Source organism: Lupinus angustifolius, chromosome LG18 (genome assembly GCF_001865875.1).
Source record: "Lupinus angustifolius cultivar Tanjil chromosome LG18, LupAngTanjil_v1.0, whole genome shotgun sequence".
Lineage (NCBI taxonomy): Eukaryota > Viridiplantae > Streptophyta > Magnoliopsida > Fabales > Fabaceae > Lupinus > Lupinus angustifolius.
Genome location: NC_032026.1, coordinates 13,680,603 through 13,824,034, shown reverse-complemented (window position 1 = coordinate 13,824,034; position 143,432 = coordinate 13,680,603). Strand labels below are relative to the sequence as shown.

General features: G+C 31.8%; 15 protein-coding genes, 2 long non-coding RNA genes and 1 pseudogene across 26 annotated transcripts; 12 read left to right on the top strand and 6 right to left on the bottom strand.

Moving 5' to 3' along the window:
• LOC109332980 (F-box protein SKIP31) lies at positions 747-4,002 on the top strand. 4 transcript variants are annotated; one of them, XM_019568177.1, is made up of 9 exons: positions 747-1,052; positions 1,549-1,767; positions 1,857-1,930; positions 2,288-2,363; positions 2,543-2,653; positions 2,941-3,115; positions 3,238-3,357; positions 3,498-3,563; positions 3,667-3,969. In XM_019568177.1, exons 1-9 carry the CDS (start codon positions 975-977, stop codon positions 3,735-3,737), a joined length of 990 nt encoding a protein of 329 aa, XP_019423722.1. In that variant the 5' UTR covers positions 747-974; the 3' UTR covers positions 3,738-3,969. The 4 variants fall into 4 exon arrangements, with proteins under 4 accessions (XP_019423722.1, XP_019423723.1, XP_019423724.1 ...); XM_019568178.1 differs by having other exon boundaries at positions 750-1,052; positions 1,552-1,767; XM_019568179.1 differs by having other exon boundaries at positions 752-1,052; positions 3,238-3,356; positions 3,503-3,563; positions 3,667-4,002.
• On the top strand, positions 5,017-9,894 carry LOC109332979 (ABC transporter E family member 2). The gene is made up of 12 exons (XM_019568175.1): positions 5,017-5,211; positions 5,384-5,469; positions 5,555-5,652; positions 5,742-5,859; positions 5,943-6,032; positions 6,780-7,084; positions 7,183-7,378; positions 7,697-7,882; positions 7,972-8,244; positions 8,689-8,934; positions 9,300-9,440; positions 9,521-9,894. The coding sequence occupies exons 1-11, from the start codon at positions 5,109-5,111 to the stop codon at positions 9,417-9,419; spliced, it is 1,821 nt and encodes a 606-aa protein (XP_019423720.1). The 5' UTR covers positions 5,017-5,108; the 3' UTR covers positions 9,420-9,440; positions 9,521-9,894.
• Positions 11,179-14,732, top strand: LOC109333103 (probable LRR receptor-like serine/threonine-protein kinase At3g47570). 2 transcript variants are annotated; one of them, XM_019568380.1, is made up of 3 exons: positions 11,179-13,947; positions 14,046-14,468; positions 14,586-14,732. In XM_019568380.1, the coding sequence occupies exons 1-2, from the start codon at positions 11,256-11,258 to the stop codon at positions 14,417-14,419; spliced, it is 3,066 nt and encodes a 1,021-aa protein (XP_019423925.1). In that variant the 5' UTR covers positions 11,179-11,255; the 3' UTR covers positions 14,420-14,468; positions 14,586-14,732. The 2 variants fall into 2 exon arrangements, with proteins under 2 accessions (XP_019423925.1, XP_019423926.1); XM_019568381.1 differs by having other exon boundaries at positions 14,046-14,450; positions 14,671-14,703.
• LOC109332941 (abscisic acid 8'-hydroxylase 3-like) lies at positions 29,026-31,481 on the top strand. 2 transcript variants are annotated; one of them, XR_002105956.1, is made up of 8 exons: positions 29,026-29,297; positions 29,429-29,744; positions 29,973-30,359; positions 30,463-30,637; positions 30,754-30,860; positions 30,982-31,100; positions 31,209-31,362; positions 31,393-31,481. XR_002105956.1 is itself a non-coding variant. In XM_019568113.1 (7 exons), exons 1-7 carry the CDS (start codon positions 29,095-29,097, stop codon positions 31,300-31,302), a joined length of 1,401 nt encoding a protein of 466 aa, XP_019423658.1. In that variant the 5' UTR covers positions 29,026-29,094; the 3' UTR covers positions 31,303-31,481. The 2 variants fall into 2 exon arrangements, 1 of the variants encoding a protein (XP_019423658.1); XM_019568113.1 differs by having other exon boundaries at positions 31,209-31,481.
• Positions 39,549-42,888, bottom strand: LOC109332571 (annotated as a pseudogene).
• On the bottom strand, positions 43,287-45,524 carry LOC109332942. Its single transcript, XM_019568115.1, has 3 exons — positions 44,747-45,524; positions 44,414-44,616; positions 43,287-43,568 (listed from the first exon to the last, which is right to left on the bottom strand). Exons 1-3 carry the CDS (start codon positions 44,858-44,860, stop codon positions 43,331-43,333), a joined length of 555 nt encoding a protein of 184 aa, XP_019423660.1. The 5' UTR covers positions 44,861-45,524; the 3' UTR covers positions 43,287-43,330.
• Positions 46,744-53,590, bottom strand: LOC109332940 (long-chain-alcohol oxidase FAO4A-like). The gene is made up of 4 exons (XM_019568112.1): positions 53,269-53,590; positions 50,983-51,252; positions 46,881-48,758; positions 46,744-46,848 (listed from the first exon to the last, which is right to left on the bottom strand). Exons 1-3 carry the CDS (start codon positions 53,554-53,556, stop codon positions 46,917-46,919), a joined length of 2,400 nt encoding a protein of 799 aa, XP_019423657.1. The 5' UTR covers positions 53,557-53,590; the 3' UTR covers positions 46,744-46,848; positions 46,881-46,916.
• Positions 72,980-75,961, bottom strand: LOC109332216. The gene is made up of 6 exons (XM_019567115.1): positions 75,921-75,961; positions 75,435-75,855; positions 75,257-75,334; positions 74,390-74,471; positions 73,605-73,747; positions 72,980-73,338 (listed from the first exon to the last, which is right to left on the bottom strand). The coding sequence occupies exons 2-6, from the start codon at positions 75,666-75,668 to the stop codon at positions 73,132-73,134; spliced, it is 744 nt and encodes a 247-aa protein (XP_019422660.1). The 5' UTR covers positions 75,669-75,855; positions 75,921-75,961; the 3' UTR covers positions 72,980-73,131.
• Positions 78,115-81,581, top strand: LOC109332292. Of its 2 annotated transcripts, none has more exons than XM_019567233.1 (4): positions 78,115-78,375; positions 79,189-79,511; positions 79,666-79,845; positions 80,701-81,581. In XM_019567233.1, exons 2-4 carry the CDS (start codon positions 79,269-79,271, stop codon positions 81,364-81,366), a joined length of 1,089 nt encoding a protein of 362 aa, XP_019422778.1. In that variant the 5' UTR covers positions 78,115-78,375; positions 79,189-79,268; the 3' UTR covers positions 81,367-81,581. The 2 variants fall into 2 exon arrangements, with proteins under 2 accessions (XP_019422778.1, XP_019422777.1); XM_019567232.1 differs by having other exon boundaries at positions 78,116-78,369.
• On the top strand, positions 85,186-88,105 carry LOC109332332. The gene is made up of 2 exons (XR_002105892.1): positions 85,186-85,425; positions 87,789-88,105. It is a non-coding gene; the product is annotated as an uncharacterized LOC109332332 (long non-coding RNA).
• On the top strand, positions 95,059-102,148 carry LOC109332925 (rop guanine nucleotide exchange factor 14-like). 2 transcript variants are annotated; one of them, XM_019568089.1, is made up of 8 exons: positions 95,059-95,172; positions 96,666-96,772; positions 99,454-99,843; positions 100,123-100,277; positions 100,362-100,436; positions 100,535-100,804; positions 101,061-101,408; positions 101,629-102,148. In XM_019568089.1, exons 2-8 carry the CDS (start codon positions 96,697-96,699, stop codon positions 102,004-102,006), a joined length of 1,692 nt encoding a protein of 563 aa, XP_019423634.1. In that variant the 5' UTR covers positions 95,059-95,172; positions 96,666-96,696; the 3' UTR covers positions 102,007-102,148. The 2 variants fall into 2 exon arrangements, with proteins under 2 accessions (XP_019423634.1, XP_019423633.1); XM_019568088.1 differs by having other exon boundaries at positions 96,599-96,772.
• Positions 103,318-110,425, top strand: LOC109332927. The gene is made up of 3 exons (XR_002105955.1): positions 103,318-103,428; positions 107,614-107,620; positions 110,416-110,425. It is a non-coding gene; the product is annotated as an uncharacterized LOC109332927 (long non-coding RNA).
• LOC109332924 lies at positions 103,450-108,379 on the bottom strand. The gene is made up of 7 exons (XM_019568087.1): positions 107,799-108,379; positions 105,770-106,783; positions 105,284-105,484; positions 105,048-105,199; positions 104,293-104,403; positions 103,742-103,798; positions 103,450-103,711 (listed from the first exon to the last, which is right to left on the bottom strand). Exons 1-7 carry the CDS (start codon positions 107,946-107,948, stop codon positions 103,645-103,647), a joined length of 1,752 nt encoding a protein of 583 aa, XP_019423632.1. The 5' UTR covers positions 107,949-108,379; the 3' UTR covers positions 103,450-103,644.
• Positions 111,256-115,252, top strand: LOC109332926 (carbon catabolite repressor protein 4 homolog 4). Of its 2 annotated transcripts, none has more exons than XM_019568092.1 (9): positions 111,256-111,524; positions 111,603-111,643; positions 111,798-111,847; positions 111,946-112,015; positions 112,123-112,247; positions 112,781-112,923; positions 113,293-113,419; positions 113,572-113,719; positions 114,512-115,252. In XM_019568092.1, the coding sequence occupies exons 1-9, from the start codon at positions 111,338-111,340 to the stop codon at positions 114,818-114,820; spliced, it is 1,200 nt and encodes a 399-aa protein (XP_019423637.1). In that variant the 5' UTR covers positions 111,256-111,337; the 3' UTR covers positions 114,821-115,252. The 2 variants fall into 2 exon arrangements, with proteins under 2 accessions (XP_019423637.1, XP_019423636.1); XM_019568091.1 differs by having other exon boundaries at positions 111,257-111,524; positions 113,275-113,419.
• Positions 120,996-122,472, top strand: LOC109332439 (omega-hydroxypalmitate O-feruloyl transferase). The gene has a single exon (XM_019567421.1). The coding sequence runs from the start codon at positions 121,034-121,036 to the stop codon at positions 122,396-122,398; it is 1,365 nt and encodes a 454-aa protein (XP_019422966.1). The 5' UTR covers positions 120,996-121,033; the 3' UTR covers positions 122,399-122,472.
• LOC109333208 (protein NUCLEAR FUSION DEFECTIVE 4-like) lies at positions 126,999-131,025 on the top strand. 2 transcript variants are annotated; one of them, XM_019568559.1, is made up of 4 exons: positions 127,250-127,356; positions 128,252-128,336; positions 129,063-129,982; positions 130,340-131,025. In XM_019568559.1, exons 2-4 carry the CDS (start codon positions 128,292-128,294, stop codon positions 130,815-130,817), a joined length of 1,443 nt encoding a protein of 480 aa, XP_019424104.1. In that variant the 5' UTR covers positions 127,250-127,356; positions 128,252-128,291; the 3' UTR covers positions 130,818-131,025. The 2 variants fall into 2 exon arrangements, with proteins under 2 accessions (XP_019424102.1, XP_019424104.1); XM_019568557.1 differs by lacking the exon at positions 128,252-128,336 and having other exon boundaries at positions 126,999-127,356.
• Positions 131,195-136,464, bottom strand: LOC109333209 (probable serine/threonine-protein kinase PBL8). The gene is made up of 7 exons (XM_019568560.1): positions 135,889-136,464; positions 134,790-134,925; positions 134,535-134,668; positions 134,284-134,407; positions 133,383-133,808; positions 131,500-131,553; positions 131,195-131,460 (listed from the first exon to the last, which is right to left on the bottom strand). The coding sequence occupies exons 1-7, from the start codon at positions 136,378-136,380 to the stop codon at positions 131,282-131,284; spliced, it is 1,545 nt and encodes a 514-aa protein (XP_019424105.1). The 5' UTR covers positions 136,381-136,464; the 3' UTR covers positions 131,195-131,281.
• On the top strand, positions 141,802-142,944 carry LOC109332304. Its single transcript, XM_019567249.1, has one exon. The coding sequence runs from the start codon at positions 141,889-141,891 to the stop codon at positions 142,627-142,629; it is 741 nt and encodes a 246-aa protein (XP_019422794.1). The 5' UTR covers positions 141,802-141,888; the 3' UTR covers positions 142,630-142,944.

The following is a 143,432-nucleotide window of genomic DNA, read 5'->3' as shown; positions in this document are numbered from 1 at the left end:
CGACCAAGAAAAGACTGCATTCATTACTGATCGGGCCGCCTACTGCTACACGGTCATGCCTTTCGGTTTGAAGAATGCGGGGGCGACATATCAAAGAATGATGAGCAAAGTGTTCGCCGGCCAGACCGGAGAACACATGGAGGTCTACATGGACGATATGATCGCCAAAAGCCTCCCCAGCGAGGATCATATCGCCATCCTTGGGCGTGGGTTGGCGAATGTAAAGCTATTACATGCAAAGAATTTCTCAAAGTATGGCGAATGGCGTGGGTTGAAGAACAGCTAAGAAGGTTTGCATCCAGAAGTTTGATAACTAATTTCTCAAAGTACCAGAACACAATTTACCCTTATAGTTCATAGGGAAGACATCTGGTTAAAAGTGCCAGAACGTAGCACTTTTTGATGAGATGTTGGTCTAATGATGTAAGATGTCACATAGAATGACCAAAATATTAAAAGTTTGATTCTTGGGAGCAATAATTATTGAGAAAGATAACTACAAACCCTAAAAAAAATTAATTTCTTACCCAAGAAGAACGAGCATACCCTTTGTGGTACAAAAAAAAACTTTATCTTATAAAAAAAAAATGAAGCATACATATAATTGAAAATTGGTATAAACCTAGCATCATATCTCATAAATTTAAAAATAAAATATACCCTTTTATTAAACCATTCAAAAACAACTGGCAAAAAATCCTTAAACTTATCTTTGGGAGTGTATTGTTTTAGTTGGAAATTGAAATTTGATCCCATCATATATTCTCTAATTAGAATATATTTGTGGTTCCGGGTAGGTATTCTACATTAGATAAAACGGGTCGGGTAAACCCGAAAAGCATCTGACCGTTCATTCTCCTTGGCATCTATTCCATGCCACTCTTCTTCATCTTCTTCATTCGGCCTCAACCGTTCTTCATATTCCGCCACCGCCACACCACTTCTCTCCGATTTATTCTCAATTCTGCGACACCATGTCTCTTTCCGATGACGAGGATGAAAATCTAGCCCATTTTCTCGAATCTGAAGTTCTCTCCGAAGCCTCCGACCTGGTATTGTTCGTACTTTTTTATTTTAATTTTTCCCATAATTCATGACATGATAACGATTCCTGTAGATGATAAAAGTTAGGGTTTTTAATTTGAAATCAGAAAATAATTTTTTTTTAGTTTTTTATTTCTGGAATCACAAGGCAGTGTTGGTATTCCCGTTACTTTCAACAATAAAAATTTGCGTAATTCATTACATGATAATTATTGTTTGGAATTGAGATTCAGAATTTTTTATTTTTGGAGGATTTATTTCTGGTACTAGAATATATCTCCGATGTCTCAGACCTCGTATCCCGATTATTTATAATTAAATATTTGAAATTTATGATATTGTTAATGATTTCGATAAACCAGGTTTTGGAATTGGGTTCAGAAAAGAATGTTTTTTCTTAGAATATTTTTTTGTTATATTGAAAATCATTTTCGCAGTAGCTGTCTCTGACCTTTGATATTTGAAGTTAATGTGCGGTGAGTATAATTTTAGTGGCTATTGTAGCAGGAAGTGGATAATGTAGAGGAACCCAAAGCAAAGAGAAAGAAGGTAGATGAGGCTGAGAGTAGTAAGGAGGGTGCTAAAAAGAGTACCAGATCATCATCTGAGCTTAAGAACTATGGTGTCAATAATGGCACTGTGTCAACGAGGATTGATACTGGTTTCTTCAGCAATATTCCTCCCGAGCTTTTCCATCGCATACTCAAATTTCTGTCCTCCGAGGTACATATGCTGTTTCTATCCTCCATGGTACATCCAAGGGAGACAAAACCCTTCAATTGTGACTGACTGTACTTTTTTTATTGCTGCAGGACCTTGTTTCTTGTTCCTTGGTCTGTAAGTTTCTAAATTATGCAGCATCTGATGAATCACTATGGCGTCGCTTGTAAGTTGATATTGTTTCATTAAAGTTTTCACATTTTGAAGTGTTGTTGATTGTTGGTAGGAATTTAGTATCTGATTGGATGGCTTCAATTGTCAAATTCAGTTTATATATTCTCAGTTTGTGATCTACTGAGTATTGACATTCTAGTTGACACAGGGTAGTTGTTATGAGACACTCAAGTGCCATTTCAAGTGGAGGCACTCCCCTCTTATCAGCTTTGCTTTTAGGAGTGGGTTATCCTCTATTTCAGTAGTTCATGTTGATTATGATTCCTTTGTTTTTGTGAGATCTGTACTATTATAAATGCATGAACAATGTTTGGGCTTATTACCATCTGCCATTGTAAAATGTGTTCAGGTACTGTATGCGATGGGGTCTTCTCCCCCCCACAAGGAAGTTGAGGGAATGCCCGTGGAAAATGTTATACATTCAGGTACATGCACATTTACATTTACATTTACATTTCTACTTCCACATACATGCAAGCATGATAGTTTACATACATGTATTAGAAAGTTCATCTTTGTTCTATTGGAAGCTGAATTTGTGTTATTCAGATCTTTCATTTTTAATTTTTGTGTTGCTCTTTTAATTTTCCTTATCATTATGCAGCGCGATGGAGAGGACATGGGTGAACTTGTCAGAAACTGCCAAAATGAGTTTAAGCAGTATTACATTCAAATGCAAGCAGCTAAACGAAGTCAGGCACCTCATCCTTCACTGGTAATGGGAGTTTGTTTTTTATAGTCTGCAATTTTGTACTGAATAAAAGAGAGTTATAGTCTTTATATAACTCTTGAAGGTGGTAAGAGAACGGGAGAGTTGAAAGTTTATATATTAATGCTTATTCGCTTTTGTTGCAAGTGTGTCCACCCCACTAGGGATTGGGGATTTCATAATGTTATGCTATTGCTATGCTGCAAAGTAATTTTGTATCTTTTATGTTATGAAGCTTTTTCATACGCCTCTTAACCATTAGAATTTTTTCCCTCTGTTCTCTACATGAGAAGTTGAATGATGATAGGATACTTCTTGACAAAACATTAGCTGATCAAGTGGCATCATGGAAAAGTAGCAAAGGCCTCAGTGATACAGTGGTGACAGATCATGCTTGTTCTGGGGAAACATGCTCTTACTACCAAATTGGAGATGTATTTATTTGTGAGAAGACTGGGCAAGTTCATGGTAGGAAACATTTTCTACGGCAATGCTTCTGAGTTTTAATTACTTGTCATTTACATATGAACTTTATATTTAAATCCTCTGGAATGAGTTAGAACTTATAATGTGTTGATTTTCTCTTTTAGTTTGTGATGATACATGTAGAGAAGTAATAATGGATCCGACCAATGAGCTTTTGGTCTGTACAATATCGGGGCACTGTTTCGATAGATTACTTTCAGCTGCTGAAATGGAGCCTGATGCTGTAAGTCTAAACATCCTTTAATATAACAATTCTTTTATTCAATATATATCCGCCATATTAGCCGACTTCACCTAGTGGGATTATAGCTTGGCTGTTATATATATTCACCACATTAACATATATCTTTTTTTCTTTTGAAATATCAGGAGCAGCAGCAAGGCGGCGTGACAGATGAAGCAGAACCATTTATGGGATCTGGCCGTTTTGGTAAACACATCGATTTGGCTTTTATTATTAATTTTGTTGGGTTTAAATCAGTTCTTGAAAATGAATCTCATTATGATACAATTGTCTTCATTTATTTTTGTAGCACGAGCTTATTTGCTGGGATATAATTGTGCTGATGAAAAGGAGCTTGAAGCTACTTTGAGGTTTTGCTGATCTTCACATCTATCTATATGAAGAGGAATATGTAATTTCTCATGGTTTTACTTATTTAACATAGTGTACTGTTTTCCTATTGAAATACTACAACCTTAGCATAAGAATATCAGTTTTGCTACATGGGGCAATGCTTAAGAATTTCAAAAGTTGTGTTAGGAATAATGTATTCGATGTAGAGAAATAACTTTTTTTTTTGCTTTTCAAAGAAGATAATTACTTTTAATTCCAATACTGGGCAGAAAAATTATTTTTCCTCTATTTACTCTATATCATATTTCCCTCCTTCTTTAGGACTTTGGCAGAAAAATCACTCATGGTTGGGGTGGATTTGCATTGGGATGTTTCTCATGAATTTCATGGGAGAAGTGACGAACGTAGTTATAAAGTTAGTGATGTCTTATCCTTTTAAAGGCATAAATTCAACAATCATAGATGAGAAAATGGTCTCAAAAGCATTGAACGTATTACAATGAGTTGTTCTAGTTTAATCGGTTAAATTCATAACGACCAATAGCAGAATTTAAGATTATTTAAAAAACTAATAAAATATAGTACAATTTATTTCTAAACTAATCAATTTGAAACAAATGTAATAAATTAATTTTTATAAATTTCACTTGATCGAATCGTTTATTCATTGTTAAGCTATGATTTTTTGAAAGGCCATATTATCATTCTTTCAGGTGGGCTGTTTTTTTTTTTAATATAATGCTAACACAACTGAAACATTTAAAAACAACCTCTATTATTTTTAAACATAGTTACAGACTTATATTTGATTTAGGATATAACTACCATTAGTATACAATTTTTTACTGGATTATCTACCATTCACTATACTGCTTTTATTTAAAAATTAATAATAATCAACACATGACTAATAATGTCTTTGGGTTTGTAACTAATTTTTAAGTACTCATGCTATTTAAGTCTCTCACAATATATTAACTAAATTGTTAACAATTTTTGTTGCTCATAACAAATATATTTTTAGAAAAAAACGTATAGACTAACTGTATAACATATTTTTATACTATCATTGTTTAATAATCTTAAACTTCACTCTTAAATAAAAAATAATATAAATAAATAATAAAAATATATTGAAAATATATAAAATCTTTTAATAATCATAATACCCCACACAAACTCCATGTTGAAATAATAATAGATGAGGACCCAATAGATAATGTTTTATGGTTCGGATCCACGCAGTAAAACCCGACCCAGAAAACCAGTAACCAGTTACACGCAGCTGAAGCAAGTAACCCTAACTTAGATTCCTTTCCTTTTCCGACTCATTGAAGAGTAGTAGCACACATCTCTCTCTCTCTCTCTCTCTCTTGAATCACTTCCGAATTCACAACCATGTCTGATCGATTGACTCGTATCGCCATCGTCAGCAACGACAGGTGTAAGCCCAAAAAGTGCCGCCAGGAGTGTAAGAAAAGTTGCCCTGTCGTCAGAACCGGTAATCTATTATTCCTTATTTTCATCTCAATCCTTCAAATTTTGCTACTTTAATCTGATACATCAAGTGGGGTTTGGTTTTATTTTATTTTATTTGGAAATTTTATTTTAATATAATCTGCGTGTCACATAACTCTGATATTGAAAGTTGAACTATGTTATTCTGATTGTAGGTAGGTTGTGTATTGAGGTTACTCAGGCATCTAAGATTGCTTTCATATCTGAGGAATTATGCATTGGATGTGGTATTTGTGTTAAGGTATATTGATTCAAAATGCTTTTATTCTGTTTTGATTATATTTTATTGGTTTATTATTATCATCTGATGTTATCTGTTTGTATAGAAATGTCCTTTTGAAGCCATCCAGATTATCAACTTGCCTAAGGATTTGGACAAAGATACCACTCACAGATATGGTCCTAATACTTTTAAGCTGCACAGGTGAGCTATTTAACTAAATTTCTATGAATATTTGGTGGTCGTGTGTTTCAATTTGGTTTTTGACGAACAGAACTGTGATGTAATGGCAGGTTGCCTGTGCCAAGGCCGGGGCAGGTGCTTGGGTTGGTTGGGACTAATGGAATTGGGAAATCCACCGCCCTTAAAGTTTTGGCTGGAAAACTGAAACCAAACTTGGGTCGTTTCACTGTAATAACCAAATTTTTTTATTTATTATTTGTTAACTTGTCTGAGATTTATTTCATTTGTTTAATTTTCATATTCCTTTGCAGAATCCCCCTGATTGGCAGGAAATTTTAACATATTTTCGAGGATCTGAATTGCAGAATTACTTCACTCGTATTCTAGAGGATGACTTGAAGGTGATGTTTGTCTCCCTCTTTAATACATATGTATGCGGGAATTTTTGTTTTGACTGTGTCAACTTGCTTGAATGATTATGTGTTTTTTCATACTTGTCTGATAGTGTTTTCTTTCTAATCTTCGTACTGAAACTGTGGCCATTGCCAATTATTTGATTGAAGAGTCAATGAACCTAGTTTGATAAAATTTGCCTAAACTGAGAAGGGCTATAATAATGCTGCTAATAGAGTTAGGAATGGTTGTCATTCTATTTTCTGTCTAAGATGACTGATTTACAGCATATTGCATTGACATTAGCAGATTAACTTAAGTTACTTAACGCAGCCGGAAATAAGTTGTTAGTCAGTCTTATAATACTATGTCGAGTTAGCTACTAGAGAAGTTATACCAAGTTACCAACTGCAACCAGCAAAAGCCTTTTCCTACCAGGTGGTCTCACTAGTGAGCAGTTATAATATATAGGTATTGTTTAAAACATCGAGGGAAGTGCAAGTTAATTACCATAAGCTTCGATTAATATTGTTTGTTGCTGTTTAGAATGTTGCATCGTAATATTCTTTAATTACTTCCCAAGTTAGTTTGTGTTAGATAATCATTCAGAAAATAGTTGGTGGCTCATCATTCACATCAAATGCTGTTAATTGAATTTTGTATTTATTAGATATTATACTGCAGTTTTTTATATAAAAACTCTTCCGTTCCTGCTAGTAATTGTGCTTATTTTAATATAATTTCAAATTTCACAGGCTATCATCAAGCCTCAGTATGTTGACCACATTCCAAAAGCTGTGCAAGGAAATGTGGGGCAGGTGCTTGATCAGAAAGACGAGAGAGATGCTAAAGCAGAACTTTGTGCTGATCTTGATCTTAACCAGGTTATAGATCGTAATGTTGGAGACCTTTCAGGTGGAGAGCTCCAAAGGTTTGCCATTGCAGTTGTTGCCATCCAGCATGCTGAGATATACATGTTTGATGAACCTTCTAGTTATCTTGATGTGAAACAAAGACTGAAAGCTGCCCAAGTTATTCGATCATTGCTCAGGCCAAATAGGTTTTTTTCTCTTTCAATAGTATCTGCTTTAAATCTTGTCTATATTGTAATGCCTACTTTTCCTTGATATATTTAATTTGTTTCCAATCCTTTTCCAGCTATGTAATTGTCGTCGAGCACGACCTTAGTGTCTTGGACTACTTATCAGACTTTATCTGCTGTTTGTATGGCAAACCTGGTGCATATGGAGTTGTAACACTTCCTTTCTCAGTCAGAGAAGGAATTAACATCTTCTTGGCTGGGTTTGTTCCAACAGAAAATCTTAGATTCCGGGAAGAGTCTCTTACCTTCAAGGTAAATATAATCCTTATTTGCATCTCCTGTCTCCAGTTTGTTGAATTTAAACCCAATATGGGTGATGAAAATAATGAGATTCAGCACTGGAATAGCTTTTTGTTTAACATGCTGAAAATTAAATTCAGTGAAGATATGCTAAAAATATTCAATCTTTCTTTTATAAACTTGTTGCATGCAATTATTTCCTCCACCATTGTCATGACTATATTATTAAATTTTCATACTTTCAGCACTTCATCGGCGAATATTTTTAAACATTATAAATTTGGGCTTATTCTTTGTTTATCAAATACACCTTACTCTTGTTCTGTACAGGTTGCTGAGACTCCACAGGAAACTGCTGAGGAAGCTCAGTCATACTCTCGATACAAATACCCAACCATGACCAAAACTCAAGGCAATTTCAGACTTCGTGTAGCTGAAGGAGAATTTACTGATTCTCAGATTGTTGTGATGCTGGGTGAGAATGGGACAGGAAAGACTACATTTATTCGTATGCTGGTATTGTTTTTTATTGTTATACCCATTTCTTTATGGAACTGAGTAACTCTTCCACGTATTTATTCAGTCTATTACTTGGTTTTATCCAGGCTGGTTTATTGAAACCTGATGCTATAGAAGGTGGATCTGATGTGGAGATGCCTGAGTTTAATGTGTCTTACAAGCCTCAAAAGATTAGCCCGAAGTTCCAATCAACTGTTAGAAGCTTGCTACATCAAAAAATACGTGATGCATATACCCATCCCCAGTTTATATCTGATGTGATGAAGCCACTTCTTATTGAACAGTTAATGGACCAAGAAGTTGTGAATCTCTCTGGTGGAGAGTTGCAAAGAGTTGCATTGTGTCTATGTCTCGGAAAGGTATTATAAACATTATCCCTGAGAGCTGCTTCAGATTGCTTATGGACCTTAATTGTAGTGTCCCTGCCTCATTTTACATTCTTGACTATCATAGTAGTTTCCTATACATGTTGCAAATGCGGTGTCTTTCTTTCCGTATCATGAATATAGTTTTGTGCTAATCTCATATGAAGTTTTTTTTTAATCACTTCACCAAAAATTAATTTTTTCCATATCATGTGAATTTTTCTCTGACTGCTAAGTGTATGTCCTTCTACCAAAGTAAGTACAAAACATATTCTACCATAGCAGCCCTTAGACAGATCCGTGCTAATGCATGACAAGATTTTTGTAACTATATCACATGGTTTTGTTGTGTGATTTGCTGTCTCTATGATTTATGACTCCATTTCAAACTAAATCACATTCAAAATTTTCTGATCCATTTTTGTCCCACCACAACAGCCTGCAGATATCTACCTGATAGATGAGCCAAGCGCATATCTTGATTCTGAACAGCGAATTCATGCTGCCAAAGTCATCAAGAGGTTTATTCTTCATGCAAAGAAAACGGCTTTTGTGGTTGAGCATGATTTTATCATGGCAACTTATCTTGCTGACAGAGTTATTGTTTATGAGGGCCAACCATCAATTGATTGTACTGCAAATTCTCCACAATCTTTATTGAGTGGGATGAACCTTTTCTTATCAGTAAGTATCATTACTTTTTTCCTTCTGATTTGAAGTATTTTGCATGCTACAAATTTGTTCTCCGTGCTGGTGTGTGTTGGGAAAAAATAGTGTGTAAGTAGTAAGGAAAAGAGATAAATGGCTATAAACTGTTCTATTATTGAAAGACTTGATAATGTGATGTAATGTAATATCAACTATAAACCCACGTGTCCTATTTTATAGTGATAGTAGAATCATAGTTGTAATTATCTAAGGAAGCAAATTTCATGAAATATGGAAACAATCTTAAGGAATCTTATAAAATATTCTGAAGATCTTCTAGGATACAATAGAAATATTACTCAGGACGTGATAGATATAATATTTTTTCTGTATCGCTGCAGCATCTTAATATCACATTTAGAAGAGACCCAACTAATTTTCGACCAAGGATCAACAAACTTGATTCAACCAAGGACAGAGAACAAAAGAATGCTGGGTCTTATTATTACCTTGATGACTGAGTTTATTATACTCATGTTCAGGTTTGTCCCAATTGGCCATTCCTTCTACATTTAATGTTTGTCACAGAAAGCTGGAAATGACTTTTTTATCTTTGATGCAGTTTCTCTTTCACCAATGCAACATTGCACCAGTTTCTCTTTCACCAATGCAACATCATTTGATACATTGACATATAAGTGTCCCTATTGCTGTTGAAGGCTTCTTTTTCAATGGATTGAGGACCCTGCATGCATACATTCAGGCCTAATATCTAGTGCAGTTGCTCAGCACCAATTTTTGCATGATTTGGATGGGTGAATCTGAATACTACATGAGTTTATATTATTGGTCTTCATGTCTCTCAAATTTAGAGGAACAACTTTGATGTCAGATTGAGTTTATCACTATTTTGGCTCTTATAATTTGTTAGATTAATATGTAATAAGATTGATTTTATCCAATGTGGAGATAAATTTGTGGTGGGTGTTTATGTGACATTTTATAAAGTTTTATATCCCCTCTCGCTCAATGATTTTACAAAAATATGTTTGCTCTTAAAAGCAACTGACCTGGCAAGACAAAAAATTAGATAAAATAAATAAAAGCAAATAAATTATCAAGATCTAATGGTTTAGATTTACTTACTACTTCAAATTATTAGATTTCCCTAGAATTTATGGTTAAAATGTGGTTTAAGTTTAAAGTCTTACTCTTGGAGTAAGTTTAAAAATTTATTCTTTGAGTAAGGAGATTCCCTCCGATTATATCAATTACAAGTGAAGTGTAGTTTCAACTAATTAGATAGAAAATAATATTTTCAAATTAAAAGAAATATTCTTAATCTTTATAATGGAATTATTAATCATTATTAGCATGTGTTGACTTTAACCAAAAGCAAACCATGTAGTTTCAACTAATTAGATAGAAAATAATATTTTCAAATTAAAAGAAATATCCTTAATCTTTATAATGGAATTATTAATCATTATTAGTATGTGTTGACTCTAACCAAAAGCAAACCAATAGCATGACAAGAAAACCTCACTTCCCACCAATCCATGGAAACAATTGTGAACTCAACCTACCCAAAGATATATATGGCATCAATCATAAATCTCTATCATGTTGAGTTGAAATCAATTCATGTTCATTTGGCTTTAAAACTGACTTCATTGTTTTTCTTGTTTTTGGACAATAATAATAAAATTAACCCAGTACATGAATTTGTCTCTGGTTCAAATCCCAACAACCACACTCTTTCTCTCATCCCCATTATAAAATATTGTCTACAAAAAAATTACAAAATGTAAGAACAAATTATACCCATTTCTCACTTAATTAATCACACTATTTGGGCAACTGTGATTTGTAATTATTGTTGGATGTATTAATTTAGAAAGTGAAGAGTAAGGAAGAACCAAGTCTCATTCATGAATTGATATCATAAACTTAATTGGTATGACAAATTTTGTTGAGAATGAATTGCTATATTACTTGATTATGACATGATAACCCACTTCTTGTTTCTGCAAAAATAAGTCCAACTACAAGATACTATCTCAATCATCACAGATACAAAAGTCTCTTCACTCTCAATACTTAATAGTATATTGCATTTCAACACTTAATATTATATTGCATTTCAATCTCCAAAACAAAGTCATAGGTCATAGCCAATATAGTGAGTGGACTAGTTCATGCATGAGTTAGTGGTTACTGAATTTAATTAATGGTCTACAATAAAAATTCATATGAGAACTCTCTATCCATATATATTGAGAGATGCTTGTACCAGACTACTATCTCCCAATTATCATCAAAACTTCGGATCTGACAACCTCTTTTAACTCAACCAAATGAAGCCTTTTTCTGTTACATTCCCTGTATTTTGGTTTATATACATTGACTTGCTTCTTTTCTTTGCTTCAGCATGGTTTGTCCCAAACACAAGTGCCTCTACATTAGGAAATGAGACTGATCATTTGGCATTGCTCAAATTCAAGGAATCAATATCCAAAGACCCTTATGGAGTGTTGAACTCTTGGAATAGTTCTAACCACTTCTGCAACTGGGATGGAATCACATGCAGTCCCATGCATCAAAGAGTTACAAAGCTGAACCTACCAGGATATCAGCTGCATGGAACCATAACTCCTCAAGTTGGAAACTTCACTTTTCTGAAACTCCTTGACCTCCACAACAATAGCTTCTATGGAAAAATCCCACAAGAATTGGGTGGTTTATTACAGATGAAGGCACTATATCTGACCAATAATTCCTTAGATGGTGAATTTCCTATAAGCTTGACAAATTGTTCTCAACTCATACACTTATACTTGTATGGTAACAATTTGAGTGGCAAAATACCAGCTGAAATTGGCTCTCTTAGAAAGCTTGAAATGTTGTTCCTTGGGAAGAACAATTTTGATGGGCAAATACCACAATCCATAGGGAATCTTTCATCCCTTGTTTATTTCAGTGTAGGTTTCAGTAACTTGGAGGGTTATATTCCACAAGAAATAGGCCTTTTGAGAAACTTGACATTTATATCAGTGGATGCCAACAAATTTTATGGTATGCTCCCATCTACTCTCTTCAATTTATCATATCTCACAGTAATCTCAGCTACTAGTAATCAATTTAATGGTTCTCTTCCACCAACCATGTTCCATACCCTCCCCAATCTCAAGTTCTTTTCAGTATATGGGAATCAACTCTCAGGTCCAATACCCATTTCTATCACCAATGCATCAGTCCTTCAACTTCTTGATCTTGGTGAAAACTCTTTTGTAGGACAAGTTCCAAGTCTAGGGAAGATGCAAGATGTATGGCTCATAAATTTGGAAGGAAACAATTTAGGTGACAATTCAACTGAGGACTTGGATTTTTTAAAACCATTGACAAATTGTAGCAAGTTGAGTACATTTGGTATAGACAACAATAATTTTGGAGGTCGTTTACCAAATTTCTTGGTAAACTTTTCCTCCCAACTAACTGAACTATATCTTGGGAATAACCAAATATTAGGAAAACTTCCTACAGATTTGGGAAATCTAACTGGTTTAATTGTCTTGAGCATGGAATCTAACCATTTAGATGGTGTTATTCCCCCGGCTTTCGGGAATTTTCAGAAGATACAATTGTTAGACTTGAATGGAAACAAACTATCAGGAGATATTCCAGCCTCCTTAGGCAACCTCAGTCAGTTGTTTTCTTTGGACTTATCACAAAATATGTTCCAAGGAAACATTCCTCCAACTATAGGAAACTGCCAAAAGTTACAATTCCTAGACCTTTCTCAAAACAACCTTGTAGGATCCATACCCTCAGAGATTTTTAGTATTTCCTCTTTGACAAACTTATTGAACTTGTCACAAAATTTATTTAGTGGCAATCTATCAGATGAAGTGGGAAGGCTAAAAAATATCGAACAACTCGATATATCTGGCAATCATTTATCTGGTGACATTCCTGGAGCTATTGGAGAATGCTTGAGCTTGGATCACCTTTATTTGCAAGGGAATTCCTTCAGTGGAATCATACCATCTTCTTTGGATTCACTGAAAGGTCTTCAACGTCTAGACCTGTCACGAAACAACTTATCTGGATCAATACCTGAAGGATTGCAAAATATTACTGTTTTAGAATACTTGAATGTTTCTTTTAACATGTTGGATGGTGAGGTACCAACAGAAGGTGTCTTTCAAAATTCTAGCAGGTTTTCCATAACTGGAAACAGTAAGCTTTGTGGGGGTATTACAAAGCTAAAACTACCACCATGCCCTGCCAAAGGCACAAAACATGAAAAACACTACAATTTTAAGAAGTTGATAGCAGTGTTAGTTTGTGTAGTGGCTTTTCTTCTCATATTGTCACTTAGCCTAACTTTATGCTGGATGAGAAAAAGAAACAAGAAACCATTTTCTGATCTACCAACAATTGACCAGTTAGTTAAGGTTTCATACCAAAACCTACATAATGGAACTGATGGATTCTCAGCTAAAAACTTAATAGGATCTGGAAATTTTGGCTTCGTCTTCAAAGGAACACTTGAGTCAGAAAATAAAGTTGTTGCCATAAAGGTCCTAAACCTTCAAAAGAAGGGAGCTCACAAGAGTTTCATTGCAGAGTGTAATGCGCTGAGAAATATTAGGCATCGGAATCTGGTTAAGATTTTAACATGTTGTTCCAGTACAGATTACAAAGGTCAAACATTTAAAGCTCTAGTTTTTGAGTACATGGCAAATGGAAGCTTAGAACAATGGTTGCATCCAGCAGCAGAAACTGCACAACAATCCAGAACACTGAATCTTGCTCAAAGATTCAATATTATTACTGATGTTGCTTCTGCAATCCATTATCTTCACTATGAATGTGAGCAAGCTATCATTCATTGTGATTTAAAGCCGAGCAATATTCTTATTGATGATTGCTTGGTAGCACATGTCAGTGATTTTGGCATAGCTAGGTTGCTCTCAAGTATTGGAGTCTCTTCAGAGCAAACTAGCACAACCGGAATAAAGGGGACTATTGGTTATGCTCCTCCAGGTATCGCATGATATTATGATTCTTAAATTTGGAAATTTCACTTTTTAATGTTTTGATGCAATGTTAAGGGTATTAACAAATTTTGCATTACATTTCAGAATATGGAATGAGTTCTGAGGTATCAATTGAAGGCGACATGTATAGCTTCGGAATTCTTGTTTTAGAAATTTTATCAGGAAAAAGACCTACAGATGAAATGTTTAAAGATGGTCAAAATCTTCATAACTATGTCAAAAATTCAATTCCGGACCACCTTTTGCAGATTGTGGACCCAACTATTCTCCCAGAGGAATTCGAACTGGATGGTGACAATGAGATCATGATACTTACAGATCCTAATGTAAAGGAAAGCTTACTTTCACTTTTTAGTATTGCACTGGCTTGTTCAGTGGAATCACCAAATCAAAGAATGAGTATGGTTGATGTGATTAAGGAGCTTAATGAGATCAAAAGTTCATTCTTTGTGGTGTAATTAATGGAGTCTGACTGCATTACAAACACAGGTAGATGCTTCTAGATAGTGCTACTCTTAGGTTACTATTACTACCATGTACCAAGCAATGCATGTAAATGTTTCATAAATTCCCTTGTCCTGTTTTCTTTTCCATGTAGAATATCATCGTTTTTTACATTTTTTTGAGTTAATGTTTTTTTCAATGTTTGTGTGTATCTTCACTCTATTTCTAAGTGTACATAGATAACCTACTTCTTCATGATTTACAAGTTGCGCGAAACTCGGCAAATATTCAAGCTGAAAGCAAGTACATGTCTGCATTTGGATCTCTTTATACCAATGATTATTTTCTACCATTTTTTATCACTATAATTTTAAGCCTAGCCTTTGAGTTCTATAACTGAAAATAGTAAGCTTTGTGGAGGTATTTCAAAGCTAAATAAATCTACCACCATGCTTTGTTAACTACAACTCTACAGCACCACAACAATGTATTTGGACCTGTCTATATCTATTATTTACTTCTATGATTTTTGGCTTCAATTTTTAGCCTAGCTTTCTGCATGCTTGTGTTGTTTGTACTTAAATTACTACAGCTTAGTTACTCTGCATTCTATGCATCATACCATCCTTGTACAATTTCCATTTTCTACTCTCTAAGTTTCCAAATATGCTGGGATTCATTGCTAATAAGGGGTGTGATTATTTCTTTTTGGTCCCTATACAAGATAATTATTTTCACTTTGATCCTTACACGGACAATCAAACTCCAACAACCGCAACAGACGGTGTTAATAAACAGCAACAAAATTGAAAACTCTTTACATATATGTACTAACTTGGAAAGAAAGTCAGAGCAAAAGTATAGATAAAAAACCAAATGCTCAAACAGACACTACCCATATAAGGAAAACTAACAATACATGACAAGTTCTTCATAACTCCAATAGTGATGATAGTGATAACCAATTTGCATGCCTCAAATTCAAAAGGGTATGTCAAATATAAGCCAAAAGTACAAATTAACAAGAAAAGTCATGATTTTGATACACTTAGAATAAAAAATGCTAGCAATACATTGATGAATGTATATCATTGCAAGTGAGAATGAGACATACCTGAGAAAGAAGAATGAGCAGAAGGGTTGTTGAAATATATTGCAGAGAAAACGTAGAGTGAAGAAACAACGATGCCAATAATGACAACAGTGTAGATATTCAACAGAAAAGGGTAGTGATCATTGTCCACTGCAGTGTTCAACATAGATGAATCATGAATGAAGGTGTTTTCTAAGATACTATATTTAAGAATAAATAGATATTTTCATCCTAATTTTTTTTTACCAAGTTCCTCAAATTTTGAAAAATTCAAAATAATCTTACGAATATCAAATGTATTAGCTTGTCTTCACATATCATATAATTATTTTGACTTATATTAATGATCATTGACTACTAATTTGGAATGTACCTTTAAATATGATTTTGTTTTAAGTGTTAACTCCTGAAAAAATGAAGTTTTAGAGATGACAATAGAATGATTATGGGAGCATGAAGGTGTTCTATCAGGTCCAAATTGAGCTTAGCGTTTCCTTTGAGAAATTAAAGCCCAATATTCTTTAATAGGCCTCCAACTTATACTCCTTACATTAGAGGGAATCTACCCCAAAATGCTATGATGCTACAAATTCTCCTAAAAGTTCCCCAAGTTAACATAATATTTGAAGCTATAAATCTAAATCGGTAACATTAAGCATGGACCAATTATAAATCTCCTAATTTTTTGTGGATAAAATTTGGAGCTGAATATATATTTTTATCTCTCTAATGTGCTTATATAACAATTAAAAAATACATGTGTAGTTATTTTTTGTCGTTTTTTCCTTCTATTCTTATTGTTTAACTTTTTGTTTTATTTTTACACACAAGCTAGTTAATTTATTGGAAAAAGGCATTTTTAACCTCTTTTTCAGACCCTTCCAGAAATTCAAAACTCTTAAGATTTTGTTATCTCAACCGGAGTTAAAGTTAAGAAACTTTAAAATGATGTCTTACTTTGAAAAACTGGATATATATTTTGTATTCACTCCACTTAACATCATCCTTCTCAATATATATTATACTTTCACTTGTATTATTTAACCTTAATCTTGGGGCTAAGAACAACAAAGCCCAACAATAAAATAGTACAAAATGCGAAAATCACTCTAGTCAAAATGCACATGATCCTAGGGCTATATTTATAATCTGATACTAGTTGGCTAGTATATATAAGAATAAGACCGTATACAAATTGTCTATTGCATCAATTACTCATTTCTATGAAAAGCACCTTTATTTAAATATCATAATATTATTAAATAGGTGAAAAGAGAAATATGACGAGTCTCATCAATAATTGTTATTAACTATATTAATTAAGTTCTTTAATACATGCTATATTTTTTCCAAGATGATCCTATAAATAGAAAAAGGGTCGGAAATAGTATTATCAATTAAGCATTAATCTTAAAAAAGAACCCTTTGTAGTGGCACGTTTTGGTAGCATATATGTGCTTTGCAAGCAATTCGGGAGAATCTATGCATGCATAGGCTTATAGTACTTGTTAACGTGCTTAGTTTGCTGAGCAAGTGTTTATTCTAAAAAAACAGAAATTTGTAATCTTAAATCGTGTTATATTAATGATAATGAAGCAAAACAATAATGATATAAATAATTAATTTTTTAATTGATATAACATGTTTTTATTAGTGCAAAATAAATATTGGACAACATATCTTTATTTCATTATAAAACCTTAGTCTATTCAGCATATTATTAAATTCATGAATTGAAGTATGTATTTAAGATGAGTCAAAACAATAAAGAAATAGCTTAGTTGGGACTTTTATGGTTAGCATAATTCTGCAATTACTCAAAGCATTAAATGCATCTGGCTTTGTGTTCGCCTTGACTTAATATCAAAATTGTGATACCCTGTAGTGGAGAGGCAAGTGTTATGTAAAAGTAAAGAAAAGACAATACACATTAATATTTATATCCTTTTTATTTAAAATGATATTATACTCTTACCCTTAAAATACAAAGGAAAAAGTTACTTGTCTCTCCATTACTTGAGAGGAGTCTCACTCGTAACCAGGATGCTTCCCCGCAATTCAATAGTGTAGCAATTGTTGTTATATAGTATTACTTGTGTACAAATTATGTACTTGAGTGTGTAAGTCAAATTAAATGGAAGCACGTGTCTATATGCTATGCTTACTATTATAATTGATTGACTTAACTCAATGCAAATATTAGGTGTGAAAGATGTTTAGGCCTTATAAGGATCTCACTCTATACCATTTTAGAATAATTAGGGTTAACTCAACCCAAGAGTTAGCTTAGAGAAAGAGTTATTTAGCCATATTCCTCTTCAGGGTGGACATATCTTAACAAATTGAGTTTGTATATAGGAAGGTTGTTGAATGGTGGAGAAATGAAAATTGCTAATTTATTCAAGAATACACATTCATTGATGCTTCTAGTAAAATATAAGAATTATCACAATTTTTAATAGGACTTAGTAGTCAAAGGAGGAAAATTTCACTGACATAGAAATTAAAAACAGTTACATGAAGTTTTAAAGTTTGTTAAATTTGGAGACCATAATAAGAAATTTTCGCGAAAAGTAGAGCTAGTATTTAAGATATTGGAGTCTGATTTTATTTTTACTGTAATTTTCATAAACAAAATAAACTTTATTTTTAAACTCTTTAATAAAGGTCCAGCAAAACCCAAAAAAAAAAACATAAATATAAAATACTTTATTTTTTCACCTTCGAACTTCAATGAAAAAGATAGAGAATTCTTCGTGGAAGAAAGATTAAAAAAAATGATAGTTTCACATTAATACATGGGGTAGATATTGTGCTAAACCTCATTACCACTGCTTGAAGTTTTAATGAATCTATTTTCATTACCTGGTATACATAGTATCATGTTATGGGTACATGTTCCTAACTATTTAGATAAAAGATATTTTCTTTCTTAACATGTTCTATATTATTTGTTCCTTGCTTATATAAATCATGTATAGGCTTGTGCATAGTTTGAAGGATATGATACATTGATATATATATATAGAGACCACAATTATGGAGAGCCACAAATTAAACTCATAATATATATAGTAGTAGTATACTTTATAAGTTCGCTATTTGAGAAAATGACATGACAAGGTATACCAGGGAAAATCAAAGAGTGGTTTACACCCCTAGAAAGTTGCAAATCAGAATAGTTATATCATTGTGGGGTCAGGGTCCATTTTAGTAAGGAGGAGATTGAGGATCTATGATGCCAAAAAATGAGTCATGTTTGGCTCTTGCAAGATGCAATGAGAAAAAAATCTATTTCAAAAAGAGAAAAAATGAACTTATCTGATTCCAACCAAGCATGCATAATCATAGTATATTTTATAGACACAAATTGCAATAAAAATAATTGACCCCTAGTTTTGGTGCTTAGAGTGGTTTCCCTTATCTCATCAAACTCAATTCTGGTTTTGTCTGCCCATAGGAAATGATCACGGATTTGGTATTAATTACAGCTCAATAGTTTCAGACATGCAACGATATTGACAATAACGTTAATCAAAGAAAATGACTAAAGTCTACTATTCTATACATATATTAGTCTCTACATTTTATATATATATATATATTAAAGCCAAACCACAATTAAAAAAAAGTGGACGAGGCTCCCACCTACCTAATAAGATTTGGAGAGGGTTGAAGTATTATTTTTATAAGTCAAGAAGTCGCTTTCAGGATTTGAATCAATAATCACTAAGTTACAAAGCAAACAATTTTACTATTATGTCAAGACTTATTAAAATAATGTAGCAATTAAGTGCTTATCAGTCAAGATTGAAGTCAAAATTGGTTGATTTTGCATTGCATCTGGTCAATGATTGTTTCAATATGGAGTGGTTTAGCTGGTGTTGTAGTATTCATATACCAGCTAGCTAGATTAGAAACTCTATTTCTATATTCTTTGTAGGGTCACAATTTTTCTTTCAATTTGCACCTGTTGAAACTGTTATTTACATATATTTTTTTGCAATGTTATCATTGCTGCTAGTGGTCAATAAAATATCATTAAGGTAAGGATGTCAGTATCAAAACAAAAGCTTTCCCTACATATAGCATGTAGCAAGTTATTGATATTATGCTTAAGAAATCTAATTATCTATAAGTTGTGTTTAACATTAACATGGGGATGAGAGAATATGAAAGTAATAATAGATATTTTTTATTTATTCGAACCGGATTTCTAACCAATTTCTTATTTTCAGTATTAAATTGTGTTTGGTTCTTGTCATCTACTTTATTGTATTCTTCTTTAATTATTGTTTACTTTTAATAAAAGTTTTATTTTTGGCCAATTAAAAAATTGTTATAATAATAAAGTATAAATATAAAATAAAAAAATCCTTATTAATTATTGTTAATTTTTTAATCTTATCTTAAAATTTTAATCATGTACCCAATAAACATATAAAATCACAAACAATCTTACAATTCATCATGGATATTATCTTGGAACAGATATATGTGTTCATATTCTTGTCCTAATTTATGTCTTTATCTAATTAAAAATTGTTACTTAATTAAAAAAATTTATAAAAGCAAAAATAAATTTTTTATATTATTTAGTAGAGTTTGATTGGCTAGAAAAATGGATACACAATTTGTTAGTAGAAGAGATATTTGTTGATTATTTTGAGCCAAATCCAACAAAGCATTTAGGGGATTGGGATTAATTACATCATCTTAATCATCATATCCTTGAAGCCAATGTCTAGATTTACATAAAGTTTCACAATCATATAAGTGGGAGTACTAGCTAGTGGGATGTCTCTATTCTCGACCAAATCTTCTATTTACTTTATTCACCAAATATATTTGCCAAATGATAGCTGCAACTAAGCTAGTACTCCAAAAAAGGAAAGGAATACCAAACACTAGAATAAATTTTTGTTCTAGTCTAGTTCAGCAATGGTGAATTACACATTTAAATTTTGGAAAAAGAAAACATCACAAGGTGTTCCATACACTACTTTAGGCATAATTTAGATTAATTATGGATGTGTCAATCTAGCTCCAATACAAATTACTTTTAATGGATTTCTAATCCTATAATTCAAAAAATTATCATAAAGAGAAATTTCTATGAAAACAAGTTGAAAATAGTTTCACCTGGACTCAAATTGAAGTATTTACATAGCACAAAACCTTGGTTGTTGCAATGTAAGTAAATTGAAGTATTTACATAAAACTCAGATCACAAACTAAGGCAAACCTCGTGATTATCTCTTTGCTATTACTAGACACTAATGAAACTCCTTTTCTATGTATCTGTGGTAGCTTATGCCACTAATTTATGACTAATTAACAAATACAAGTGATGAAAAAACTGAGTGCTGACCCCTTCTAATAATAAAGCCACACTTATCAATTATACAAGTGTGGATGATCTATCTTTCCATTTCGTTAAATAATGAATTAATTATTGGAAGTGGATAATTGGAAAAGCAAGATATGTAGTATATGCGTTTTTTTACTATCAATACTATATGTGACTTAGTTGCATTAGATACGGTTAATCTTTCTTAGTTCATTCATGCACCCATGATGACTTCTATCTATTTGTTTGTCTTATAGACGTATACTTATTGATATTTAAATTGGAGTATGGTGGGATATTTAGATAGATATCTTGATTACTTCATCTCACACTAATGAGATTCGTGTGGTTTTGCATCAAAATGAAAGAAAGGTGAATGAAAAGTAAAAGGATAGCTACCTAACCTGAATTTAATTTTAACAAACAAGTTTGTTTTTATATGTCAATACCATATATAAATGATATATTATATAATATTCCTGACTAAGAAAAAATCGTGTATACTCCATTTACTAGAATATAAAAATGAAGAAAGAGAAGGAGGGATCAGAAGTTGAAGATAAATAATTTCTTTCTCTTGGTTTTGATGAGAGGATGGGAAGAGAGAGAAAAGTTGAGTGAGACCCATACATTTTGTTTCTCTTCTCATTTAGAGAGAAAATAGAAGAAATAACTATTGTCTCAAACTATGTCTCAAATTTTGTCTCGTACCAATAACAATGAAACAAAAACAGAAAAAATAAGTAATATTTAAAAAATTTAATTGATATAACATGATTTCTTTGGTGTGAGATGAAATTTGTAACATTGTTTGTGATAACATCTTTATTCAAAAGGTTTTATAGAGATCTTTCTCTTCTCTTTCTTTTCATCTTATCTAAAACCTCTATTTTTCACCTATTTCTCTTTTTCTAGTCTATTTTTCACCTATTTCTCTCGTTTTACTTTCTCTACAACCAAACTAAAAAATAAGAGTGTAATATCTATGCACTATCAATGTAAAGATTTATACATAGTCAGTAAATCATTCATCATTTATTTGTATTGTAGATAAAATAGTGACAATATATAAAACTCATACACTCTCGGTGCATACAATTTATTCTCAAAAAATAATTGACAAGCCATTGTTGATCACTTGATTGACAAGCCATTGTTGATAACTTAATTGATGTGAGCTAAGCTAACTACGTTTCCCAAACACATAACGTTATATCGATACTCAATCAACCTTAGATTCTCATGTAAACATGGATAGAATAGTGAATAAAAAAAGTTCAATATTAGAAGTTGTACATAAATGTGAGATAAGTATTGCTCTCAAATTTTGTTGTCATGACCTTCTAAAAATCAAATGAATGAATTAAGAAGTAAGAACAGAGAGAAATAAAGACTTTTTTAGAGCTAGTCAACAAGGGATGGGGTTACATTAATTTGTGCCTCACAAGTGGGGAAGAATCATCCAAGAAGGGCTTTACTCATTGGATAAGAATCTATTGTCTTAAAGTATGTCCCAGAGTCTATCCCAAACCAATCATATTATAACATGTCAGTTAAAAAAATTAAATACTCATGATTTTATCTATTTTTGCTTTATTGTAATTGGTCAGGAATAAACTTCAAGACATACATCGGGACAACAAATACACATCCTTCCTGATTTGTGATGCCAATCAATCAGTAAACAAAAAAAGTTAAAGTCGATTGCATTTTTAAATGAATAATTAAATATAATATAGTCTTAATTTGCGGATCAGGGTAGTGATTATAACTAATACTAGTATATATGACTATGAAATATTTCCATTTTTAGTTAACTTTTTTAAATGATTTACCGTGTAGCGCATCGATCAATTAATGAACATCATATGTCTTGAGTTTGAATATTTAGGAATACAATTATGTTTACTTAGTAAGGAAAACTTTGTCACCTATAATAATCTTACCCGACTTGAAGAAGATTGACAGAAAATATGATATTTCTGCTTCGGTCCAAACAAATAAAACTTTTGTGTAAGGCTTTATGAAAGGCTCTTCACAATTCAATGAGAGAAATTAATGAGCGTTTATTAGTGATATAGATTTTTACCTATAGAATTCGGCATTTGGGTTATTAGTGTCTTGATTTTCAGCTCTATATCCGTAGATCCAGATATACCGTAGAACATTTTTTAATGTAAATGGGTTGATTATTTAGAAACAAATTCTGTAGAAATTGTTGGCGCATGAGAGATAACATACTTTATAAGATTTGAATTCAGATGTTTGTATTTACCAATCTAACAATTGAGTTAATTATTATCAAGCCATTATGATGAATTTGATGTGCAAGAAGCTATAAATGTTCTTAACATAACATCAGGACTACATCTAAAATATCTCATTATTAATAAAAAAAAATTAAGAATATAAAATCCACAAAAATTTCATAGATTATTAAAAGCAACAAAAGAAGGGTAAAATTTTATAAAAAAACACTTTAATTCATTGCTAGTCAAAGTTTATGCTTAGTAAGCTTAATAAAGTATCAGAAAATGTATTCTTAATATACATATAGTACTACGTTCCTTTTAATGTGTCTTTTCTTTACCATTTATTTTTCATTTAAAAAAATAAAAACAACATCTATGACTACTTTTATAACTTTACTTTTATTTTATTAATTGTAGTAATTAATAGAGATAAGGAGTGATATTACTATATATAATGGAAAATTAGACCAATGATAAATTAATTTAATACAAATATGTATATTGATTACATTTATTTGTGTATGTAACTATGTATGATAGCATTGATCACAAAATTGGTACAAGGTTAAAAAGCTATTGGAGACTAAAAGTGAGACATGTTATAAACTTTAAGGTATTTATCAAATTAGAACTTATAATCCCAAGGCTTTTATGAAAATCTCATCTATTGAAACATATTATAAACTTATTTTTCATAAAATAAACTCGACTTATATATAATAATCTTTAAAACCTCATCACACATACTTTTGATCTATGTGCTATACCTTAAAACGCTAAAAAAACATATGAATATAGTAATAGAACGAGTTGTCGTAAATGCCTTTTGGTGTGCATCTTCTTTTCCCCAAACATTGGCATAGATATGCTTCTCGTTTTCTGTAATTCATCTTCCTCGGCTGATGTTATTAATTTATAGAATAAGGTTCAATTTTGTATATGCATGCATTATGCCCAGATACATGAAATAAATGAAGCTGATATATATTATCCCGACACCTTTTTCCACTTACGTTGCTACAATGTCGTTTTTGAGTGTGCATTAACTCTAAAGAGTGATTTCAGTGAGAGATGAGAGTAACCTAGAGTTTGTACTATAAGTGTGGGAAGGGAAAGAAAAATGAAAGGAAAAAGATATTCATAAAGAAAATTGGTTTTTAAATTCGTTATTAATTATTGAAAATAAACTTTGTGATTGATTATAAGTAATCTATTTATATTATCAATTTACTAATTGGAAGTCTTCACGTAAAATCTTTCCTTGCGAATGACATTACTATTAATTAATTATAATGTTAACTATTATTCTAAAAACATTGATGGCATATTTTAATTAAGAATGTAAGTTTAATTGAGAATTTAAAAGTTTGATTCTTACATATGTAAAAACATCATTAGGAAAGCTAACTCAACTATAGTGTGGATGTTCTCAATTTCAACAGAAGTACCTCTCATAAATGAGACATATAATCTAGATAAAATAATTCACTGAAAACTCAAAAAAAAAAATATAGTTGTCATTTCCATGGCACATACTTTCCTAATTAATTTCTTAGCATGGATAACAATACCCTTAATTAAAAGTTTACATTTTAATTATGAGATATTCTTCTCTTTCTCCTTATTTATTTATAAGTCATTTTAAACTACCAAATCACAGAGATTAAGAAAATTAGTTAAAAAAAATTATTACTATCAAAGTTATCAAAAATTATTTCAACATTCTAAAATTACATCTGTATTCACTTCTCCCTCTAATTTAATCGTTGGTAGAATGGTACATTAACCATTGTTATGGCCTTATGGGGAAAATGAAGTATTTATTAGAATATGAGAGAAGTGATAAATATGGTGTGGAAATATTAAAGGTATATTTAATATAAATTAGTTAATACTCTCTATCTAGCATAAAGTAACCCTACATTATGATTTGAAATTGGGAAAGTGGGAGTATCATAGAATAAAATGTAATCCAATATTCATGTTAAATTATTATACTCTTACTCATAGATATTACATTTATCATATATCCTTCCATAATAGTAACATATTCAAAGGCAAAGAATGAATGATAAGATCAACTTTTGCCATTAGTTTTAATCAGTGTTGTTGGAACCGGACCGGACGGTCCGACCGGTCTGACCGCTGACCGGACTTGAAAACGGCTCTGGTTTGCCGTCTTAACTGAATGAGAGTTGGACCGCTTTGAATCGGAAAAAATCCGATCCGACCATGTTAAACCCGGGAAGTAAACCGGACGGCTCACTTAAAAAAAAAATGGGACAATGTTCTAATATTTTGTTTTACTACGGTCCAGAAAAAGATAAAAAGGTATTATTTCAATATATTATACATAATTATTAATTATATAAAGTTTTACATTTATATATAACTATATATTTATAAATAAAAATTATTAATTATGTACAAAATCACCTGGTCAGACCGGACGGTTTAACCGTTTAAACCAGTTAAACCTAATACGGGACCTCTACCGGTTTGACGTCCGGCTCGGGTTTCCCAACACTGGTTTTAATAATAATATAGCCTCAAGTGACGTTCCAGTTATATCAATAGACGCGTCTAAAATAATATCCACTTTTGACATACGAATACAAATTCAAATAGTTTTGCTTAAAACTCTCAAGTGCTTCAAACATGTATCGTAGTTGACATATTGAGTATGTTTATGGTCAAACCTAGAAACACTTATAAATTTAGGTATTCTCAGCCACTCTCTTGCTTATTTTCGTGATTTAATATGTTTGACATTTTACACGTAATGGGTGATAAATCCACCACGTGCATGTATCATGTGCCTCATGCAAACGTGTCCAAAATACATCTGTAATAGATAGGTTTTCAAAGTATAAATATGTGGGGCATATGATATATGGTTGACAAAATAACAACAATCATATAATATCGTGTTACTTTATTATACGAAAGGGGTAGCAAATTATAAAGTCTTTGTGATCAGCATTTTTGAAAAAAATATTGTTGATTTATATAACTAAGATTGTTTCATATCATCACTCACCATATTATTAAACCTATATAGCTAGCTACTACATGGGTCAAAATAATGTAATAAATATATTGGGTTTACTTCAAATTATTTATACAAATAAAATTGAAGTATGGGTGATATTTACACTCATATGAAAACCGTAGAGGAAGAGCATGACCAAGTCAGAGAGGGAAACAAACACTAATACTTAATTATTTTCCTTAATTGATAACATAATCACAAAATAGATTCTTTAAAATGTTCTTGTCTCTACCTGGGTAAAAAAAAGTAAATTCTGATTTTAGCTCGGGATTGATGGTTTTGATCAAAATTAGAGTTTGTGCATGATTTAATATCTTTAAACTTTCTCATATTGGGGAACATCCCCTACGGTATGTATTCCAAATTGTATAAGATAAGATTCTGCTACAGATTATGTGAGGGTTAGAGCACCCATTTGTGCTCAAATAAATAAAATAATTTGGTTTATAAAAAAGTTAAAATAATAAAGTCAACTTGTTTAATAAAAAAAGTCATGTTCTTTATTTTGAACTTGTCTTCAATGAAATAATTTGATTCTTCAACAAACTCTGAGAATCTTGCAAGCTTAGAGTCTCAAACTGTCTCTCTTAAATATTTAAGACTTTTCTAAGACTAATTATTCTCGTTTATTTATCTACTTACCTATTGATTCAATTCACTGCTTTATATTTCCCCAATAATAACAACATTATCCCGAAATATTATTATGCAATATTTGTGGAGATAATCTATACTTAATTTATTTTTTAATAGGTGACAAAATGGAATGGGGATTTCTAACCATATATAGTCACCAATGAAAGAGTTTTGAACCCAAAACAATTACTGCTCTCAATAGAGGTTACAGAGAGAGTCAGATATGAACATTCAGCACTAACAATAAATGTAAGAATAAAAATTAAAAAAATATTTACCAAAAAGAGTATGCAAATTTATGATTCGGGGACCATTAGAGTTGAAGACTTTTTTTCTGTAAATGAATAAATCAGTTGGGTGGTAACCCCATTAATATTAAGGTTCAACTTACACCATCAAACCTACTCCATGCAGTGTTGAAATGTCCACACATCACATCTCCAATATACATACACGTATAGAAAATTCTAACCATATTTACCCAGATTTTTTTTATTGACAATTGTTAGTATGTTAGTCGTTAGTATGATAGTATTTTGTTGTGGGTGAGACTCTACCTTCAACCTTCTACATCCTATTATCAAACCACCTTATAACTTCCATTTTATATTGATAGTGGGATTCGAACCTATAACCTCCTGCACTCCAACATCAGATTAATTAAACTACACCAGTGTGTCCTAAAATGAGTTGCTGCTTCTTCTTTCTTGTAGCATTAGAGGTTAGGCAGAAAGTTAGAGAGGAAAAGGGCAAATCTGGCACAAGAATGATGGGTGAGACTCAAACTTTCAACCTCTTTTATCCTATTTTTTAAATCCTTCATCCTAGTTATCAGACCACTTTATTACTATATAGTTGCTTAAAGTAAAATAAAACCATGGCAATATGTGGAGTATGGTATAAGAAATTAGTAAAACATGTTAACAATTTATATTATGAACATCATTCTCTAATAACAAATTTTTTATCTTTACATCATTAACCAATATCCTATCAACATTAGTTAGGATTCAGGCCTAATAAAAAAATATTCATATGTTCCTAATTATAAAACACGAGGTTTTAAGGATATTTTTTTTATAGATATTTTATATTTTCTATACACTATTTTTTCCACTTGTTTTTATTAAAAGCTTTGTGTTGTTATTAGGATTATTAATTAAAAAAATTAAATGGGAGTCAGATTTTAATTCTATAATAATTTTTAGAAATAAGGTAGAATCCAAATAGTACGGAAAACGTAAGTAGCAAAAAAAAGTACATTGAAGTTCCAGTTTGGCTTTTTGTCTTTCTGAAGGGTTAATATATGTCCTTCCTCTCCATGATTAACTTAATAATTAATTAATCAATCAAACTAGGGGACACTTCTCTCCTTCCCTTTCCCAACAGAGACAGATCCCATCCTATACATATACGGTCAACCATACTCAACACTCTTCTCACATGTAATTTATATATATAGAGTGATAATCCACTTATTCTAATAAGAGTAAGTTTTTAAACTTATTTCTCGATCATATCCATTAATTTTAGGATAATCTAATGTTTTAGATTTACTCACTAATTGAAATCATTGGATCTCTCCCTAGAATTGATGGATATGATGAGAAGTAGCTTTAAAAAACATACTCTTAGAGTAAGTGGATCTCTCCTTTTATATATATATATATATATATATACCAATTTCATTTTATCATGTTTTTCGATACTCAAAATTTGAAAAATCCAAAATGTTCACTAAAAATTTAAAATGTAGTCAAATTTAATCTTTCTAATATGTTTTGCAACATCTATGAATAATTTGACTCTTAGAACATTCTAATTTGATTCAATTTGAAAAATGGATCACTTTTAGTTTTTCAATTTTTGATGTACCAAATTATTAAAGTATAAAAACATAAGATACTAAAATATATATTTACCTTTTTTTTATAATAAACAAATTTATAATTTCACCCATATTAAAAGACCTTTTAAAAGTAAAGTAATTACAGTGATTTAATAAAAATATACAAATAATTATAATTATTATTGAAAGTAGTAGATGAGAATTTATTTCAATTATACCGAAAACATGAATGAGCTGGACGGAGATTCCGTGTTGGAAATCTAGCTGGAATTGAACACCTCGCCTCTTTTTTTTCTTTTTTTTTCTCTCTTTCCACGCCTCTTCCTATGCTTTCACTCTCTTATATGTAACTCAAAAAAGCCTATATATACCTCAAGTCTTCAACTTATTTTGTCACAAACCTTCTCATTCTTCTTCATTATCCTATTCTCTCGCATTACACTAACAACATCAAAACATGGAACTACTAAGTACTATGTTTACCTTGTTTGCTTCTTTTCTCTTCATTCTTGTTCTTTTCAAGACACTCATAAAACACTTTGTCTCCAAACGCCAACACTTGCCACTCCCACCTGGTTCCATGGGTTATCCTTACATAGGAGAAACCTTTCAAATGTATTCTCAAGACCCAAATGTTTTCTTTGCCACAAAAATAAAAAGGTTCATAACTACATACCATTTCTTTCCACTTTTCATTTTTTTAAATTGCAGTTGTGGCCGCAATATTAAGTTTTTAGCGACACAAATTACTAACATGCACATGCACTTGGATCGTTCATTATTTTTTATAGGTATGGGTCGATGTTCAAGTCTCACATTTTGGGTTGTCCTTGTGTGATGATTTCAAGTCCAGAAGCTGCAAAGTTTGTGCTCAACAAAGCTAACCTCTTCAAACCAACATTCCCAGCAAGCAAAGAGAGGATGTTGGGAAAACAAGCTATATTCTTTCACCAAGGAGAGTACCATGCTAATTTGAGGAGACTTGTGCTTCGAACCTTCATGCCTGAAGCCATCAAAAACATTGTTCCTGCCATTGAATCCATTGCCCAAGATTGTCTTAAATCATGGGAAGGACGTGAAATAACCACTTTCCTTGAAATGAAGACGGTATGCAACTCCATTCTCACTTAGCTACTTCAAAAAACAGAGCACAAAACAGAGTGATCCGCTGTTCTTCTTCTTACAAAATTCAACAGTTTTTCTATTCTAATATTACCAATAAACAAAAATTCAAAGGGTCAATACCATTTTTAATTAATTGTTTGATTTCTATTGTATTATTACATTATTAATGATGGGTTTTTAAAAAAAAAATTGAATTTTGATCCATTGCAGTTCACCTTCAATGTTGCCCTACTTTCAATATTTGGCAAAGAAGAAGTTCTCTACAGAGAGGAACTGAAAATGTGTTACTACACTCTTGAACAAGGTTACAATTCAATGCCAATTAACCTTCCTGGAACACTATTCCAAAAGGCCATGAAAGCAAGGAAGGAACTTGCACAAATCGTGGCACATATAATCTCAAAGAGGAGGCAAGGGAAACAAGATTACAAGGACTTGTTGGGTTCATTCATGGAAGAGAAAGCAGGGCTCACAGATGAACAAATAGCAGATAATGTAATTGGTGTCATATTTGCAGCGCGTGACACCACTGCCAGTGTGCTTACGTGGATTGTTAAGTACCTTGGTGAAAACCCTAGTGTCCTACAAGCTGTAACTGTAAGCATCTGGGTCCTACTTCTAATCATTTGGTATTATCATTTTATCAAGAAAGTAGTTTGGTAGTTAACTTTTTTTTATAACTTATTTGTGACTTTTATAGGAGGAACAAGAATCTATATTGAAGAGCAAGGATGAAAGTGGTGAAGAGAAGGGTTTGAATTGGGAAGATGCCAAAAAGATGCAAATAACTTCAAGGGTTATACAAGAAACTCTAAGAGTTGCTTCAATTTTGTCTTTTACATTTAGAGAAGCAGTGGAAGATGTTGAGTATCAAGGTCAATAATCAAATCTTATATGATACCTTATTTTTCTTTTTCTATTAGTCAAGATTTCCTTTCCTTTCTTATTTTAGCCTCATATATTCATTGTTGTGATTTTGCTTCTTCTTTAGGGCATCTTATACCAAAAGGATGGAAAGTACTACCACTATTCAGAAACATACACCATAGTCCAGATAACTTCAAAGAGCCAGAGAAGTTTGATCCCTCAAGATTTGAGGTAATGATTATTGTATAGATATTATAATGCATTACCTACTTTTCTTTTGTTCTTATTCATATGCAATATTTTACTTATTCATGTGATCCAAAATTTGATAGAATATGTTAATTATTTGCAGGCTGCTCCAAAACCCAATACTTTTATGCCATTTGGAAGTGGGATCCACGCGTGTCCAGGGAATGAATTAGCCAAGTTGGAGATGTTAGTGCTTCTACATTATCTGACAACAAAATACAGGTTGGTAAACTTTGATTACTAGTTGCAGTGTATAAATTCAACCTTTCTGCATTAAGAAAGGTTTCTGAATTCATTGTTTTAACTTTTGTTACTATTATTTTGGTGCAGGTGGTCTATGGAGGGTGCTAAGAATGGAATCCAATATGGCCCTTTTGCTCTTCCCCAAAATGGCTTGCCTATTACATTATATCCCAAGAAGTAGATATCACAAATAAGTGGTATAATGGAAAGAATAGCTTCATACTCTCATAATTGGTTTCAAGTTGAAACCTTCTTGAATAAAATGATTAAGATCATGGACCATAATGCAAATTTATAATGAAACAAGGGAGATCAAGCAATACTACCCTCCTTTCTTTTTGGCCTAAGAAACACCCAAAAGGGGTGTCTTAAAAATACAATACAAATAAGGATGTCAAGTGTACATATAGGAGGTTTCATAGAGAGAGAGAGCAAATAGTGTTGAGTTCTTTTTGGTTTTTTTGTTTTTTTGAAAATGTCTTGAGGAAAAGTCCTCAAGATATTGCATTGATGTATTCATTAACTTGTTTTGTATCAATATAATCATATGCCGCAAGGCCGAAATAAAGTGAAAATTTCTTGCTAAGATGTGTTGCAGAAATTAGTCCTACATCTCTAAGGTGAAAAGAAACTTTATTTCTTAAGAAAACAAAATTTGAGAAAAGAAGAAAAAAATTGGAATGGCAAAGAATCACGGCATTGCAGAAAAGTAGTGGTTGATTATACGTGCTTCCCATCTTGCAAACATGCATCTGAAATTGACTAATACATATCTCATCTATTCCATATCAATCAAACTCAGGTCTCCTAATATCTTAACACACATCCTTTCAACCTTCCCCGTCTTTGAAGCATTAAGATGACCATATATTAAGGTAATGTCATATAAATCCATTTAGACTCATTGTTATCCATGTTTGTGTCTAAGGACATATTGTTCCCCTCAGAATACCAATAGTATTGAACAAAAATATGATAAGTCTTAAATTCTAGGAAGTCATAAAAAGATTGATGATTCAAATCTCACCTACTACAAAATACTAAAATTTGTCTCTTAAATTCTAATATCACCTTTTATGAATAATAATTGGGGTAGGTATAAGTAGGATATAATAAGGTGTAAGTTGTTGCTAACATCCATATATATCCACAATCAAAAGTGGAGGTTCCTACTCAGCTACGGACCCACGTTGGGCCGAATGTTGACATGTGCTCCCACCAAAATTTTAGTTAAAATTCTACTTCATACAATCTACCTTCACCCTAGTTTTTGTTTATATATTTATGTATTTGTTTTTTAAAATTTAACTTTGATATTAATAGTGACAAGTACAATACTTCAAATACATTTCCCTCTTATGAATATTTTGAAAATTTGAATACAAAATTGTATGGGAGAAGGATAATTGAATAATGATTTGATTACTTATATATTGAGGTAAATATTTATATAATAAGAAAAAATCTTTAATGTTTTAATTTTTATTCATTAGATATAATATTATTATCAAACGGTTTTAGCATATAGTTTACGTATAAGGATTGACCATTTCATGTACCCGCATTAGTTTAGTTATTAATATGTTTGTTCACAAAATAAGGAAAATATTAAGTTTAGTCCTTTGAATTGACGATAAGAAGTTTAAACAAAGTGATTTTGTATTAAAAATTATAAAATTATTATTCCCAGAATTAGCAAAATAGATTTTCCAATGTACATTTACCTTAATCTAACTCCTTATCTTCATTTTTAGGGTTCAATTAATATAAATTATATTTGTAATGGTATATATACGTGTTACGTTGTTTCAAAGCTTAACATTTTTGTATACTTAGTTTTCCTATTTGACTATAATTGTAACAAGACAAAGTTCCTTTATGGTTTCAGAGTTGTATGCAGTTAATGTTTCCAAATTTTGCTCATGAGTGTGCATAGTTATCTAACTCCACCCTGCAAAATTCTAGAAGGGATACTTGCTTCTGACACTGGATAGAGATTAATATGTTTAAGTGTTTCTTTCTTTTATCTCGGATCAATTAGATTTTAATAAGTAATATAAAAATGATATTTTTTGTTTTTAAATTTTTTTTTTATTTTTGTGGCAACATCTGATTGGTCCAGAATAGAGAATAGGACACATTGAGAACATTTGATCTCTCTTCATCTAAAACTAACTTTTGGTACTATCATTAATAATTTGGGCAAAACTCATTGGTTCGTCCGCCCACACACACTTATTGAGCGAACATGACATGAAAAATATACACATTCGCCTTAAAATGTCTATCCAACATGCATTGTTCACCTATAGACATTTCTAACGAGCTTAACGAACGATCCGCGTGCATTATTAGAGAAAATATTGGACATCAAATATGCAAATATATATGAATTTTGCCAATATAAGAAAGTATGTTTCATTTGTTATATATACATTTGTATATAAAATGTGAAAAAATATTATCATTTTCTTATTATATATGTAATTGTATTTTTTATGTTATATATGCATATATACCATTCTTTTTGTATTTTTTTTATGTAAATTATGTATTATACATATTTTGTATTATATATATATATATATATATATGTATTTAGATGTACTTTATATATTGTGCCATTTGTATGATTATTTATTATGATAAATACATTTGCATATTTGTATGCAAAATATGTATTGCTTATTTTATATGAATAATATATATACCCTTATATATTCTATATATTTTAATTTTATTTAGGGCGATTCGCAACCTTACTCTACCCATATTTAGGAAGGATATAAAAACTACTTTAGAATGCTATTCCCTACCAGACTTTTATGACAACATCAATTGACATTTCTTCAAAATCAATTGAACTTGCACTGCTTAGTTGTTAATGACTATAGTTTAGAAAATCTAGGACCACTAATTTCTCTATAATCAAACCACTTCACTGGAAGAAGATATTTTCTTATGTGTAAGCTATAAAATTGTGTTACTTAAGAAGCAAAATCTTTGAAACATTGAGATATTGATTTGTTCATGTGGACAGTTGGATATTTCAATCTCTATTTATATGAGAAATTGAAAAGAAAGAGCATCATATTTTGAAAGTTGTTTGGAATCATTCAATTCATAGTTATGGTCTTCCCGTATCAGGAATAGATTCTCTTCTTTTAGTTTTTCAGTGAACTTCTTTTAATTTTTGATCCATTTGTTTATATTTTTTATGAATATAAAAAAATGCAAAGATTTTATACCAACAAGGTTGGACAGTAATTGATAGATAGCTAATTATTAGGGATTGATTCATGTGATGTTTCTAAGAAGTTTTTTATTGGATAAATTCAACTTTGGTGATATCTTCTTCGTTTTAATAAAAAATATATAATATTTGGTTGTTGGTTTGAGATACAACTGAATTTTATAAAAAATAATTGTGTACGAGGTGTTTCTTATTTTTCTGAGAATATTTATTTACAATTAAATTTATAAAGGAGCAACTTAATCATATTTTTATACAATATGAGTTAGTTCTTTACTTCCATCTCCCTTTTCTTTTTGCTGGATTTTTATATACAAATCTTAGAGATTTAAGAAGATGGACAAAAAGATATCATACAAAAAAGAAGAAAATTGAATAACTTAAATAGAGTCCCAAAAAATCAAGCATAGGGTAAAACAATATCATATTTTTTGTCATTCTCTCTTTAGTTTGATGTGTGTAATACTAAAGTTACTTTAATTCGTTCTCTTTCTTCTTCCCTCACTTTATCTTATTTGTTTGTGGCAAAGATATTTCAATCTTTTTCAAGTGTTTATTGAATTTGTATATTTTTCTAGTTAAAAATATGATTATGTGATGCTATGAACCTATGGTAGAGAAATATACAAAATAGTTGGAGTGCAGGATCTTTACCAGACAAGTTGTTTATATCATCTCTTTGCATTTAAAAAAGTAGAAAATCTTATTATATTTCCTTAAATAAATAAAAGTCTAAAATTCTCAGAATCATATAAATTTATATGTCGTTTTGTACTACAAGATATTGACACGAATAGCTTAAAAATCGGATAATACTATTGACACGAACAGCTTATATATTCACACTCCTTACCAATTAATCGTAATTATTTATTATTTTATAAAATCATGATGGATTAAGATAAAGTGTGAATAATAATTTCAACCTAAAAAATAACATATAACACTTATTAGGAAAAAAAATAAACCTATTTTTAGAATGATATAAGACAGAGGGATACAAATATTAAAGTGTAATATTTATGTATTATCAGTGTAAATATTTTTATATAATTAATATATCATTCAACATTTATTTAATTTTTTTAAAAGTTAATAATAATTAAAATAAATAACATATTTATAATATATAAAACTTCTGTATATATATTTTTTCTTATAATATTATGATATTGTATACTAAATGATTGTTTAGTAAATGAAGCTAATGGGTTACAGCCCAGAATTAATGATGAGAAAGGATTACATGAAGTGGTCGAATTCCATTCAATTGTACTTTTCCTTTGAAATCATCTTTTAAAGGACCGAAAATGATTGTACATTAGGATTTTGCCATAAATACAAAAAGCATAGCCAGAATATGCTGACTCAGAGTTTTGCAACTCTCATAACAAGATCACAAGTGTCAAACACGTGTTCTTTCTTGATGTTGAAATTTGATTGTAAGAAGTAGATATATCTAACTAAGATACACTTCAATTTCATGACAGCTATACATAATCATTATTTTCTTGTTTGTGCATACATGAATTTTGTCATATCTTTAGACGAGAAGCTATAAGATAAAATGTTAATGGATAGGCAAAAACAACAGTACTTATCTTTTGATATATCTAACTTTTTGAGAATACTAAGGAAGTACAAACATAAAACTATGTAATAATAAGATAAATTTATGTTTTAGATGTTATAAATTGAAAAATGATACCCCCAACACCTACCTCATTTTTTGGGTGTGGGATATAAAGCAGAAAATATAAATAAATAAAAAGATGTAAACGAGGGGTAAGGAAAGAGTTTATCCTTTGCTGTCTCATAAAATAAAAAGGAATAACAAATGTCTAAAATGTTTGTAAAATATTTAACAAAAAACACATATCCTAATATGGACATGATAAGTATTTTGAAGAAGGGGTTACTCTTAAGACAGCACCCTTCATTATCCCTATGAGATAATGGTGAAAGAAGTAGAGAAGTATAGTGAAAATGACCAGAGTATCCACGAATTAAGGTTGAAAAGTTTAGTTTTGAACTTTGAAGTGTATAATTAAACATTTTTTAGTTATAGAGTTTATACAGAAACGCATATTATTAAAAAAAAAATTTGACAAGTTAATTTAATTTTTTATATTTTATATCATCACCCCTTTCACTTAAGTGAAAATATGCTTGAGGTGCTGAAGTTTAAATAAAAGAAAATGAATCCTACTAATTTGGTGAAGAAAAATGGATTAATAGCAACAAGTGAACCAAATTTCACTCTTCCATTTTCAAAAATAGAGTATTCATTTTCATTATAATGGTCAAGTAATAACTACTATAATAATGGATGTACTTGAGAGTGTGATTTGCTTACTACATCACCCAACTCTTGCTATCATAGCATGCTTCAAATCTAGAATAGATAACCTTTCTTTTGAGCACATATAAGACACAACAAAATGTAAAGGATGCTGACATTATTGGCTTAGAAAAGATAGTCTTATTATTGAGCAATCTATACCCTCCACATGATGAATGCCTCTTGAATTAAGATTTCATTGTTATTACTAAGTTGTTTGAACTTTCAATTATTTGAATGTCATTGAATTAGAGAACTATTGATGTCAAGTTTGTTATCTGTTGATGTCTTTTTTCTCCTAGGATATAGAACATCATAATCCAATTAAGTACATAATGTCACTGCATTTCAATATCCACGTGATGAATTAGGGATCCATCGTATCATACACTCTACAAAGGCAACCATATGTCAATGTCACATAAGTAGAGGTTTACAAAGACAATACACTAGAAACAACTGAGGAAAACGAAAGCTCCTTTGCTTTTTTTACTGCATTTTAAACCACAGAAAGTGCTCGAACTTTGTGGATATTTGCTAGGATTGCCTTGTGAATATTTGAATAGACAAAAACTTCACCACTAGAGGATGAACTTTAATCAAATTACTACAGATAAAAAAAGGGAGAATATTTTCTAGGTGGGTCGAGACAGGTTTATGTATTAGATTAATGATTATCTGTCATATACATAAGCTACATATTGGCTTGATTGGGTCACACTTTTATATTCAACCAGTATAAACTTTTTGGATTTTCTCTCAACTCTTCCATATTCCTTGGGATGAACCATGTCTTGTAAATTTGTAACATATATGAGGGTAACCGTGGAAATAAAAGAAGAACGTGAAAGTGTTTCACATGGAAGAACTCAAATAAGGAAGTGTTTATTAATGACCAATCTGCCAAAAACTAAAAATCATTTAGGAAGATGAATGATAAATATTCTCAGGGTTGCTCGTTACTTAACCTTACCTACTTCTACTCACGTCATTCACAGACATGCACGTACTTTGGTCGATAAACAGTAATGGTTATCATAAATTTCGGTATAGCAACTTGGTTTAGTCAATATAAGAAGAAACCCTCAAAGAAAGCTTCCACAACTAACAATAACCTGATGTGATATCAAGCTTTTGTGTAATAAAATTAATCAATCAAGTTGCAAACTCAATTAGAATTGGCTAAGTCTTTAAGATTGAGTATGATGCTAATGTCCAACACTTGATCTTCTACAAAGTTACCTCTCTAGTATCTAATAAGAAGCAGTCAATTTGAGTCAGGTTCGATAGGCTCCTAGATTTGGAAAGCACAAAATTCACTGAGATAATTTGGTGCCTGCATTAGTGCACCCTCGTAATATTAGAGTAAAATTTTGATTCAATGACTATAAAACTTGTTATACTACAAGTCATATTTACCATTCCATTAAAAGAGTTTAATCTTTCAAGTAACTGTCGTAATGTTAAGCGTGTCAAATTGTTAAGTAAATTTATATGCTTTTGGAGCACTTAATGCACACTTATGATGTAACTGTGTAAAATTCCTGATAACTTGATAATCTTGTCCTGTGAAGAAAATTTTATGTGTTTATGTTGTTTCAGGATAAGATTTAAGAAAAAAAGGAGAAAAATATGAAGATTGGTACTTCTGAACACCGCAAGCCTCGCCCAAATGAGGATAGGGTCGCCCAAGCCATAGATAGGAGAAAAATCACCAGAAATCACTGTGGTCCCTCGCCCAAGCCACAGATAGGAGAAAAATCACCAGAAATCACTGTGGTCCCTCGCCCAAGCCACAGATAGGAGAAAAATCACCAGAAATCACTGTGGTCCCTCGCCCAAGCGAGGGACTGTCGCTCAAGCGACAATTGAAGAAAAAAAGAACCTGATGTCATGTCTGGTCCTCGCCCAAGTGAGATACTCGGGTTTGAAATCCTCTTATTTACTCGCCCAAGCGAGAATCTCTAGCTTGGGCGAGGACTTGGAAGTTGGAACTGATATTGACAGTTTTTGGAAGTCAGAAAGGGAATTTACTTTTTCAGAACATATTCATCATGAAAATAGGGAGAAAAACAAGGGGATTAGGATAGAAATCGTGGAAACGATTCTACTTCACATTATTCCTTGTATAATTTCATGATTTGAGTGTTGTAATAGCAAGAAGGAGTGATTAGATCTTGTTGAGAGATTCAAAATGTAATCTTCTAACATTTGTACTCCTGAATTCGATTCCATTGTAATTGTTATTTGATTTTGGGAAGTTAATCCGTTCTTAATGCATGAATTTAATTTGCTACTAATTTCTTGTTCTTGGGTTCAAGTTTAATTGGGAAGTTAAACTTGACACCGAACCTGAATCATCTTCATTCATATATCATTAATCTAGGAATGGAGAATGATACATGAATTGCTTTTACATGGAACGTAATGCTAGTTAATTGGTCAAATATCCAATGAATTTGTATTTGAGCAATTATCTAAGGATTTTACACTCTAAGGGATTGATGTGAATGATTTGAATGATATGTGCATCTGAATCAGTAACTTCATAATTCACTTGGAATTGAATCCATGGATGTCATTGGGAAAGAACGATGCATTTCGATCTCAATTTATTTTACTTGCTTTTTATTCAATTTATAAGTTTTTACAATTAAACATCAAATTTTATACAAACACCATTGCAAATATATACTCAATTCATTCTTGTAAAAATTAGTGTAAATCCACTCTGCTCCCTGAAGACGATATCTCATTACTTTACCGGATTTTATTACTTGTACGATATGGTGCACTTGCTGTTCTGTAAATATCTAACAAGTTTTTGATTAAAATCTTCGTACACCAAAAAGTGAGAAAAAACTTTTGAAGATCTCATAAGTACATGATAATATGAAATGGCTTTACTGAAATAAACCATTAGGCTTATGGCTGATGATGAGCATTCCACAAAGGAAAATATGAACCTGTCCTCATTTTCAATTCTAAACTATCACTAGTACAATTGTTATACGCATCAAACTGATATTATTAACCGCAGTATCAAGCTTTTTATTGTTAGCAAAACATTATATGGACATAGAAAATGCACAGAAATATTTTAAAAAGAGAGAAAAATAGTACATCTTTGGTATAAGAACAATCATGACCCTGGACTTCCTATGAGGTGTGAATGGCAATGAAATGACCCTGCACAACGGTACCCTTCCATCGAAGTCCAGAGTGAACCAAAACCTAGATGCAATTACTACAAAAGCTATTCTACCATGAGTACAAGTCTTTACCTGATTCTACCATCATTCCTGGATGTTGAATCACCCCATGGAGGGAGCTGAAATTATCCATGCCTGATAATAGTTTATATCATTCAATTTTTTCTTGTATCAGATAGCTAACTGTTTCAGGCAACTCCGTGTGCAGCAAGTCACTATCCAATCTATCCTCAAGCATCATGAATTAGAATTGGCTTTGCAAACAGATTAGCCTAGCAAGTCGCTGAACAAGTTGGGATTTTGACTTGAAGGATTCACACCCATCTGCCTTACTAATGCATCCTTCTGCAAAGAATCTTAAGCATTTGAACCCTTTAAAGATTGAAGGTGTCACAATTGTTTTTGCACTAGTAACTCCAACAGCAGCACTCAACAACTCAGATAAAAGATTTAAATTATCCCCAGTCACGGGGACAGAATACGCACTGCTGCCACTATGCACACTTGCAGTAGTCTCAGCATAGAGTGTCATAATATCAGGCACATTTGTAGCAGCACCTGTATTATTACTTGTTATACTAATGCTTGGGTCAAGAAGTCCTTCCAATATCTGGAAAGGGTCCACAGAGGGAGGACAAGTAGTGACAGTTAGTTCGCCGAAGTCAAGCAAATTTGGAGGAGGTTGATGACTTTTTTCTCCACAACTACTTTATCGGGTAAGCCTGCAGCCTTTGATCCCTGAGATCCATCTACAGCACTAGCACTGGCTTTCAGAACCTTATGACAGGTAGACTAGAGCACCGTGATTTTAGGTGATGAACATAATCAGGGTTGCTTGTGCACAACTGCACAATTTCCCCATGTTTTTGCCAACAATATCTTATGTTTTAAAAATTGATATCCTCTTCCAATAACTCACAAACATGCGTCATTCCAAAGATCAGTTGAAATTAATAATTGATTCTAAAACATCAGCTCTAACTTCACATTTTCATAAAGTTGATGATTGACACAACAAAATCTGGTTGTGTTCAACATATGAATCAAACTTGACAACAAAATGTAGACATGAGATTATGAGGGATATTCTCACCTCTAAGCAGTCAATCACAGCCAGTTGGTGTTGTTCCGCAATATTTGGACTTAATTTTATCAGCCGACCAAGGGCATCAATGCCCATGTACTTGACATTATGATTGTCACTCTGATCACATAACAACAACATACATGACAGCAAATCCAATAACACACAGTGTAAACATAAACACATTTCACTAAAACAAACCTTCAAAATTTTCTCAATAACATGTGCAGCAGCTTCTAATAACTTAGGATTAGAATATATTGAAGAGACACAGCGTATGCACTCATAAAGAACAGCATTCCCAATATTAGTTGATGAATCACTCTTCCTGATTATATCACCAAGAACAGCATACATGTTCTGACTAGTTTTCTTGTCACCACTACCCAACAACGCCAATATTTTCAGCAGCTTAACCTGCACATTTGAAATACTTTTGCACCTGAAAATCAAATAACACTCAAGATAAATGCAAAATGAGAAATTATTGCATAAACCTAGGGCACTTAAGCTAGTTTACACTTGGACAATCACAGTGTTTTGTCCCAATGCACAAGGCCGGACCCATCTGGTGAGGTTTGAGAATAGTAAATGCATGAAGCCTTATCCCACAAGTGAAGAGGCTATTTGAAGGATTTGAACTTTTGATCTCCAAGTCACAAAGGCAACTACCTTATCATTGTATCAAGGTTCAACATCACACTAGGACAACCACATAACAAACTAATAGATAACTACCATAATTAACTTATAGATGATTCTAATTACACATAACTTGAGTACACCAAGTTTATGTGAGACTAAGGTAGCATTTGGCGAATATACAAAACAAGATGGAATGTTATTCTATTCTCTTTGGTTTCACCCCTTTTGGTTGAACTAAATTAACACCTTAGAAACCTCTTATATGCAAAATGTGACATTCATCAGCTCAAATGGAACATGTATATGGAAATAACACAGTGAAACAATGATGATGGACCTGAATGAAAGGAGCTGGCATTTGGTGATAGTCATAGTTCTTAGGCAACCCGCGATCCACAACTTGTTTAAGAATGTTAACAAAGCTAACAACAAGGTCCTTATAAGAATCAACATCAACAGTCACAAGATCAAAAAGTGAGCACAAAGCATTATCACACAACCTCTTCCTGAAATTAGACACCAAATGAAACACAGACGACGGCGATTTAAGGTAAAACCGATGAAGCGCCATAACCGCCTTCTTCCTAACAGCCTCCTTAGAAGGACCTAACAGCTCCACCACCTGCGGCAACAGCGTGGGGATGGTGTCTCGTTAATGAGCCTGCAAACTGCGTTGAGCGCGGCGCAAACAACGAGGTAGTTATCAGATTTAAGATCCTTCTGGATAGTGTTAACGATGAAGATAATGAGGTCGTGGTTGTCGTTGAGGAATAGAGTGATAGCGAGGTAACCGGTGCGTTTGAGTTGAATTGCGTCGTGGTGAGTGATCTTAACGGCGGAGGCGAATGATGTATTCCTTGATCTTGCGGGTGGGAATGTTGGATTCAGTGAGACGAGTTTTTAGGGTTTGGATTTCGTGGAGAACGATTCGATCTTCTTCGGATTTGGATCGACATTTTCCGATGGATTTGATGAGATCTAAGAATTCTTTGGAATGATTGTAGAATAGCTCTTTCGATTGTGCTCCCATGGCGAGTTCCCTCCCTATAAACTTCAACTGCTTCATCCAGTGTTGTATTCTACTTTAACCCAAACCTCCTTAATACAACATTTTTCGGTTAACCATAAATCAGAGTCGTTTGCAAGTCCGGTCAGAAGTGATAGAGTTAGTTGGACTATTGATTTCAAGTGATAAATGGATCAGTTTATTCTCCTTCCATCTCTTCATCTTCAAAAAGGGAAGAAAACAAGTTAATGCTAATTGTAGTCTTTTAAGTTTAGGTTGTTGTTGAATGCAGTTTAAAGTGCTTCAAACTTATTTCAATATCAGATTATAACATAATATTTGTCTCTGCAATTGGTGTGACTATCATTCAACTCATAGAAAATGTGTACAAAATGGGTTCCTATAATGAGGCAGTAACAACCTCTGAGAGAATGTGTACAAATGAAGTGTCTCTTCCGTGTAAGTCGAAAAAAAACAATTATTCTTAAGACATTGAATAAGCAAGTTAATCAATTTCAGTATTTCTTTGGAAGCCTCTTATTGGTATGAGTGTTATAGCCTTGGAAATTTTTCACTTGGCTACTTGTTAAGGCTTCTTTCTGAGTGCAATTGATAAATTCTTCCTCTAACTGTATAGTTTCTAAGTAAATTCCTTGATCTCAATTGTGTTACCCCATTTGTGCATGTACTTTGGGACCTTGATCTGGTTGATTGGTCATCTTTATAGTTGACAAAATTGAACCAATTAATGAACCTATTGTAACCAAGACCAATATGGCTGAGCCTACATAAGTCCCACCTTTGACTAAGTAGCACTCACCATTCAACCATCCTACCCCATAGGACTGCTTCCTATTCATGCTTGTTGCTGTTATCAACAAAATAATTGCAATTCCAAAGCTAAGCCTGCCAAGTATGACCAATACCAATTTCTCACTTTTAGTATATTTCAAAGGCAAAAAAAGTACATTATCAAAGTTATGCTGTACCTTATAGTAGTAGTTAAATTTGAAGCAGAGCACCTATTATCATATGTTAATTTATTGTTATTTTTATCCCCTTGCTAACTATGTTCTGTCTACTGAACATTATTTAACTTGCCAACATGTGGCCAATATGGCAAACCACATGGGACACTGTTTCACAAAAAATTATATAAAATTATTTCCTTGTCAATAACAATACAAACCAAAGAGAAAGAAAAATCCATTTGACAACTAGATTGGATGGTGGTAGGTCCATTTTCAAGAACAGGTTGAAGAATTGAGACTTGTTTTTAGAGCAAAATTGTCAATTCTAACAGGTAAAGGATGATAAATACTGGTCAATAATTAATAATTGGTTTTTTTTGTACTACTAAGGGTATCCTCTCACCCTATAGCTAAGGAACTAATCATTTCCGAGGTACGTGATTGCCCCTCCCAACCCAGAAATCGAAGCTTTAACCTTTTAGTCATCCTAAGGATTTAGTGGGGTCTTACATCAATAAACTAAATGTATTGGTGGTAATTAATAATTGGTTTAGGAAAATGTTTTTAATCTTTATTGGATTTCTTGTTTTTCGAAAGGACAAAATTTTAAAAACAGCAAATAAAATGAAAATAGGTTGCATTTTTATAACTATTAACCAAAACAGAAAATAGAACTAGGAAAGGTTTTCTTAAACCAAACACATGTTTCTTTTCTCAATCTGTAATTGTTGAATGTGAAGTAACAACTAACAACAGACATGCATAAGATTGGTAACCTACCAAGAGATCAAAAGTAGAAGCCTTGCAATAACAGGTATCTTATACTGAGCATTTATTTTCCCTCTTGAACAAGAATTCTTGAATAGTATACAATTCCCAATGATCTGAGCCAAAAATAAACAAACCAGAGCTGCAATTCCCAATCCAAATGCTTGGCTTGATGCCAAATAACACAGTTTTCCATTCCATCTCAGATCCTTCTTCTGATGAGAACAAACAAACAAAAAAACAAAGCATCAGAACCCACCACTTCATGTAAAAAAGAAGCAAAAACTCCTAACAACAGGACTCAACTAAATTCAGATAAAGAATCCATTAGTCATTAATCACTACCTTGTTCTTCTTAACCTCAGAGGCTATACATAAGGTGAATGAAATTAAGCCAAGTGATAGAAAAATTATGATGGAGAATATAACTAAAAATTTGCATCTAACAGGACTTTCCATTGTTTGTATGAAGAGAGTTGAGAAGAGAGAATAGGGAATGATGAATCTTGGAAGCTACTCAAGTAACAAAAAAGATGACTTGGTGGTGCCTTAAAATTGTAGGCCATCATCCCTTATTTGTTTGAGTTCCTTCCTTTGTAGTAGTAGTAGTTGTGACTTGCTTCTTAATAAGCCAATCATTGTTCTGAAGGAGATACCATTCCTAAGTGCATGTATAATGTAAATAGTAAAATCTACTATGACTTAATTCACATTTTGAATTCATGCTGGTCAACTAGTGCAAAATTCTTATTACCATGATAGAAAAAATAGATGCCCAAGAATGAGAATCTCCATAAACCAGTGACAAAAAATATGTACACAATATTATATGATATAAATCAGAGTTATCTGTGTTGAATGGTGAATTTTGTGCTATAGCTTTCCCACTTTCTCTCCTCTTTATCTATAATAAGCATATTTTAATTGCTTGACACCTTTTATAGGGAGTTTTCTATTGGTGCATTTGGTGCAGGTTCTCTTTACGCTTCTTGGGACATAAGAAAGTTCTATTATTCCAAATTAAAACTCATTAGATAAAGCTAAACTCAACTTGCATATAATATGTTTTTTTTTCTTTCAAAGCTGGACTTGTAAGGTATCAATCAATCACCCACTTCAACAAGAATACCGGATATGACATGAAAAAACGTGTAAGATATTTAAAATAAAGGAGATGAGACACAACACTATATATAAATATATATTATCAAAAATATTAAATACAAACATGATAAAAGAATACTAATGACCACCAAACAATAGCCTCATATTTCTTAGTATTCCAATATGCTTTAGTTTTGCTCAAGTGCCACAAATTATCATACCTTCCTTCCTATTCAAGACTTTTATTAAGCTTTGGTCTAGTAGTGTAAGATCCTATTAGATTCCAAAATAATTAAAAGATTAAAAGTTCGATTCTTAAGAGTGATACTTGTTAGAAGGAGGCAACCACGAATTCCGAAAGGATTAGTTTCGTAAGGATATATCATTGATTGTATAAAAAAAAGACTTTACATTTTTATTTGCTTGTGTAATTCTTATATGAAACAGCCCCTTTATGTGCCCTATGCAGAATCAGGATTATGAATGATAGTTCCACAAAAGTCTGAAGATTCAGCATTGATGTTTCTGAAAAAGCCAGATGGGCACTGCTCTTTCATTTACCTTGTCTCTATTATTTGCTCATAACCCCGTAGTGAGTACCAACCATTCAACCCATACTTAAATAAACAATATTGATCAAGCAGAGATGTGGAAAACAGACAGCAGAGGAGAAAATGTATAGCAACCTCAAATTTACTACAAAATGGCATGGTTGCAAGTTGCAACCAACCATATCAACTATGTTCACCTTTCCCAGCATACTCTAACTCTTACAAGATGAAATATAAGTAAGACCCATATTTAAATAACAGATCAAGACTCACAAAAAAAGGATTGGCCGGTTTCTGAGCCACAACAGATCTGTTACCAAGTTACAAGGTCAATTTTGTTTATGCACACTGAGCCTCTGCAAAAAGCCTCTTAATCTTAAAATCTTTGCAAAACCCTACTGCTAGGTGCGGGCCTCATAACGTACCAAACTTTGGTCTCAAATGACATCCTGACTAATGATGAACACAAGTTTACACAGCCCAAAAGTGTGTACACATTACCAATTATTTTTCTCCTCTTTTACTGTATGAAAAATTCCGGTTCCTTTCTTAAAGGGAGTCAGTTCGCAAAAGAACCACGAATTGGTACGAGAGAACTAATTCGCAGTTCGCTACGAAAATGAGAGAATTATGTTTCAATGTTTGAGGTGACTTTTAAAGATTTAAAGGTGTCAACTACAATACTGCTGATGCCAAAATAACTGCTTTTGTTTATGAATTATTGAACAATTCTCTAGACATTATTGTAATTTTTTTCAGTTTTTTCGGATTTTGTGTTTTTTGAACAAGTTTTTATACTCAATGGTATGCATACTAGGTACCATTGGAGCTACAAAAGCAGCAAAAGATATATGTTTCACTCATCTATTTCTTTTCCTTCTAAGAGCATCAAGAACAGATTGTGCTGTGCAATAAGCAATAGCTTGAACAGTGACCATTGGATTCACACCCAATGCTGAAGGGAAAACACTTGAATCTGCCACATAAAGCCCCTCCATTTCCCATGTCTCTCCAGTCTCATTCACCACTGAATTCTTCGGATTCGAACCCATTCGACAGCTTCCCATCTGATGCGCCGAGCACAATGGTGTTGAAAGGTCTCTTAAAGGCCTTGAACTTTCTTCTTTAACAAATTTCTCAAATTCATTATAGCTTGCCTCCTTTACTTTTAAGGTCCTTCCCTTATTATGATGAGTTCCAATTTCTTCAGCTCCAGCTGTTGCCAAAATTCTCAGTACCTTATCAATCCCCTTCTTCAAATTCTCTTCATCAGTATCTTCCATCTGATAACTAATACAGCTTGGTGAATTCACAGTCCCTGATCCTTTATCCCTTGCTAGTGCAAATATATGAGCAGTTCTAGAAAACTTTCGCATTCGGTCTTTTATATCAGTTCCGGAAATCCATGGCATGACAATTGAAAACATACCAGGATGCAATGCAGGTGTTTGGATCACTGCACCATATCCAGATTTGTCAAACTCTGCAACAACAGGAGACATTGCTGTCATTATCCCTCCTTCGAAGCTCTTTTTAGTTACCTCAGGCCATACCTCAGATGCAGGTTCATCCGGGAAGTATCCCCAAGCCATTGTCACTGGATGAAGATGCAAATTTTTTCCTATGTTGGCATTCTTTAAGCCACTTCTTTTTAGTAATGTTGGAGTTCTTAGTGCTCCACATGCTACAATTGTGACCTTGGACTCCACCACACAGATATCTTTAGTTCCGTTGTATTCATATTCAAACGCCACTCCTCGCGCTATCTTTCGATCACTTCCATTCTTTTTCTTGTGCAAGACTTTTATTGCCTCACAACCTGGAAGAATTGCTCCATTACCAGATTTCACCAAGTCCACTAACCATGTTTCTGAGGTACCCTTCTTGTTTCCATCCTTACAACCCATACAGCACCATCCACAGTAGTGATCTGGTGGCGAATTCCTCGGAATATTATTCACAGGGTACCCCATTTCTTGACACCCTCTTCGTAGTACCGCGTTATTGAATCCTTCATCTCCAATCTCAGATTGAACTCCCATTTTCTCACATACAACATCCATTGCTTCTTTATATAATTTACTGTCAAATAACTCTAACTCATTGCTATCACACCACTCCTTGCGTACATGCTCAGGGGTTTTAATGCATGCAGACCAGTTGATTGCAGAGCCTCCACCAACAGTGGATCCTGCTAGGATGAATACGCCCATGTCGTCCGTTGCAACCAAACCACCATTAAGGTACATTTGATCCATGCTTGGTCCTTCAAGAAGGGAGAGATTGTTCCTAGCATAATAGCCTCCTTTCTCCAAAACCAACACTTTGTAGCCAGATTTTGCCAGAACACCAGCTACCACACCACCACCTGAGCCAGAACCAAGTACCACTACATCACATTGGATGACTAGAGAAGGAGATGATAGGCTGCCAGCAGCTTTAGTCTTTCTACGAGTAACCGAAACAGCGAATCCACATCGTCTTAGAGCATCTGCGGTGATGTCTCGTGGGTAATTCAGATGGACAAGGCCTTTGTAAAGAGGCCCTGCAAGTTCTGCAGCATCACCGTCATCTTCTTTTTTCTCTTGCCCTCCCTCTGATGTTCCATGTAAAAAATGGTTCTTTAACTGTGCTTTGAATTCTGGATCAGGTCCACAGTATCCAATTGCCTTCCATGATGGGTTGTCTTCTGATTCATCTATCTGAAAAAACAAGTTTTCTGGCATGATCAGTACAAGGTTCCAAGCAACCGGAAAATATTAAATCTTTTAAAATATGATAAATGTTGTGTCAGTTTATATGCACTGTTCTACTTGTGCTCTAGTCTCTGCAAATGTTTTTTTTCCCTGTTTTTTCTACCACCCATAAAAACATACTTGTCACAATCTATAAAAGTTCTATATGCACATCATTTTTAAATTAGTTAATGGCATACAAATTTATGTTCAACCACATAAAAAAGTGTTAAAAGAACTTTATGCATCCTTAAGGTGGTACAGATTCTTTGGGATGGATCGAATTTTCAGAGGAAGGATTTTTCAAGCCTCATTCTATGTCATTGTTGGGTGGTAAAGTTTGTTGAATTGTATTCAAGGCAACCTTATCAAGCCCAAAGAATCTGTTTAGCAGACTGTGGTTGTGGGCTTAAGGGGGTGGCTATTCTTTCTTCAGCTGCAAAGTGGACTATAGGGTGCCAATCTTGTTACCAGTATTTGCTCAAAAGTCAAATAATGTTGGAATCAAACTGCAAAGTTCCTCTAGTACAAAATTTTCTGGTTATACTTCTTGTCATTTCCATTGTTTGCTCGAATGTTTGACACAGGATAATGACATCACATTAATGTACACCTAAAAGAAATGAGTTTTCATAGCAGAGGGTTATGAGTTTATCTATTGTATCTAGCTATAAACTTAATAATTGTAGAAAGTGGCCTTAGTGTTTTAAACTCAATGAAAGAATAACATAGGAATTCAAAATTGAATGACATGGAGATACGGATGATGAGAGTGAATGGCCTATAATTTATGTCCCTACCTATTTACAATGTAAAAACTGGACTGAGTCAATGCAGGTGTCTGATAGTTCTGAGTTACATCCAAATGTTATGCCTAGCCTAATATGAACCTACACTCATGTATAGTTGTATACAAATGATCACGTAAGTGTAAGTGATTTTTACACTTTGTCAGCAAATCTCTATCATTCATATGTTTGTTAGTATTGACTTTCAAACAAACGTATTACAAATCAATGATGTGCTAACAGTGTAAAAAACTTTACACTATCAGTGGATGAATTTTAAACTTATATTTGATATAAGTAGTTTAACTATTATTTTATTTTGTTAAATTTTATAATATGTTTCAAATAACTTCTTTACAGTAATAAACATATTAACTTTCTTTTAGTGTAGCAAGCCAACCTCAATTAATTTTACTTGGGTTCCTTGTGGAATAGGGTAGCATTGACTTTAAAGAAGGTATATATCCTATTGTGTATATACTACATAGATGAAGTATAACCCGTGATTTGGTGGAAAATGTGTCACGTCCAATTTGGTGCATGTGAGTATGAGTACCCTTATCTTAATACTAACACAAACCCCCCTTGCAACATAAATTAAATGCTCCACGAATAGGATCATCACCCTCACCAACCCTTCTCCAACTAACTATAAGTAATGCATTGTGCAATATCACTTTCAAGTTTCAACCCAACTTGCATCATAGCAACTCTTCAAAAAATTTTATACTACCAATGATATTTTCTTACTCTTTTTAGATAATAATTAATCTCTTTCAGGATATGTGACTGACTCTCTCAACAAGTATCGCTATCAGAAATCGAACTCATAACATTTTGATCATTCTAAAGATCTAGTAAATCTCACACTAATAGACCAACACCCTCTTCAATTTTTACGTCTACTATAAAGTCAATAAATGTAGATACTTGAAAGTGGTTACAAATACTCCTTTCATTAGTTAATGACGGCAATTAATGTATCATTTGCGTACACATTATCGAAGTAGACTTTGTATTACAGTGACAGACCAACTTCTATTATTTATTTCTATATATCATAATAATTGCCTAATTGCACTTTCACTGACATAAAAAATTGGTATATACGTGGCATATTTCCTATCCTATATCCATAAAAATTGGTCTACTTGTCTTATTATTAATTCATATTTATTGCGCATGCTCATATATAAAATAGTTGTACGCAATGGAATAAAATATTAATTACAATTGAGGCCAAACAAGCATGCTATTACTATAGTATTAAAAAGTGACAAATTAAAGCAAATGAAAGCACTTACAGTATTTCATGACATTAAAATCATTATGTAAATCTTGCCTAGAGTTTGAACAATTAATGAACGAGTTTATTTATTTATATATGTTATTATTATTATTACCTGAGTGAAGAAGACAAGAAGAGTGAGAAGTTTAACCGTCCTGAAGAACATCCTAAGGTGAGGAAAGTAACTAAGAGACCATGAATTCATAATCTGTTGGCGTTTATGAAGAGATAGGTCAGGGTAGCAATGGAAGAAGGGAAACTTGGTTGAGAAACAAGCCATGCCACATAAAATGATAGTCCCAAACCATGTAGATAAGAGCCATAACACAAGCTTCAGTAACCCTGTACTGGGGTGTTTCAGTCTCTCACTTATTACACCCCCAACCTTCACATAACAAAGCAACCAAAACATTCATATCATTAGAAGCAAAAATATCAGAATTTTATTTAGCAAAACTATTTTGATTCATATACAATCTTCCATACAGCTATTTTTCTTTTTGTTCAAGTAAGTTATGAATATTGGTAATTTTTTTAACAAGGGAGAAGAGCACAACTAAACTCAGGTGTCACGCTTTATATCTTCCAACTATATCGATTAAGATGAGGTTTTTTTTGTTGCACTATTAAGGGTATTTCTTCACACTATTTCATTTCGGGGTTCGTAGTTGTCTCTCCTAATAAGTGTTGCTCCAAAAAATTGAACCATCAACCTTAAGGATCTAACAGGATCCCTATACCACTAGACTAACATCATATTGACAATTAAGGTGAAGTTTATGATACAATAAAACTCCAATTTGCACATAGTATTTCACTAATTTGCAACCCATGATGCTACTCTAATTGTGGTAATTAATTACAACATCACAAGATTTTATCCACCATCATGTTTGATAAATATATATAAGTGAGATTCACTTACTTCAGGAGTAAGTTTCCTCATCATAATCATCAATTTTGTGAATATCTAATGATTTAGATTTACTTACTAATTCAAATCATTGGATTTTCCTAAAATTGATGAATATAATGAGAAATAAGTTTAAAAAACTTACTCTTGGAATAAGTGAATTATTCCTCAATATATATTTATATTTTTTTACGTGAATATTTTAAGTAATCTAGAATGTATACATAGAGTTATGGAGGCAAAAAATAAAGAGTACAACTCTTCTCCAATACTAGACTTTCTAGTATTGAAATAAGTGGAAAAATAAATATAAAAAAATTAATTGAAAAAATCATAGCCGTTGACAAAAAATTGACACGTCAAACAATCCTCACCCATCCAAAAATAAATGTATAAAAGGTGTAGAGATTAGTTTTACGTTTTTGAATTATATATACTAGCGCGTTGAAAGGCACTCTTATGCCTTTCAACCCGTTTTTCTATTGTTTAAAATGTAATTGTTTACTTAAATAATTGAATTACTTACAGTTAGTTTTGTAGATGAAGTTATAATTGGGGCGTAATTATTTAAATAAACTTATCATTAAACAAAATGTTTGTCAACTTGATTCTTATTTTTTTAGTAAATATTATAGAGCGTTGTTATTGAATATTGAAGTTGTAAGAACACATTTAAGAGATAAATATCATTACAAAATATTTTTTATTCCGTAAGTAAAGAAAAAATGTTGTGATAACAAAATTAAGAAGGAATACACAATTAAGAAAATAATATGGACATGTAATAGGGATATGAGCATTAGATTATATGGTTTTTTTTGTAAAAAATAAAAAATAGGCAAAGATAAAATAAGAAATTATAAATTACTCCATAGTGGATGGTTACACTATGTTTTAGCTTTATAATAAGTATAAATATAGATATAGATTTTCAGATTTCTTTTTGGTTAATATTGTATGAAAATAAGAACAGCAATGGAAGATGAATGGTAGGATCCTCTTTATTACAAGATAAAGAAGTGATGTTTTGACTATTAATTCTAATGACAATAATTTTATTTCATGTAAAAATAAAAGGATATATCTATGAATATTGTAAGAAGAAGTTATTTACTCATGCATATAAATTAGTAATAAGTTGGTTGTAGATATAACAAAGTAATTAATAAACAAATTATAGTTTTAGGATATCAATTATAAGATTCAGCTTACTTGAAAGAGCTATGATTGAACATTCGGGTTTAAATCTCCGTAGTGAAAATATTTGCCTAAAAAGACAGTGTATACCTTCAACTTTAAGAAAATAAAAGAGATTAATTCAATGTTTTATTTTCTTTTGTGAAGTTGAATGTATCCACTTTATGTCTACTCTAGGTTTAAAAAAACTAAAAAAAGAAAACGTTTCTGTTATAATATATTATATAAAATTATTTAGGGATAAAAAATATATATTAAAAGAGAAGTATAAGAATTTGTAGGTAACCCTACACGCTCATGTGTTCCAGCCATGGAAGCTGAAGTCCTGTAGAAGTTGGCAACAGATTCATCATCAGAGACACGAACAAAGTCATTAACAGAAGGTAATATTGTGTCACAAAGAGCAGTGAGGGATTTCATTTGCCTTTGTGAGAGAGAGTTTATGGCAAAAGATTGTTGTTTCTCTCTTTCTCCACCACCATTTAGAAGAAGCCTTTGTGTGTCTATATTACCAAGTTCAACCACTGTGTGATCTTTCCCTCCCCTCTTTCTAATGCTCATTATATTCTTCTCTTCCATGCTTATTTTTACAAAATATCAAAGCTAGAGAGTACTAATATGTATGCATGTGTCATATTTGTGCTCAAGTTTTGTGTTTATATAGTAGTACTTTTTGAAGGATAACCATACCTATACCAGATAATTGTTTCTTTTTTAGGGTACCTAATTAACTAATGTTATATTTTTTTCAAAATAGAGAAAAAAACATGTTGAGTGAGAGGAAGAGACACGTAAACAGAAGAAGGGTTTGAACCACATAAAATATATGATTACTACATTTGAGAGGGAACCCTAGGAAATATTTGCAAAAATGAGATACGTGAGTGAGTTTTTAATTATTGTTTAATGTATGTATTTGAGAGGGAGGAACACGTGTTCATGACAACGACCCAAAACAATAAATTTTAATCAAAAAATATATGATGGAGGAAGGAAGAAGAGATATATTAATAATGTAAGAATTATTAAAATACATCATTTAATATTCATTTGTATTATTTTATTTAAAAAGACAATAATAATTAAAATAAATGATAAATAATATACTAGTAATATAAAAATGTAAGCATTCTTAAGTTGTATATATTTTCTAAAGAAGAAAAGGTTATGGAATAAATGCAACAGTAAACGGTACGTATTAATTCTCTCACCTGCCATCATTTAATTAGACATTTCTTTACATGGTCTTTTTATAAGAAAATTTTGTCAAAAATATCCTTTTTGTTTTGGAAAGATAAGAACACAACTAAGATTATTTTAGTAACATCACATAAATTCAGAAAAAATCTCACTCCTCTCCCTCATGCCCAACCTTTTGTTCTCCCTCATCCCCAACCCTTCATGCTATATTGTTATTGTAAAAATAAAAAAAAACAAACTTTCATCTCATCTTTGTTTGCATACATTCTCATTCCTTTGTCTCATCAAAAACACTAAATGTTTGCTCTTTCATCTTCTTCTGTTACTCTCTCCTTAAAAAAATAAAAACCCATTTTTTTCATAATGGTCACATTCCTTGTTTACTTGTGTTAATACATTAAGTTTACAAATATTCCATACAAAAATTACACTTTATATGAATTTAAACTCATGTGTCTAAGAATAATTTATTTCAATGGTATTTGAGTATTTTTTTTGCCTCCATGGATACTAGGATCTGGATGACAATTTTTTACCGTTTTTCTTATATCTATTCACATCCGGTACAGTTTTACAATTTTCAGTGGTGGATTAATGAGACCTATTAAGGATGGATGAATGAGACATGTTAAAGATGGATTAATGGGACAAGAAAGAAAATTGATAGAATGAATTTTTTTATTTTCTAGAATAAAAGCAACGGAAGGTTAGAGATGAGTGTGTATTCTTTTCTTTGTTTTTAAGTGATATTACTAATATAACTTTAATAGTGTTGTTATCTTTCCAAAACAAAAAGGACATTTTTGACAAAATTTTATGGTACACACAATACTAACCTGTACCCAAGTAAAAAAAATGAAGTTCCCTATTTTAACAAATCTCATTCATATATATATATGAAAGTCTATTTATAATGGACAAAAAATAGTTGTCTCAAACTATATCAATTAAAAAGTTAAACATCTGTTTTCTTCAATATCATTCTCTATTTATAATATGCCCTTGAGTACATTTGCAAGTTAGGCAAGATTTTGAAATATGCCAAGCTAGACTTTAAAATTAAGCCTGTGACAAACTATTATGGTAATTATGATCGATCAGGCATAAGTTTAGTCTGTTTAGAAAATTTAAATTAGAACCTAACTCAAGTTAGTCCATTATCATTCCAAGTTGCATTACCAAATTAGTAGTTCAAGGACCTTGGTCTCCCCAATTAATGTTTTCCAAAATTCAATTTCTATCCTTTTTTTAATATCTCCTTTATATATTCTAGTGAATAATATTACTCCCTTTCCTCTAAAACTTTATCATTCAATGGTATTTTTTAATTATAATTTATATCATGATAAATTCTACATATAGTTAGTTAATATTCTTTAATTTGGCCATTCTTCTTTCTCCATGTTGGTGCATTTATTGAATATAGAATGACGCGTTAAATTCTACATATACTAGTATTATTACTCACCCAAAAAATAACATTATACCCATTAAAAAATTTATAGGACATTGAGTAATTACTGAATGACATAAACATTCATACACTGCTAAATATAACGCATTTTTCTAATCGAAAGCGCTTTAAGAAGTAGATAGAAATTTCTTTGGTTCTGAACATACAAACGTTGCAGGATTTATGTTAAAATTATTAAACATCCCTATTATATAATTAGAATGGTTAAAATGCAATGAATTGATTTTGATTGTTGACTTCAACATCTGCAATTTAATTTACATTTATAATGTTTTAAAATTTTGCCTTGAAAAGGAAGCTGAAACGTGGAAGCAAACACCTTAAAACCACCTAAAATAAAGAAACTAGCTATAGATGCCAATGCTTTTAATAGTTACTAGGATATAAGTATGAATACATATCACTTGTTATATTAAAATGTGAAGAAATTTTCTAATAATAAAAACAAATATTGTTATATTACTTACGTAATGTCATTGATTAGAGATGTCAAGTATGAGCTTTTTGGGACCAAGGATCTTAATTCTGTAAGTCTTTCTAATATGTTTTTATAAGCGAAATAATATTTAGGGTCCTAACCCAATATAAAATGAAGATCATAATTTTATATTTTTTGACGAAATACAAGCTATTGTACTTAAGTCTTCCTAATGTTAGTACTTCAAAGTATTTTATACAATTGGCAGTCTTAGAAAAAATTATGTTAATTAATTTCTCCAAAACACCTTACCAATAGTGAGGTTATAAACACTTTTCTATCAAGTCTTGAAATGAACTTGAGCTTACAAATGTACCATTAGTAACAATACATACATCTTACGTTTTTTTATTATATGATCAGTAATATAGAGATTGGGGTTACTATCATCAACTTGTGTTCCAATGTCTTTTGCTTATGTGATTTAACATTAAAATATCAAACATTGCATGCATAATCTTGAAAACCAACTAACTACTTGGCAATACAACGTAGCACTATGGGAACCACGAAATTGGTATGAGAATGTTAAAGGCAGCATGATGATATGAATCTTCAAGGCTAAACATCCATGAAAGTCTAATACAACCACGACTTCTAAGTCCCAATCATGCATTATTTTCTGGCTAATATAGCTATCCCTAATTGTAATGGCATGGTCCTTATTACAATTGGGACCCTTTGTTAATGCCACCGAAAGCACCTTAAAACCAATTATTCAACTTTCCTTCGTCAACGTGTTAATTATAATGCATATATATATATATATATATATATATATATAGATTGGTATCCAATTATCCGCTCCAAAAAGTCAAGTTTTAAAAGAATCAACATTGTACTTTTTTTATTTATTTTTTCTGTTGGTTGTGCTACAAAGTATAATTAGCAATGTTGGGTATACATGCATGACAACTTCAACCCAAAAATGGGCCACTCTATTCTCAGCTGAGTATAATTATCAAGGTTGGGTATACATGCATTCGTGGGATTATAGGTTGATCAATGAATTAATTTGACTGAAAATAAATTCATAATTAATTGCGTTGTAATGGTAGAATTTTGAGAGAAGAATCATTATAAGTTTCAATATAAGAAATTCTTAAAGTGGTGTATGTCTAATAATTCTCAAACTTATAACTTTTTAGTATTATTTCATCATATTTTATATTTTCAGACTGTTTTGTTTTATTTATCGTGTGGTAGATGTATTGCAAAAAATATTGTGAAAATATAAAATGAATATTATGATAAATTCTCATTATTTGATCAATGTATGAAAAACTTTATTCATAGTACATGAATATGCAACAAACTTACCTAACTTAACTAGCTAGCTAACTAATAAACGCATGTTATATATAAAACAATTCAACATGTATCAAATGTGTTAAATATATAAAATGTGGTAGTTTTGTTCTCCAATAAGATGGTAGAAGAACTCAAGAAGAGTTACAAGGTACCTAGTGATTGAAATTGTGTATATTACTCTAACAAAAGTTGGAGCTAAATTTAGTTGGTTCTCTAATTTATTGATGTAAAAAATTTATACATTGTCAGTTTAATTTTATTACTTATTTTTAATCATCATTGACTGTTCATATGAAGTAATCCAAATAAATGGTAAAAGATATGATGATTGTGTATAAATTTTTACACTGACAATGTATATATATTACACTCAAACTAAAATATCAAAAGTTCCTTATTTCTCAATGACTTACACTATGTTTGGTTTATGATAGAAAATGAAAGGAAAGAAAACTTAAAAATAAAAATTGAAGGAAAGAAAAAGAGTGGAAAATATAATGATTTTTTTAGTTGTTTGCGTGAAAGAAAAAAAAGAGAATAGAGATAAGAAAGAAAATATATAATGATACAAAATGACATAAACATTCATAATTAAAGAAATAAAAATATTCACTTTTATTTTAGAATTAAATATTTTTATAAATAATGATGTATAAAAAATGTACTTATATTAAAACTAATAAATTAAAATATTATTCATACAAATTTCAAGATCATTAAATTTATTATATTTGTTTATTCACACTATATATAGTACATCATCCATAGTTTTATGGATAAGATTATAATTTTATATTGATAGTTAGTTTTTTATCACTTTCTCTCCCTAATAGGGTGAAAAAGTTTTTTTGCTGGATCACACAACATTTTCCTTTATATCATACTTTTATTTGTAAATGATAACATAAAATTCCTCCACTTTCTCTCCTTTTCCTTTTATTTTTCAACTCAACCAAATTATTAGTCTTTTACTCTGTGCTGTAAGTGAGATAACATGATGCACACAAAGGAAAAATTATTAGTCTTAATGTTATTATTACCTTTTTTTCTTCTTTAATAAAATTGGAAGGAGCTTCATTCACAAATAAATATTGTGATAGTGCTCTTTTTCCTTCTTCACCTCATGTAATTGAAAATTTTCACCTCCCAGACGCACCTAAAGACAAAGAGAGAATGTTCACTTCACCACTGGTTGTAAGAAATATTATTTTTTTCTTAAGAATCATGGATATATTGAATATTGTCACATAAATAAAATTAAAATTTTTAAAAACAAAAAGTTAAATTTTATATTATGTATTAAAATCTGATTAGTACGAGATAAGGAATGAGACACTCTTAAAGATGGGTGATGACCCACTGATTATGATCTAGTTATAAAAAAGTATATATTGAAACATAGGGAGAATAGGAAAGAATTTGGTTTTAAAAGAAAATGGCAATTTTACTATTAAATATTTCCTTAAAAAGCTGGAACATCTATATATTAAATGTTGAGTGTAATATATATGTATTCATAATGTAAAGATATATATAGTAAGAATATCATTTATGGTTAATTTTTATTATTTTTATTTAAAAGTTAATAATAATTGAAAATGGATAATAAGTGATACAGTAATAGTATAAAAAATTCCTATGTTGTCAGTATATATCATTTTGTCATTAATGTTTTGAATGAATTACTCATTTTGAGAAATTAGTACATTATAAACATCAATACAAGTTTGATTTGAAACATTAAATATGTAGCATATAATAATATCTTGCTAACCAGAGCCTGGATAAATACTATAACATTATGAAGTAAAATCCATCCTTTATTGTTGATTAATTTGCAGTTTAAAGAAATACAGTGAAGCACTGCAATGACTGATATAAAGGATCAGTGTCCTCTCCGTTCCCAAATATTTGTATTATGATGTTCCAATCTAATCAAATTTCAAAAAATAATATAAAAAACATATTTTTAATTTTATAATTTTTGTTTTTAATAATTGACAAATTTTAATTAGATGGAGCACACAAAAAAAGAATAAGTGATTTTCATTCTCTTGAAAGATTGAGCATTTGACCTCATATATTAAACCATAAGATATTGACGTGGGTGATATTTTGATGAGGTAGCAAATGAGAAGTAGATATTGGCTAACCCATATTTTTTTAAGGTTTTGGGCTTGCCACTTAGGAATAAACTATGTATGACAGATGAAAAAAATACGTGGGTAGTGTAGTTTGACTATACTATCTCACGTTTGGGGTATGTTTTCAAATAATTACGAGAATGGTGTATTTTTACCAAACTCGTGGATGCCATCCACGATTTTGCCAAAGTCGTGGACCAGAGCCACGATTTCCCTGGAAACTTCTGGACATCATCCACGATTTCCATACAAAGTTTCTCTCCTCAATGAAATCGTGTATGGGATACACGACTTCCATAGTCGTGTACCCCGTACACGAGATTGGATGGGGCATTTCAAAATTACCATTGCACGAAATTTATTTTTCTTGTTAATATTATTTGTAATTTATAAAAATAATATAATTTAACTAAACTTGTAAGTTTGAAATTTGAAAATTTAATTGAATATGATAATTTTAGTAAAGTTTTATTTTTATGGAATTTGTATGATTTTTGTTAAAATTATTAACATATATTTTAATAAGAAAATTGGAATTGGAATAATAAGAAAATTTCATAAATTCTAGTAGGAATTTCAAAATCATTACATTACTGAAAAGAAAACAAGAATAAAAGTTCCTAATGGCGTCTATGAGATGATGTTCCACATGCAGGTGCATTTCTCCTTCGAGGTGGTTGAACTCTTAGTTTTTGTTGTTGCGATTGATGTTATCTTCCACCTATAACTAGTTGTGGCTGCTCCTCATCTTCGTCTTCACTATCGTCATCATCTTCATCGTCTTCGTTTGTTTGTGAAGGCATTATCGGTTGATAATATTGTTGAGAGTTGAATGCCGAGAATGAAGTATTTGAAGTAGTGTCAAACATTGATAGCATTCCTTGAAATTGCGAAGACGATGCTAAGTGAGAAAATGAGTAGTCACCCATTGCTCCGTAACCATCAAACCCAAAGTGATGTTGTTGTTGTTGCTGAGGAGCAGAAGTTTGAGTGTATGTCTGAGGATAAGTATCCGTCTGAGTTTGATTCTCATAATGTTGTTGATAGTCAATTGCACAAGACATTTGAAACTGTTGTGTAGGAGGAGCTTGAGAAGTAGTTGAGGAGAAGGCGGTTGGAAGTAGTTGAGCAAACGCTTCTATCATCTTATTGCAGTTTTGATAGACGTCATTCAATGACTGCAACGAATTTGGAAACAGATTTGTAGGAGCACACCTATCCCAAATCATTTTGATAAAATTGTACTGAAAAAAATGGAAAAAATTAAAATGTTGAAATATATCAACACAATTTAAAATAAAATATAATTCGAAATGTTTTTGTTATTACCGATCCAGCTGAATATGCTCCGTCTGGAGAGATGTATTTCCTCGTTCTTTGTAAGTACCATTGCATATATTGCGAGTACTGATACAAAGGTTGGTCAACGGGAAAACCATTACCACATAGGTTTCTCGGTTATTCCAAATTTGAATCCAATGGTTATGCTTTTGAGCCCAGTTGTAGTCATTTTTTCCACGTAGATCCATCTTGGTGTTGTTTCTCCAGATTAATTGGATCTTCTGGGATGGGTTGTTGTAGACCAAGCTGCCTCATCGCCTGATCAGCAGTATGTCACTCAACAAGTGCAAAGCAGATGAGTGGTACACGTGCTCTGGCTACATCAGGTATGAGGCCCACATAGGTAATATTCTTATATTTGGTCCACACAAACTAATATATAAACAAAGTTAGTAATTAATTAATATAAGAATAATTAGAAATAATAATAAATATATTAATAATATAAATTTATTAATAATCAGAATTTATAGAAATTATCTGATCAATGCGCAAGCGATCCAACATTGACTGTATTATGTTGGTTGCATGACGAGGAATGTTGGTGGTGATTAGATGTTGCGCCCAGCTAAAATGTAATGTTAGTGGAAGTTAGTATTATATGAATAGTTTGAAATATAAACTATTATAATTTGAAGAATTTTAGGAATAAAATTGGAATTTTTTTTTACCTTTGGACTAAAGGGAATGTTTGTAAATCATTGATATGTAGTCTTGGAGAAAGCATTGGGATGCGGTCATATGCCCACGACTGTAGTAGATGCAAGCATCCTCCGATTCTATTTGGCGACTAATGATCACCGCACGACATATTCCACGATATAGACACTCCAATATTGTTGAACCCCAACTATATTGGTATGTCTATGACAAGTCCTCCAGCAATGTGAGATAAATCAGGTGGACTCATGATCCTCATGTATCTAGCATGAGGAAGCCTCCAATCATGCATAATATGAAGGCTCTTGCGTGTTGTCCAATGACAACATCATCAACATGTTCTGGGAGAACAACAAAAGTTGAGTCTAGCCAACTCATTTGGATCCTTTGTCCCATAATTTGTTTATCAGTTGGGATTGCACCCAATAAGTTGTGACAAATGATTTCCCAATTACCACTTGTAATGCCAGTAATAGGAGCTCCATTAATGGGTAACCCAAGTTGGTATGCGACATCTTCAAGAGTTACTGTGCACTCGCCAACAGGTAGATGGAACGTGTGAATCTCCGGCCTCCATCTCTCAACTAATGTCGTAATGAGGTGGTTGTTGATTTCGATTGTACCAATATCGAGAATATGCCCAAATGTTGTGTTACGAATAACTTCTAACACCGGTGCAGATGGTAATTGTTGCCAAAAGTTGTATCTTGCTCGAAAAGTGACATCTCCACCATTCCAAATGTTGGTGGAGACATGGTCTTTTTGAAGGTTGAGAATGGAATGGTTAATAGGACCTGGACCAATCTGTTCCATTTTTTGGATGATAATTATCGGGAAATTAGAGAAATTAGGATTTTAGAAAGAATACTTGTGCCCTAACCGCACATGAGATTCTCTGGCTAAACCTAGGCTGGGCCAAAGTCGTGGCTGCCATCCACGACTTCCATTAAAGTCGTGTGTGCAGTCCACGATTTCTTTTAATTTTTGGACACAAAACTTGTGGACCACATCCACGAGTTTCATTAAACCTAGGAATCTGCACCAAAGTCGTGGACCAGATCCACAACTTTCATTGAATATATTGATATTCAGTTGGTTTTTTTGAATTTGTATTTATTGATGGTATTAATAGGTTGTAATTTTTTTGAAAATTGTATACCGAAAATTTAAATGGATATAATGATTTTATTTAAATGTTTGTAATTTTTTTATTGTATTTATGAATTGCATTTTTTAAAATTGTATTTATTATATTAATCATTGCATGATTTTGAGAATATATTTATGGATTGTATTTTTTTTAAATTGTATATATTGTATTAATCATTGCATGATTTTGAAAATATATTTCTGGATTGTATTTGTGGTTGTATTTTTTAAAATTGTATTTATTGTATTAATGATTGTATTTTTTTAAAATTGTATTTATTGTATTAATAATTGCATGATTTTGAAAATATATTTTTAAAATTGTATTTATTGTATTAATGATTACATGGTTTTAAAAATTGTATTTATTGTATTAATGATTGCATGAATTTGTGAAAATCTTAATATAACGAAGAGAACAAAATTTATTACACAAATTGTAATATTACATAACTTAGTTTTGCCTTGAACTTTGTCCGACTTTGGTACTTCTAAACATACATTTCTTCTTATTGTGCCATTCACTCATACACCACCCACATTTTTTAATTTGTTGGGATTGAGAATCATCCATTTCATTGTGTATACGTGTAGTTTTTGGTCTTCTAATACGGTTCCTACGCATAAGGGGATTAGGAATGAAGATTGGACCTAAATAAGGAGGTCAATATTCTTCATTTGCAATGGGTTGAAACTCATGTCCATAAACCTTCTGTAAGTTCTCTAACCTATAAATCGGTGATATAAATTGGCCATAGTCTAAGTTCAATGATGCACAAGTAGCAATAACATGAGAACATTACAATTTAAGTGATTGAAATTCCCCACAATCACACCAATTTTTGATTAATCTAACTGTGTATACTCTTGAGTGTCGACTACCACCAGTACTAGCAACTTCTTCCTCCGAGACCCCTGATTCCCGCGGAAAATTTCGTACAATTTGACATGTAGCTTTTCGGTTATTTCATTAATCACATTAGTCAATTCTTCGTAATAAACATGACCCACCCTTGTCATGTTAGTTGCTTCATTTCTATGGTGTACAAATCATGAGTTAAGTATATGATATGTTGCTCTAACAAGTGTAGTAATTGGCAAGGCTCTTGCTCCTTTGAGAACAACATTCACACATTATGCCAAATTCGTTTTCATATGGTCGTACCGTCTCCCATCATCATATGATTGCGTCCATTTTTCTCTTGGGATTTTATCTAACCACGCTGCTGCCCTCGAGTTTTTTTGACACAATACAGCAAGCATTCGCTCGAATCGAGGCCACATCAATTCATACCCTACAACAAATCCATTACTATTCACATAATTCTAATATAGAAACAATTTTACATAAATGAGATTCATTTCAACACATACCCATTTCAATGACTTTTTCTTTCAAATCATTATCTCAGAACTCCTTGTTGAAATTGCTAGCAACATGAACATGACGAATACAATATACAGATTGACCATCACATCACACCATTGAGGGAGCTCAGTGCGTAGTGCACCAAATAAACTTGTACCCCTATATGATATTATGCAAATATTTGGTTGTGGGGTAACATATGTCCGAAGATTGTAGAAAAATCATTCACATGTTTCTTTCGTTTCTCCTTTCACAATGGCAAATGCTACTGGAAATATACATCTATTACCATCTTGGGAACTAGCTATTATCAATGTTCCAGTAAAAATGTGCCATCCACTTGAAGGATTGGTTTGCAAAAACCAAATCCTTCAATGCATGGCTTGAAAGCCCCAAAAACTCAATCAAGAATTAAAGTATTATGTTCTTCATGGTTAGATGCTGAATATCTTGCATTTGTACATGGTGTATAATATTGAACAACATTCAACCAACGAGGTAACTCCTTGTATGATCCCTCCCAATCACCATAAATTTGAGACATTGCTATTTGTTTAGCAGTCCAAGCCCTCCTATAAGTCACCGTATAACCAAAACAAGTTACCACTTCTTTAACTAATGCTTTAATTGGTATACCAGGATATTCTTATACTAGTTGAACAATGCAGTTTGCAATGAAAGATGAGTTCAACTCCGTGTGATCTTGAGAAATATTAGCGGATACACAAGTGTGTCTTCCACTAATTTTTCTAATCTCCCAAATATCATGTTTCACACTTTTCGATGCCCGAAGTCTCCATTTACACCCAACACCATAATATTTACATTTTGCAACATATCTATCTGGCCTAGACTCATCCACATGGCAATCAACAAAATTTCTAATATGAAATTATTTTACAGCATTTATTGTTGCTTCCTTTGATTCAAATTGCATACCAACAAAAAGATCATTATCTATATCAGTGCTTATGTGAGTACTTCTATATAGAAAATCTTGTCCAAATTGATAATCAATGCTAACGAAAAAAGATAAAGGAGAATCATATGTTATGCTAACCAGTTCAGTAGTGGTAATCTGAACATCATCATCGTCATCATCACAAAGCTCAATGTCCTTCTCATCACTAACAATATCTCTAATAATTGTCATCTACATATAACATATAGTAAAATATAAACAAACATGTTTACATTTAAACATAAGTAACAATACATAAAATTAACTATAAAATAAATGAACGGAAAAAATATAAAGCATTTTTAGTTACCTTAAATAGTCACATTCTTCAATTAAAAATTAACCTACAGATTTTTCATACAATTTCTTCGTTCAGTGTGGTTTACAGGTGGAGTGATGGGGTATAAATATTGCTTGAATGTCGTGGATCCAAAACACGACTTGGATCTCATGTATATGATGCACGACATTGCATGGAACTCGTGTACCAGGTCCACGAGATTGCCATGAAACTCGTGTCTCTGGTCCACGACTTACAGGGACCTGACACGCGTAAGGAAATCGTGAATAGGGTCCACGACTTTGCTGGGAAGTCGTGGATATGGTCCACGACTTTGGTGAAATCGTGCATCCTGTCCACGAGATCCACTTAAAACTACACCAAACCCATAAATAATTCAAAATATACTCCAAACATGAGATAGTGTAGTCAAACTACACTACCGACGTAATTTTCCCTATGTTACCTAGGAAAGGGATTGTGATTTTTTAAGATCGCATTCTGCACAAAGAAGTCATCTTATAAAATAATAATGTGACAGAAATTAAATGAAAATATCATACTCAAAAAGGCCCCCCACTCCTTGACAATAATTACATATTTACTAGTAAAGTGCTGTAAGTAATATATTTTGGGCTCTCATCATTCAATAATGCTATTTTAACTTAATTGTGACAAATTATTTGATTTATAAATGAATATACTGAGATGTGCGTGGAAATAAAAAATGAAATGTAAGATAAAAATATAATTTAATAATCTATAAAAGTTTAAATTTTAGTTGTTGAAATAAAATAATCTTTTTGTATTCCCAATATGCAGAATCAGTCCTTTTCTAGGAAAAAAGGTTGGATTACTATAGTCAATGACTAAAAACTGTACGGCAACAAATGCTCTTTAGTATATGTACAACTAAAGGACAAAATGCCTGTCCAAATAAACATTTTTTAAGGATGATTTGGCCCCAACGATCTCAAAAGATTATTGCTCTTCTTTTGATGGTTATATTATAGAGAAAAAATGAATGATAGACGAATATTATAAATTTTTATATTACTAGTGTATAAATATCATATTTTATATTATAAGATGACGATTTAAGCGTGAATAGAGTAGTAAGAAAAATATAATTAAAGAAAACTAGTATTAATAAAGATAAACAAATTGATACAAGATTAATTAATAAATCTAATTCATTAGACTTTTTAGACTAGAATCGATGTAATGTGAGGTAATGGCATGAGTAGACCAAATTTATTCAAAAAAAGGGGATAAAAAGACAGAATTCACCATATATATTGTGTATGTAAGATACAAAAATTACTGTCAAATTGAAGCTTCGGATTACAATCAACACTGCTCAAAATATATGAAAACATGAAACATCATAAGTTCAAACTCATTTCCACTCACAAGACTCAACGGTAATTGATTCCTTGTAATGAAATTGGACTGCAACCTCAAGTGGATTTTCTCCATAATATAAAGAGTTTTAAGAAAGATACCAACCTATGGGTTCATTTCATAGTTATACCAAAAAAAAGTTTTATTTCCCAAAATATCATATGCTACTATAACAACCAGATTATAATCTGCAACTCTCCTTCACTAGTGAAAGGATAAAAACAAATGATGAGAATATGAAGAAGAAGAAGAAGAAAACAATGCAATCCGAAAGTATCTAAGTAGTAGCATCTTGAAGAGTAGTCAAAACTGAAGACCTAAATCATGGAGCCCTTGGTGGTGTTTGATGTCCCACACCAGGGCTATGACCAGGACTTGTTGGCCTGAATGCATCACCTTTTCCATCATTATCATCATTTATGGTATACCAATCAACAGAAGGAGATAGTGGACTCCTTAATATAGGTGTTTCTGGTGCTGGTGGTTGAAGGTTTAGAACCCTTGATGGTGTTACAAAACCAAAGTTGTATTGAAGAATAATAAGGAAGAAAAGACATGTTAACAAGATAGTTTTCTCAGCCATGAAATGAAGGTAAAGAAAAATTAATTGGGTTTCAATTAAAGAAGAGAAACACAAGGTTCTTGAATCAAAAAGAGAAAGCTTAGGTTAAAGCTGAAGTCGGCTGAGAGTGCTATTTAACATAACTGCTACGGTCCCACGTGCGGTCATGATATTCATTCGCCTTCAACATGAACATAAAATATGAGTTTCATGCACATGATGATGTCTCTTAAATATTCCTGGGATTGCATAAATGGAAAGTACTAAACAATGGAATGTTTCCTTATATAGAAAGTCCACTATTTCTTCAGTCTTCTGAAAATTTCTTACAGCCATTCATTAGTTATATGCACATTTATGATTTTAATTACTTTTTATAAAGATTTTGTTCAATTTAAAATTAAAGGGCATTGATCGTGATTAGACAACACTAGAACAACTTGCTGTAATAGCTACTTTCTATGTTGTTATTATATTACTAAACTAAAGGGATTTCTGCAATATATGATTCAGGTTACTAAGTTTAAAAAAGAAAATGCTTCTTCCACTTAGTAGATTATGTTTGTTGATAAAGAAATCTTCTCCCCACACTCCTTTTTGGTTACCATTCTCGAAAAAATGAGTGTGTTATAGGAAAATTTGTAGAGTTGTTACACATTAATGATTCTCAAAATAATAATCACTTTGCTTGAAGAGCAAGACTACTCCATATTTGGTACATATATATAATGAGCACAATCACTCAATTTCAAAAAGATAAGACTTACCAAATATATAATCTTTGAACTCTTAAGATAACTAAAAATATATGAAGTACGGTGTATAGTATTTATTCTTAGTATATTTTTTGTATGTGTCTGCATCATACAGTTACTTCTTTTGAATCAATAAGGTGTGCAAATAATCTGTTGGCTCCAAACCTTCATAGTTAATGGCTAAAGATTCCATAATTTTCACGCACTAATGTCTGCAATTAACATAAAAAAATTCAAGCCACCCTTTCTCATGCTATCTAGCACATTTAAAAATTGGCGACTTTAATTTGTCTGCTATGGGTATCTGATATCCTAGGCTAACACACATCATTTGCAAAAACCAAACCTAGGTTTCCACAACTTTAATTTGCTTTACAACAAGGCGTCAGATTCTTCCATGAGTAATATAATATTATTGAAAATCAAGTTGTATATATAAATAGTGAAAAACTATATAATAGGCTCATATTTGAAACAAATATATTTATATTTTTTTGTGTTATTATATATGATTAAATTTTAATTAGAGTTAAATTTTTAATATATTATCAAAATTTTATTAGTTATATTTATGTATATATATATGTCTCCGTATAAGTTTTTTTCATATAAAGGATTATATAGTTGATGACATTAATTAATAACTGTTTACTAGGTTGACATTCCGCAACTTGTTTCCATTCGAAACTTAATTCAAGTGAGAAGGCAAAAGATTGGATTAGACAATTAATAGTGAGCTTAGGAATATTTTGAATGATATACAACATATATTTGAAGTTATATGATTATTTAACTCCACCCAATAGAATTTTATTTGGCTCCAAACGTATGCTATGTCAGTATTTTTTAAAAGGAGAGAAAGATTCTCTGCAGAACATTTTATTTGATAGAGAAGAATTGATTGTTTTTAAGTCTCATTAGTATTTTTGGATTAGATTTATCGTATAGAATTAAGTCGTAGCAATTACTGTTTTAATTGAAAGTTGAGCTAAAATGGGTTATTCATAGGCCTAGATTGAAATAAGGCACAGTGCCAAATACTAAAGTGAATAAATAATTAAGTTATAAGACTATCACATAACATACTAACGTTTTGGGTTGAGTAGTCTTTATTGAGTTAAGTGTTAAGAAGTCCATATACTTAATACAGCATGGACCCAAAAAAATTCTATGCACTATAATTTTATACACCAATAAACAATAATAGCTTTTTGGGAAAATAAAGAAGGATATAATAGGAAGGAGAAATTGTGGGCCTCATTTATTCTAAGTTGTTAATCTTTAAGGTACACAATTATTATAAAAATAATACCGTTGTTATTAGATTACTTTTAATGCTAAGATTATTGCATATGAGGTTGATATATACATTTAAAATTAAAATATCAAATTAAGATTTAAATGTGCAAGAGTGAGCTTAGTCAATAGAATTACGAGACATGCATAGACGATAGAGTATGATCATTTAAGTTCGAACCCCAACAATAATACAATTTCTGATTTCACTCTTGGTCAAAATTTTGTCCATCAAAAAAATCATATCTTCAATTATATAAAGCACCACATCTGAAAAATATTTCGTAACTTTTTTTACTTGGCAAATATGATGTATCAACTGTAATGATTGTTCTTGTTTATTATGTTCATTATGATATTTTTATTTTAGGAATTTTGTTCTTAAATAAGAATAAGGAGAGATAATAAAATATAGATATTTGGTTAAGAATGTGATAGATTATGAGACACAAATAAAAATGATGTTTTATGAGAATTTATAATAAATTATAATATAGTGTGAGATCCAAATAAGAATGAAAATGTAATTTGTCATTGTGTTGTTCTAAGTGTTTAGAGAATTTAGTCACAAGTGAGACACCACGTCTTGAACCAAAACCTTAAAACATTAGTTCCATGAGTTTTTCCTTCTTATAAATTCTTTCACTTCTCCCCATATATCCAATGTGGGACTTCACACTTGAATAAACCTAACAAGTAAATATAAATTATCTCACTTTCTTCTTATGTTGTTCTTTCTCACTTGTATGTTATATATCTTCCTCACAAGTCACCTATATATAGTGAAGAAGAGGAAGACTTTATCATAAAGACATATGATTAATTGTTGTCATACTTTCTTTGAAGAGTGTTACTTCAACTTTCTAAATTAGACTTCAAAGTTCTCAAGGGTAGAGATATAATTCCAAGATCTTGGAATAACTATCATTAAATATACTTAATAATTCATCTAACAAAATTTATTGGTGTTACTTTTAACAGGATAATTCAAAACTTTGGGAAACATTTGCTTTTCCCCAATTGGAACCATTCTCAACACATAGATATGAAAGTTCATGACATCAAAGTTTACTCTAAAGTTGAAAACTATCTTGCCGGATTTAATTTGCTTAAAAAAATTGTTTCTATATTTTTCAGCACCAATCAGCAGCAGACAACAGACATTGAGATAATCTAAAATGAAACAAGTTTAGTCCCATGTAGAGCTTGACAGCATGAAGAGCACAAAAAATCTTTTCTACCCACTAATAAAGATTGTTAAAGCATATATCATGATAATATATCCTTTGACAAATTTCAACTTAGTGATATATGATTTCAGGTAGTGGGTAAGGGTCCACCGCTGCATACAGAAACAAACATATAAGCTGACTTATGCATATTCAGATAAATTAGAGTTACAAAGGGAAGACCTCACTGCAGCTCCCATAATTTATTTGTTTATTTATACGGTGAACTCACTTTCTCATACAAATTTCTAACTCATAATGTAGAGGATCTGGGTTAAGATCTTTTCTAATATTATATAAGTAGATAGTTCAATACTGAAATATGAGGCTCATAATAATTTGATGATTTAAAAAAACTTTAATTAAAAATAACTTAAAATTTACACCATTAAAAAAATCTAAATGTCATATATCACTACTTGACCCTCCATGTGAGGATTCAGAGTTAGAGGATCCCTCCTCAAATTTCTCATGATTAGCTTTTGCCATTTTTAACCATTGAATATAAGTATATAACATAAATTACATTTTTAATTAACAATTAAATAAATCAAAGTTGTGCTAGGCTAATAAGAGTTAGTTCTGTTTTGTGCTATATTTAGGGAGAACATCACATATATAACCGAAAAAATATCAATTTTTGTATCACAACTTTGTAAATCTTTTTACCAATCACAAAGTTGTGTTGTGTTACTAGTGATATTCTCCCTCATATTTATGTCCAAAGATGAGTACAATAAATAAATAAAAATGGCACTTGTACGTGATGAGATCATGGAGTTTAATTGGGGTACAACTTTTTCTGCCTGTAATGATGAATGATCTTAGTTTCCACACAAATTGTTGCTGATGAAGTAAAAGGAGCATTTATGGAGAGCATTGCGCACGTGACGTCATTTTCATTTTGTTTTAATTGGGCTTTGTAGTATATGAAATTGGAGCTGGGGTCCAAGTATCTGATTTGTAATCATAGGTGCTAATTTTGACTATATAGAAGAAAAAGAAATATAGAGATAACATATTGATTTTGAAGGTGGGAACATGAATAATGATTAAAATCCAAAGGTTGAGGAGCTAACAATAGACCAATAAAAGAAATGAAAATGACTACAAACTGAGAAAGTTGCTTGATAATGGCTAGATAACGCCCAATTTCAGGTTAGAATAAATCATAATGATAAAAATCAGTTGATTGTTTTTGTACATACATAATCAATATATCATCCAAATTCATTTAAATTATGTTTTTTTGAAGAATAAATAATGATTAAATATCAATAACGAATAATACAATAATAATATACAAAACTCAAACTCTATTGTTACATATATTCTTTTCTTTCTTTCTTTTTCCTTAACCAAATGAGTTAGTTCTGTTTAGCCGATTGGGTTGTTTTAATTTTTAAGCAAAAAAAAAGTACATAAAAACCTAGTATAAAAAAACTAGGGAATGAAGAAAATGAATTAAAATCAAACTCATATCACAAATTATATTTTTAAGTTAAAACTTGAAATCTAAACATACTTAAGAAACATAATATCTTTTTTTTTGTAACTTTTTTTCTGTTTCATTTTAGTCATATCAATATCTTTTTCTTTGCAACACTTTCAATTCTAAACTAAAATTTACAATCCAGATGTCCTAAAATGTGATGAACCCAACTAATCTAATTGACTCCACTTGATTTTTTTAAGGTTGGGTAAATCAAACTGAACTAACTTCTAGTTGGTTGATGGACTTCGTGTGTTTTGTATATTTGAAACAAAATGTGTAATGCATTCGAGATATCAGGAAAATGTACTTGGAGCCCCCAGTAAACAACTTCTCATATTCAGAAGGGTAGATATAAGAAGTAAAAGATATAACTTGTTGGTTTTATTTAGTGTTAAGTCTCACATTGGATATGCGGGGAGAAGTGAAAGAGTTTATAAGAAGGAAAGACTCATGAAACTAATATGTTAAGGTTTTGGTTCAAGACGTGGTGTCTCACTTGTGACTCTTCTCATGCTCATATAAAATTATAAATTATAAATTTTAAAATACCATAAAAGACATCAATGCAATTAGTAAATGTATCATGTTATTATAGATGAATTACTAATATATTTCTTGATCAGTAATCAATTCTCAAACTGATAGCTCTTGTTAAAAAACCATATTGACAAAATTGATTATTAATTGGAGTTTTCTACTTTTTAGTAGCAACAACAGACATTTTGACATTTTCTTAAGTTGCAGAGCCAATATTTAACTGAAAATCATTGGGACTAGTCCAAATCAAATTCAAATCTTACTAAGTAACTCATATTCAACAGGGGTGGTGGCAACAAGTCCAAATTATTTAGGCCAATGGTTAAGAGAAACAAAAGCACAACAAAGAAAAAAAAAAGAATAAGTAAACTGTGAAACTATATATTAAACATTATTTATGCAAATATTACTATATACTAGAACATCTACTTGTCCTTATGCTTATATATTACTTCCTCTTAACCTTATTTTCTGCGAGTGTTGACATTAAACATGTGTGTAAACATCATTTAGCCCTCATTCAGCTTAGACAACAAAAAGAGGCAAGTAGAAGAAAGCAAGACAGAAGCACAAAAACATAGCAAATCCACAGGTGTGTGTATAGCAGCCTTCTTACTTTTGTCAAACAACCCAATCAGAAGCAGCATCACTATCACATGACCAATCTTGGTTTTCAATTCATTCACAGTTTTTATATCCAGCCATTTTGGTCTTTCCTGAAAAAGGAAGAAAAAACAGAATAACTAACATGAAAAAGACAGTTTATTTAAGAAAAAGAAAACCATGAGCCAATGTTGATTAAGAATAACTAGTAGTACTGAAGTTTAGAACCAATAGCATTCCATATATTTAGTTTTTTTTTATGTTTTCTCTTTTAGATGGCATAAATGCAGAAGAGGGGCAGTATCCAGTGGGTAAATAACTTCAAGTCCTAGTGGCTAATATAAGGTTGAGCACGAAAATAAAATATTCCATAGCTAACCTTTAGAGTGAATAAACCAAAGAGATTTGATCTGTCTGAAGGTTTTTGATTAGGCAGAGAGTTTGCACTATCAAGATTACTGACAAAAAGCTCGTAGAGACCCATGCCGAAAACCAGCATCACTGTTCCTAAAAGATAGAGATCTGGATGAACAATAAAGTAGAAGTTAGAATGAAGAGAACCACAGAAAAGATAAGAAATCCTCTTGGAACAACCAAAATACAAGCACAAGAAGAAAAATAGTTTAAAAGGAGTCTCTAGTGCCCTCTATAAATCCTTTACAAGTCTATCCAAAAATACATCAGGGTAAAACCACAGGTAATCTGAAAATACTACTACATCCAATAGAAAAGGTCCATGCAAACATATACATATGTGTATCTGCTATTGTAGGATAAGTTATGGTCATTCATGCACGAATTGATTGAATATATATAGAAATTATAGTCCATAATAAATGGGACTCTTCAAGTTTCTTGTAACAAAGACACATCCAAGTTCACATTTTGAAAAAACTTGGCAGATATTAAAAATAGTTTGGATGTTTAACTTTGAAATATGGCTATTTAGTTCCAAAAGTTAGGGTCATATTCTGCTATAAAATGTGTCTAAGGCCATATCTAATATTATCCCAAAATGCCCTTTTGGGGATCTAACAATTGAATTTCAAAGAAGACTGCCATTTATCACCAAGGACAATGATAAAATGGTAATGTGTTAGATAGTTAAGATATATGAAAAGAAGATGCAAAAGCTTATAGGAGTTTAACTTTAGAGACACTCACCAACAGCCTCTATCAGCAGTAGGATTATTCTACTGTGGTTTACAAAGTAATCCCAAAAAGACTGAGCAACCAATGTGCAGCCCTGCATGTTAAAGAGTCAACAAAAAACAGATCAGTCGTGACGAAGTAATATGCGGCCTTCAAAAACCAACTCGTAAAAGGGATCTTATGTACAACTAAATAGTTGACAAAGTTGAACCAATGAACTAAGCCAGTAGCTAGAATAATTTGTTTTAATCTAAATAAAGAATCAAGTTTAGCATGTACTGAGATACATCATACATGCTATAAGCATTTCTAATGAAACCTGTTGCAGTGATAGTATTAGAATTGCTGACTGAAGGAAAACAAGAATAAAAAGAATCTAAACCTGTAAGATCCTAAAATGACACTTCTATGTATTTCCTTTTCTATCAAATGAGATGGATGTTAGCATGTCAAATGAAGACCTAAAAGTAAATCCACTTTATATTTGTCCAGTGGAGGGATAGAGTAGGCTGGCCTACTATGGCCTATGGCTCAGCCTACTTAAGGTCGGCTCGGCTCGGCTCGGCTTGATCATTGACCAAGGATAAACTGATCTTTATCAGAACAAAACCATTTATCAGAAGAATTTGCATGTAGAATCAATAACTCACATGGAAGTAATAAGTATGCTAAATTACAGTTACTTTGTGGACCCTTAGGTTAACCATCTGCCAAACAAACTTGTGTCAGAGCCTCCATTTTTCATGGCTTTCTTTGAATATGACCCCATCATTGACAAAACAAAAGTCACCATATAAGGTATACACATGATTTCATTAGTTTTCTCTGAATGTTCTTTTAACTTTATCTATGAGGTGATTCTAAGGTTAAGAATGATACCTTGATAAAACAGAGAAAAGATCCAATTAAAGAGCCAAAAACTCCAAAAATAGCCATGAAGCGGAATCTATAAATAACCTACAAAATCCATCCACCAATCAAACAAATTTCAAAGGTAACTAACTAAGGTTGTACTCATTAAGCATGACAAAACAAGATACCTCTAAAAAAGTGTTACCTTCTCAATGCCTTCTTCTATGTCTTCTACCTTCCCAGTTGACTCCTTTTGAGTAATAACATGATTGGAAGCAACATGGGGTGTAGATGCTGCAGATGAAGAAAGGGTCATTGTACATGACTTTTTGTAGCCCAACACAGAGACCCTTTTGACATGGAAGGTCAAGGTTGGATTTTGAGTGTAGAGTGATACAAGGGAAGTTGTTCTCTGCACCAATGTATGAGATACTTTCATTGTTGATGGAAAAAAAAGTGAAGAAGCAATTAGTGGTGTGTGAAAGATAAGTGGTAGCCACAAAAATATGAAACTTGCAGATACAGTGAATCTTTCTCTGCTTTTGTCTAGTGCCACTAGTCACTAAGAGAGTTAGAGTGAGACTTTCACAGAATCACGGATCCCAATCTCTTTGTTCCATCTGGAACTACTTGCGTCAAATCATCATGAAAGTCTTGGTTTTTAGTGCAAAATTACAACAGTGAAATCTACCTCGTAATAATTTGAAGCGACACGTATATACAATGTACAAAAGTTAGTTAAACTATGTTTAGATATTTGTGAAAGCTTGACATAAAATGTTGCTAGCATTCTTCTCCTTTCTAGAACCAATCCACCTTATCAGAAATTGATTGTTATAATCCGTTGATGCTGGTCTTTCCTTACCCAAAATTCTAATCTAAAACTATTTTGGGATAGAGTTCGCATCATTCAGATGTTCTTCACTCAAATCTTAAGGGTGTATTTGTGATTTGATTTTTAGAAGATAATAAAAGAAAATAGAAAGCTTGAAAGTTATCTTATAAATATATTTTGTGACAGTATTCTATTGCAATCCCTTTGAGCTCCTTTTAAGCTACATGCATTTATATGAAAATATTCTATTGCAATCGGTGTGCTTATTCAAGCATTAAAAACAACGTCTAAAATTTGTACAATGACCTCAATCTTTGCAAAGAGTCTGCGATTCTATATAGATTGTGGTAAATGTGAATCAAGTCTTGTTATTTTCACAAATTGAACACCTATATGATATAATTATACTTTCCCACAATTTTATTTATGAATTGTTCCCTCGTGGATTAAGTGTGTAAGTAATTTTGATTATCTTTCAAAACTATAAGCTACTTGGTGATTAAAAATAAATTCTCCAAATGTAGAACAATAATAATTAAGCCTAAGTTCTTAATACTCTACATATTTGAACCTAAATCTATATAAATTGTGAATATTGTTTTAGAGAATCAATGTAACTATCTAGAATAATTAAAATCACTTTTTTTGTGTTCAAAATCGATTATTATGGTTGCGACTCATCAAATTATGGGGAGGGAGGTAACCTAACACAAACATGGCCCAGCCCATAGATTTGCTGTGGTGGATGCTAAAGGATGTGGGCAAGACCCTCACAAACTTAATCTATATATATACATATAAAGATTGAGAATAATGTATCTCCTCGTATCAGGAGATAATTTATCTCATCTAGCCATTAAAAATGTGACATGTGTGCTGTTTTATTTGTTTTTAAAAATATTTTTATAGAAAATGATGAAACATGACACATGTCATGATTTCACTGGCAGAAGGAGAAAACTTATCTCCTTATACCAGGAGATACTTCATTCCCATAAAGATTAAGGCGTGTTATCAACTACTCTAATGTTGTTTTTTTAAAGAATTCTAATTACTATTTGTTTAAGGAATATTAAAAATATTAGAAAATTAAGTTCAATATTTATTGATATATTAAAACATCAATTTTTAACAATTTCGTTTTTCTCCTCCTTAAACAAAAGGCGCTTGTTAAGATTATCCAAAGGCTAAAATTAGACAGACATTGTCAATAAGTAGGTTCCTTAAGTATGATGTTAGAGACTTCATTTTTGTTGTGAATATGAAAAAAAGACTTAGATGTTACAGCCTTAGAGGTAAAACATAATGTGTATAAAAATACTTTGTTAGTAGAAATAAAATACATTACAATATTCTATTTCTCGAGATGAATTATTCTTCAACTGTATTCTATATGATACACTTGGAAACTGACAATATGCTTAAAAACATTTGCCATCTAACAACTGTATCGATGTTGTTGATTAGTTAATGATTAGATTGATGTATATTTAGTAAGTTAAAAAATAGTATATATTTTTTATCATTGTCTCTCATAACCAATGCTTACCAAAACCATATTATATAACCATATAAGTACTGTGTATATCCTATTGATTAGGAGGAACAAGAAAAGTCATTATCATGAATAAATATTAAAATTTAAGTATTCACATATATTTTATTTAATAGACAGACTAATAAATTTACTTAAACTTTGATTTATAAAAAATCAATAAATTCAAGTCTAGATTCACCTCCACTTCAACAACAAAAAAGACTCACCTCGCTTAATAAAGTAAAGTGTGATACAATGAAATTTTTTACATTTTAAAATGTCTTTAAAAATATGAGATATATTTTTATAGAACAATTAAAGAGGGAAAATAATATCAACAAAAAAAAGAATAAGTAACATTGTCAGAATTTGAAGAAAGTGATAATTTTTTCCAATTTTTACATTCTAATGTTCAAACATATTCAAGAATGTGCCAAATCATTCTTCTCAATTCTCGCCAAAGTTCACATATCCTTCATAAGATAAACTATAAACTGTTCTAGTTTGGTAGTATCCTTAACTCCTTATCCATTATAGAAACGTTGTTATTTATGTAACATATATCTTCACACTTTGCGTGGCAGCTTGAAAAGCCTTTCATTGCCACCTATGCAACATGCATCCGCTTCAAACTCACATTCACTACCACTTCCATTTTGCATTCTAAGGCACTTTCCTCGTTTCTATCTCTGTTTTCTTTTGTCTCTGCTCTTCTCTTTTTGCTCCACTTCACCTTTTCTCTTCCTTCCTATCTTCTCTGCATGCACCGTAAGTGTTAGTATTGTTTCTAATGGATTTTTTTGTTACCCTTTTGCTTCAATTGTGTTCTTTTATGCCTTTTGCTTTATCAGATCGAAATTACGCAGTAAAGTTTCAATCTTTCCTTTTGTTTGGCGTTTTGGTTAATTGGATTTGCTTTTAAGTTCAAACCCAGATTTTCTTTTATGTTCTGATTATCTGGATATTGTTCATTTCAGTGAAAGTTCATTCTTTTAGTTGAATCTTGGTCCTGGACGCTATTTTTCTACTCTAAGGGTTTCTGATTTTATGAATCATTGTTTGCGGCTTTTTGGTGCATAACACGTTCAGTTGAAGACTTGAAGCCTAATGCTGATATTAAGATAGTTAAGGAAAAGTTTCTCTGTTTGCCCTTGCTATAAGACATTGTAATCTAATTTGATGAGTTAAATTTTGAATTGAAGGCTTCAGAACCCTCTCATTTCCCCTCTCAAAAAAACAACTAAACCCTTGGGCATTCTGCTAATTTCATGGGTTGTTTCGGTGGTGTCCCTTCTAAACATGCAAAAAGGGTTTGAGGGTTTCATTATAGTTTTGCCTCATCTCTTGCCATTGTTCTGGCTAAGATTCTTTTGATAAGACTTCTATTATACTATTGATTGCTATGTTAGTACTATGTTTGATGTTTGGCCACTAGGCTTTTGATTGTGGAAGTGTATTCATTCATGAATCTAATAAATAAGCATATATAGTCGAAGAAAGAGGTTTCTATGATTTCCCAATAAATAAACATATACACTTATGTTTAGTCTTCACTTATTTTTTCATATGAATTTATTGATATTGCAGTGATCACCTGTATCAGCACAACATTATGGAGCCTTTAAACATTTAACATTTAAGGAGGGGGAGCAATCATTTCTGCTACAATGGCATTAATATCTGAGCTATTGGCTAATATAATATTCTTCATGACAAGGCCTTTCTCTTTACTTAGACTGGCATGCTTGTTTGGGATCAGAACTGCGATAATTATCGTTTATACTTGGGCTGAGTTGATCAGGTCTATAATTAGCCTCAATTTAAACATAATATTGGGAACTATAACATGGTCATTGGGGCTTATCTCCTTACCCGCGAGATTTGTGAACACCTTTCGAAGGGAGAGGCAGGTTAGTTTCCATTCTGTAGTTGTATTTGTTTTAAGTGATAGGTAACCATATGACTTATAAGGCTAAAGTACATGTAAACTCTCCTTCGATTCGCAAGCACTGGTGTTGTTTATCTTAATACTTTTTCATCAGTGATAGTTATGTTGTTTTGCAGATGGAAGAAAAACTGCATCAAATGCAGAATAAGCTAGAGAGTTTAATATGGGATCAGAAGAAACTTCAAGAACGTTTCCAAATGGCTATTAAAGAATGCAAAATGATGGAGATGCTATTAGCAGAGCTTGAAGAGGAGCATGATATGGCCATTGCACAAATCGAAAAATTAGAGAAAAAGGTAAAAAAAATAGTTTGTATGCATGTACCTTCCTTGTGCTACCTACTTACATATCTATATCTATTTATTAAGGTGACCTGAAGTTTGGAATTTATCACTTACTTCATGTTGCATGTGGAAAGTATTTTAGTGTTGAGGTTATGATATCTCTCTGCCGGGAGAAGGACTATTTGATAAATTCTTGATAAAATAGAGTGCTTAAGAGTTAAGACCGTAGCCTGTTTTAGAAATTTTCACAAATAAAAAATTCTTCATAAATAGAGTGCTTAAGAGTTAAGACCATAGCGGCATAGCCTGTTTTAGAATTTTTCACAAATAAAAATTACATATAACTTATCGACAAATTATGCACCATATCATCTTAGTCTCTTCATCTTGGGTCAAGTGTGCCTGAGTGTATAGACTTAGCTTCTAGTTGACACTATAGGTTGCCAAAATGCCCTTAAATAGCAAGCAATATGTTAATATATGCAGCAGCCAGACTTTAAAATCAGAGCTATTATTTTGTCAAATAAAGATCTGTATTATTGAGAATTGGACTTGAGTTAACAAGCAGAAATCCAAGATTGATCTATCTCTTGCAAAACCGGTATTTTGTTCCAATAAAATGTTACCCATATTTCTCTGATGTGAAGTTGGCATCAGTTTCATTGGATTGAAAATTTTAAATTTGTCCTGAAACTGGCTGAAGATGCGATTGGTTCAAAATATGACTTAAGGTTATCTAAAATAGATGTTGAGTAGCATTAAATGCCTCAAAATAGATACTAGCATTATTTTGCCTAATCCTCTGCTTACTTTATCAAGTGGGAACTTCAGTTTCTGTAAATATTTCCACTTATGTCTTATTTACAGTTGCGGGATCAGATAAACGAAAACCTTCGGCTAAAAGAAATTCAAGGAAAGGCATACTGGAGCTCCAAAGATCAAATTAACACTGACAATAGCCAAAATATTGATGACAGCAGTTATAACCATTCCGTCCTGCAATATAAATCGGATCATCATGGGAGTGGAATCTCCCTCCAAGATCTTCTGATTCACAAAGATGCGTGGGAAGATGGTAACAAGACCAGAACTGAGTTGCTTAAACTCTTGAAAACAGGACCAACATCTGGCCCTGTTGCCCCAACTAAGCCTAAACTGATCTCAAAAGATGTAGTAGAAATGAGTGAAGTACTCGATCAACGTCGAGACATCGCACTTTCACAATCACTTTTCAGCGCTATTATGTCACTTATAGTTGGAATGACTATATGGGAAGCTGAAGACCCTTGCATGCCTCTTGTTGTAGCTCTATTTGCAGTTGTAGGCATGTCCTTGAAGAGTGTAGTGCAGTTTTTCTTCACCATTAAAAACAAACCTGCTTCTGATGCAGTTGCTCTACTAAGCTTCAATTGTTTCATCCTTGGCACTCTAACCTACCCTTCCCTCCCAAGGGTAGCACGAATGCTGGCTCCGATACTGTTGCACCACATGGACCGAACCGCGAGCCGGTTTGGTTTTTTTTCCTTAGCTTGACATTAGTTTTATTTTCCATTGTGTTATATAATCATGTGCATCATAATAATGTGTATTATGAGTCTCTATTTTGGTGTATGTTTTGTATAGCTTGTACAATATGGGGACTATATGTATTTTGTTGTGTGCTGATATATTTTGTTTATCAGTTTCTAGTAGCCAAAACATGGAAGGAAGATAGTAAAATTAGTTTTGTCCACTTTTCAGACTTCAGTAAGAGTCCTTGTTATTTTATTTAGATTTTATCAGTGTTTCACTGTGATTATTTAATTTTGGACAAATCATTCCAGATTTTTACTTTAGGAGAAAAATGCTATCTCCAAAATTTTGCAAGTCAGATTTTGTGTTTACATTATCTTGGGGTCTAATATAATATTGAATTGCCATTTTTCATAGAGAAAATGACGTGTAAAAATCTTTTCTCATGACAAAATGTAGTAATTGCACCTTTATTAAGGCTCTTTATGGTAGGCCTGAAAATAAAGGATCATGACACTGTGGTGGCATAAGGTTAAGTAAACATTTATTAATTATATTCACCCCCACTTTGCCACTCCTGTCACCTTCTTTCCAATATTAAAAATTAAGAAGTGAGTGGTGCTCGCGTAACAAATATCTGGAATGATTTGTCCTAGTCAATGTGTTCTTTACTATTTATGTTTTAGATAGTTAATTCTTTAAAAAAAATATCAATGAATAATGGATAATATATTGATTGTATATAAATATTTATACTGAAAGTTTATAGATATTACATTCTATTTTTAATATCTTACCCATATATTTTTCTCTCTTTTATAAGAAGAATACTACAGTATAGGAAATCATTTTACTTTTAAGGTTAAAAATATTTTCTTATTACAAAACAAAAAATAAAAGTATTATTTTGAAAGACTCCCTTTCTAGAAGAGATTCTTACTCCTTTTGTTTCTTTTCTTTGAATCTCTCTCCCCTTACTTTTTATTTTCTTGGCATAATACATAGAAACAACTGTGTTACTGTTTGAGATTTTTTTTTTTTGGTAGGGGCTGAAGAAAATGTACAGTAAGTTAGGGGGCAAAAACAAAATGGTAGTTCAGTCACATATTTGAATACACGAAAGAATCAGAATGTAAGTGCTTAATGTTTGTGAGATTGTAAAATATAGAGTAGATACTATATGATAGTGTTACAAGTAAAAAAATTATGTCTAGATTACTAGACACACTCAGGAAACTATTTGTTGTACTTTTATCTTTTCCTTTAATTTCTCTGATATCAATGACACGAGATGATGTCAGAATTGCCAGATAAAACTAATTATAATTAGATGCTAAAAATTGTAGACAAAAAATAATGTGAGTATATATGGCATTAATTAATATTAGTGTTAGCTTTTCCTCAAGTATATATGCCCGTGATCCAATTGAAGCATGTGCTCTATCTTGGGACACACATCCTTGAAAGGAGAGGACAAAAGAATTTGCCAGGTCTTCAAATAATTTTTGGGGTATTTATGCTCTTAGAATAACATGAAACTCTTTCGGTAATGTTTAACCTACTCTACTTTTAGCATATATTCTATTTACAGTATGAATATATTATATATATATATAAATATATTACAATGAATATAGTTGCATGGGAGGTGAATATAATATTTGAAGCATGAGTGTAATTAATACCTGCAATGATATTATCCCGTGTGGCCTAGATAATTAATACCTGCCATGGAATTCCTAACTCTCTTGCTTGAACTTGCAACAGAAAGGTTCAAATTATGGCCTCATCATTATGGGGTGGATCATCAAAGGAAAAGTCATCAGTGTCTCAATTCTTGACTGCAATGTCTAGGCAAATGCCTAACATGGAAATAGGCCAAAATATTTGGTGACATGCATTAACTAGTACTACACATGCCATTACAATTCAGACTAAGTTTTGGAAAAATTAGAATCCTTTGGAAATACTAATTGAAACTGGGAATTTGTAACTGACAACAAATCTTTGAATTAAGATTATAGTTAAAATTGATAGTTATTCAATTGACTGATTGAATTAGAAGCATAGAATAAAGCCACAAAAGATGTATCAAGACACCTCTTGGAATTATTAAATCACTACATAACTTATAAGTACTTACATATTAACAATATAAAATTTATGAACACAAAGAATAAGTCGAAAATTATACCAAAGAGTGGGAGTACATTAAGGTTTCCATATGACAATACTACCTGTATTTCGTACGAAAATTGTTATACCCTTAGTTGTTCCAAAATACAACAATTATTATAAACCGTCACATACATTTAACGATCTTTTTATTTATGAACCATATCTTTTATAGAAGATAATCAGTTTTGTGTGTTAGTGATATAATTACCGGCATCACAGTTCTCTCTATAACCACAACTATTCAAGAAATAATAATAATAATAACGATTCATGAATTTATATAGCTAGCTTTCATATTGTCAATAGAGGAACTAAAGTGTTATTCTTAGTGATTCAAGAATGATTTTTGGCATTCTACGAACCTAATGATCAAGCACATCTTTACATAACACCAATTTATCTGACTAGTGATGATATTTCTTTTCTATAGTTCAAATGAACCGTTAGACACTTTTAAAGAAAAATATACAACTTTATATTATTGTTTCTGAACTGTCCCCAAAAAAAGCGGTCAAAGCTATTGTGCTCTACTATGATATGAATAAGTTTTAATTCAACTCAAATAATGCATACCCGTCAAAGTCAAATGTTATATCTATTTACAAATGGGCAAATAATGATCATATTAACCAAACTATAAGAGAAATCATTATGTTCTTCTAATTGTCATTCTTTTTTGCAATTTTATATTATTGTTCTTTGTTCTCTACAGACTACTATTTTTTATTTTTTTTGAAGGACAAAATAAGAAATATCTAGCTAGGATGACAAATTAAGATCCTTGGGAATCTGATTGAATTCTTATAATTAACCTTCAACAATAGAAAGCAAGACATGCTTAAATGGAAGTAACTTTTACGTTGTGAAATAAGTATACTGTTTTTGGCATAAATTTAATTTAAAGCATGTTATTGAAACTTAGAAGAACAATTAATTAATCATTGGAAGATATAACGGTAATATCTTGTCATGATGATCCTAATTAAAAAACAACTAATTTCATTAGTTATCACACCAAATATACAATTTTCTATTTTACATGTAAGGAGCACTATTTAACTGCAATATTTATAATGAATTTAATATATATACTTTTTAAATATTTTTTATATCAAATCATCTATTATTCATATATTAACTGATATTTAACTCTCAAACAGAAATAATACAAATCAATTATGAATACTATGTTAATAATATAAAAAACTTTACATGCATAGATTTTAAACTCTTTTATAATTTTTAAATTTAATTATAAAATAGATACTAACATTTTCATTAATAAATTAATTTTCATTTTTTAAATAAATTTATGTAAAATACATTATGATTCGCATGTGAAATATTTTATTTAACATTTTCATTAAAAATATTTGGTGGGCTAGTGGCACAATTACCCCGTGGTGAAATCCCGCAAGAAGTGGCAGAACACGCGCACGTGCTTCCACGTACTTCAACCAATGGCATCTCCTCGTAATTTCCTCTAAATCCATGACCAATTCCAAGTATCTCTCCTCCGTTTTGTTAATCAAAAATCACTTGTAAACCGGATCATATAGAACTCGTAACCGCCACGTGTCCAAATCACCTTCGTCCGTCATCGCTATAAATAACCCCCTCACACCCAATCTTCACCTCGTTCACAACATAGCGTGAGGTTCGAGTTTGAGTTCAGTTTTCTCCATTCTCTCTCTTCGAGATTGAATGGAGAGAGAGAGAGTTGATATTTTCATCGCGCGGTCTCTAATTCGCTTGGTGCAGGTCGGGAACCGCTGCTGCTTCGGCACGTATTGAAGGGTGCGGTGGTTGCCGGCGGCGAATTGGATCCCGCCTTGCATCAACTGAATCGGAGGCCGCTTGGTTTTTCCGGCGACAGTCATTTTCTCCGACTTTCTACAACCAGTAAATATTTAAGCCTTTTCTATTTCTGTTAATTAGATTTGATTTTTTTTTAAGATTTAACAGTTTATTTGCTATATCTAGAAACCTCAATTAATGGTTATAGATCCTACTGCACAATAGTATCTGAATCTAACAAAAAACAGAACAAAAGCGTTACAAAATAATAATAAAGCGTTTTTGGTTAACTTTATAACAGGCTTTCCTTATTTAGATTTGGTTTTGTTCAACTTGCTTTTTTCTTCATGGATTTGAAGTTGAACTAAAAATTGTATTCAAACCAGAGATATTCATGGATTGCCATGAAATTAATATTTATTATTGATGAAGTTCCCCTAAAAAATAAATTCTATTCAGAAGAAGATATATTTGGAGCTTTTATGATGATTGGGCAAAATTAGACAGCATTCTAGGGTCTCAAGTTTTTAATGAGTCGCTTGTACTTAATCTAGTTTGTGATACTTTGAGATTTTTTGAATTTGCTTTTAGAACAGAGGACTTCAGTTTTTTGAAACAATTACATGTGAGTTGTAGAGGGTATTTAGCAGTGTAATTTAACTCTGTCAGTATAACTAGCTTTCAGAACTAAAAACTCTAGTTGAGGATGATTTCTTACTAGCTGAGTTGAACCAAATCCAATTGATCTTGATTATTTCTGTTTACTTTGGGATTTATTTTAAACTTTGATGCATAAAGCACTGAGACTTTATTATATCCAGATTCTCCAATCCGAAGTAATGCTTATTATTATTTCCTTCTAAATTCAAATGAAGTCAAGTGACATTTGAGTACTCAGTGTAATTGGATCCTCTCATGTTTTTCTCTTATCAAAGAGAGAAGGATAATTAACTATAGTAAGGCTTATCATTATTTCTGAAGGTTGATTAAATTTGTTTGTCTCTTAAGAAACATGAGAGAATCCAAATTCTGCTCTAGCTTAAGAAGAATATACAGTTACAGTGTTAAATTCTGCTCTAGTTTAATGCGTGGTCAAATTAGATTCTGTGTTATTGTTATATAATATGGACTCTGAGGAACCCTTGCTCATAACTGGAATTTTTTTATCATTTTCTATGATGGGGCAGGGGTTTCAACTTTCAATAACACCCTTTAACTGCTTATTATTTTTCTGCTCAAGGATGTGAACTGAAAGTCTTTGAGTTCCTTTTTTGTCTGTGTCTTGCCATTTATGCTGCATTAATGATTGTTTGTATTGTCATGATCATATTTTCTTACTTAACGCTGCAAATTGTAAATGTATTTTATAAATGTATGTACTTTGTGCTAGTAAGTTAGTAGTAATTAACTAATTATAGATTTCAAGTTATCAAAGCCGCAAAATGGTGGTTTGTAAATCACATCATTAGAGTTCTGACCAATCTTAGAATGATTGATGTTCTTATTTGGTAGCATTAGCATTAGAGTACTTTGTGTTTTAAATATGTTTCTGATTGAAACTCAAAAACTCAAGTGCTTGGAGACATGAATTTCTGAAGAATGACTTGTTTCCTTTTGCATATAAGGTGCTTATTCTCTGTAACTGTAAGGGTACCTTTCTATGTTTTTTCATATTACTTGGAATGAGTTCATGGTCTTCAGCAGGCCAGACTATTTATATACAAGAGTGATGTTTGCCTGATCGTAGAGATAAGCTGCTTGTGAAAGCAATAAATTGCCTTTTGTAGTTCTAGATAATAATAATAATCATAATAATATAGATTTTATCCTTCCAGAAATTTCCACTCTCATGTTACGGACTTGCATTTAGAGCAAACTGGCCCCTCCTGGTGTTCAGAGGAAAATAATATGATTTATTCATCAGGAATAATCCTTAGTTACTTACTTAATTGAGGCTTGGGACTACTCTGATAGTTTGGTTTTTTTTTTGTATTAGCAAATTTGAGAAATTGATGAAGTCTCCTTACTAAGGAGTAAGGACTCAACCAGCAAAAGTTATGTCTTGAGAACATTTATCGGTGGTCTCAAATGTGAATTCTAGAGCTAGTTTTGTGGAATAATGGTATTTCTTTCTGACTCTGTTCCCTCTTCTCGTGATTCTGGCTGTGACTTTTGGTACTCAGGTAGAGGTTACTTAAATTTTAATCATGTACTATTTGAAATATCTTCTATAAACCCATATTTCCTTGTCTTGAGATTCCCAGTTCCCACCCATCCCGAGGGTTTGGCTTTTATGATGAATTTTTGTATCACTGTTTTGTTTTCTTGGGTTTATTCAAACCTTTTTTATGGGGTCTGAGTGCACCATTGATCTCTGAAATCTTGGGTTGCTAAGCATCTGTTTTATAAGAATGCTAATTAGTTTATCAGCGTAGGGATATTAATAATGTTTACTTTTGGTTGTGAAGAGGAAAACTTGCATCTAATAAAGTTGGACTCAGACATACAGCTAAACAATTTTGTTCCATCTTTCCAATACAAGACATATGCAGTAAGCGTGTCCCTAATTGTATGAGAAATTTGTAATCTCATTGAGTACAATAGACGAAGGCACCCATTGAAAGTAGGGTTGGAGAGGAAAGGAATCTTATATTTTGAAGGGTGGACATTTTCATGCGGTATGTCTCTGTCAAACCTTCTCATCGCAGTGGTCTATTCAGGGTATATATTCTTTGTTGCTAACTTCTGCTATAGTTGTTTTTAGCTTTGGTTTTGTATATAATGTGTACCTATGTAAACAAATGTAATTGGGAGCCTTGTAATTAATTTTCTAGGCTTATTTATATACAAATTCTTTTTGACTGCGTATCTCGGCTACTTTATTTTTATTTTTGAATTATTTATTGTTTGATTCCACGACAGCCAATGCCATAGCCTAGCAATCTTTCCACCTCTCCTTTTACTGTCCAATATATAGTGATTAGTTACAGTTGAAAATCTTTACCCCCTGCCCCAATTTTCTCATATTTGGAGAGGGGTAACACATGTGTAAACTTGGAAGAGCGTATACAATAATTAGTCATGTGTATTGGGTTAGATATATATACTTGCAAAAAATAGAACTGAATCAAACATAGTTGGTAATATTTGGTCTATAATGCAAAACCAAATTGAATCAACTTCATATGGGTTGGGTTGATTTTGGTAGTTCTATTTAGTCTATAATGCATAAAATATACAATTTATAGAACTAAATGAGCTTTATGCTAAGGCCAACATGATGAGCTTCGTACCATTTTTTTGTGCTAGAGTATAAGAGCGTGTAGAATGGATGGCAATGAAGAATGAGTGCTGGAGTATACGATAAGTAAAGTTGAATGCTTAAGTTGAAATGAATGAGTGTGCCAGACTCGTATGTTTTGTGTACGAGTAGAGTGTTACCTAGACTTATAAAAGTGACCTAGTATTATTAATGGGGATTAATTTTATAATTAGTTCCAAACTCCAGAATCAAACCAAACATATTTGATTCCTAAAAAAATACTCAAACCAACCCAAATACTCAATGACTGGTAAGGTTGTTTGATTTTTACAGTTATATTTAAAACAAAAAAAAGGAAGATACAGTCGGTGTCTACCAGTATTATTTCCACTCGAGGACAAATCAACAAGGTTTGCCACTCTTTCTCTCAAAGTTAAAATGCTTTTACTTGGATTATAAACTATTAAAACTCCAACAACGACTTTAGTGGCCCTAGATGGGACAATTTAAACTATGCTTCATTAGTTATATTTCAAATCCAGATTCATGGAATGATACCGGACAACTTTTGATGTGTATTAATGATTTAACATTTTTCCATGCAAGCGTTGCATGATTTATGTTAAATTTCAATCAATTTAAACAATTATTGCTTTTAAATCTTGTCTTTTTCTCACATAGCTTGTCAGATTTTGTAGCTTATTCGTAAATGTAGAGTAAGGTGGATCTCTAGGAAATAGGAATGTGGAATTTGTTGTGGGAACACAGAAAACCTTTTTGACAATTCCTTGTTTTCTATTTCTGTGGTCGGCATGAAGGCGATGGTAACTGCCAACTGTTTTCGAATGAATAATAGGGGGAAAAAGATTGACTATTAATATATATAATTGAATTTGGCATATTGTTTTTAAGGTAAATTTGATATAACGTCTGTACATTTTTCTAATTTTGTATAATTTAAATTGTTGAAATGTGTTGAATACTTGAATTAGATCATCCAGTGTATGAAATTGGTACTCAATTCATTGTTGTACAATTTAAATCATATCAAACTGTTTTGTGAAGTAAAGGGTGAAGAAATATCTTTAGTTATACAAAAAAAATAATTTCGAAAAGTGTCAAAGCACCTATAATGGATATAGACCCGGTTAAATATGGCCTGGGTTTTGGCAGTGGTTTCTTCCAATATGCTTGGGATGTTATTGGCAATGATGTCTGAGTTTTTTTCAGAATGGTACGCTGTTGAAACAAGTTAATGTCACTACGATTGCTTTGCTTCCTAAATTTAATGGTACTTGCCATGTTAAGGATTTTAGACTTATATCTTGTTGCAATACTCGATATAAATGCATTTCTAAGATCTTAGGGAAAAGATTGGAGGTGGTTTTGCCTGATTTAGTGGATAAGAATCATGGTGCTTTTGTTTAATGAGGGCTATTATTCACAATGTTTTAATCTCCCAAGAGTTGATCAAGCTCAAGGAAAATGCCTCTCCTAGGTATTTTATGAAAATTGGCTTGAGTAGTTGATTAGCTTAAAATTCCCTCCTAAGTTCATTGTATGAGTGTGACATGTCTCACCTCTTCATCTTTTACTATAGCTGTCAATGGTGGTTTTATGGTTTAGTTGGCTATATGGATGACAATGAGTAGCCGGACTAAATGAGTAGCCGGACTAGTAGAAACCGTACTCGGGTGAAATTCTATAGTGTGGAATTTGGGTGGTGGTAGCCCATCTTTAGAGGCCTGGAGCATGGGCTATACCATTCGACCCTGTAATGGCGATTGGAAAACGGTGTTGATGAAATCATAAATTGGGGTTTGTACTTTTCGTAGAATAAAAAACTCCATAACAAGTGATTATGAGATATGGGCCTTCGGTTAACAGTATTTAAAATGGGTAACTATTGGCCCTAGTGATAGAAATTGGGATTTTGATTTGTATTTTAATTTTTCACATGCACTGTTCTCCATTAAAAAAATTTGATGTTTGAAATTTTCATTTTGTTTGAAATAACCTTTCATCTTCTTACCTCATCTTTTTCACTTTTGTTTCTCATTTTTTTCTTAATTATGGGAGGTAGACAAAAATTAAGCAACAATATATTAGTTAAGATGTCCAAATTATATATCATTTAATAATATCTGAGAAGAGAGAAGTTTCTCTGTAATTAAAGATCAAGACAAATCATGGTTAATTACTCACAGATCTACTTATTATTGTTGAAGTTTGAAAATCCAGAAGCACACCTTGCCTCTGGTTCTTATTGCAGAAAACAGAAAAAGAAAATATATGAGGAATAGAGATAGAATCGTGTATGGAGAAGAGAAGGATATGAGTTTGTGATGAAGAATTATTGAAAGAATGAGTTAGAATTGAGAGAGAGTAAATCTTGGAATGATTGAATGATCAAAACTGAATCATTCTATTTTTAGAAATGCATTAACTACCTTTTGAAATACAACCTTCTATTTATAGAAGGATTACAACTAACTTCTAATTAGCAATGAATTACAATTTAACAATTATAAGACAAAATTTTGAAGATTTTTATGTTAATTTTAAAAGACGCTTTACATTTTATATATGCATTTATTAGTTTTTTTCTTATTTTCTTATTCAAATATTTATCTCTATTTTTTTGTTCTTAATAACACTATTGGTTAAAGAATATCATTAAATGAGGTTAAGATTGTAATATAAACCAACTTATTTATTGATATATACACTAAGAAATATAATAAAAGTTTACCACGAGCTTAGAGCTTATCTATTAAAATCTGAGGATTTGAACTCAAATTATGTCTATTGTGCTCAATAACATATTGAATAGGTGAAAGACAAACCAATGAACCATAAAGTGATGTTCCACCTTTCCATCATTCCCTTGCATTGAAACATCAAAAACCAAGAAGTGGCACTACAATCCCCATGTTCTTCTATCAATGTTATCCCCAACAAAACAATAGTATAACCAAAATGGGGACAAAATGTAGTGGTAGCTTGGCCCTTGTAGGTGGGTCTGTCAATAATATATATGTTAAGTGTAACTTCTTAATTAAACTTTTTGTTACTTAGTAGATTGTGATAGTGAAGTGTGTGATGATAGGAATATTGGAGCGGCAAAGAAAAGCTACTTTGGTGTGAGTTTCAAAAGGAGACAAATTAGACAAAGCTGCTTCAACATTCCATCCAAACATTCCTAACAGCTGCATGCAATAGAATGAGTGATTGGCTTTTTCTTGGTTTCTAGTGTGAGACCCTCTTATTGATAAATGCTACATTTTTTATAGGTAGAAAAATTATCTCACTACAAGTTTTTATTTTTATTGATGTAGTTTATAAATCTTGAATTGATAATATAAAGTAGAGAAACTACAAAGGTTGACATAGTGGTGGACAAACATGTGATGTTTGAGTAATGGTATGTTTGGATGGATGAGTTGGAGGAAGGGGAAGGAATATTGGAACAAGAATAATTAAAATGGAGTTTTATTCTTTGTTATTTCATTTCATTATTAATGAGATGGAATGAATTTTTTTTGTTTCTAATCTCTCAAAACTTAATTTCCCTCTGATCTAGGGTATAGTAAGTGAAATCAAATGGTGGAATGAGAAACATTTCATTCCATCTAACATGTACTAACTAAGTGTGTGTGTGTGAGTAAGGATCCTAGGGCAGTGTTATATATTTTTATTTAGAATGAGCTAAGACTTTCTCTAGAGTCATAGCCACCTACTCTAATTTCTTGGGATTAGGATGTAAAGAATATCACTCACAAAAAAAGAGTAAAAGAAATCCTTAAGAATAAAAAAATAATGTTTTGTTCTACCAAGATGTGCAGCATGTGCTCAACCTTTATCACTATCATGGAGAAGAAAAATCTGCACAATACAATTAAGGGAAAATTGAATGTAATAATTCGAAAAACACTGAACTTGGTTTTTCAATATACAATTACTGTAGTTAAAAAATAATAAAGTAATAAATAAAACACGATAGAATAATTATATACCCAAACCACTTATATTTATGTGGACATAATATTGTAAATACAGAAGAGAGAAATTGAGAGACAAGAGACCCTCAGCAAGGGCACATTTCTTGGTCCTTAAAAGAGGGAATTAAGCACATCCCTCCCTTCAGCTCATGGCATATAGATTTTGACAAATTATCTTTGCAACCATGTCTTAAGTTTGAATTCTGAATTCTTCTTACTGTATAGATTCCTTGTGAGTGTTTTTTATACGCTAACTATTGGTAATAATTGTATTATATTTCATAAGGTATATAGATCTATTTCTTACAACATGTGATTCTAGTTTGTTTATTTAATTATTGAACTTATTTTAAGTTAATTACTTCTACGGTAACACTAGTCTATCACGTTTCTTATTAATTAACTATAGTTATATTATTATTTTATAAAATTATCATTGACTAATCTTTAGCATGTGCAATGAACGAGTTGTTAAAATTTTATTTTATTTATAAAATACTAGAGTAATAGTAATAGTTTATACGTTTCTTATTAATTAAATAAATTTATAATATTATTTTAGAAAAGTATCGATGACTAACTTTTAGGCAGTGTTGTTAATTTTTTATTTATTTATAAAATATTAAGGTAAAAATAATAATAATCTCGTGATTATGAATTTGAAAATATATAGGCAAAAGAAGATTTAGAATAACCATAAAAACAGGTGGAAAATGTTAATTTGAATTTTAACAAATCAAAGACGAAATAGATATAAAATGAGTGTTTTGAACTTGTGCCTGAAATTACTTTCATAGAGATTACAGAGTTCTCATTTAGCATCATCCTCATTATCTCCTTGCATAGATGTGTTATTTCCCCCCAGCATTTATAATATTGATGAGTTTTAGGACCAAATAAATTTTGAAATATACCTTATATATTCAGATGATAGTCTAAAGATTCATTTTCAAACTATCTTCCATAGTCACTTTCTAATAGTATAAATGTTTCAACTTTTTCATGGAATACAAAGAAGACCTTAATAAACTCGTTCTTAAGGGTTAGGAACAATACCCATGTAACAATCATATTTCTCATCCTACAGAGTGAAGCTTCTTTATAGTACATATATAGAGACCAAAAAAAGAACAATATGTAATATTTCCAATACTTTAGAAGAGGATACAACATCTTTTACATTGAAACTTATTTTAGTTTTATTCTCCACCAACTTATGTACAACCATAACTACTAAAGACTTTAAATAATATCAATTGTCATGCATTGACCTCTTTAACACCAATATTGTTCGATCAAACATTGCTTTTGCGGTTTTGGTTCATGGACTTTGTCTATATGGTGTTACAACCCAAACTATGTTTGATAGAGAGAAAACATGAGTGTAATTGTAATGGGCACTATGAATCTGAGTGATGAAGATAACTATATATATTGGAGTTGCATAAATAAGTCTAATATCTCATGTCTCGTTATATGGGATATGGCTTAAATATTATTGAGATGATGATTTGTCTCCCTCTTATGATGAGGATTTAGTGAGGTGGGATAACACAAGCTGCAATAGAGTTCCAAAACCACATTTTCTCATATAAAATGTGTATCATTTCGTATATTAAATTGGCTAAAATAATTATAATTAATTTAAAATTTTAATAATTAAATATATTTTTAATAAATTATATGATATATAAATGAAGTAAAAAGTTAAGACTTTAGCCTTCATTTAGTAGAGAGGAAATGGAGGAGAAAGAGAATAAAAGAAGAGAAATTGGAGAGAAAGGTTTTCTTTTTCTCATTTGGCTTGGGAGATAGTTTGAGAAGAGAGAATAAAAATTAGGCGGAGCCCACCAAATTTTCTTCTTCTCACATGTGAAGAGAAAATGGGAGAGGAAGAGTGGAAGAGGTTGAACAAAGATCACCTTTTTCAAAATATTTTTGTCTATATATTCTAAGCTAATCAAATTCCATCAAATAATATAAAAAATATATTTTCTTTTTTTATGATTTTTCTTTTGACTTAGGTGTCACTTTTTAATTAGATTGATATATAAATTAGATACCAAAAGTGGGACAAGTGGTCTCCATTCTGGAAGTTTAATCACTTCTTTATCTTTTTTTTCTATATAACCAAACAACACCAAATTTTACTCTATTTCTCACATCTTTCACTTATTTTTCTTTCTTTTTACTTTCTTTCTTATATATTTCTCTCTTCTTATTTTCTTCCATCAAACAAATGGAGCTTTAGTGTTTTTGAAAGTGATTTTGAACTTCAGAGTTAAGACAGAGAGCTACCCATGGCCCCCACTTTCCCCATATTTGCTCAGAACTGATCCCTGACACAATCTCAACCGTTGAAATTGAAACAGGACCCACTCAATTCAACAGCCCAGATTGAGTTACTACGTAGGAGCCTTCTTGCATCTCTCACTCTTTCAACATCTATTCTATTTTCTCTTTCACTCTCTCTTCTTCTCCTATTAAATCTACAACACACACCATTACCATTATTCTACTTCTCCTTCTTCCACAGTTAAGCTTTCATTTCACCAAACAACAATGTTTTTTCAGCTTCCCTTGACCAAGGTATGTTTCTCTTTTTCTACTCTCTACCTTGTTTCTTCATCAATTCCCATTTTCAATTATCACCTTTATAATTATTCACTCATCAAATCAAATACCCATCTATAGAAAGGAACTGATTTTGTTATTTGTATCAGCTGCAAAAGAAGAAAAAATGTTACTTTTTTTGTTGGGTACTTTGGGCATATCGAAACTTTGGTTAGATTGGATCTTCCTTATACCCATTTAAATCATAACAAAAACAAACAAAAAAACTAGTCTTTATGCAACATAAGGGGCACAAAAAGGGTGGAATAATCTGTGTGACCTATGCCTTAGAACTCTTCAAAAAGTTACCATGAATAACACCTTTTTGGTCCCTTTTCTATATGATTATTTAATACTTAATTACTACTTTTCTGATTTTTATTTTTTGATTATAATACTTTTCTGATTATGTTATATAACGTATATTATAAGTTATAATCTTGATACGTATACGGGTATTATTATACGGTTTATTTTTTTTTATGAATTTAATTGTATGCATTCTCATCCTAAGTTTTTTCAATGTTATTTAGCCATGCACTGTCTATTAGAAAATTTTAACTATCTCACTTGTCATCACATGTATTGTGATTTTTTTGGGGATGGATGTGAAAAAATTTACTATACATAATGATGAGTTTTTGGTGTTAATGAATATGGAATGATTTTAAGTAGTTTATTATATTATAATATTGTTGATTTATGATATTTTTCAGAATGGATTTATGATATGTTGAAACTATGAATAATATTGGGTCTTAATGTCTTATTATTTAAATTTTAAAATGCTAGAAATTGATAGAATTTTAGGAACGGAATAATTCAATATCAGAAAATTTAATGTTAATTATAATTTTTTAAAAGTTTACGACTGAAAAACAAATCTAATTCACATGTAAGTGAACAATCAACTAGTTTGCAGTTTGTATACGTTTCTAATTTAAAATAAATAATTCAATCGATGGAGTTAGAGCATATAATCCGAAGGATCGTAGGAACAAAATATTAGTCTAGTAGTATAAGACATTGCTGAATCATTAAAAGATAAGAGTTCAAATCTTGAGAAAGATAGTCACATATCCCGAAAAGTGATTATTTCCTTACCCATAAGTATATATACCAAAAAAAAAGAACATATGCTCCGTACTATTATTTATATCATCAGAGATTTTGAACTCTGGATTTAATGGAAATTACTTCATGCGTGACTTGTGTGGTATCTTAAATTTAATGCTGGAGAGTGCAGTGACACGGGGTCCATTCTGTCATTCCTCAATATTCATTAATCTAAAACTTTATGAAGTGTGGACAACTTGTATTATGTTATTATTATTAATGTTTTATTTGAAATGTGGGTTTGAAAATGGTTTTGAATAATAATTTTGGGACATTGTTGATGAAGGTCTGAGAGTTAGAGTTATTGAAGACAGAATGAGTCAGTGACCTTTGCTTTTATTTGAAACAAACAGAACAGTGGCTGAGGAAGAAAGACAAAAAAGGATGTTGAGAATGAGGAAAAAATTGGCTTGCTGTTACAAGGAACGGAAAATTAGCATCGATCTTGATCAGCAAGAGAGTAAGCATACTTTATTAAACACTTAAATTGTGTTTGTGTGCTAAAATTTTCTGATTTTTAATCATTAATTCATCATTGTTCAAAAAATCACTTGTTATGATTATACTAACAATTTCATACTCCTATTTATTATTCATAATAGACATTTATGCCCTTAATTTAAACTTTCCAATTGCCCTTATACATCATATCCTAATCACATGGGCATCATTTCACTATGAATTTATAATCTGTCCTATTAATAACCACCTATCATTGTGTAATTTGTGTTTTCCTATTTTGTCCCCAATATCTTTTTATTTCTACCAAAAAAACCATATAATATTATTTTCTTATTTTATCCTTTTATCTTCTTATTTTAAAAGTGTATTTAAAAAATTGAATACTAGACCAATTGAATAAATTCAACCGTAAATTTAGCGCAAAAAATTATATTTGAATTTATAAAATACAAATTATAAATCACAAACGATAGGAAAGCAGGTTAACAAGCACGACAGTGGAGATAAAATAAATTTTGTAATTATATATTATTATTTCCTACTTATTTCAACCATCAACATAAATACTTCCACAGTTTCAGAGTAGGTAACTTATTGTTTGGTTGTCGTGGACCATCAAAAAAGTACTTCCACATTTTCAATATTTTTTTAACAATTATTACCGTGTACTTCCATAGTTTTATATTATTATTATTATTATTATATTATTATTATTATTATTATTACAGTTTGCTGTAACCATGTCCTGGATTAATTTCGTAAGAGGATATCTTTGTTTAATACAACTGTAGATGATAAAATGTGATTTTTATTTTGCCCCATTAAGTTTTTTGGGATATTATTTAATTATTCTTTATCCTAAGATCTCCGTCAAGCATAGCATCTCGATGCTTTATCCTAGGAGCAATTATAGTAGTGGAACATTGAAACCAGTAATGGTACTAGTGTGAGTTTTGAAGGATTGATTTAATAAATCAGTAACATTGACAACTCTAGTGTCTCAATCTGAAATCTTCTAATAGACATGTTAGTGGGCCCTGGGAAAGTGTTATTAGTCGTAACTACCACCTTTGCTACTCCTGTTTAGACACTGACAAATTAAAGTAAAGTAACGGGTCTGCATCATGCACCTCAAATATACAATAGTATAACTTTATTAACAAATAAAGTCTGTCAGAAAAAAATATTTGTGAATGATTGTCCTTTTCAATTTTGTATGATAGGTAATTATAATGCTTTTCCATATACTGGATGAATGCTTAGATTGTTGTTGAATTTTTAGTGTTTTTAAAAATATATGTTTATAGAAAATGACAAAAAGTAAGTGATTTATGATTTTCAACACTTATGTTTAAGTAATAAAAAGCCATCTATCATACCCTTATTTTGGTCTTCCAAAATATTTTAATATTTTCATCCACTATTTTGTATGGGAACCTTTTGTGTTATTAATTAATCAAATTTTACAAAATAATATTAAAATATTAATTTACTTTTTTTTATAATTGAATGAATTTTTCTAATTAGTTTGAAACACAAAGTGAGACATGTGATCCACATCTACAAAACGGTAAGACCTTTTGTCCTTAGATCTTGTTGAGTGATGACACTTGCATTGCATGTGACTACGTGTTGTGTGGTTTTTTATCTGTCGTGGACATATTTGTCATTTAGCCCAATCTCAGGTGTCAATGCCAGTTGCCTTATTAGTGCCATGCTAAATCTGCCATGACTTTTTGGACATTTTTCTGAATAGACAACAACACAATAGGTTCTTTCTCTAAAATAATCAACATTAGTTTTTCAAAATATTAAATTTACTTTGATTTGAATCAGGACATAAACAAATACTATATGTTGTAGTAAATTTTGCAATAGGTGCCATTAATTTATATCTAGATATGCAGCTGCAAGATGCTTTACTTTATAGTAGCTAGTAGCTACCCATATTAAATTTATATCAACTAGGAAGTTAACAATATCAGTGACAGAGAAATGATGGAATCTCAATTATTCATTCTTCATGACTGAATTAACACTACTCAATTGCCAAACCCTTTTGAATTCTTTATTTGGAGATCTTGAGTATTTATAAATTAAAACATTTTTAGATGTATGGAGCTACATGTGAATGGACAAGAATCTGTTGTCCCAAACCATATCCCAAGTCAATAACAATGAAGGAAAAACAGAAAAAATAATGAATATTTAATTTTTTAACTAACATAACATGTTTTCATTGGTTTGAGACACACTTTGGGATAACAGATCATTATCCCGTGTCAATAATATGCAAATAATTTAGATATCCATCTCTAATGTAGCTTGTATATGTATTTGTAGTTTTGTACATAGGAGAAAACCTCTGTGTTCTTACTTGAACACTATCAACTAATGTAATAATGTAGAGAAGTTACTTTATTAGAGTTTTATTTGTGAATATGATGTTGATTCATACTTTTGGCTATAATCTACATTATTGCATTTCATGACATTGACAGCTAAGCTTCATTTTGTTATAGATTATTTGGTTATATATTAGTACATAAACTGTTAAAATTAAGTATATAACATTCCTTTATCGGCAAATGTTAGTGTGTTAGTATTTTTGTTGTGGGTAAGACTCGACAGCCACTGGAAACCATAATTTTCTTATGAACTTATGATGGAATATTTCAGGGATTATGACATATAATGGCCTTGAGAGTATCATCCTAAATAATCAGTCTTATGAAGATGAAAGCAGAACTAGCAGAGGAGATGGATGTATAACTGATTCATTTGATGATGATGATTCCACTTGTTCCTCCAGCAAAGATGCTTTAGGATCATTCTCTTCAAAATGTTTGACAACGAAAAGGGATGAACAAGGATTGGAAGAATGGGAACTCTCAGAAAGTCCTCAACACTTTTATGCCAAAGAGAAGCCTTCTTATGCTACCCAACATTCAGATGTGGAAGCCATGAAGGAAAAATTTGCAAAGCTAATGCTAGGTGAAGATGTTACAGGAGGAACTAAGGGTCTCAGTACGGCTTTCGCGCTATCTAATGCCATCACAAGCCTAGCAGGTTGGTTCCTTTAGAGTTAGTTTGGGAGTTGGATTTTGGAGGGGAAGGAAGGGAAATAGAAGGCTTGAGAGCCATCTTTTGTCGAAGCTTATCACAAAAGAAGTTGGCTGGTTTTTCAATTTTTGTGTGCTCAAAATGCTTAATATACAAAATCTTTTAAAGCATATATGCAATCATAGCATTTCACTTATGTTAGCCTTTGTTCATTCATTATTAGTTTGTTACTCTTCTTCTAGTTTTATTTTTAAGCCATTCCAAGTGCTTAATGAACATGTGCAGTAACTGTTTTCGGCGAGCTGTGGAAATTGGAACCCCTATCCGAAGAAAGGAAGAGCAAATGGCGAAGAGAAATGGACTGGTTGTTGTCTCCTACCAACTATATGGTTGAGCTTGTCCCCACTAAGCAGAGCGGCGCCAATGGTGGAATGTTTGAGGTATATTTTGTTTTAGCTTGACGAAAGGATGGAATATTTTATATATCACATTGCAGTAAAATAAGAGATGTATTATTTGAACAGATAATGACCCCGAAAGCTCGTGCAGACATCCACATAAATCTTCCAGCACTGCAGAAGTTGGACTCTATGCTTATTGTAGGCCATCTTTTTATTCTCATCAAAGATATTTGACTTTCTGTCAATAACTTACTAGTCAAGTAACTATTTCATATCTTTGGTGTATTAATTCACAGGAGGCGCTAGATTCAATGGTGAATACCGAGTTTTGGTATGCAGAGGGAGGAAGCCGAGCAGAAAGGAGGGACACAAGTGGACGACAGAGTAAAAGATGGTGGCTTCCATCACCACAAGTACCGAGAAACGGGCTTTCTGACACTGAAAGAAAGAGGTTGCTTTATCATAGAAGGGTGGTATGTCAAGTATTCAAGGCTGCCAAATCTATCAATGAAAATGTGTTGCTTGAAATGCCTGTGCCAGAAAATATCAAGGATGCACTTGCAAAGGTGATGCTCTTGTAAGGTTGAATGAAACTGAAATTATATACAATTCTGTTGTAGTTAAAGCATTTAATTCTTGACACTTACTATGAGCTTAGTTACAACAACAAAATAACATCTTTTATAACTTACCATGATGAACGTTTAATTCTTCGGAAAATGAAACTTATGGCAATCATAATCCTCTACACTTTTTATGTCTTATATTGTGTTTATATTGTGTTTTCATTACATCATTACTAAATCTGTTTCTTTATTGCAGTCTGGAAAGGAAAATCTTGGAGAGGAACTGCACAAGGTTTTGACTGCTGAATCAATCTGTGGAGAAGGTATGCTTAAATCTCTCAATTTGACATCTGAACACAGTGCCCTTGAGACAGTTAATAGATTGGAAGCTGCTATACTCTCATGGAAAGAGAGAATTGCAGAACATGTTAGTGTCAAATACTCAGTTCGAGCATCATGGTCATTTGTAAAGGACACTATATCCGAAGTCGACAAAATGGAATCACTATTGGATCATGCTGAAACACTTTTACAGCTGCTTAAAACCAGATACCCTAACCTTCCTCAGACATTTCTTGATGCCACTAAAGTTCAATATGGCAAGGTGAGTGTTATACTAATGCTCTTCAGAAATTTCAAATTATTCTGAGTAGAGCAAACATGCTACCAAATTTTGTTCTTGGTTTTATCTTCTTCGTTTAAATTCCATCCTATGTTTTTTATGTTTTATCTTCTTCGTAAGTAGAGATTAAATGTAACCAATTTGTTGAGGACTATAAGGTTATCCTTATTCAAGGTGTTGATTTCTGAGTATTTTTGTGTAGGATATTGGGCACTCTATCTTGGAAGCTTATTCCAGAGTCCTTGGAAATTTAGCATTCAGCATTCTATCTAGGATAGGAGATATAATGCAGGAGGATTCAATAAGCAATCCTAATTCACCATTGGTGACAAGTTGCTCTCCTGGGATAAATCTGTGTGAAACTTGGGTGATTGGTTCACATATCAAACACTCTTTACTTGCGAAGATGAACATGACCGACCGAAAGTATTGTGATTCTAGTTCTGCTAGTAATTCTGATATAGAACTCTCATCTATTGAGGCCAAAACTAGCTCTGTAATAGCTACACCAAGCCGAAGTCGAGTGTGGTGCATTGGTAGAGAGGCTTGTACAAGTGTGTCTCCTCGAAGTTCCCCATAGTAGTGGCATTTGTAGCTGCTTATGTAAATTTTAATAGGCTTAAGTATAGTAAATGTTACTGTTAATGAGCTTAAGTATGTTATTGTTAAGAGGATGACTATTGATGGTGTCATCCTCCTTGAATGCAAAAGGTTGTGCAATATTTATAGTAAATATGTTACTCTCATTTATCTTGCATGTTAGTTCATGGTGGTTCATATGCATGTCTTTTTATCTTGATATCTTGCATATTAGTCATGTTTGAAGCAAAATTTTAAATCAATGCATGGTTAGTGTTGGAAGTAAAAGAAGTCTAATTAGTGGATGGACATAGAAGGTCTGAATTACCTAGAAAAAAACATGTCTAAAGAGAGAATGTAACAACTTTTGTGCATGCATTCGATTTAGGGCTTGTTTGGTTGTCAAGATAGGATAAGGATAGAATATGATAGGGTAAGAGGTACGATAAGTTTTTATCTTGTCCAATATTTAATGCGCACAAGATAATGATAGCAAATTAGTTATCTTGTCCAATATTTGATGCGAATAAGATAATGGTTATTTTGCAATGCAAAAAGAGTTAAGTTAACTAGATCTGCTAATTCTGTAGGAAGTTTTCCTGATATTTTTTGTTATCATGACTTAGTTTGGTGGAAAATTTTCCCATGAAATTAGATAAACAACCATCAAAGTTATTGGAAGATATAGAGAGCACACACAACATACTGCAATTTTGTGAAAAATGATTTTAAAATTTCCAAGTCCTTGGTTGAATTGTCACCTAGATAGTTGAAACTGGCAACAGTGATGGAGTGAAACCATAGTAAGTTTAAAGTGAAGAGAAGAAACATGTGAAGGTATATAGACCAAAATGCAGATAATAATGAGAATTAATCAAAGAATTGGGTAGAAGAATTTAAAATTATATTTGGCAGGGTGGCTGTTATGAACTTATGATTGAAGAACAGGAACCAGACAATAAAAAGAACACATGGAAAACAGACCAGTTATACAAAAGATTGTTGTAGTTAGATTAGTTCTTTCAGATGAGGTAGGAGTCAATCAGAAATTACTACTAATTTCATTTTTTTTCTCCATAAAAAAAGTTAGCTTTTTAATTTAGGAAAATGTTAACAAGTATCCTAAGGTAATAATAGAGATAACTTCATATTTAAAATGAGAATTTAATACTTTGAGAATTAGTGGTCTTAGTTTTATAATATTATTTTACCCTTTAATCTATTCCCACACTTCTATATGTTTCTTCCCCCTTTCCCCTTTTTCTCTGAAAAGTGAAAAGGAAATCACACGCATGCACAAATGTTTATTGTTTTCATGCACTTGCTTGACTGGTCTAAAGACAAAGAGAATGCTATGTTGCTTCAGTCAAAGATGCTGCAATATCACCAAAGATGAAAAAACACATATTTAACTGATACTTTTGTGTTAGCATAACAACAAAAATGTGGCAAAAGAAAAAGAATGTTGGATACACCACTAGCACCTTTTACAATAGCCCCTCTCTTTCACTTGGTGATGCAGGCAGAGGGAGCTACTAGTTCAGTCTATTTCTACAATGGTTTGATGTTTATTCAGAAATTGGAGTAAATGATCATTGACAACAATGATGAATGCTAGCAGAAAATGACTGAACTTCTTCTAGTAGTCACACATCACTACATGTGAAAATACTTCACTATTCCAAAGAGCTCTGGGTGTTTTAGAGAAGATGCTGATCAACAAATTGTCACTTTAGTTCTCCATTGACATTAAATCAGATACACAGATGTCGCCGCGACATAGTGGGCATACCCTGTGTATAATAATATGAAGAAGAAGTTAGATATATATTTCAAAACATCATTATCACTAGTACAAGTGGAGTTCCATCTAAACATGCAACATCATGGCATATATAGCTCAGTATAAAGATGAAAAAGAATTTTCATAAACTATTACAGCGGGGATCTCCGAAAGTTGTTCAAAGGAAAAGATTTAGATCCATGACACCATGTTTGCATGAAGGGCATTCAAATCTTTCATATCTATTCGCAAATATCTTACGAGGTTTTAACCACAGGTTGATAATCTCCAAAACTAAGGTAGATGGCCATATAAGATGGCACATCATTTAGTCAGTTTTGCTAATATTCAACCCTTACCTTACAAACATATAGTTTTAATATCTAGTTTTTGCTAACACTACATTTACTATTAGAGTGCCTATAATACATAAAGCACAAAATTAATCATTTATGTTCTGTATTCTATCCACCTACTAGAAAGGTTTCAAAGCTTGAGATATACCTGTGAACCTCTGTCAGCCACTTGTCTATACATGTTCTGTGAAATTCGTGGCGGCAAGGCAGTATCCTCATGCTGTCTCCATCCTCATACTCCACAAGGCATATATAACATCTGTCAAATTAAGAGATTAACATAGGTGAAGAAAAGGCATTAGTATGATCCATAACTAATGAAATGCAGACATTAGTTTAAGTTTAACAATACTATTTTTTTTCTTTAAGAAAAGGCAAAACACACATGCACACTAACTACTAAATGAAACAGACAGTATAGACGGACGGAGGTAAAAGGCCCTACTCCATGTTAAAAGCAAATGAGGCAAAGTTGGAGGTAAATATGCTACAAGTGCAACAGCAACAACTGGGTATGGAAGTGGTAGGTAAAATTTCACGGTAGCATTTCTTGTCATCTTCTTAAACATTTTTTTATAAATGAAGGATCTATATATTTAAAGAGAGAGAAAAGTTGTATAATCTCTTCTAAAACATTACAGCACACAAAAATGCATATTAAGATCAAAGCCAGTGGCCTCCTGAGACATGAATAAATATTATCGTTTGCATTCTCCTTTTTGAGATTTTCGTTTGGGAAAAGTTGCACACAGTTTAAATTAATCTCATGATATGCAAAATAGAATAAAGAGACAGGGATTCATATTAACAAAAGGAAATGCAAGCAAGGGAAAAGAAAAGGAAAAACCCTATGAACACATTTGATAAGTGAACACCAAGTGGTGGGTAAACCTGAATACTTACTGTGCATCATCTTCTTGATGTTTGTTCAACTTTGTGTATAATTTAACAGGCAGGGATTCCACAGCTTCATTGGGTGCTGGAACAGATCCAATAGAAGACACGGACGGACGGGAAGATAAAACCACAGATTGCTGGTGAATTTCATCCAGAACCTAATTAAAATATGTACAAATATTCAACTTGTATAAATATATAATGAAAGGCAAACATTATAGTTAGCAGCACATTAAACTTACCTCAAATAAGGCTTCAGCTAACATAACAATTCTTGAAATACTAGCACTAGCATTAGTATCATCATTCGAATTGGTACTTCGTTCATGACTGCTGATTCGGCATGTACAATGACCATTTCTATGTTGATTGGACAAGATACATGATCTTTCATGTCCAGAAAGATTTTCAAACCGGCCACCCAACCTCTGAAGAGCACGAACCTAAACCAATTGAAATGTTGACCATTAACTTTGGGGGGCATGATAAAAGAACTCATGCACAGATGCTAACCCCAAGTCTTAGCATATTTTTTGTTTGAACACTTATAGTTTACTTATTTATGCCAATATCAGACTCATTACTTTGCTACATGTAGGTGTGCCACATTTATTTGATTACATGCATAACATCTTGGCTGTGTTTTCTTCCCTATTGACCATGCTTTTTGTATGGTAATATATTATCAAATCATCAGTTATCACTCAATATATAGAAAGTTCACTAACCTGGGACCGTATTCTTCTTCGCCGTTCAAGGAAATTGGACCTATGTTCCAGTAGATCCTGATACCTAGTTCCTCTTGAGTGTGAAGTCTCAACCTCATAGTCTTGGAAGGTAAACAACGAGCTAGACATAGTGGATGGGAGATCTCCAGATGGTGAAACTCTTGTATCTCTCTCCCCCGCTTGTCTTCCATTATCCTGACGAGCATCTCTCGCTTCTCTCTCTTGTTGCAAAGGGCAAAAGGTGAAATCAGATAAAGTTGATCGGCGGAGAACTCTGTCACGAAGCCTTCCAACACTTAAAGTTCGGCTGAAACTAACATTACGTTCAACATGTTCTCGAACTCCATTTCGTCTATTACTATGTCTGGTCTCAACATTTTCAGACTCATTATGAATTCTTGGAGCAAACAAGTCCAAGTCCAGCACTTCTCTTGTACCATCTCCATCTGTAACCACATCCTGAATAGGATAAATTGCCGGACTTCTCTGTAAGTTGTGAGGCGAACCCACTGTTGAGGCGATAGATCTTAAATTATTAGAAGCATCTTCATGACACTGTATAGGATCTTGATTAACAAATGATGCATTAAGTGGATCACTACCTTGTTGAGGTTCATTTCTATTAATCAAGCTAGCTGGATGCCGTGGATGCAGATTATGCTCACCTTCATTATTAAATATTGAGGGGCTTGCAGAAGAAACAGGACAAGGCCTCGATGACCCCAAACTGGTAGTTCTGCTAAGTCTGAAGCTTATATTACCAGGAATGAGGCTAAAGCGAGAAAAGAATCGACTTGAAGGGTTCAGGGACTGAGTTGAAGAAGCATGGGCAGAGCTGCTGCCGGTTCTGGATGCAGTGTCATCCCACTCATCAAGGTCGAGGTTAGGAGGAATGCAAGACATTTCATCAGATTTAACCTTTCTAAAAGAATCTATTTTCACTACATCTGAGTCTATTTCGTTGCCTCTGGTGTATGTAACATCACTTCCATTTACTTTATTCTGCTCACAAACCTAAAGCATGAGTTACAAACGACAGTTAATGCCACGAAACTTAGACCAATAAACTAAAAGTGTCATTAGTACAAGATGATTATACCAGAAACTAATATCCAAGAAAAAATTGGAGAGAGAAACTATTCCAGTATATTAGTATATTCCAATAACATATAAAAAGGGCAATAGGATAATGAGGCTAACAGTAGGTTAGATGCATAGTGCAAAAAGTTCTGATACATCTGAATTTCTAAAACTTGTAAGTTGTAAAGGAAATTAATGCAATAATCGTTGCCTTAGTGTATAAAATAGCATTGCTTCTTTCTACAAGTTTATTAAATTAGTCACTTTTCCTCTATTAAGAATCCATTTCTTACAAGTCTTTCTGAGGTGAGTTACAAGGAACTACAAGGCAATAAATAATGCCAAAAGATGAAATCAAACAACACCACTAACTTTGGATTTATGCATAATGGATTTTATTATAAAGTATAATCACCAAGCAGTTGTACAATAAACTCATAGCATGCGCCATTATAGGAGTAGTGAAATTGAAAATTTTCTTTTGAAGTCAAATATATTTAAGAGTAACAAGAAATGCATCCATATATTGTAGGGAAAACTACCTCATGCATAACATATAATAGAAAAAGTTCTTACAAAAACTGCATGAAAATCTTGAAAAATGAATATCTTTAAAATGACATTTATCTAACAGTGAACAGTGCAAAAAAGCAAGGAACTTCTGATTCCTAAACAATGTGATCCTTGTAGCAACCTCCATTTTACAATCCAAGTCACACCAAAATATATCGTAGTTCAAAAGAATGATCTAAAAAAAGTAAGAGAAAAAATGTATGCACAAACCGTGTAAGAATATGTTACATTGTCACTACATCGTTACCATTCATTTTCAATCATTATTGACTTTTTAAAAATAGTAATTCAAATGCACTGAAGTAAATGGGCTGATAAATAAGTTCAAGCCAGAAAAAAGTGACATTGCAAAAAATACTGAATAACAGTGAGTTACCTCGTCATTATCACTATCATGAGATCCAGATGTTGTTCCTAGACAATAAGATTGAAACCCTCTATACCTTTTAGATCGACCCTTCTGAAAACTTCCAGAACACGACGATGAACTACAAGATGAAGTGGCTTTGCTGCCACTAGACCCCATTTTTTAGCCAAACAATGCCTCCAAAATTTTCAGGAAAAAAACGCTTTTTCGAATACCCAATACAGCAAAGAATAAAACCCAGAACTAAAAATCTGTTCTTTTTGAGATCCCAGGTGTTTCAGATCTACAAAGATGACAAACTAAAGTTGCATTTTTTGAATGGTGTTATGTTACATTGTTGAATATAGAAAGGGTTGAATTCAAATAAGAAGAGTTGAGTGTGTGAGGTTAAATGAGAAGGATAAGGGGTTGGATTTAGGTGGGTGAGTAGTTGCTGAGTTTGAATGAGACAAAGCAACTTCACAGGGAAACGAGATAGTAAGCTTTTTCTGTAAGAAAAGTGTGTGAGAGAAATTGTGAGAACATTAAAAAAGAGAAAGAAAAAAAGTGGCATTGTTATGTGCCATAATTTGGGGGATTTGAAATTTAGTTTTTTGGTGGTACGCTCTGTGGGGTGTCTTAACATAGAATCACATTCAATTTGTCATAGCCACATGCATGGCTCAGGGAATCAGATGGAGCTGCCTCAACTAAGCTTCTCTTACCTTTATTTGAATCATTATCATTGAATCTCTAACTAGTTCAGACTTTGAATTGTTAATTTAGATTTTCTACTTATTGATCATAGTTTGTGTTTGTTTGAGAAAAAGTAAACTTGTGGGGTATTGTTTGTTCTATCAAATGCACTCAACCTTAATTTTAGAGAGAAACAATCTATGTATTGATTGTGTGAAGTTTTTTATAATGTCACCCAAATATTTACATTTAATTCATTAGTTCCGTTTAAATATAGGTAATATAAATAAATGATGGACTGTGTAGTTACCTTTTACATAATTGTTAAATTGGAATGAGTTAGGTTAAAGAGATTGTGTGATTTGCACGTCTTCTTGATAGTTGCCAAGCTCAAACATCACCCTTTGCCATGAGATTGTTGTTCTCATGGTGGTTGAGATTGGTGTCAGCTTCAACTTCCAATTTCAGCACAATGACCAAGAGGAGCACAATTTTTCTTTTGGCTTCCAGAATATCCATGTAGTGAATACCACAAATATGATTTTTTTTGTTTACAGATGGAAAATTAATGTTTTTTTACAATTTAACATTTTTTATTTATGTGAAAAGAATCCCATCTAAAGATACATGGTTAATTTGTAATTTATTATTTATGATTTTTTATATTCTTAAGCAATGAAAAATCATATGGCATAGTAGTCAATTAGGTAGAGGGTGTAAAAGAGAAATGAAAAAACAATAGAAAAGATACCTACCTATGGCAAGACTATATTACTTATAAAGGAGTCAATTTAATTTGCTTAAACTCAAAACTTTATATGTTTTTATATATAAGACTGTAACTTTGTTGTCACCTAATATGTTAGGCCCCAAATAATCTCCTAAAGTTCATTCTCACACACACACATATATATATATATATGTGAAGATTACCAGCTCTCTAGATATATGGCAACTTTTAAGGGTTGGTTTAGAGTTAGTATTGAAAATTTCTATCAATTATATTGAGTCTGGTTATTTATGAAGCTTTAAAGTTGTTAAGAAAGAGATATCATTTTTTTATGTAGTGTTGAGTGCCTTTTTTCCTACTAGCTATCAATTCCTCAATTTCTCATGAAATATCAACTCATATCTTTGGATGCCTTTTCTGGCATTGCATCAAATTCAATGGTGAATCCATATGAATTTTGCTTTATTGAGTACTACAAAACATTGATTCTATATGAATTAAAGATCTTTTGACTTCTTTTGTGGGGATGAGAGCAGAAAATAGACATAAGTTTAATATAGTATTACATAAAATATGGATAGTGGATCTTGATATTGATGTTAATTGGTAAGTGGACCTCTCAATTTGAAGTCAGATGATCCCCTTAAGCAAGCCCAAAGAAGCAAATTGTTTAAAGAAAACTAAAAATAGTAAAATCTTCAAAACAAATATAGGAAAAAACCTAAAAACCCAAATTGTTTACAGCCTCACCCCTCAATTGGTTAGTAAACTTACCGCACTAATTGATATTGGTTGGGAAATTAACTATCCACTTTGACCGAAAATTTACGGTTTTAGTGCACTTTTTTAAAAAATTATAATATTAGTGTAGTTTTTCTGAAATCGGCAATGGTATTACCGATTTCTATAAAAAAAATTCTCTCACTCTCGCCAAAATCGGCACTAGGGGGAGTTTTATTAAAAAAAAAAAATTACATTCTCCAGCTAAAACGTCAATGGGGAGATTTATATAATATTTTTTTTGCTCCTCCCCTAAATCGTCAATGGGGGAGGAGTTTTTGTTTTTGTTTTTTTTTTCTCCTATCCCCTAAATTAGCAATGAGGGAGTTTTTTATTTTTTTTTAATTTGTGGGAGTTGTATTATTAGTTTTAGGATTTATTTTTTCAAACACTAACCCTAACAACACACAATATAGTAATTTTTTTAATTGACAATATTAGTGTTGCAAAAATATTTCATTATTGTGTTCTGTTGTTAGGGTTAGGGTTGATAAAAATTACTATATTGTGTGTTGTTAGGGTTAGTGTTTGAAAAAATAAATCCTAAAACTAATAATACAACTTCCACAAATTAAAAAAAAATCAAAAACTCCTCCATTGCCAATTTAGGGGATAGGAGGAAAAAAATAAAAAAAACAAGAAAAAAAACAAAAACTCCTCCCCCATTGCCGATTTAGGGGGAGGAGCAAAAAAATATATTATATAAATCTCCCCGACGAGGAGAATGTAAAAAGAAAAAAATATTTTAATAAAACTCCCCCTTAGTGCCGATTTTGGGGGCAGTGAGAGAAAAAAATTATAGAATCGGCAATACCATTGTCGATTTCAGAAAAATTACACAAGTAATGTAATTTTTCAAAAAGGTGCACTAAAACCCTAAATTTTCGGTCAAATTGCACCATATGAGTGAATTTTCCGATATTGGTTTATGACGGCACCCTAGAAAATGAAAGTATGAAGGAAAGTATGTTGGAGTGAACCCGGTTCTAAACGAAAAAGATTTGTTGTGTGTCCAAATTTATCTCGAACTAATCAAAATATGTCATGTTAACAAAAAATTAATATTTATAACTTTTTCTATTTTTACTTTATTTTGATTGATTTAGGATATACTTTGACTCTTAGATATATGTCCGACAACAATAGATCATTGTCCTGTTTTAAATGAGTATTGTTTAAGGGTTGGGCCAATGGTTTGAACACATGGCCCAGTAAGATCTAGTATTCATTTTTGTATGTGGTTCAACTCTCAGCAAAGGAAACTAACTGGGGATGGTGCAACTGCTAATGTAATAGATACATACTATCGCGCCCTGATTTTCGGTTGAAGATCGAGTTCCAAGTGTTGAAGTATAGGTAAGGTATGCTACAAGCAGTTAGTGCCTTTCCCCGTCTCCCATCTCTCACTTTCACCAAATATATGCTATCCAAACCCATCCAATTCAACAGCATGACCTTTTCTTCTTCTTCTTCTTCAGTGCCATCGCTCACATATCCAAAATTCGTTTCCGTAGAAGGCGCCGATATACACTCCAGAACTAAACCAGATGGTAACTACACTAACCTAACCTAACATTACTTCATTTGAATTTTATTAAAATGCTACATCAAATCACATTATTTCACAGGTTTCAGATTCACTCTCGTCTCTTATAACATTTTGGCTCAGGTATTTATATCCTATCTACTCATTCCCTCACCGTTTTTGTTACCACTTTTTATTTATAAATTCGAGAAAAAAAATGTATGCTCTAACATTTTATGAGTTTTATACACTATCACTATATCAATTAATGTTAATTTTAGTTTCCTTTGTAATGTAGGCTTATGTGAAGAGCTGTTTCTTCCCGCACTCTCCTTCACCGTCTCTTAAGTAAACTTTTTTGCATCTCATTTTTCAAATTAATTAATCATTACCAAAAGTATGCATCATTAACTTCATTTTAACATCACTTGTTTTATTCACTGAAGGTGGAAATTTCGTTCAAATGCTGTTTTACAAGTTCTCAGCAACTTGGCAGCTGATTTTTTCTGCCTACAGGTTTGGTTTTAGTTAATTCCATAATTCACTTATTTTAAATGTTTGTTTTGCATTTTAAATTTTGTGATTATTTCTTAGTAATGGGCTAATGGTGTAAATCATTTCAGGAAGTGGATGAGTTTGATAGCTTTTACAAAGGAAAAATGCAGGAGCTAGGATATTCTTCTATTTATATGAAGAGAAGTGGACAGAGAAAACGTGATGGTTGTGGTTTATTTTACAAGCATGACCGGTATGTTGAACTTCTGTGCAAAAATAAAGCAACTTTCGGTTTTGTGGTATCATTTTGTAATGTTAATTTGCTTGGAGTTACAGGACCAATATAATTAGTCACTGGCTAGGGATTTGAATTTGGACCTAGATATAAGATTTCTATCGGAGCAAGAGAAAACTAGGATTTTAACTTAAGACTTGCAGTCCAATGGTTTCTTATTTAATATTGTTCTGATGTAAATGTTGGTTAATAAACATAAGGATACATTAAAAAATCCCAATGTAATTATGTGGGAATTGAAACCAGCAATGATGGCACTTTTGCTTGTTATTGGTCAATTAGTATTCAAACCAACTATGATTCTCTAGTTCTCTTTATATTTCTTTGCTCTTGCCTTTCCCATCGCATATTGGGATTATTTCTTGTTATGTTTTTACATTTCCTCGAAACTATGGAATGGATGTGGTTAAAACTTCATGGATGATCTTTTGGTCTATAATAATGTCAATGCTCAATAATCTTAATTTACATTTATACTGTGTGCTATTTAGTGCTGAGTTGGTCTTAGAGGATAAAATTGAATACAATGATCTTGTAAAGTCAATTCAAGATGAGAACTCTCCAAATGATGATGGAAGCAGCAATATCCAGACAGTCCAGCCAGATAAACAAAAGGATGTTGCATCCAAAAATGGTAAGTGCAAATTAAAAACAAACAATTCCTTTTGATTTGCCCACATCTTGAACATGATAATACTTTGATATTGTTACAGACTTGCAAATAAACTGGTGGAACCAAAACTTTCTTTCTGCTACTTCATTTCTATTGCTGCTGTTCTCCCCTGCTTTCCTTCACACACACACAAATATATATATATATATATATATATATATATATATATCGTGATGATTTTTGGATTTTGGAAGTTTATCAATTGTCTATATTGGTTGCTTCAGTGTAGAAAGTTAGAAATTGCAGTTACATGCTTTATGACTGTACAGACTTCAGTGTGCCCTTTCTTCATTAATTGATTTTCTGATCCAGGACCTAAATCGAATACAGAAGACCGTGGAGATCCCAATGATCCTCGTGTAAGACTAAAGCGTGACTGTGTTGGACTTTTGGCTGCATTCAAACTCAAAGATCCCTCTCGTCATGTTGTTATTGTGGCCAACACACATCTTTATTGGTATAGAAGTAGCTATATATGTTGCTTTATTTCTTTTTTCATGTGTTAATTTTTTGATGAAAAGTTGACTTAATGTCGATGACTTCTGTGGACTTGATTTTGCTTAACTTTAGTGTTTGATTTTATAAATGACTCTTAACTTTCTGCCCAAGGGATCCTGAGCTTGCTGATGTCAAGCTTGCACAAGCGGAATATCTTCTATCTCGCTTGGCACAATTTAGAACACTGGTATCAGATAGATATGAATGCATACCTGAAGTCATTGTAGCTGGTGACTTCAATTCTCAGCCAGGAGATATGGTACCTAAGCACTTCTAAAACCTTAATTCACATATTTCTTACCTTTGTCTATACTCTATTACCACTATGCATTGCATGTTCACATCTTTCCTGACTCTGGTCTTAGTTCTTCAAGTTATGTGTTAGTCAAGGTTATTTATATAGAAGTTAGTTTTATTGCACCGATGTCCTGCATGTGCATTCATGCATAAGTTAATTCTCAATCTCCAAAGAAAAAGGGAAGAGTGACATGAAGATAGTTGCTAGGAAAGGGAAATCACAAAAATGTGGCTGTTGATCTCAAAGTTGAATGCTACCAACTCCACTCCCTTTCTCGGGAAGAATGGTCTAGAGCCTTTTTCTAAATGCATATAATATTAAAATAACAATCAAGCCTTAATCTCACTATATTAACCAAACTGAGCTAATAATCTTGAAGTTCAAATTCTATGAATTTGACCAAAGATCTTGTACACAATTGAGTGTTGATCAGAATTAATAGAAAACTTATTTTCCCAAGGAGAAAATATAGAATCTGTATTTATAATTATCCAAACCAGTTTAACACATCAAAAGATATTTGTAGAATGTAAACAATAGAAGTTTTGGGATCTTAGAGTCTGAACAAAGAATAAACAGTGCAATACCATGACAAATTTGTATTATTGTTTCTCTTTTGCTGTGTCCATTTGTTCATCCATATTGGTTTTAGTCATGCTTGAGCACTTATTCATTGCTTTGGATGTGGTTCAAGAATATGAGCTATTTCCTGCAATATTTTCCTAATCTATTTAATCTCCCATTTTTTCACAGGTTTATCAGTATCTAACATCAGGCGATCCTTCATCAAAGCGGGTGAGTGAATCTTTAGAGGAGCCTCCTGTTCCCTTATGTAGTGTCTATGCTTCTACGAGAGGAGAGCCGCCATTTACAAACTATACACCCGGCTTCACTGGAACACTCGATTATGTATTATTTCGCCCTTCTAACCACATTAAACCAATTAGTTTTCTCGAGCTTCCAGACTCTAATGATGCTAATATTGCTGGTGGACTACCAAACTACAGTCATCCAAGTGATCATCTTCCTATTGGCGCAGAATTTGAGATCATCAAGGAATAAATATTCTTGATTGCCAAGTTGTATTTGAGTTCTCAAGTGTTGATGTTCCATCTCTTTTTAGCTTCTGTAAAATGAGAGCAAGCTACCATGACTTATGTCATCAAATCAACACAGGACATGGCAAAAAAGCAGACACTTATCAAGTAGATTTTGTTTTATGACGAAAAGTTCATACGTTTGACTTCTTGCCCCCTTGAAAAGTTGCAGCTGGATCTTTCAGAAGAACATGATTATATTCTCAGTTTTTACAGCTTCAAGAATTTTGTCATTCTATACCATTCCATACAATGTACTCTGTTATGCATTATTTTTAGAGCAAGTAGATGTTTATTTATTTCAAAGGAAAATCGGGGGAAAAATCTATGCCAAATTTGTGAAGTTGTCAATTTTACTTGTCAGAAAAAATCTGCTTTTCTTGGCCATTATCATTCACTGGCTCCTTCTGTACTATCACCATAATCTTTCTTTCTTTTTTGATGTTATTATTAGGGGTCTTATTTTATGCTAGTGGATTCGTCACAAGTTCTAAAGCCGTTTAGGTGGACCAGAGATTTGATGATAATCATAACAGTGGTTAATAACCAATTAATTCAAGGAGCCAATGTTCATTGCTAGTACATTTTGTCATAGTATGTAAAAAGATGATGCACTAGATGATGGGTGATTATGAAGTATATAAAAAGGGTATGGAAAAAGTGATGTGGGAATATCATTGCTCATTTTCCTACAACAAATTCCAAGTAGTACTCTATCATATATTGGGTTGCTAAATTCCATAGCTAGTCTTTTTTAGTGTTGGTGGTGCAACCACGAAATCAGTATATTGCTAGTCTTGGGAATCTTGTATTGCTTGTTGTTTCTTAGCTTTTTTTGCTCTGCTTTATCTATCTGTTGGAAGGCTCTAATCTGCCTATTCAAGTGATTCCCATACCAACAATGTTGGTTTAGTGGCGTAAGGTTCCACTAGATCCTCACGTATAATACTAAGTTAAAGGTTTGATTCCTGAAAGTGACATTTGTTGAGAGAGATAATTACATATTCCGAAAAAGATTAGTTCTTTACCTATGAGATGAGAATAACGTTGGTTATACCGAAAAATAGTGATCCCCATGCCTTGCCCTTCATGAACTGACTCACAGTTATGATGGGAACGTTTCCTTGTGGGGGACCAGGAATACAAGTTGCAAAACAGAAGTTGATGTTTGGAGGTTTAGGTTCATGGCCGTAGGACTTTCCACCTTTCCATGGTTTGTTTAGTTTACCACAGTTGATTTATACTATGTGTCATGTTAAGCTTCCGTACGCATCAACATGTGCTTCATTCTTGAAGAGTTCAAGAACAAAACTTTCGCGGTTTATAATTCTATAAAAAAAACTGATTTCATATCAAAGATGAAACCATTTTTGAAAAATAAGCTCAGATTGAGGTCGATAACTAGTTATCCAATAGAAATGTCTAACACTCCAGGATCACATGTATTTGAACAATATTTGGAGCACATCATCACCTAACACTGAAGTGGAGTGGCAAAATGAGAGTGCATGTGTGAAAATTAAAATAAGATCGTTTATAATTGGATGATAAAAACATTACAAACATAAGATACCATGTATAAAATTAATTTGTGTACATCTTTATTAGCCTTTAGAAAAAAAAAATCTATTGTCTTAAATTATGTCGCAAATCATATCATGTACCAATAAAAATATAAAAATATAGATATGAGATATAAGTTTGTTGCCTCCTAAATTTGAACCATGCCAAAGGGTAATACTGTGGGGCTGATAGCTTTTTAAGACCCTTTTGCATATTCTTCTATGGGTGGAAGTTAAGTATCATTTTCCCCATCAAATATATGATTGTTCAACTAATTTTTTTCTTGATGAAGTAGAAGGAAATAAATTCATCATGGCTCCTCTGATCCCAATATGGGGACTTTGGCACATTTGTTGTTTTGAGTTTTGAACTTTTTGTTTTTCACTTCACCCTATCTACCTATGGAGGAGCTTCCTTATAAGACCTCTACATGATCTCCTAATAATGGAAAGGGAAATTGGGACAAAGAATATTGTTGAAAATAGTAACTCCACTACTCCTTCTACATTCCCCTGAATTTTACCAAGTTATGAACACTAGATAGTTTTGAACTTCTATTACATCAAAGCATTTTGATAAATAAATGGATGAATAAGTAGGCTGCAATCTCACATTCAATATTAATGTCATTAATTTTGATTGGAACATTTGCCAATTTTGTGTTGACTATGGAATATGTCATGTCTAAATATTGTTTAGGAAAACGTATCCTAGTCGAATATCGGATAAATCTGTTAACACATGCAACAAAAAATGAATTCAATATTTAGATTTTTAATGATTTTTAAATTAAATAATATAAAAATTTAAAAACACATTTTTCCTCCATACAGTTCAGGGAGATGAGCCCAATACATTCATATAGCAATTTTGGTTTGATATGTCTATTGATATGACTTATAAACCAGGTTTTCGTAAGTTCTTTTACATCATTTTACATTTATCAGCCAATTAATCAACTAATTTTTTCAAACACTTAAAAGTCAATTAACTAGTTTATCAATTATAAGTTTCTAGCCTTAATTTTCATTTTGATGTTGTTTTCAAACCTTTAGTTAATTTTTTCTTTCAAATGATATTTTTAATCAGTTTTGCCAAATATATTAATGGTGTTTTGACATTTGGAAATTTTAAAAGTGAGGTTTATTTATGAAAAAATGATACTCCTACCAGTATAGGGAGGAGAGATATAGGAACATACTGGTATGATTTGAAAGAAAGAAAAAATAATTGAACGAATGATAATAACGATATAATATGTTAAATCTTTTTAATAAGTTATTACATGGTAATGAAAATAAATCAAAAACATTAATAATAATAAAAATTTTAATTTTAATTGAAACTTATTTTTAATAGTGTGATATATCTGACCTGTATTTACGTTAGGAGTTGGAGTAATGGAGAAGAGGTTGAGATATCCTTTTCCAATTAATGTAGGAGTAGTACATACATTTGGTAAGGGATTGCATGTTTTTCAATGTTATCATATTTTCTGTCATAAATCAAACATATATTAATATATTTATAAAATAAAAAAATAAAAAACAAAAGGTAATAAAATGAAACATTTTGATTGTCTTAAAACATAAAGTAAGATATCATTTAGAACATGTGATCTACCTTTGATAAATCACAGCTCTTTGCCTCTTTCATATGTTGCCTTACATCTCAGGCATTACAGTCACCTTTTCATCCATCTTCTCATTCTGCCTAACTTGTCCTTTGTAGTGTGCAGTTGAAGTGCCACATATATAAAACATTCATCCCTTTTAAATAAATTAATATGATTTAGGAATTTTTTAATCTGAAGTTTACATATCAATAAATAAATAAATAAGGACATATTCATCCTTATTTATGTGATGTAAAGTATATCATAATCTTGAGCTACAAATTTCTATAAGGTGAATACGTACGTTATTTACAAATGGTTATATAATTATATTCACTATATTTTGGCAAAACCAAAAGTCACTAAATGTATAACAAAATATTTATATATTATATATTTACTTTGTATATTGTGAACCAGTACCAACAGCAGAGAACTTTTTAGCAAAGTTCAACTCAAATATAACTAATATAAATAAAGAAGCACATTTTTTGCTTATATACTCCAATATACTTAGAAGTACTTAACATCAAAAGATATTATTGCAACTAGAATCCAGAAAAGAGATGAAGTAGGCTTGATTAATTTGGAATAACTGGAAGTGAAAAATATGCCTCAGTCATTGGTGCTTCAATTGATTCACTTGCAGCATCTCCAAGAAACCCATTATACAAAGCCTTAACCTTTGTTATAATGTAAATAAAAGATGAAGCAAGGTAAGAGAAACCCAAGGTATGAAGCATTTGTACTTGTTGGCGACCCATATGTTTATTTGCACCTTTCTCACACCCCATGTTATTGTTTTTATTGAAATTACCTTCAACTTGGGTGGCACTATGATCCTCTATTCTATGATATTCATAGCTTTGGCGATGAGATAGTTGTGAACAAAAACTCTTTCTTTCTCTATTAGAAGTTGCACAATGCATTAGTCTATGCCTTCTTACATCACTAACAATTATTTGTGAGGCCATGTGATGTTTGGAACTAAAGGAGTGTCCTTCACTCACTCACTCACTGTTTTAAGTTACAATTGATATTTGTAATGATCATCACCTTTATATAGAGAAAGCAAAGTTGGAGAAGATATATAGAAGGGGATTAATTTGAGGTGTATATGGTTTTAGTACGTAGCAAGAACATAAAAATGGGGTGCATTGAATTACCAATAGGTACACGGCACGTGAAGGGTAGGACCAATTAGGACAAGCAGGGTAGTATTGTCATTTTCGTTCATTTTCAGTGACATGCAAGTTGAGTTGGGTCACGTAATTGCATGGTGAGGAGCATAGCTTGCTATCAACTTGATGCTTATGGAATCACGGAATTTAATTTTGATATTGTGATAGTGTACAACAATCACAATAATGAGCACAATAAATAAATAAATATATATCAAGTTATTAAAATTCTCCTCAATAATATCATGATTATACTTATATAGCTACATTCACTAGCTATAATGTTCTGATATTTATATATATATATATATATAGCTATATTGTCTTATTTATTTATATATATAATTGTGGTCAGTATAACATAACCATAATGTTCTGATAAAAAATAGTCATAATCTGACTGCAACGACTTTATAACATGACATGTAATGGTAAATTTTCCTTACGATGGCTCCCCAAACATTTTGTTTTTTCCTTTATATGTATACATACATTAAGTAAGCATGTTTTATTATGTTGAAAAAATTACTATAGATCTTGTTGGAACATTGTGTGTCATTTATAATTGTTGCAAGCAACAGGAACAACAGATCTTCTACCCTATGACTTGCTGCCTGCTCAATTATTTTTTGTATGAAAGCACTATTATATTGTTCAGTATAGGGTTAGTATGAGTATTTGATTTACAGACAACGTAACCCACCGTTTGATAATACTATTAATATTGGTGCAGCAGTAAATGTAAAAGTGCTCCTTAGCTTCGACATGAGAAGATACTAGAGCCAATAATTGATCATTTCTACAGCCAGTGACCGTTGATAGTGCTAATGGTGAAGTCTTAAAGGTACAAGTTTGGTTGGAAGTTTGAAGTTTGAAGTGACAAGCACTAGTGAGTGGTGCAATATGGAAATTGTAATCATGGTTCCCCAAACACAAGGGAAATTAATTAGACCGGTGTATAGTCCATATACATTAAGAAAGTGGGCTCAGAAGCCCTGTTCTTCTTAGTTGGCACTAACTTTTGAGCCTCAACAAAGTAGAAAGCACTGTTTGGCAGATGCCTAGATGGAGTAACATAACATATAGGATTTGGATCCATAATTATGGTGTTTGCCAAACTTGACCATGGTTTGAGTTTGCTTGACCAACAATGTGTTGGTTTGTAAGATTCTACTAGATCCCAGAAAGGTCAATAGTTTGAAGTGACAACCCTTGATATGCTGTGGTATATATTCAATACAACATCGTTTGAGAAGCGTTATTAATGATGACAATATACTATTACGGTCAAACAGAAAGCGCATGAAAACATTGTTATATATATAAAATAAATGTCGTTGAATGAAAAATCTGACGTATTGGACAACCAAATACTTTGAGAGGAATTAGCTCCTTACTCATAGGATGAGATATAACTTTAGTAGTACAAAAAAAAAGATTGAGTTTGCTTGCCTGCCAAGTTACCAACAAAATAGTGTCCTTGTGAGACGAGCATAAATCATGGCATTGATTATTAGGAAGGAATGTGGTAGTTCCTATTAGTCACCATAAATAAAAAAAAATATTAGTCAGAAACAATTTAAAATAGAAAATTTACTAGAATTTTTCAATTTTTATTGGTTGTGCCCATGAATCACTCATCACTATAATTCATAATGTCTGATTAGAAAATATCTGAGGTCATACCTAAGCATTTGGTTCATGTCCACCATGTACTAGGAACACACTATATAAGCATATGCCACATTCAATCAATTCAGGAACATGTTAAACCAAAAAACCTCTCTAGAGAGAAACTACCATAGGGAAACATTGAAAAATGTTGAACACTAACAAGGAGTTTGAGGCCTCAAAGTATGGGAAATTTGAAATCAAACTCAAGAGGAAAAGTGTTGTAAAAGCTGTCAATCATTCACCAAACCCATTTTCAGTCCCTCTCTCAAATCTTGACCTACTTTCAGGTCGTTTTCCTGTTACATACATATATTTCTACCACAAACCAAAAGTAGAAAATTTTAGAACTTTTGTTGAGTCTCTTAAGAGCTCTCTAGCACAAGTACTTAGTTACTACTATCCCTTTGCTGGCCAAATTGTTCAAAATCCTATAACTTTTGAGCCTGAAATCATTTGTGACAACAAGGGTGCTCTACTCATTCAAGCTCATGTGGATATTCCACTAAAGAAGCTAGATTTCTATAATCTAAATGAAACCTTTCAAGAAAAGATAGTTTCTATTCAACCAGATTTCCCCTTACAAATTCAGGTAACAAACTACACTTGTGGAGGCATTTCCATTGCATTTAGTTTTGACCATGCATTAGGTGATGCAAGTTCCTTTGGTAAATTTATTACCTCATTGTGTGAGATAGCTCAAAATAAACCAATATCATGCATACCAAACCATACTAGACACCTACCTCCACGTTCACCTCTCAAATATCAACCATCCTTAGACCAAACTTTTATCAAATGCACCAAAGAAGAGATAAATAACATCCCAATGAGCCATATCTCACTTAAGAGACTTTATCATATCAATGCATCAAGTATTAATATGCTGCAAAGACTTGCATCTAATGGTAGCACCAAGAGAACAAAGATTGAGGCTTTTTCTGCCTATGTATGGAAGATAATGGCTAGTAGCATTGATCAAAGTCATGAAAAATGCAAGATGGGTTGGTTGGTGGATGGAAGGGAAAGGATAAGTAAAGGTAAGAGTTCAATGTCAAATTACATTGGTAATGTTTTGTCATTGGCTTTCAGAGAAGCAAGCATTCAAGAATTGAAGGAAGCCTCTATATCAGATATTGGTAGCATAGTGAATGAGTCAATTTCAAAGGTGAACAATGAGGCTCATTTTTTGGATTTGATAGATTGGGTTGAGTGCAATAGGCCTGGTTTGATGCTAGCAAAGACAGTGTTGGGTCAGGAGGGACCAACCCTTGTTGTGTCCTCAGGAAGAAGGTTTCCTGTAACTGAAATTGACTTTGGATTTGGGAGTCCTTTGTTAGGGACAGTTTACACTTCCATTGAAAGGAGTGGAGTTGGTTACATGAATCAAAGGCCAAGTGCTAAGGGAGATGGATCATGGACTATATCTGCTATCTTGTGGCCTAAACTAGCAACTGTACTTGAAAATGACTCAATTTTCCAACCCATGTCAGCTTCTTATCTTAATCTTTAGTGCACTTTTTTATCTTTTGCAGGATGTACCATAATGATGCTGAATCCTTAATCCTTAATATAGCAAGTGTTTAGTAAGCACATAGAGTTGTATGACTATGACTCCAACCAGAATTTTACTGCTAATTTATAACAACAAAGGAGATAGAGTTATGCAAGATTCTAAATTGTGAACTGTTTCACCTGTATGACTCTAATATTTTGGTTCTAGTCATTGTCAAAAATGCTTATCACTCTACAATTGCGATGTGGTTCCAAATACACTAAAAGACCACAATAAAAGAGTGATCCATTTAGCTTCTTAAAATCATAATGCTTCCACCATTGACCAATATGCTAGAGATCTGCTCTCTGAGCAATGGCCAGTGGCCATATGACAGGGAAAGGAAAACTATACACACACCAGAACATCAAAGAGATAACATAAGTCACATTATTATACATGTACATGAAGGAAATTATTCGATTATGAGAATCTCACAAGACAATAAATGCATAAAAATGGACAAAATATCCATCAGATACAATAATTTGTAACATTGTACCATCTGTTAACTACAACGGACATATCAATGTTGCGATGACCAGATCGGATTGTATGGTCCGACCGCTGACCGAATTTGAAAGCGGTCCTGATTTGCAGTGTTAATTGAGTGAAGGGTTTGACCATTTTCAATTGGGAAATTTCAGTCCAACTGTGTTAAACTCGGACTATAACCCATGAATTGAACCAGACGATTCATTTAAAATAAAAAAAAATGCAAAATAAACTTAATATAAAACCTCTTTTAATTTAATTTGATGTCCTGGTTTCATAAAAATGTGATATAAACGAGAAAAATGGAGCAACATACATTTGTTACCGGCAGAATAACTTATTTGGGCTATCATTCTACAAACAAGTTGGGCTTCATGGTACATACATTCTCTCTCTCTCTCTCAACATCACAAGGAGCACGATACTTCAGAATTTCCTCCAAGGATTGAAGACAACATAGAAGTGTCCACTCATAAAGTGGTTGTTTTGTCCATTTTTACTTAACAAGTGGCTCTACCTTCAACATCAATGCTCCTTTTGTTGATATAATATTTGTTATTCTGTTCCATGATATCATTGGTTAGCACCAAAAGATTTTCAGCCATCCACTTCGAGAATATTACTTTCAAGAGAGAATCTAACTGATTTAGATAATATAATCATGTTATGTCTGCAAATATGGAGAGAAACAAATTATATTTATAATAGATTTCTCAAAAATAATTATCCATGATTAAAGAGACATATTCATTTATATATTCCCAGATGGACAACAAAAACTACCTCGTCATAGTTGTTTTTCAATCATCTATTTTCAATAACCTAAATATATCACAGATTAGTGATTCCAAATCACACAATAATTCTCCGTTACATATGTTGTAATTTCTGAGATAAATTTTTTGCATCATTGAAGTGATTTTATATTTATAAGATATAAGATTTACTTTATTAGTTAGAGCAAATTATAATCAAAATGATCTAAAAAATAATTTATATATTTCCGTCGAGTTAAAGGATGTTCCACTAACGAAAGGATTAGGTGATGATTAAAACATTTGGAGATTAATTTGAATATTCTTAATAGGAGCAATTTGATGTGGGAACTTTGGTGAACCAAGTTTAAGATTCATTATATTATTGTTACTGAATCTTTGTATCATTTATTTATTTTTTATATATTTATAAAAATGTATTATTATGAAATTAACAATTTTAATTTGTCTCTGTTTATTCAGGGTAAGTATTATTTCTTATAGGGTGATTACTAGCCATCATGTATTTACGAAAATGTAATTATGAATCCATAGTATATTATTTACTAGTTATATGTGTTAATTATTGCACTTTATAAATAAGAATTATTATTGATGGATAATAATGAATGATGCAATAATATTACACTATGAATAAAACCCCATATATATTTAAATAGTGACAAATAAAATATAAAATATATATATATATATATAATGATGATGAAAAATTTTCTACATTTTTATTGTATTATTTATCATTCATTTTTAATTATCATTTATTTTTAAATAAAAATAATATGAATGATAAATAATATATTTACTATATATTTTTACATTTTCAATTCATAAATATTATATTCATTTTCATAAATATTATATTCATTGTTATAAGTGATTGCGGGTGAAAAGTTATCTGGGCACAATACGTCATGACAAAGAAATGATGTTTACCACATAAAGGTGTTTAGGTGTGGAACATATAAGTTGTATTACAATTTGTGCTACTCTATATGTCATGTGTTTGTCATTTGTTAGAAAAATATTTAATAATTAAATTTTAACTTAAATATATTTTTCTTGACCAATTACAAACTTATAATAGATAAAGTAGTAAAAAGTGTGGGACAATAAATGTGTACTATATTTATGTCATCAAGAAAATAAAGCAAATGTGAATGATGGTGGGCCAACCAATAGAAAAGAGTGAAAAGACAGAGACATTATTGACTTTATAATCATCATAGGTCTTCATATTTTATGCGCCGGTTCGAAAAAAGGCCCTTAATTATGGTTTTATGCAATTATATGAAATTTAATATTAAAATTTTGAAAACAAATAAATTAATTTATATCTACATATTTTTAATTTCAAAGAGAATTGTATAGCATTTGCATAAAATACTAAGTTTTCCAAAATAATAGTACTTACAAGTCTAATACAAGTTAAATAATAGCTCTCACATAAGCTATAATATCTTTAAGTTAATAACTAAAGTGAAGACGTGAAAATGAAATACAAGAAAGTTTTGCCCAACATAAACACAAAAACAAAACAAAATATCTTGTTCAGTTTGGTTAAAAAAACTAGGACCCACGTTAGAAAATGGACCATGTACGACTTACATGCATAATTATATATTATAAACTGTACCAATTATAATAGCCTTTTATAGTTTTATTTATTCATTGGATTTTATATCAAAACATATCTTCTTTCTTTATAAGACCCACTTTATACAAAACTGAAATATCTGTTATTGGTCTACTTTGTTATGTAACTTTGAGATCCCCTAAATTTTTATTTTCACAGGAAAAATAAATATTATATAACCTCTCATTAATTTTTAGAGAATAAATATGTCACATGTTTTTTTAAAACAAAAATAGGAAACAAGATGATGAGGAATTAAAATCAAATATTTAAGCAATAAATATAATATTTTATTTCCCTAACTTTAAATTATGAAATTCCTAAAGTAAACAATGTTTCTATTAAAATAAAAATGACATTTAATAATTGTGTTAAAACTAATTACATTTATCTACATTGTTTAGTATCAATATACCAACTGTCCTACTTTTAAAAATCATATAGATAATATATGTAGGTAGTACACTAGAGCCTGAACATTAATTTTTTTCCTCCTTCAAATAAAACATTTTTAATATGAATTAAATACATATTCAAGCCTGAAATAGGTATTAGTGTGTATGAAATAGCTTATAGAAAATTAGCAGATAGCACATGCTGAAAGAGAGCAAATCCGTCACTAGAGAAGGGAGAAAAGACAAGGAAGAAAGTAGATTAAAAAGAGTTATAAGAAGAACTTATAAAAAATGATATATAGGCCTTTTAAATATTATTATTTTGGACTAGATAAAGAATGAGTGTTTGTAATAAAAAATATTAAAGTTTTTGTAATATTATTTATTTTCATTTTAGTCTCAATCATTAGCTTGAAAGAGTGAGGATGTAACAAAGATCCAATCCAAAATATTAGCAACTTATATACATGGTGTACCGTGACCAAAAAATTACAGTCTTGGTGTACCTTTTTGGGATATTATGTGAATGATGTACAATTTATATAAGTCGGCAACCCAGTTGCCGATTCAATGTATGTACTATTTCACTTCCCCCAAAATTGTCAACTATGGGAGAGTTTTAATATCATACTATTTTTTTTCTATCCTCCTTAAATCGGCAATGGAGGGAGTTGCCGATTTATATAAATTGTACACCATTCACGTAATATTTCAAAAAGATGTATCAATACTGTAATTTTCCAGTCAAAGTACACATGCAAGTAGCTTTTCCCCATTTTATATAACCAAAGTCAATGAACTCTTCATTGGATTAAAAACACATTTAACCCAATTTAGAAAAAAACTAAATAGAATGATTTTTATACATTATCGCTGTTTTATGATTTACCTATCATCCATATTTAATTATTATTAATTTACCAAAAGATTAATATAAAGAATAATATAGTAACTGCATATTTATAAACCTTTATATCAATAATTATCATATTATCTATTATTTATTTATATTATTTTTATCAAAATTTCAATAATAATTAAAAATGAATAGTAATGCATTTTTGAATTTCTAGAAAAACTTTTACAGTCTAGTGTGGAGTATACTTTTTTTTTCCCTAAAAAATAAAATAAAATGTAGACAGAATGATTTATTCCTTAAGCTACATAAGATGAGGCCACGTAGTGACACTCGTAATCATTCACATAAAGGAATTTCAATTGAGAATATAAAGGAATTTAGAACCCTTTTTTCTCATTCTCATTTTCATTATTCTGAAGGTGGTGGTGGTGGTGGTGGTGGTGGAAGTGATGGCAGGACAATCAAGGAAGTGGATGATATTGGTAGCAGTAATATGGATTCAAGCATTTACTGGAACCAATTTTGATTTCTCTGCTTATTCATCTACTTTCAAATCTGTACTCAAAATCTCTCAAGTTCAACTTAACTATCTTGCCACTGCCAATGACTTAGGCAAAGTTTTTGGTTGGTCTTCAGGTCTTGCACTTATGTATCTTCCTCCTTCACTTGTTATGTTCATTTCTGCTTTTATGGGTTTCATTGGTTATGGACTACAATGGCTTCTCATCAACAATTTCATCACTTTGCCTTATTTTCTGGTACCCTTTATCTTGCTTTAATTTTCTACATTCTTCATTTTTTTTATTTACTATTTTTCTAGTTAACTTTTCAATTTTATGTTTAGTTGAAATAAGAAACTTTTTTCTAGTTAGGTTTTGATGGTTGTCAATGATAATTTATCAATGCATTTTTTCAGGTAACAATTATTTTTTATAATTATAAACAATGAAGTTCCTCACTGATGGGTATGGTTATTTATGGCGTAGTGGCGTGCCCCATTACCTTACATACTCACAAATAAAACTGAATTTTTTAATATAATAATATTGAAACAGAAAACATAGTGAGTTTAGGTAAAAATATGATATAATTTTTTGGCATAAAAGTATATTTTTAAATAGAAATAATTGGCCATTTTCCAAAAAATAGAAATAATTGGTCAAGCTAAATTTCTATTATCTAAATGTTTTTTATTTATGCATTCTAAATTTCATGATAAATGTCACACATTACACATACATATGCTCACCCAGTATTTTGTTTTCTCTCTCACACAATAAAACTCACTTAATTGATTGATAAACACTCACGACCAAAAACTTTTTATAGGCAAGAGTTTGTATAAAAAATAAATATAACTTTATTTTCTCGTGTACAGTAAGCTTAGACAACTTACTTTTTGGTAAAAGAAAATTGAAAAAAATGAAAAAAGTAATAAGTAAAAAATTATGGGACTCTCATTTTTTCCCTAAAAATATTGTACAAAAATAATGCACTTATGAATACAAATAACATTGTTGATACTAAAATGTGATAAATGAAACTTAATCCTGAAGAACTCAGCAGCAAATTTGATTTTTCTTATCCATGGTGATATATAGTTGTATATTGTGGGTAGCCACAATCTGAAATTCTTTTGGAGGTGGAATGCAGCAAAATAACACAGTGGTGCTATCACAATTGAGAAGGGGCAATGTGGCTTTGCAAATTTGCAGTGCGGCTTCTGCTGTGCAGTGCTGTGAGTTTCACCATCAAATTATGAGATTATGCAGATAAAATTTGATAGCTTGCAGGCAGTGCAAATTGCTAGTGCAGCTTGGTTTAATTTCCTACAACTGACATATTTTTTTTTATAGAATCTCCGCTTGCGAGGTAAGGCTGCGTATGCCTAATATCTCAACCCCACTAAGTGGGAGCCTCCTACACTGAGCTGTCCTACTGGGCGCGTATTTAAAATAAGCTAAAAAGAGTTTATAGGAATGTTATAAGCTACTTTTATAAGCTATTTTCATAAGTTGTTCTCATAAGCCAAATAAATTCTCTATCAGCTCTTCCAAATGCCCCAATCATGAGATAACAATATGTTAGCTAAACAGTATCAATACAAATATAGAACAAAGATACCTGCACAACAAATTATTCACTTATGTTAACAACTTTGAAATAAATTTGTAAGTATGAACTTAGTTGTAAGTTTTTCACTATATAAATATGCTGCAGCAGTGCAGGTGACAGGGATACAATAACTCAATGAAATTGAGTAAGATTATGATTGCATTTACCAACCAAACAATGGCTACCTAACTATAAATTGAAGCAGAACTAAAAATTTAGTCTGAGCGAGGTCAACCGAACCAAACTGAAACATGAAAAATTGCTTTGATTAACAATATATCTAATGAACCTCACTCAGTTGCAATATACAGAGAATTACTTTGATCAGTTCTTACTTTGCATGTGGCAGGTTTTTCTTCTGTGTCTGTTAGGAGGCTGCAGCATTTGTTGGTTCAACACAGTATGTTTTGTTGTCTGCATTAGGAATTTCCCAGTTAACAGGCCCCTTGCATTATCACTCACTGTGAGTTACAATGGGGTAAGTGCAGCACTCTATACCCTTGCTGCCACTTCAATAGACCCCTCATCCGATGCAGTGTATCTGCTTTTGAATGCCCTTGTTCCCCTACTCATTTCCTTTGTAGCATTAGTCCCTATTCTTCGCCAACCACCTTTAGAACCTCTTCGTCCCTATACAGCTCGCAAGAACTCACTAAATTTCCTTATACTCAACATCCTAGCCATTTTCACTGGCATTTATCTCCTTGTCTTCGGCTCATCAGCTTCTAACGAAAACACTGCAAGGCTTTACTTTGGAGGAGCTACTTTGCTCCTCATTTCTCCACTATGCATTCCTGGCATTATATATGCTAGAGATTGGTTTCATCGAGCCGTCCATTCTAATATTAGGGTGGAGAATTCTGGCTTTATTCTTGTGCATGTTGATGATCTTGAGCTCCATAAAGAACTCCTTACTCGTCAAAACAGTATTGTAAGCAATGGAGAGGGTCACAACCTGCTGAGTGACAACGGATCCATGTTGAGGGCAAAAAGTAGTGGTGTGTGTTGTGAAGGGTTGCTTGATTGGGATCAGTTGGCAATGCTAGGAGAAGATCACCCAGCTGGAGTGCTTGTCACGAGGTTGGATTTTTGGCTTTATTATGTTGCATACTTCTGTGGAGGTACAATTGGTCTTGTCTACAGCAATAATCTAGGACAGATAGCCCAATCTCTGGGGTTCCATTCAAATATTTCTACTCTTGTCACGCTATACTCATCCTTCTCCTTTTTCGGCCGCTTGCTTTCAGCTGGACCGGACTATATTCGAAAGTAAGTATGATAACACTATGGTACCTTAAGAAATAACTGTGTCAGCAAGTAATATGATATAAAGTATGGTTATCTCAGTTATATACTAAAATAGTTAATTTTATATATTGCTATAAGTGTTTTAATAATTTTATATAACTGAGTTAATCATACTTTGTCATATTATTTTGTGTTAGAGTTTACTCTTAGAAGTATTGTAGAATCCTCCAATTGAGTATTTTCACCATTCTCTAGTAAATCATATTTATTTAACTTACTGTAGACAAAGGTCATTTCTGTTTGAGTATCTTCATTCAGAAGTGAATCTTGTAAAATAAAATAATAGCAGTTAGGATGACAAGATTTTCTGCATTGCAGTAAGTTCTACTTTGCAAGAACTGGATGGCTAACCATTGCACTGATACCGACCCCAATCGCGTTCATCATGCTTGCTGCATCAGACAGTGCTGTGGCAGTTTATACTGGAACTGCACTAATTGGTTTGAGCTCAGGTTTCATATTTGCTGCCACTGTGTCAGTTACATCTGAACTGTTTGGACCTAACAGTTTTAGTGTCAATCACAACATTCTCATAACAAATATCCCAATCGGGTCACTCCTCTATGGTTATCTAGCTGCAGTAGTTTATGATGCCAATGCTTACTCAGTACCAGGAAACATGATGCCTAACTCACCAGTGTGCATGGGAAGGCAGTGCTACTTCTGGACATTTGTGGTGTGGGCGTGCGTATCTATCCTGGGACTAGCTTCTAGTCTGCTGTTATTCTTAAGAACCAAACATGCCTATGATTGCTTTGAGAGACACCGTATTTCAACACAATCAACCCTGTCTTAACTTTTGGCACTTTAAAGATGTGAAGATCATGGCACCAGTGATAGCAGAATTCATATATAGGCTATGATCTTGGAGGCTGAGCTAATTAAAGCAGGGAAGAGTCACACATATACTCTATCGGTAATCGTAAAGAAGAGCTGTTTATTCAGAGTCAGAAAGGGTGAGGATTTTGTTTCACTGTCACATTCCACGGAACAATTTGAAAAAAGAAAAAAAAAATAGAAAAAAGAGAAAAACAAGAATGAAAAGTAAGGATGGGAGCTTCAGATGCATAAAGTTTGAGGAAATATGCATCAATGAAACAGAATGACATCTGAACCTTCATGAAGTCTTACCTCCTTGTAAATAGGTTATCTCTTTTATGGATCCAAAGACAATTGTAAGTTACTGCTAATACTTTGGATTGCTTATGAAAAGAGTTATTTACAAAGCCAATACCAAGTAGGTAACTGGTTTTTGACAACTCAATTTTGTAATGTTAGACTCTCCATTTCTTTAGTAAGAACGATAAGACATGTTTCATCCACTCTATGATCATTAACAAGACCTGTTACTATTTCCCAAATTCTATTTTGTGATTTCTGATCAGCTACGGTTGAAGCAGAAACAGATTCGCCATGGCATCCTTTGAAGCCTGGCAAAGAAATACTTGTGAAATTTCTCCCTGACTTGTTAATCTTTATTACATGCTGAATCTTTAGCATTGTACTTAGGTGCAGCATTGCAATCACCATAGATAATGATTTTCATGTATCAGTTCAATTGTATGTTCACATATAATGTGAAATATCAGTTCCCCTTTTGATGGATGAAAGTAGTGTTTGATTTAACTCTCAGTAGGTAGAACTCCTTTTTTCATTTTCTATTGTAACTTCATCATGCACAGAATGGCAGAAAGGAAAAGAATAGTATCTAGCTAACCTAAGCCTCTAGGATAGGTACAAAATGTATCCTTTTTATGCATAGAAATAACCTCCCATATGCTAATGCCATCTTTCTTTCTGTAAACATGGAAGATGCATATTCATGGCATGCATATCCCCTCTTATGCATGTCCATGGCATGCATAGAAGAACCCTTGATGCCAAAAGGGGTTTCCCACTCATCATTGCCTCCATTAGAGTAAGATCAAGACCTTGTGATCTGAGTGTGGGGTTGACAAATATGTCAAAGGCATTATAAAATGCTCTTAACATGGAAGATTCAGAGAACAAGAACAAGAACTTAGCTCCCTAAATCCTTGTACCGGTTTTCCCAGGATCCAGAGCCAGCTACAATCATGTACACATTGTTCTTGCAATTTAGAAGCTGCATATTCAGATGTCACACATTGTTTTTTTTTTTTGCATCACTTCAATACTACACCATATTTCGTATTATGAATTGGACTCTAATAAAAAACTACCCTGTATCAAAAAATATCTTAACTAAGGGAATTTGCTATTGACAAATTTATTTGGTCATCCCATTATAAGGTTTATCATTATCTTAACAAATTTAATAAAAAATATATTAAGAGAGAAGAAGTTGAAACCAACTTTGTGAGTCTATTAAAAAAACCGAGTTTGATTGATAAGAAAAGTCAACGAGGATGGTTGGTTTGACGCAAATGCATGATTAATATTTTGACTTGGAGGAGTAGGAGGATCGCTCAGGCTTAGTACTAAAGCAGTTGAAAATTTACAGCATTGCATATAACTTTGAGCACATAACATTTACATGCTAATACAATAGCCCTTAATTGGAAAATCACTTGGAAAGGCTTTAACTTCAAGAAATGAGTGTGTTCCCATGATGAATTAACTGATCCTAATTAGTGATGGTGATTTTTTCATTGTTCTCTGGAGATGTTTTAATGATAATAAAGGTTTAAGGAAGGATGAAGCAGAAGATCTGTACCATAAAGATGACAACTCTGGTTTGTTGGAAGACTATGTCTCATTGCTTTTAAGTTTTTTTTGGTAACATTTGGTGTCAAATTTACTTATATGATTCGGCTTTAACCTGAGTTACTAATACATTGAGAAAAGGATTCGAATCTTGGTGGGTAAACCCATGATGCGAGTACTCATACTTAGAATTAGAATTATTTTAACTTGAGGGGATGTGCTAATGTTGGGACATGGGAATAATATTTGAGAGGAGGAATGTTTTCAAGTGAGTGTTGAAATCATAAATTGGTAAATAATGAATTAAATCAATTAAGTAAACGGAGCGGATCCTTAAACTCATTGTCATAAGTTTTTGGGTCAAGTAGTGTTTCTAACTTGTGTCCCCCATTGGTCCATCATGGTTTGTTAGCAGGCACAAGTATGCTGTCACTTACTTTAAAAATCTAGCTGAGTTTCACTTTGATCATGGATTGAAAAGGATATCTCAGTTGTCAAAGGAAGATTTTATTCTACACACAAGAGTTTATCTATACTGCATATATATTTTATTTTATACATTTACATACATATAGGGTAGCCAGGAGCCACAGTGTAGCCATACCACATGTTACACTTTTTACACTTAGATTTAACATCATTCTTGTAATTTCTATGAATCATGTTTTTTTGCTAGAAACTGGAGGAGAGGGTTGCTTGTGATTTGCAACAGCTCTGTTTTTCACCTTATTGGAAGCTCCATTTCTAGTAGATTTTGATGCTGCTGGCCAGTGTCCACTGGTAACAGCCATGTCCTTGAACTGTTGCAGGCTTTCAAGAGTTTCAACAATGGTTGCCATTCTTGGTCTATCTTTAGGATTCAAACTTATGCTTTGCAATGCCAACAGGGCCATTTCCTTTGAACCCTTAACAGAATATTGGCCTGCAAGCCTAGGATCCATAATATACCTCAACCTCCTACTGCTATTCAAGTATGGTTTTGACCAATCTACAAGGTTTTGCTCAGCTTTTGGTCTTGCCTTTTCCATAGATCTCCTTCCTGTTAGTAGTTCTAGCAGGACTACACCAAAGCTGTAGACATCACTTTTTGTGGTCAAGTGCCCTATAAACATTCAAGTTATATCAAAGATCAGCAATCTATACCCAATTGACACATATTATACACTTTCTCCCTTATAAATAATGGGTATCTAGTGTTACTTTAAAGATATTGATATATGTAGTATACTTCACTAGAATTCCCTTGAACTAAAGTACTGTGTATGAGTTATTAATATATAAGTTTTACACTAGCATCCACTGATATTTGACATGCATGCTCTTAATTTAGTAATAAGAGAGAAATGATAATAAATGATGATTTGTCAAAATGCTCTTATTTTAAGAGAGAAATGATAATAAGTGTTGCTCCAAGGGAACTACCCTTATTGGGAGGGACAACCACACACCTCGAAATTGATTAGTTCTTTAACCAAAAAGGGTGAGAGGATACCTTCAGTTATACCAAAAAAATGTATTTACACTGACAGTACATGTCAACTAAACTCTATTCCTCCCATCCAAGTTTGATCAATTACCTGTTGAGATGTATTCGGGGGCTGCATATCCATAGGTGCCCATAACTCTGGTCGTAACATGTGATTTTGATCCCTCAGGCCCCATTTTGGCCAGTCCAAAATCTGACAATTTTGCTGTGAAGTCCTATTTTAAACAGAAGCATATGGTGCATAAAATTCAGTGAGTTTACTCACTTGTGCATTAATTCCTAGTGTAACATTACAATTTTAATCAATAAAAAGAGAACAACATTCTTTAGTTAATTACTTACTGAATCAAGCAACACATTAGAAGTCTTGAAGTCTCTATAAATGACTGGTTTCTCAGCTCCATGCAAGAAGGAAAGACCCTTAGCAGCACCTATTGCAATTTTTAGTCTTGTTGCCCAAGGCAGTGATGTTAGCCCTGAAATCACATGCAATGGCTAAATGATTAAGTTAAAAGAGACATCAATTAGCTTCTAAATGAAGCTTTGGTGCATATATATGTCTCATAGATGAAAATAAACAAGGACTATGATGCATACTTCTGAACAAGTGATTCTCCAAACTTCCTCTTGGCATGAATTCGTAGACAAGTAATCTTTCTTCATCCTCACAACAATAACCAATCAACTTAACCAAGTTTGGGTGTCTTAGCTGCCCAAGAAATATCACTTCTGCCTGCAACACAACCCCAAAGTTCATTTGACTTAGCAAAATAGTTACTTCTGACGTTGTACAATGATTGGAATTAAATAAAGGAGTGGCATGTTGATTAGAATTGGCTAAGTTAAACAAGATATGAGTTGAAAGATACATAAATTTAATATCTATATCAAACTCGTGTATATAGTTAAGTCACAATTTGTATCTACTTTCTTAGTCTTTTGGGTTTAGAAATAATAAGCTGTGCTTTTAATTTGGGTCTTTTTGGACCAGTTCGCTCCACTCCCACTTGCTCGATTCCACTGTTTGTAAAATAAAATATAATATTCTTATATTTTTTTTACACCCCTTTTTATACCCACTTAATTAATTATTGATCTTTTTTAGAAACAAAAAATAATAGGTAATTATAATTATTATGAAAGTGCTGTAGATGTGTAAACTGTGAAGTAGTATATGAAAAAAATAGCATCAGAATATCATCACCCATTAAAAAATTGAGACACTTAACATTAACATCTATGATAAAAGTAAATGACTTTGAAATGAAATAGATCATCTATCCCAAAATTCATTGTCCCTATGTCTCAAACTAATCATATACTATCAAATAGTATAAAAATATTATTGTATATTTTTTTATTTTTCTTTTCACGTAGGTATCAACATTCAATTGATTCGGGACACAATAAGACATGGAAAAAGGAATGGAGCTAATCCCATTCCCTTTGAAATGAGTCAAATGACTACAAAGAAGCCAATGATGCATGTATCCAAAGACTACAACTTTGCCATATATACACTCTACAATAAAATTAACCTACTCTGATATAATTAATCTATAATTTATTATTGTGATATTTCTAGCTTTTTTATTATCACTACAGCTAAGGTGAGATTATTAAAGCAAGTAAAAGCTGTAGCTTGGAAAGTATGGTAATAAATATGAAAAATAAATAACTCATATGCCATGCTTACAAGCCATTCCCGGTGTCCTTGTAAACCTTCAATATCAAGAAGTTTAACAGCAACAGGTTGAGCCTTTAAACCCTGCCTCAAGTTATCATCAATATAACCCTTATGCACAGTTCCAAACCCACCTTCACCAAGCAAGAAATTGCTTAAAAAATTCTGTGTGATGGCACGCAGTTCACTAAGCTGAAAATCATACAAATCAGCACCAAAAGACTGTGCAAGATCCTCATTGATTCTTATGGAAGATGAACGGCTAAGATCAGAGAAAGAAAGCCTCCTAAATGATGGTAAAGGAGCAATGTTCTTAGAAAAATCTGAACGTGAGGTTTTGCATCTGCTGAAGTTTCTAAAGATTGTTTGATCCTCACTTGTACAACAATTTGCTGTGAATGGCCTCCATGGCTTTGATTTTGATGATGGTTCCTTCATTTTTTTAGGAGAATGAGTTGTGGAAATGTGAAGTGGGGTGTGATACCAAATAAGTACCAAGATCATATAATATACTAGAAACTTTTTCTTTGTGATTAGGACTAAGGAATATTAGAGGAAAGGTAGATATTGTTTCTTCAACTGCTCTAACCACTCAAGTAAATATTGGAGGGGCATCATATATTATATTTAGTTATATATATTATCTTTTTGTTTTTTAATTTGGCATCTTAGCAGTGTCTTCATGCAGAATATACACCAATATCTTTTTACCTTAATTTGTCCTGACAGTACTATAACGAGGATTAGGTTATTAAATGAAAACTATTTGGTATATCTTCCATTCATTTTTGCTTAATGGTTAAATTGACATGTAGGTTGCTGAATATTTTGGGTAAATTCAAATAGGTTATTGAACTGAATAAAAATATTGTAGTTTCTCTACACTTGGAGTTGGATTTTTATTAGGGTTTTGTCTAGTAATAAAAATATTAATGTAGTTTCTCAAATAAAAATCCAAATATTCAAATAAGTATGCAACATGTAACCTTAAAGGGGTTAATGGTAAGTGTTTGAGGATCTGATACAAATTTTATGTGAGTTGAAAAACGTAATTGCTAACTTTTTTTTAGCTTTCTGTGATTAGACAAAATAACTTATACTATATGTTTATCTATAAAACTAAAAGTTGGAAATTATAAAGCAATCCAAACCATATTAACTCTCATACTGATAGTTATGCTGTTAGCTGTTAGCCATTAGGGAAAGTTTGATATTTTTTAACAATGAGTATCTTAAACTAGTACATTAGAAACATTATTGGTTATAATTAAAAATTAATAGATCGAATGAAAAGTTACTCTATGCATGCCCAGGTGTCATAAGGATACAATTAATTAAGCTGTTAAATTTGAGATTATTGGGTAGAGCCTATCTGATCCATTAATGCAAATTTTGCTAAGGTAATGATCTTGATGTTGCTATTCAAACTTCCATGATTTGGTAACCTAAGTAACGTATAAAACAATGTAGAGTGACGAAGAGAATGATAGCATAAACTCTGTCTTTATTCATAGAAATACAAAGAGGAGCAGTTACAAGGATGAGGTATGAAACAATTAATCCAAGACAACATTAGAAAAGCACAAACAAGTAGGGGAATGAAGTGTGCACACTTGTACTTTGGCTCCATTTTCAACTAACCAATGGAAATGCATAGACTAATTTAATGTTAATTATGTCAAACTTTGAAAATTATGTCCAGGGTTTTTTCAATTGAATCATATTCAACCCAATTAAAAATTATGTTTCATTCCATTTTGACCAATTTTCATCCGACCATCTTTAAGTATATTTTATGTTTTATAAGTTTTTTTTCTTTTTCATTCCTCTTCAAAATTCAATTTACAATTGGTCATACTAAATAGCAAAATTGCTTTCAAAAGTGGGAGATATACCTTAATGATTTACTTTTTTGCATCCAAACCCACTATATATATGTATAAATATGCCTCAATATATATAATTAAGGAAGTGAGTGGGGTTGTTAGTGATATTTATATTATACAACTAAGAAAATGTGGTAGCTAGACCATACTAATCATGCCATCCAGTCTAGTCATGCTATAGTGTACTGAACTGTCTTTCTTTTCTTTCATTTCTTATTCGTACGCATGGGTTACTATCTTTAACGGTTATTAAGTAAATTATTAATATGCTATGATATTTTCCAACAGGTGTATTTTATAAATTTAAACTAAGGTACTTGTGTACGTTTTTCTCTCCGAGACAAACATGAATTGTCTGTTATAAGTAACACATTTTGAAACGTTTCTTTATGATTAATAAAAATATTTGTATCTTTCATCTATTTTTATCTTTCATATATACATGTATAAAAAATGAAAGATGAGGCTTTTTGTTATATACAAAACATAATTTAAGTGATTTAGACACATTATTAATAAGGTATAAAATAGTAATTATGTTGTGATCATGATTTTAGAAATTCTGAAAATCTTGATGTTTTAGATAATTACGGTCTAATAAACTACAACATGTGATCGTGATATGACTTCTCAAAATCTTAACATATCAACGTATCTAATGGTATGATACCCAAATTTAAACCTTGGGTTATACTATACTGATTTTACTAATCAAGGTCCTCTCACCCTGAAATCCCATTAATTACAGCATGCACGTTTCTTGCATGAATAGACAATAGTTAACAATCATATGCATTATCAATGTACAAAACAATCTGCTTTATTAATGTTACACTGTCATATAGTACACAACAAATAAAATATAAGTTTTGTTTTTCATTATTATTACAAATTTACAAAGGAAAAATAATACATTTGCCTCAACTATTATGCCTACTCCTTCATCATGAATTGTGCTATAATATTTAAGCATCCAATTTAGCAGATTCAAGAGTAACAAATCTAACCATTTTTCCTCCCTCTTTGCTTATCCTACGTTCCTCCTCTAATGCTTTCTTCAGCTTGTTCTCTTTTTCTACAACCCCAAACGTTTTACAATCTTTGACTATCACATCCTTTTTTTCTTCTTCTATTTTCTTTGAGGCTGAATCCAAAACTTCACTGCTTTTTGCAAGGCTCTTCTTGCGGTTGAAGCAGAAACATGATCTAATCATCTTTCAGTACTTTTATTCAAATAAGTTAAAATGGAAACTAATGATATAACTAACCAATGCTTTTACCTTAAGATTGTGATTGATCTTTGTAAGTTGTGTAATCACTTTCTTTATACCCTTATAGCCAAACCGTGTGGTCAAATCAGCGTGAAGATTATATTCTTTTATGCTTTTTACCATTCTCCTAGCTTTGCTGTGTGTTCTAACAATAAAATGTTTCCCTGAATGTGTTGTCACTATGCATAAATCCCATAAAAATAGAGCATGCAAGCTGCATTATTTTGACTATAACATTACTTGAACATTTTAGTAGAGACCAGAGTTAATTATATAGCACACGTTTACAATCACATTTCATGATTTATGGATATTTTCCAACCCAAATTGAAAGGTATATCTTGTTAGCATATATGTATGAAGCATATATGATTATGTTCATTATTTATATTCAGTTTGCATTTGTAAGAAAGATATGTGATTATCAAGTCCATGTTATGAACCAATTTTAGCCAGGCATAAACCAGTAATGGATTTTTTAGTACATGAATCCATTGTAACCACGTAGGTATAATATTAACAGTGAAACTTTAGGAACCGTTATATATTTTTGTCTACCAAAAATTAATTTAACCAGTTTTAAAATTTTCCTAAATCAAAATGTCATTTTTCAGGAATTATTTTTCATTTTTCACAAATATTTTTTCATTGCTCAGCCGAGGCACATAGGTCCATCGTTAGAAACTATTATTATTTTTTAATGACTATATATTTTGAGCCCTTTTATTATTATTTATAGATTATATATATTTTACTATACATTAATATATTTACATGTTTATACATAAATAAATAAAAAGTGAAGGAACAATAAATAATTATATATGTTCTATCCTGATATACAAAAAAAAAACATATTTTCTATATATTTTGGCCTTTTAGGGGCAAGATGCCTTTTTTTGTACAACAATTTATTAATGGATGATATAACATATAACCATATGACCATAGCCTATATGAACACAAACTTTTTTTCCCCTTTCCATGAATGTTATTTTGGGTTGAATATATACAGTCCCATCACTATTGTTATGGACATAGTCAAATCTTCTCCTGTTTACATCGGGTGAGACACCGTATTTTGTCCCACAATTTGTGTCACTTCATGTACTATATGTTTGTGATTAGTCAGAAAAATACTTAATAATTAAATTTTAATTTAAATATACTAATAACAAGCCAAGGCATATAGAATAACACAAACTGTGGGATAACATCCCTACACATTAAGCCTCTGTAAACCTAAAAAAAATGTTAATTACTCATCTATCTAAGTTTTCAATTTGGCTACTTCAATGCTTAATTATTTATATAAGCAACTTCTTTATTTCTGAGGGATGTTTATACATTTAAAATTTCTTGTAAATACATCTTAGAAAAACAAAAATTAAGAGAACTCAATTAACATACCACTATTACTTAATCCCTTCTTTCAATGCTTTCCTTAGCCTCTTTTCTTGTTCTTTGGCAGACACTATTTCATCATTCTTTCACAGTCTTCTGGACTTTAGACTCTGTTGGTTGAGAAGCAAAAGCAGCATGCTGATCCAACTTAGTACTTTGCCTCCATCATGCAATTTTGGTGCATAAACTAACCCTTTTTTTGGGTATACTTAAAGAACACTTTACTTGTGTGATTTGGTATCTTCTAAGCTAAATAGGAAAATGAATGCCTTAATTGGGAGAATTTGTTAAGATAAGATGAGGTCTTATATTTGAAGAATTGGAAAAAAAAGTGAGGAATGATCCTAATGAGTGGGGTCTTCTCCTTTGTCAGCATGGCATTAAAAATTCCATTAGCAAGATGTGTTACTTGACGTGATCAATTTATTATTTCATAAATTAAAGTTATATAAATATAGAATAAATTATAATTTAAAGTTAATATAGGGAATTGATTATCATAAATTACAATGTTTATTATTTATATTTTAGGTAATATGTGAAAAAATATTGTCCATATTCTGGAATGGTCATCGTAATCAACCTCTATATATTAACTTTACTACTAACTTCTAAACATTGGAAATTTCCACAAACTCCCACTGTTTCTCCTCCTTACTATGCATGCATTGACCATTTGTCATTTGTTAAATGCATTTTCAAACTTCCTTCTTATCTTTATCCTTTTTATGCATTATCAACCAAATTATACTACGAGTTTAATATCTATCCGGGCAGTTAATGTAAAGTTATATTTCATTTACATAGATAGTCTATTATTAATTTATATTATTTTTATTTGAGAGTTAGTAATAATTAACATATGAAAAATAAATGATATTTTAATAATATAAAAAATATTTATACTATTAGTATATACATATTACATCTTTATACATTATAGTATTATCAATATATATACATGTTACAATAAATTATCTACTATGTATGGTTATACATCTTTTTTCTTTATCATTAATTTGAAGAAAAAATATGTATATATTAACATCCTATGTCATTTCATTTATTAATTCATACCTAATAATCATTTATTCTGGTAGATCTTAGGATAACAAAAAATTAATAATTTAATTCATGTGAACAATATTTATTGGAAGGGACAAAAATACAAGCTGAAAATTTCTTACCTAAAAGATAATAATACTCTTAATAGTACTAAAAATAATCATTTATTATTCAAAAAAATTAATTAATTGTGAATGATATAATAATTATGTGTAAGTTTTTATAGTATGATAAAATCATAATTTAATTTAATTGTGACAGAAGTATTACTAATATTTGACTCGTTGAAAGAGCATCAATTAGCCGTTGAAGTGTGGAATCTTCATTTGCATTGCACACTTCACAAATCACAAAGCTCCCATTGCTCAGAGAAAAGAATAGTGGGAATGGGTTTCACTGATCTCTCCGACACAGATGAATCCTTAATCGACCAAATAATCTCAGAAGCAAAAGATGCTTGTCTTCTGGAACAAATCTCCGCTATCAATTGCTCTTCATTCACCGATTCTGTTCTTCCCACTCACCTTGAATCCCGTTTCCATAAACTCAAATCTTTTCCACTCACCAAAGCTCAAACCTTTTCAACCACCCAATTCACAAGTACAACACCTCTCAATGGTAACCACAAAAGCCCCGATTTTTCACCATCGATAGAAGACCCAAATGAAACTACCGAAAAGGGGTTGGAAGCAAAAGCAAAATCTGAACTTGGGTCTGATGAAAGTTCAAATTTTTCGCTGTTCAAGTCAAACCCAGATGAAGATAAGTGTAAGAAACAGAAACCAGAGTCTGGGTCTTTGTCTTCACCACTTAGCATTTCGAATTCGTTTATGAGTTCTCCATCGCCTCCTCGAAAATTCGGGTGTTTCTGGTGCTCACCGAAGAAGGACTCTTCATCTTCTAAGAAGAAGAAGAAGAATAAGGAGAATTGGTGGGATAAAAGTGATGATGAGTTTTTGTCCGATTTGGGAAGTTTCTCAAGCAAAAATCAGAAGAAAATTCTGAAGATGGCAATGAAGGAGGAACAAAAGGTTAGTCTTGAGGCTGAGAAGATTGTCCAGTGGGCTAAGCATGCATCTGCAAGGATGAACGTTTTGGACATTGATGATGAGTTAAGTGATCATTAGGGTACTCATAATTTCATATTTCTTTGTTACTAAAAATGGTTTTTTTTTCTTCTTTAAGAAAAAATACTTGTACTTTTATATTAGTTAGTGGAGTTAAATACTATCGTATACTGAGAAAAGTGTGAATTGAGAATAGTATCAACTGTTCAAATGATAAGAACAGATTGCACCTGTTATAAGGTTTTGCAAATATATTGTCTTTTTTGGTTATGTGGAGGGGGCATTATCTTAAAACATTTGTTCTTCTATTGGACTTGGAGTTTGGATGATAGTTGTTACATATATAGAAATGTGTTAGAGATTCGTCATTGGTCTTTAATTCCAATTATTAGAGTTTGGATGATAGTTTTAATTTGATTTTGATGATCTTCATACTGTTTTCACTGTTCAGTAGAGTTAAATAAAAAGTGTTTGTGGCATTACAATGTCTTGTGATTAGATTTATAATCCTAATCTACTCAACAAATTTGGCGTCTGTATCAGAGTTCATCTAATTTATATGCAAGTAAATGTTAGTATTGGTTTAACAATGAAGTTAATAATAAAAGCTATCTTATGTGTGCTTTTGCATTTTGCTCCTTAATAAGGCAGTTAATTCACATTTGTGTATCATTGTTGTTCAAGATAGGAAAAATCTATTATATTCAAGGTGTTACTTCATGTGATTGTCACATGAACATACAACTTGTTCTACCTATATTGAACTAATCAATAAAATCCAATGCTTACCTTCATCATGATGTTGTCTTCGTTCACATCAAGTGAAAAAACACAGCAATCCAGTTTGTTGAATCTGGATATTC

Bases quoted from the DNA above. Each gene is read 5' to 3' on its own strand.
- LOC109332980 (XM_019568177.1), top strand. From the start codon at position 975: ATGTCTCTTTCCGATGACGAGGATGAAAATCTAGCCCATTTTCTCGAA. The intron at 1,768-1,856 runs GTACATATGCTG...TTATTGCTGCAG, and splicing joins TCAAATTTCTGTCCTCCGAG to GACCTTGTTTCTTGTTCCTT. The intron at 3,116-3,237 runs GTAGGAAACATT...TTTCTCTTTTAG, and splicing joins GAAGACTGGGCAAGTTCATG to TTTGTGATGATACATGTAGA.
- LOC109332979 (XM_019568175.1), top strand. From the start codon at position 5,109: ATGTCTGATCGATTGACTCGTATCGCCATCGTCAGCAACGACAGGTGT. The intron at 5,470-5,554 runs GTATATTGATTC...CTGTTTGTATAG, and splicing joins GATGTGGTATTTGTGTTAAG to AAATGTCCTTTTGAAGCCAT. The intron at 8,245-8,688 runs GTATTATAAACA...CCACCACAACAG, and splicing joins TGTGTCTATGTCTCGGAAAG to CCTGCAGATATCTACCTGAT.
- LOC109333103 (XM_019568380.1), top strand. From the start codon at position 11,256: ATGAAGCCTTTTTCTGTTACATTCCCTGTATTTTGGTTTATATACATT. The intron at 13,948-14,045 runs GTATCGCATGAT...ATTACATTTCAG, and splicing joins TATTGGTTATGCTCCTCCAG to AATATGGAATGAGTTCTGAG.
- LOC109332941 (XM_019568113.1), top strand. From the start codon at position 29,095: ATGGAACTACTAAGTACTATGTTTACCTTGTTTGCTTCTTTTCTCTTC. The intron at 29,298-29,428 runs GTTCATAACTAC...TATTTTTTATAG, and splicing joins TTTGCCACAAAAATAAAAAG to GTATGGGTCGATGTTCAAGT. The intron at 31,101-31,208 runs GTTGGTAAACTT...ATTTTGGTGCAG, and splicing joins TATCTGACAACAAAATACAG to GTGGTCTATGGAGGGTGCTA.
- LOC109332942 (XM_019568115.1), bottom strand. From the start codon at position 44,860: ATGGAAAGTCCTGTTAGATGCAAATTTTTAGTTATATTCTCCATCATA. The intron at 44,617-44,746 runs GTAGTGATTAAT...TGTTCTCATCAG, and splicing joins CTGAGGTTAAGAAGAACAAG to AAGAAGGATCTGAGATGGAA. The intron at 43,569-44,413 runs GTAGGTTACCAA...CATACTTGGCAG, and splicing joins CTTCTACTTTTGATCTCTTG to GCTTAGCTTTGGAATTGCAA.
- LOC109332940 (XM_019568112.1), bottom strand. From the start codon at position 53,556: ATGGAAGAGAAGAATATAATGAGCATTAGAAAGAGGGGAGGGAAAGAT. The intron at 51,253-53,268 runs GTAGGGTTACCT...TGTTATGTGAAG, and splicing joins TGGCTGGAACACATGAGCGT to GTTGGGGGTGTAATAAGTGA. The intron at 48,759-50,982 runs GTAATAATAATA...TTGTTTTTTCAG, and splicing joins TTCTTGTCTTCTTCACTCAG to ATAGATGAATCAGAAGACAA.
- LOC109332216 (XM_019567115.1), bottom strand. From the start codon at position 75,668: ATGAAAGTATCTCATACATTGGTGCAGAGAACAACTTCCCTTGTATCA. The intron at 75,335-75,434 runs GTAACACTTTTT...TGGATTTTGTAG, and splicing joins TAGAAGAAGGCATTGAGAAG to GTTATTTATAGATTCCGCTT. The intron at 74,472-75,256 runs GTATCATTCTTA...TTTAACATGCAG, and splicing joins CTTTTCTCTGTTTTATCAAG to GGCTGCACATTGGTTGCTCA.
- LOC109332292 (XM_019567233.1), top strand. From the start codon at position 79,269: ATGGCATTAATATCTGAGCTATTGGCTAATATAATATTCTTCATGACA. The intron at 79,512-79,665 runs GTTAGTTTCCAT...GTTGTTTTGCAG, and splicing joins CCTTTCGAAGGGAGAGGCAG to ATGGAAGAAAAACTGCATCA. The intron at 79,846-80,700 runs GTAAAAAAAATA...TCTTATTTACAG, and splicing joins TCGAAAAATTAGAGAAAAAG to TTGCGGGATCAGATAAACGA.
- LOC109332925 (XM_019568089.1), top strand. From the start codon at position 96,697: ATGTTGAGAATGAGGAAAAAATTGGCTTGCTGTTACAAGGAACGGAAA. The intron at 100,278-100,361 runs GTATATTTTGTT...TTATTTGAACAG, and splicing joins CCAATGGTGGAATGTTTGAG to ATAATGACCCCGAAAGCTCG. The intron at 101,409-101,628 runs GTGAGTGTTATA...ATTTTTGTGTAG, and splicing joins CTAAAGTTCAATATGGCAAG to GATATTGGGCACTCTATCTT.
- LOC109332924 (XM_019568087.1), bottom strand. From the start codon at position 107,948: ATGGGGTCTAGTGGCAGCAAAGCCACTTCATCTTGTAGTTCATCGTCG. The intron at 106,784-107,798 runs GTAACTCACTGT...CTCATGCTTTAG, and splicing joins ATGATAGTGATAATGACGAG to GTTTGTGAGCAGAATAAAGT. The intron at 105,485-105,769 runs GTTAGTGAACTT...CAATTGGTTTAG, and splicing joins GAAGAAGAATACGGTCCCAG to GTTCGTGCTCTTCAGAGGTT.
- LOC109332926 (XM_019568091.1), top strand. From the start codon at position 111,338: ATGCTACAAGCAGTTAGTGCCTTTCCCCGTCTCCCATCTCTCACTTTC. The intron at 111,644-111,797 runs GTATTTATATCC...TTTGTAATGTAG, and splicing joins CTTATAACATTTTGGCTCAG to GCTTATGTGAAGAGCTGTTT. The intron at 112,924-113,274 runs GTAAGTGCAAAT...TTTCTGATCCAG, and splicing joins GGATGTTGCATCCAAAAATG to GACCTAAATCGAATACAGAA.
- LOC109332439 (XM_019567421.1), top strand. From the start codon at position 121,034: ATGTTGAACACTAACAAGGAGTTTGAGGCCTCAAAGTATGGGAAATTT.
- LOC109333208 (XM_019568557.1), top strand. From the start codon at position 127,048: ATGGCAGGACAATCAAGGAAGTGGATGATATTGGTAGCAGTAATATGG. The intron at 127,357-129,062 runs GTACCCTTTATC...TGCATGTGGCAG, and splicing joins TCACTTTGCCTTATTTTCTG to GTTTTTCTTCTGTGTCTGTT. The intron at 129,983-130,339 runs GTAAGTATGATA...TCTGCATTGCAG, and splicing joins GGACCGGACTATATTCGAAA to TAAGTTCTACTTTGCAAGAA.
- LOC109333209 (XM_019568560.1), bottom strand. From the start codon at position 136,380: ATGATCTTGGTACTTATTTGGTATCACACCCCACTTCACATTTCCACA. The intron at 134,408-134,534 runs GTAAGTAATTAA...TGTTTAAAATAG, and splicing joins CTAATGTGTTGCTTGATTCA to GACTTCACAGCAAAATTGTC. The intron at 133,809-134,283 runs GTAATTGATCAA...GAATGTTTATAG, and splicing joins CCCCGAATACATCTCAACAG to GGCACTTGACCACAAAAAGT.
- LOC109332304 (XM_019567249.1), top strand. From the start codon at position 141,889: ATGGGTTTCACTGATCTCTCCGACACAGATGAATCCTTAATCGACCAA.